The sequence below is a fragment of the Podarcis pityusensis genome (genome assembly GCF_964106645.2).
Source record: "Podarcis pityusensis genome assembly, chromosome: 11".
Lineage (NCBI taxonomy): Eukaryota > Metazoa > Chordata > Lepidosauria > Squamata > Lacertidae > Podarcis > Podarcis pityusensis.
In genome coordinates this window covers 58,025,042-58,169,220 of record NC_138036.1, presented here as the reverse complement: position 1 = coordinate 58,169,220, position 144,179 = coordinate 58,025,042, and the positions used below count along the sequence as shown (strand labels likewise).

Here is a 144,179-nt window from a genome sequence, read left to right as displayed (position 1 = left end):
ACACGTAACGAATATTCCCAAGAAAGCACATGTAAGATTCCAGCTATGTATCCCTGATTTAGCCCAGACATAAGTCCCATAAAGGTAAATGGGACTTCCTCCTAATTAAAGTCAAGTAGTCTGATCCTAACACATGTTTACTCAGAAGTACAATACATCAGCAGCAATCAGATGGAATTTATCTAACAGGTGAAGAGTTACCAAGAGAAGATAAAAGACTTTTTTTGTATGCAACAATGGCAGCGAGAATGCTACTAGCCCAGAGATGGAAGGAAGGAAGAAGTACCAACCAAAGAAGAATGGCAGATGAAACTGATGGAGTATGCGGAGATGGCAAAACTGACGGGAAATTCCGAAACCAGGAAGATCAAGTATAAAGACTGGAGTAAATTTGTAATTTACTTAAAAGACCACTATAAACAGTTAAAATCTTTGGCAGGGATGTAAGGACACTTGTGATGTGGAATTATTTCTGATAACTGTGGTTAATTAATCGATAGATAATGGTAAAAGATGTGGCAAACTTAAATTTAAATATGGAATCCATGGAGGGAGGGAAGGAGGTCTGAAGGCTCAAAACAACCTTGTATTTGAATGTTTGAAAAGGTATAATGTGTATAAAATTATTAAAAACCTAATTAAAAATTATTATTTTTTAAAAAGATGGAATTTATCAGGTTGACTGGCATGCTTCCCATACCTTTGAATGGAAGATAAGGGTCTCGGTGATGCATACAAGGTTAGTCCTCTAATCCATGATCATACTGTATATGAGTAGCTTTTCATTATGGAATGACTTGGCATTCACCAGATGGGAGCGTTGGTTTGATGAATCGGGGCAGCCAGAAAGGGGGAGAGTCTTTAACTGTCTTCCATCCCATCTCCTCAGATGGCCTAAACTGCTTCTCTTGCCATATCTAAAGCAATATAATTAAAGTGCACTGCATCCACACACCAAAAATATCATATTCATCTGGTAAATCTAAATCAATTTCAGTTATATTCAGAGTCACCTTTTGTACCTTTGCGTTTTACAGTTCTTTGTAAATAAACCATACTGTACTATGAAATTCAGCTTCTACTTTGCAAGCAGAGACACCTTCCTGTCTGTAACTATAAATCCACTTCCCTCAGACAATCACTGGGTGAAGGTAATGTTCCTACAGCCAGGCAATCAAACGAGAGTCATACTCTCATTTGCAACTTCCTGTCCTAGGTTTCACCTGATAGAAATAAGTATGTTCTAATCTCAGCTTTTGCTCGCAATCAGTATGTTGCACTCTTCTGTATAAAATAAGACACATTTCTGTCTGTTCTAGAACTATCCTACCAATTAATTTAAAAAGCCATTGCCAGATGCCAAAGTAGACAGGGCTTCTGTACCTTTAATAGGTGCGTGGAACAGAAGAATGTGGCAAGGATAACTTGTTACTCTACCCAAAAGTCAGCCAGCAAATAAGGCCCAGTTTATACATCACACTAGTGGCGAACTGCTCTCAAACTCTTGGATCATGCAACAGTGATTGTCTGAGCAGGCAGACTTGGTAGGAGCGAATCATAATCACGCATGGGTAGGCAAACTAAGGCCCAGGGGCCGGATCAGGCCCAACTGCCTTCTCAATCCGGCCCACGGATGGTCCAGGAAGCAGCGTGTTTTTACATGAGTAGAATGTGTCCTTTTATTTAAAATGCATCTCTGGGTTATTTGTGGGGCATAGGAATTCATTCATTATTATTTCTTTCAAAATATAGTCCGGCCCCCTACAAGGTCTGAGAGACAGTGGAGCGGCCCCCTGCCGGAAAAGTTTGCTGACCCCTGCACTAGAGTAATCCTTCCATAGCTCTTTCTAGTAGTGCAGAAGTACCGTATTTTTTGCACCATAACACTCACTTTTTTCCTCCTAGAAAGTAAGGGGAAATGTCTGTGCGTGTTATGGAGCGAATGCCTGCGGGTGGCGGGGGGGATCTGCTGCAGTCGCGAGCAGAGGATCCATGGTTCCCCTTCCTTCCCTCCTCCGTGGTTACAAAGCATGGATCCACATGGATCCTCAGGATTTTTGCATTGGGCTACTCCAAACTCACTGTCAGATCACATGTCTGCGGCCACAGCATGAACCACAAAAATCATATATCCACTATTTCATTTAGAATTTTTTTTTTCTTGTTTTCCTCCTCTAAAAACTACATGTGTGTTATGGTCTGGTGCGTGTTATAGAGTGAAAAATACGGTAAGTAGCATAACAATTGTTATATCCCTGTGTGAGGGTCAGGCTAAAACACATAGATATAAACAATACCCCTTTGGGATTGTGTGCATGCAGAAACATATTACATTTATAAGCATAGTACATGGATATCCTACTTTTCCCTATATGGCCGATATAGTTCTCCCCCTTCCTATTTGAGAGACAGTGACTGGCTCAAGGTCACTCTCTGAGCTTCATTGGCTATGTCAGAATTTGAACTCTAGCCTCCAAGGTCCTAGCTCAACCCTCTGACCACTCCATCTCTCTGATGCAGAATACTGGGCTGCAGTGTTATCAACTGTTCTAAATATAACATTGCTTAGAAGTGATCAATGAGCTGTTTCTCAGCAAGTTAAGCAAAGCAAGCAAAATTATGCTGTTTTGTGTCAGGTACTTAGCAGAAATCCCTTAATAATGTGTTTGAGTGCTGAAATCATTAATAAATGCATAATTCCCTAAGACAGGCTCGATTAAGTCATATGTGTATCCTCCTAATTAAAAAAGAATGACATTAGGCAAATGAGTGGAATCTTTAAGAGGAAAGTTCAATGGTGATTCTCTCCCCCCCCCCCAACCCTTTGGTGATTTTTAAAGCCTTAATTTTAACAAAAGAAGAAAAGCTGCTGGTTAATGTAACTGCCAAAGAGCAGCTATAGTGCTTATACAAAGCCCCCAAATTCTGTGACTTCTTAAAAACAATTCAGCATTCATTTGCTAATTTGCAGCTTCATTGCTAATCAGGTGGCTGCTTGAGTAATCCAGACAGTTAAGATTTGAGGGACAGCTGGTGCTCTTATGTAAGTAAACAGACAAGGGAAATGGGGCCAATATAAATCAACATGTAGAGAGGCTCAAAGCAAGGTCTTAAATGAGTGTTTTGAACTTTTTCTAGTTTACTTTCCCTGGGCTTGTTAAGATAGCATGGCATATTTTGAGGGTCAGAACCAAACTGTACACTTTATGTTCCTATGATACTCTTAGTACAGCAACATAGATAAGCAAGACCAAAGTTTCATTTTTAATAATAATAATAATAATAATACACACACACACACACTTTTTATTGTTGTAAAGTACTTTGGATGGGCTTTGCCTGGCAAAGTGATATATAGTTTTAAATGAGGAGGGGAGTTTATAATGCTGTGGAAAGTTGAAAACCCTTATTACCGTAAGTTTGGTTGCAATTATTAAAGTCAAGGTCAATTAAAACCAAATTACGACCCTTTCTGTTTTCATTTCATATTGTCTGACGTGTCATTTGTCTGCTGTGTCCCCTGCATTGTAGGGCTCGGCTAGTTTCTGGCATCCTTCCAGAACTTGCACAAAGTTTCACAAGGGAAGAAAAAGTGAGGTAAATGAGGTTGGATGAAATGGCCCATGACAGTTTGAAGATTGTTTCTCGGTATCCCCAGGTGTAAGATGCAAGAAATCATAGAAACATTCACATTTTTGTGGAGGCTTAATTTTGTAATCTCTTGGTGCTCCAAGTTATAGCATGTTGGTGAATGCTGCTCCCACGTTTATAATTCCTGCTAGCAAGTTGGTACCCAGTGGTGCAAGCACATTGTAGTATGCACATATAAAGCCCTTGTTTGAATCTTAACTCAAATACTACTCTTTAAACATGGGAACTTGACTCAGCTTCCTCCTCACTTTCCCACAGGACAAGGGGGGACAGAAGACTGACATGTCTCCTTTTGTCTTCCCTGCCCTCCCCATACACGCTGGCAGGCAGTCTCCAGACAATGTGAAAATAGTTCATTTCCCCAGCAGCATGACTCAGGGAAACCTCCCCTCTTCAAAGAGCACTGTGATCAAAATACTATTTACCTCACAGATACACAGAGTATTTAGTTAGGGTGGGAATGTTAACTCTCACCACTGTGGCATGAGATAAGGAGGCTGACATGGCCTTGCTTTTGTTTATTTGAACCAATGCGGTATCAAGGCTCCAGGATATCTCTTGTTGTAGAGCCAGCTTGTTTTTGATTTGTAGTCTCCCTCCTTAAATTGTGGGATTACTGTTATGCATGAGAGAGCCATGCAGATCAAGAAAATCCAAAGAAAGGGGAGGAGGAAGATACACTCCTCAGGCAACTTAACTTAAAGCCGTCTGATTGAAGTGGTTTGAGGTTTGTTGTATTACCCAACCTGAAAGTAAAACTGAAGATAAGAAGGCAGGTGACGGACCAGATGCAGTTTCCACCACTAAGACTATGGGCAGGAAGCGATGATCAAAATGCAGCTGGTTTTCTAGGTCTATTTGCAACCCCGCTAACACGAAACCAAGGAGGAACATCAATTTGCAAATACAGCTTTATAAACAGCCGCAGGAATGTCATAATTAAAGCTTTGCTTCTCCTTGTAAAGTCCATAATCAAAACAAAAGAAGCTTCAGAAACTAGCAAGGTTAGCAGACAGTGGCTAGGGAATAGCTCATATTGTACCAAAATATCTAATCTCAATCTCTGGCTGAGTGGGGAAAAAGGAGAACCACCAGTTATTAATTGCATTGATGTGTAGAGATGTAATGTAACCAAGGTTCTTATCTCATGGCTAAGATAATAAAAAGCCCACAAGGTGGGAGAATGAGTCTAAACAGATAATTAGAGTATATTGCATTTACATCCTGAAGACATTCAATTAGTATGAGATACTGATATAATAGAATTCTGACAACAATACAGTCTGGGGGCTTTCCCAGTCCTTTTCCCCCACAGTAATATGCACTTACCCACACAAAGGCACATTTCTCTTCATTTTAATAATTCTGAATTTTATTTTCACCAACACATATTCGCAAATAAATCCTAGCATCTCAAAAATATTTTCCCCATTTCCCTACACAATTTTTCCCTACACAATCCCCTAGCCCAATTTTTTGAAAACAAAAGAAGATATAAACACTGTTACTACTACTCAAAATATATGTAAATGCCCTCGTTCCTCTTTCTTTACATTTACTTTCCATTTCGAGAGAGAAAGAGAGAGAATGCTTTTGGGTTACAAAAATGAAATGAGTGCAAGAAGACCTTTTACTTCTTCCCCCTTCATGATCACAAACTCTAGCATGTCACTAGAAATACTTTAACTAATTAGTTGTTATATATAAATAATCATTGCCCCTAAATCAGGAAAACTGTTACATGCTATGCTGTGCTATCTCCTGGGTAAAATCTGTAACACTGTTTTTTAAAATTGACAAAATAGTACCATCACTGCAGTAAGATAAGGATTTATTTAGACATGACAGATCTTTCTGATATAGCAAAAAGTTTTTATCCCATGTATTCATGTTGCAGTGATTCATCTAGACCACCAAGGAGGTCTGAAAGATTGAAGATCAACTTGTTTTGGACATGTGCCCTGCAAGTGGGACCTAAGTTCCCTGCTAAGGAAAGCTCTTTAGTCAGTACTGAGCTGTCATAAGTTCTTATCACATCCCAGACCACCTCAACTATACATGCCTAGAAAATTCATCAAGCAATTTCACACTTAAAATCTTCAATAAATGCTTGGATCAGAAAGGGGGTGGTGCTGGGAAAGATTGGCAGAGATGGGGAACCTATGATCCTCCAGATGTTGTTGGACTCCAACTTCCATCACCACCAGCCAGTGTGGCCAATGGTCAGGGATGATGGGACCTGGAGTCCAACCATATCGATGGATAAAATTCTAGGAGTCTTCCATTTAAAGTAATTCCTTGAAACTCCTGCTAATTTATGACTGTGTGCTAATATCTCAGACTCTGTGAAGAACTATTACATAAATCTTTTAAACGGTGTTATCATCTCTTGCACACAAACCATAATTTATCCTAAGGACTTCAAAAGGTCATTAGTTATCTCGGTTTCACTCCAGCCTGATGTGGTAATTATTAAAAACAGAGACACTTCAGCCAACAAAGTTTTTCAATTCACAGTTTCGTTCACCTGGTAATTTATAACCACTCTTTTTCAGGCAAAGACTTTTCATATTTTAAGAAGCATAAAAAGCTTCTGTTCGAGTTATTCACAGTTTATTATGGTATTAGCTACCTCCTGCAGCCTTTATTTTACAATATTCTTTTTATGTTATTTTAATACACACTCACTTTGCCAAACTCCTCCCCCCTTCCGTATAATTTTTGGATAAATAAACTATGTACATTCAGACTGGTTTTGCAAGCAGTCCTTTCCTTTGCAAGGAAAAAGGCAGCGCTTTCTGCAAATATTTCAGGGATCTGGTTGCAGTTGAGACAGTCTCAGACGGCCTCACATCTGTTTATGCTCATAGTTTGAATTTCCCTTTTATATCAAAAGGATAAACCTTCTGTAAAAATATTTGGAGTGTTTCGCCTGCAAAGTCTGAAACCCACCTCCAGAGGAACTGAAACAATATACAGCCCGAGGGGGGGGGGGGGGAAACAAATACAGAGCGGCAGGAAAACGTCTTCACACAAAGAGGGATTTGCCAAAAGAAAAAGAAAGCAGTAATGGTTGAATTCCTTTTATCAGTACCCTAACAAATAACACCTCCTGTGCTTTAAATATTTAATGTGAAATCATGGATTTATATAGCTTACAAAATGCCGGTGGCTTATTATCTTTACAGTTTGCATGACAGGAATATTCATATTCAATTCCACCAACCAAGACAACAGGAATTCCTGCAGGTGCTAATAGCAGATAGCTTGGCTTGCTGCTCCAGTAATCTACTAATTATAGAATCCCTCAGGTTGAACAATGTCATTAATCTGATTAAATTATTTATATTGAGGGAAAGCTAAATCTTATTAGGCCCTCAGTATTTTGGATGTTGTACAACTGTATGAATGGCATCTTGGAACAGCTGTGGAGCATGGATGATTGTCTCAAGAGCTGTCAAAGAAGTTAGAAGCAACACACACATGCTCAGTCCTCATACATCTAAACCCTTTATGAATTATTATTAGAGGAACACCACCAGGGAAAACCATCAATGTATACAACTTCCAGAGTATACACTGAAGCACTTTATACAACTGTAGCACTGCTGAAGCTAACGTGACGTTGACTTGATAAGTGTCTGAGTCGGAGGCCTCCTGAAGCCACATGTAGATTCTGCCAGCTGGTTTATATGTAACCAGAACAGTTATGGTTGCTACTTCCTCATAGCTTCTTCCCACAATGGTAACATCTCAATTGGTGCTTCAATCAGTAAATTCTAGGCCTGTTACTTGAGATGCAACAGTGTCAGTGCCCTCAATGGAAGAAGTGGTTATTTCCCTTGTTAGCCTATCACAAGCGAAAAATTAATTCAGAAACTAGTAGTACAGTGGTACCATGGGTTACAGACGCTTCAGGTTACAGACTCCGCTAACCCAGAAATAGTTAAAAGTTCTCGGGTTAAGAACTTTGCTTCAGAATGAGAACATAAATTGTGTGGCGGTGGCGCGGTGGCAGTGGGAGGCCCCATTAGCTAAAGTGGTACCTCAGGTTAAGTACAGTTTCAGGTTAAGAACGGACCTCCAGAATGAATTAATTTCTTAACCAGAGGTACCACTGTACACTGTAGGACGAATCCATGCTTAGTAACTTGATGCTCTCTAAATGTTGAACTACAAATACCTTCAGTCATATGTAGTTTGGCTGTTGGTCATGGATGGTGGAAGGAGAAGGGCAGGGTGACCTACTGATCATCCAGGATCTTACAGTGGCTTTTGATACATGGACCCCCGCCCGGGAACCAATGTCCCCACTGTGGAAGGACGTGTGGGTCCAGAATTGGCCTCCACAGTCACTTACGGACTCATTGTCAAAACTGTGTTTATGGAAGACAATCTTACTTGGCTACGAGTGATCACCAAAGAAGAATGAAGAAGAATGGTGTCTTTCCAGGCTTTTCAATGGCTGGCACTAATTTATACCTCCAGTGCCCCCCTGCTACCCCTCTTAGCACCCCCTGAGATAATCCCATCGCACCTCAGGGGAGAGTACCCCCTTTAGGAACCACTGGTTTAGAGACAACATGTCACTGAATGCCTGTTCATGGGGAGTCACAGTTTATGGGCTTCCCAGAGGCATCTGTGGCCAGTGCAAGAAGCAGGATGCTAGAATAGAAGGAACTTTGGTCTGACCTAGCTGTTGCAACCACTATTCACACCTGAGATGATGTCCTCAGCAGTCCTTGTGTCTTTTGAAGTTCTGTGCTTTTCTCCCTGATGCCAGCCGGGCAAGCTGGGCTCTGGGCTCCAATTTCTCATTCATCAAAAATCTGAGCAAATTGAATTATTTATATTTTAATGTCTGAATCTTTGTGAAGACAGAGAAAAGCAATGTCCATGCTGCTTGCTTATTCAAAATGGTGACCTTGAGTGCAAAAGCATTGGTTTCATGTCAGGCACTGATAAACAGCTAAATAAATACAGAAAGCAGATGCTCGACATTGGAATATTCACACAAAGCCCAGCAAAATGGCAGCTGATGTCCTTTATAGGATTTAACATAGAATGCTTGCAATTTGGAATTTGCTAATTGTGTACCTTTTTGTTGTCCCATTCTTTATTCAGCTTTCTACATAGAGGAGTGCAGAAATGGTATCTATGTCACTGATATCATTTGTCAAAAGGTAGGCTTAGCGGGACGCGGGTGGCGCTGTGGGTAAAACCTCAGTGCCTAGGACTTGCTGATCGTATGGTCGGCGGTTCGAATCCTCGCGGCGGGGTGAGCTCCCGTCGTTCGGTCCCAGCTCCTGCCCACCTAGCAGTTCGAAAGCACTCTTAAGTGCAAGTAGATAAATAGGTACCACTCCGGCAGGAAGGTAAACGGCGTTTCCGTGTGCTGCGCTGGTGCTGGCTCACCAGCTGCAGCTTCGTCACGCTGGCCACGTGACCCGGAATTGTCTTCGGACGGCGCCGGCTCACGGCCTCTAGAGCGAGATGAGCATGCAACCCTAGAGTCGGACACAACTGGCCCTTACGGGCAGGGGTACCTTTACTTTTACCTTTACTTTTACCTTTAGGCTTAGATATTTGACTGTGTTCCCTACACATGCACAAATTTGCCCTATAGAGCATCACATCCTTTCTACCACTTTCTGGAACAAGGCTCCCCACCCCCACCCCCAGCCCCTGCTTAAGATACCTGACCCATTTACTAAATAAGTTTATTCCAATGATGCTTTCATGAGGCAAAAGTAAAAGTAATAGCAAGGATCTGAATGGTAAACTGTAGACAAAGAAAGTCTGAGTGAAAATTATTTCAGTTTTAGGAGCCCTCGACACTCATGCTATTGAAAATATATCGTAAAGACCAAGATCACATGTTCAAACTGCTTCCAAATCAAATTATTACATCATGCTAGTTTGCATCTTGACATCTCCAAGCTTGAAAGCCAATGCACACTTTACACAATTATTTTCTTGAAACTTTTTTTTTTTTTTTTTTTTTTGGTCAGCCTTGGTTCAATGTATCATGTGCTTGTCTGAACATGCCAAGCTGAGCCCAAATGCTGATTTAGTGATTTAGGGTTACACTGATGCCAAAGAGAGAGAGAGTTAAACACAGACTGAACTCTCCTAATCAAAACACTTACGTACCTATGACTGGAACATGCCAAGTTCTTTGAGATTTTTCAGAACATGGCATGAAGCACAATGGGTGGGATTCACCTAACAAGGCTTTCCCCGCTTTTCCCACCCTGCAAGTCCCCATGCCCGGTCAAAGTGACACTTGTGGGGGTCAGGTAAACCCACAGAACAGTACACAGAAGGAGGAAAGGGGGATCGTGTTGAATTCCCCCATTCAACTTTTTGAGTGTGTTATATGCATGAATCAGTATACAGTATGTCCAGGTAACTGAGTAAATTTTGTGTATAATGAAGAATGTACAGTTTTCACTTTTACTTTTTTCTCTTTTGGAAGGCAACACCATCAAAGTAAAAATACCCAGAAGCATTCCCCCCCCCTAGATAAATGCATTTCACTGCATAAATGCTTTCACTTTAAGAACTTTAATATCAACTTGTATTTCACATGCAATTCACATAAAAACCAGGCCAATATAATGAATGCACTATATAAGAGGTTGAGTTGTGCATATTCTGCATGGTATGCAGATGTTAAACTAACTATTGCTTTCCGTCGATGGCACACTTCATTTGGACTTCTGTCTTCTGCATTATTTTCTATATGCATCAATCAACCTGCAAAAGCACACAAATCTCAGAGGAGGGCTAATTTTCTCGTATGTTAACATTCTCTGAGGATGTGTTATTAGTGCTTAATGGTTTTGTAGATTGAGTGTAATACTCTTCAGCATTTGCATTTTGGGTCTTGCTAGTGATAGAAAAATTAACATGATAGACAGAATTGCCTTGAGTTGTAATGTTCCTTAAAATTCACACACAAATTGGCTCCAGTTGGTACCCATCCCCTCTTTTTGCTGCTATTTGAATTGGCTGACCTGCAACTCTGGTTAACTCCACCGCGCACCGGAAAAGTGGATATATGAATGAAACACAGCTATCTTTAGCCCAAACAACAGCTCCACATGGTTACCCACCCTCTATTGTTTTAAGCTTTCTGCACAGGAGTTATGAAGTTAAACAAAAGCATTATTAAGCATGGACTCATTCTACTCTAACATTAATTACTGTTTCATAAATCTATGGAACAGACAAAACGAGGAAGGATTTCTTGATCAAGTTGCTTCTTCCATCTAGCATGACACTTACGGCTAATTGCATGCTGAAATTCCCCAGGAGATTTCACGTACACCAAAGAACAAAACATTTGCCTGGTATAAAATGAAAAAGGAGGGAGAAAGAAAACTCTAGCAGCTTTAGCCAGAACTCATTGCTAGAGTAGGTCACATAGAAAGACATTTTTATAATGAGCCATATGTATACTTTCTTATGGAGGCTTAAATTATCCTCGGGAAATATGATTTCTGTCATATTTACTCTTATCATTCTTGCTAGTCTTCAGAATATGTGAAAGAAACTACACTAAACCTTCCAGACTGAGCTTCCCAACCAACTTTTCAATCAGATGGGACCAAAGATTTGTTGAACGTTTTTCTTTGTCTTTAAAAAAAGAGCACTAAACAAACTAGAGATGGCTGAAAAACGTATGGCACTCTTTTGCCATACAGACGTTGCTTCCCTTCTTTCTCTTTGTTCTTAAAATTTTTCCCACTTACCTGTTTGTGTGTCTGCGTTTGTTCTTTTTCTTCACTTCATCTTGTACTGTTAGTGCTGAGAAGATGGCGCAAAGGAGTACATTTCCCATAATGATGTAGAAAACAACATTCTACAGCTGCACTTTCCTAAAGCTAATATATACTGGGGGGGAATGGTCTATAAAAGGCATTCATTTGTATGTTCAAATTATATAAAGAAATGTGTGCCAAAAATGCCAACTGCTGGGGTTAATACTTTCAGTAAGGACACAAACTGGGCGGCAAGGTGTTAGAAATCAGCCAATTGAAGAGTTACTAAACAAGATACAGGAGGAGCTTGAAATGGCATGGGTGGTGACATGTGTTCAGGAAGGATGGCTGGCTTTCCTGAATCTTAAAGGTAAAGGGACCCCTGACCATTAGGTCCAGTCGTGGCCGACTCTGGGGTTGCGGCACTCATCTCGCTTTATTGGCCGAGGGAGCCGGCGTACAGCTTCTGGGTCATGTGGCCAGCAGGACTAAGCCGCTTCTGGCGAACCAGAGCAGCACACGGAAACGCCGTTTACCTTCCCGCCGGAGCGGTACCTATTTATCTACTTGCACTTTGATGTGCTTCAAAGTGCTAGGTTGGCAGGAGCAGGGACTGAGCAACGGAAGCTCACCCCGTCGCGGGGATTCGAACCGCTGACCTTCTGATCGGCAAGTCCTAGGCTCTGTGGTTTAGCGTAGCTTGCATGTAACTGTACACTGACAGGCAGTGTAGTTTGGTGGTTAGAGTGTTGGATTAGGAGCTGGGGGGGGCAGAGTCAAAATCTCCACTCAGCCATGAGGCTCAGTTGGGTTAGTCTTAATCTTCCAGCCTTACATACCCCACAGAGTTGTTGTGAGGATAAAATGGGGATGAGGAGAGTCATGTATGCCACTTCAATCTCCTGGGAGAAAAGGTGATATACCCTTGGAAACATTATCAAGTGAAATCAGTGCGAGTTTAGACAAGTTTACACAGACACATTCCATCACTCAATGTACTGAATTATCAAGTGATCATCATGAAAGCCGGGTGGTAGCCGTGTTGGTCTGACACGGTCGAAATAAATAAAAAGTTGTCCAGTAGCACCTTAGAGACCAGCTAAGTTTGTTCTGAGTATAAGCTTTCGTGTGCATGCACACTTCTTCAGATACCATGCACACAAAAGTTTATACCCAGAACAAACTTAGTTGCTCTCTAAGGTGCTACTGGACAACGTTTTATTTATCATGAAAGCCATCATAGATGATTGCAAATAACAGAGAAAACATTTTCATCCCTTCATTTAGTTTTTTCATTAAGTCTTCAAGGGAGGCAGTTTGTACATTCAGCCAGGAGGAACTGAGTAATAAACTCATTGGACCAGAGTCAGTCAAGTAGTTCCTCCCGCTGCTGCTGCACCGCCACCAGCATGTGATTTCTGTTCTCATCCTGAAGCAAAGTTCTTAACCCGAGGTACTATTTCTGGGTCAGCGGAGTCTGTAACCTGAAGCGTATGTAACCTGAAGCGTATGTAACCACTGTATATGAATCTGTGGCCCCATATGACAGCATTCAAATACCGTATTTTTTGCTCTATAAGACTCACTTTTTCCCTCCTAAAAAGTAAGGGGAAATGTGTGTGCATCTTATGGAGCGAATGCAGGCTGCGCAGGTATCCCAGAAGCCAGAACAGCAAGAGGGATTGCTGCTTTCACTGCACAGCGATCCCTCTTGCTGTTCTGGCTTCTGAGATTCAGAAATTTTTTTTCTTGTTTTCCTCCTCCAAAAACTAGGTGCGTCTTGTGGTCTGGTGCATCTTATAGAGTGAAAAACATGGTAAATAAACAAATGGATTATTGGTGATTACAGTATAGTGAAAGAAAGCTAGATGCATCAATGAATCTCTAGCAGCTCTGCTATAGAATAGCCACAATAGTATTTCTCAGGATGATTTTATTATTATTATTTGCATTTTTGTGGAGTATGTTGTTCTTGTTAAATACTGTGGCTAGTCCAATGACTATATAAAAAGCTGTCATAGTATATGTTAACCATACTTATTTTACACATTTAGTGTAAAATCCAGCCAAATTATGATTTTAAAAAATATATTTTATTCAGTTTTCAAAGATGTTGTACAACAGGGAAAAGAAAGGAGGAATCAGTAAAGTACAATAGTGCACTTTCTTTGTGAAACAAATTATGTTATGTTTCCTTCCACAAATAATGCATGCTTTGGGGGTTCACCATCCCCATAGATGCAAGTTATTTGTCTGACAATAAGACTCTAAGTCATGGTTGTCTTCAGTGCAGGACTGACTTTTTTATATGATTGCAGTTTTGACATCTGACATTTCCTCATTCACCCTTCATCTACCAAGATCGTCCCCTACTGACAAGCCAGTACAGGCAAGAATGCCTTGCTCTGTTCTTCAGGATCTGTAACACTGGGCTATTTTAGGAAAGCCTTGTCTTCAAGCATGGGGTTCCTTCAAGCTTTGTGTGATGCCAAACTTTAAGAAATCGCTACAAATCAAGATGATGATTGAAGTGGCAACCGCAGAAGTTAAATGTCTCCATGCCAGGAAGCCTTTTCATGCCCTCCAGTGATTGTGGATGTCTCAAACATCTAAAGGGCCGAAGCATTACCAAGCACCTTTGGGAAGAATGGTGAAGAAGCATGCCATGGACTTGCTTTTTTGGTGCAAAAAAAATGGGTCACTGTTGAAAGAATATTATTACCTTTTAAGCAGCGCCTTCAGTCCAGCTTCATTTCCACTTAAGGATAATGGCCTTGTGGCCAGGTAGCTTGTCCTTACGTGGTTCCCAGTGTTTAGAGCTGGTCCCTCAAGCATGGGGTCTGGCTGGCTAGTGGTCACAAGGAGCGTTTCCACCCCCATCATTCTGCCTGGATGCTGAGGTCCAGTGCCGAAGGCCTTCTGGCAGTTCCCTCACTACGAGAAGCCAAGTTACAGGGAACCAGGCAGAGGGCCTTCTAGGTAGTGGCGCCCGCCCTGTGGAATGCCCTCCCATCAGATGACAAAGAGATAAACAACTACCTGACATTTAGAAGACATCTGAAGGCAGCCCTGTTCGGGGAAGTTTTTAATGTGTGACATTTTGATGTATTTTTAATCTTTGTTGGAAGCCGCCCAGAGTGGCTGGGGAAACCCAGCCAGATGGGTGGGGTACAAATAATAAATTATTATTATTATTATAAAGCTAGAGACCACTTGCCTCACCTTTTTCTATCAGCTCTCTCTTCAGGAAGGCCTTATAAGCAAATGTGAACACAAACTGCATTTTCAAAAATGTTTTCTAACAATTGTTGTTGTTTAGTCATTTAGTCGTGTCCGACTCTTCCTGACCCCATGGACCAGAGCGCGCCAGGCACTTCTGTCTTCCACTGCCTCCCGCAGTTTCGTCAGACTCATGTTGGTTGCTTCGAGAACACTATCCAACCATCTCGCCCTCTATTGTCCCCTTCTCCTTGTGTCCTCCATCTTTCCCAACATCAGGGTCTTTTCCAGGGAATCTTCTCTTTTCATGAGGTGGCCAAAGTATTGGAGCCTCAGCTTCACAATCTGTCCTTCCAGTGAGCACTCAGGGCTGATTTTCTAACGATACATTGCCACAAAAGTTTTGAAACGGCTAACAAAAAAATGCTGTTCATTTATTTAGCTACATTTGCATGCTGCGTAATCTAATAAAATAAAATAAATCGCTAGGGAGTTTGCAGAAAATAAGGATGCATTTCTGATTGCAACTGAGTGACTCCACAAAGAGTAACTATACCATTGTGAAGGTTCAATGACAATGATGTGGGGACCAGAAAATCTAAATAACAACTGGGACAGAAAGACCCTGCCAGCTGTAGCCACTTACCTTCTCCTTCCAGATTCAACCACCTGTACATGCAAGAATCAAGCCCTGAACTGTTGTAAAGCTTCAGTTTAGATACAGGGAAAGAGGGGAAGCCAAAGAAAAATTGGGACTTTTCTGTCACCATGCTGGACTAGAATTAAGAGATGGCCACCAGAATTCTGGTGTCTCTATCTTGTGATACATTTTCTTCCTCCGCAGTTTACTACAATGCTGAAGACCAGGCACGGCCAACAGTTACAAACGATGTTGAGTTGTAGTCTAAAATCTTTATCTCAATTGGTATCTTTTTTAGATTGGAATTTCTTTTTTGGTGTGTTACTGTCATATTAAACCTTCTTAATAATGGATTTTAAATATGCAATAGTTTTAGTACTTTTTATATGTGTAATTGTTATATATATGCCATACACTTCAGGATGCTTAATGGGAAGTGATTCATAAATGAAATAAATAAAAATAATCCAAAACATCTGGAGGGCACCATAATGGTGAAGGCTGCTTTCACCTCTTTAATCTTGTAAAAGTTATTCCATTTATAGCTCTTTCTCCTGGCTACCTTTACTTCCTGTATTCTTGCAAGGGCTGCTGAGAATTGTAGTATTGCAGGAATAGACAGAAGAGAAGACACTATCTGGACAAGACCTTATTGTTTCCAGTTTCATTGCCAGCTTTTTTTATGGGAGATAATGAAGTACCTGGAGATGGCTGTGTGATAGATATGTGTTTCTTTACTGTGTTTAAGAAGCTATCACATGTACACGCAGATGTTGATGGAGTACATAAATGAATATAACATGGGGAAATGATGGCTCCATGCTTCACAAAGCAAACACAAGAGCTATGTGCACACTATTGCGTACCCTAAACACCAGTGAACTCACGACAACTGCATTTATTATATAACGTGTGGAAATATCTTATTTTTTTATCCAGTCTCTGAGTGAGTTGGTTTCTTCTCCTCTCTTGTTATTTATGTCGCCAAGCTTCTGGACTTGGTAGAAACAATTAGGAACATAAGAAACTGAGTTATACAAGCTTAGTTGGTAGAGCATTGGACTCAATCTTGGGGTCATGGGTCTGAGCACTATGTTGGACCAAAAGATCCCTGCATTGCAGAGGGTTGAACTATATGACGCTTGTGATCCCTTCCAACTCTACAATCCTACTCCTGTCATCCATGATCACATGGGGGGCATGGGAGTTGTCTTACTCCTATGCTAGGTTCTTGATCTGAATTGCATGTGGAAGTCAAGGGAAAGGGTTCCAACTATGAATAAGGTGAGCATCTGAGCAAGGACCCCTGCTAAAATGCTTATGACCAGAATCAAGAGCAGGTCAGCTTCTGCTGCTGCTGCTGCTGCTCCTTGCCCATGGGAGGGGAGCCATGGGTGAAGTGATCCTGGGAATGGCTATAGTAACAGAGAGGACTAACTCATTAAGTTGTCTTGGGTAGGTGGTGAGCTCTTTGGTTGTCAACGGGTACCCAATGACAACAATTCTTAATGCTCCCTCAACTTCAAGGCTGGATGAAGATGTTTGTTCCTTGTTACCAAAGTGAGAATGCATAAACACTTTAGATTCCCTAGAACTACAGTAGCAGCACAAAAATAATTTAGAGATAGATCCAGTGATTTAGCTACATGTGAAAGCAGTTTTCAGTTCTGAAGCCAGTTCAATATTTACTAACAAAATCTCTTCTATTCCAGAAGAGAGTGGATTATAGCAATTCTACTGAGGGAGGAAACAAAACAATATATATATATATATATATATATATATATATATATTACCACTACTACTAATACTGTTGTTGTTGTTGTTGTTGTTGTACAACACTCAGTGCTTAAGGGAGACTCCCTGCAATGGATGCCTTCACACTAATTCCAGGGATATCAATTATTCTAGAATCACAAACAAAATGGTCAAAAAACAGTAAAAATCAAACACAGGCAGACACCTTTTGAAACCCGCCTACCGAACAGCTTATGGGATCTGTTTATTCATTCAACAAATATATGTTGAAAGATTAGGCTGGAGTTGGCTGCCATTCAGCAAGATAAATGTAGAGTAGACTCATTTTCTGCCTCACTTAATGCTTAAGGATTTGTATTAAAGGAGGTAAAAGCAGGGGGTGGGGAATTCCAGCCACCTAGATCTTTGGAGTGGGATTATTTTGCCAAGGACCTCACACAGAGGGTCTGATCAGCCCCCTTACATAGAGTAAACGGTCTATTTTTTTTCCCCATAGAAAATTGACAAAGAAAGAAAACTGGCAATCAAGGAGCACTTGCAGAGACTATTCAGACTCCAAAGACTGGTTTTCACAAATAGCATCAGTAAAACTGTGTCTGGACTATGCCACTTTGAACTGCAGGTGATTCACATGACTGAATACATGAAAATATATTCCTATGTATAGAAAACCTAGGATGTCGGGGAACTAGGCTTGGACATTTATTTCTGACTGCTACTTTTCCATACATTTTTTTGTATGCAGGGAATGTTCAAAGGATCTGAAATGGCACCACTCAGATTTTCCACCTCACCCACTTGTTTGTGATAATAGGGCCTTAAGTGACAAGAGAAATAACAGAAAGCTAGAAATAGAGTTTTTGACTATACAGTAGGGGTGAGGAACCACAGTCTGAACCGATGTGTGTCTGCCTTTTAGTCAGCATCTCAGACTCCCTCAGCGGACCAAGAGAGGCAGGTCCTGATTGAAAGGCAAGCCTAACTACAGAGCCTATCTAATAAGGTTTTCTGGCTATGTACACACTCCCATTTACACTGCATCCTGTGTGCTCCCACAATCGGTTTTGGAAGTGGTATATACAAAAAGTTAGCCCCAATTCATACCTATCCTGCCATATCTTACGAAATACTGCATGTTCATGTGTTTCTGCCAAACCAGCTTTGATCCGAACTGAGAAAAATAACAGCTTAGCTGTATTAGGCTGGCCTGTCTCCATGCTCCCTCTCTTCTCCAGCCTCCGGGGAAATGAGTGAGAAAGAGATGGTAACCAGGAGAAAATTGATCGGGAGAAGTTTTTCTCCCTCTGTCATAATATTAGAACTTGGGAATATTGAAATAAATGGAATGACGAAGCCCTTCTTCACACGGGGCATAACTAATAGAATTTGCTCCCATAACATGTGATGGACACCAACTTGGATGACTTTAAAAGAGGATTAGATAAATTCATGTAGGATAAGGCTACAATAATGGCTATCAGCCATGATGGGTATGTCCTGCCTAAACTGTTGGAAGCACCATGCCTCTGAATATCATCAGCTGGGAATCATAACAGTGTGTGCTGTTGTACTCAGGTTCTGTTTGTGGGCTTCCTTCATTCTGGAAAGAAAAGCTCAGTTAGAGAATTTCTGACTTAGGGAGTGACTCACTTGCGAGTGAGTCACAGCTGCAGAGGGGGCTTGCTGCTGCTGAATTCCATCATTTGCCACCTGAGGTGACTGCCTCGCTCTGCCTAATGGTAGGACCAGCTCTGACCACCTGTGCTTCAACTGCAGCAACAGTTAAGAATACCTTTTACCAGCTAAGGTTGGTGCACCTTCTTGTGCTTAAGAAGCCAAACCAGGCCTTTGTCATTCATGCAGTAGATCAGAAGTGGAGAACAAATGTGGCCATCCATGCCTCTCTATCTAGCCCTCAAGGTGCTCCCCAAACAAAGCCTTTCTGCAGGCCACACCCCTCTTCCTGAGACTGCATCATTTACTAGCCTTGTTCCATTCCCTCACTGTCATTCAACCCCACAGAATTTTGTCCATGAGGCAATGCAACCATTACCGTAAGTCCATTGTCCATTCTTAGTTAATTCCAACTGCGATTACTATGTTGTGTGCTGAATTTGGTTGGGGCTTCCTTTGAAAGCATTTCAGAAATCTCAGTTAGTAAGGGGAGTAATTTTTAAAAATATCTCTCTCTGAATATTACCGCCTTCATTAGCCACTGATTTGTTTTCTACATTAATTCAAATAAATGATTTTGTCCTAGAAAGCCCTATTTGACCTTGGTCACACCCACACCATCCATTTAAAGTACTCTTATGCCACTTTGACAGTCATGGCCTCCCCTTCAAATCCTGGGACTGGATTTAAAGGGTCCTGGGGATTATAGCTCTGTGAATGTCTCCTAACAGCTCTTAGCACTCCTAACAAACCACAGTTCCCAAAATTCTTTGGGGAAACCATGACTCTTAAAGTGGTATAAATGTATGACCAAGAATGGCCTCCACCAAAGAAATGATCTGCTGATGCATGCCCAACACACTGTGGCAGCTCAATGTGTGGCATGTGGGCCAATTTATATGGTAGCTCTGAGATAGTGGACAACCTTCTTAAGAAAACTTATCTTGTCCAGTCACTCCTTGTACAGTGGAACCTCGGGTTGCGGACATAATCCATGATAGAAGTACATCCGTAACCCACAGCGTTCGTAACCTGCAGTGCTGAGTCTGCACACGTGCACAATGCGATTTGGCGCTTCTGTGCATGTGCAAAGTGCAATTTAGCACTTCCGTGCATGCGTAAGCGGCAAAACCCAGAAGTAACCCTTTCCGGTACTTTCGGGTTTCCCACGGTCTGCAACCTGAAAACACGTAACCCGAAGCATTTCTAACCTGAGGTACCACTGTACTTGGCAGCTAAAACCTATCTGCTCCAGTGGGAAATTTCAGGTGTAGCCTTATAAGATAGATGTCCAACTGCTTCTGTCTCTGCTTCTTTACCATTGTCAAGATTCACTAAGAACAACTTTTTGGGTGTACTGTTTGTCTATTATGAGGAATCCTAAGGCCAAGCAAGGCTCCTACTTGTTGACCTTGTGAGCCGTTGTTTCATTATCTGAACTGAGAATACCAGTAGACAGACCCAAATGGGACAGGGTGGCGAAGGTACATTTCAACAAACACATCTTTGTGGCCTGGCCCCTGACTCCTTAACTGTTGTTTTGACAGCAAACAGACAGAAACTAGAAACAAATTTCAGCTCCACAGAAATACATGTTGTCAGCATCCCAGCAAAAGATGGAACAATGAGTGGAGGCAAAGATCAGTGATGAAGTCAGAGATAAGAGCAACTAGTCACAGGTGGCAGGATTTGTTGAGGGAAACTTGGGGGTCCATGGGCTTTCCCTCATCATATGGAGAGAGAGAAACCCTAAATGTGATGTTAATCATGTTGTTAGACTTTGAGTGGATGAAATAGCTAGCTCAGGGAGCACATGGCAGACCCCCCCCCCCTCCATATCAAGATCCTGTTCTCAATCAGCCCCATCTTCCAGGCTGGCTATTTTTAAAAGGGAAATTGTGCACTAAAGGGCAAATCTGTGATTAAACTTAGTTTGGTCCTACAGAAGTGTAATTTGATAGAAGGTAAGTTAGGAGGTCAATAGTGATGCATGGAAGTGAGAGCTGGACCATAAAGAAGGCTGGTCACCCAAGAATTGATGCTTTTGAATTATGGTGCTGGAGGCGACTCTTGAGAGTCCCATGGACTGCAAGAAGATCAAACCGATCCATTCTTAATGAAATCAGCCCTGAGTGCTCACTGGAAGGACAGATCGTGAAGCTGAGGCTCCAATACTTTGGCCACCTCATGAGAAGAGAAGACTCCCTGGAAAAGACCCTGATGTTGGGAAAGGAGAAGGGGACGACAGAGGACGAGATGGTTGGATAGTGTTCTCGAAGCTACCAGCATGAGTTTGACCAAACTACGGGAGGCAATGGAAGACAGGAGTGCCTGGCGTGCTCTGGTCCAGGGGGTCATGAAGAGTCGGACACGACTAAACGACTAAACAACAACAACAAAGTTAGGAGGAGTTTCCAGTAGTTATGTTGCAAACCTATGAGAGATAATAACCAACTCTGAAAAGATGTTGGTTCTGAAAGCTAAAGATAGGCACACAATAGTTGATATGAAAAAGTGACGGCCTTAATAAAAATTGTGGCAACCAAATTCAGTGTCCTGAGAGGGGAAGAAAAACATATTTCACAAACAGTCTCCATTCCACTGGTGGATGGACTCCATTGGCTATCAGCCTGTAATAATAACAGGAACTACAGTGTTCCTCGAGTGCTGAAGAACACCAGGAAAGAATTTATACCTAGAACAGCATCCATTTTAAGATGAATGGCTGTAAAAGTTGCAAAGTGTTAAATAAAATGTGCTTTTCTGCACTTATCACCTGCATCATTTTATCAATTTTCCCACAGCAAATCTATAGTAGCATCAAATATATAGTAGTCCCATTGATACCAAATTGCCTTTAATTCCCTTGAGGTGTTCCCACACTCAATAGCGCTGCAGCTTTTGCAGAGGGAATAAATTGTACCTGGGGAAGGGAGAAAGTGTCCGCCCTTGTGGCATTTCTGGGGCTAGACTTAGAAGGAGAAAAGAGAACTGGGCACTGCAGTTTAGTTACAATGATGTAAACCTAAGGCTGAAAACTTCTGTGTGCTACTTGGGACCATATTAGATCAGTCTGTGGTCTAATATGATCATATATACAAAGTATGGCTGAGATGATTCACTTTCCCCCTTGAAAGTAGTGACTTTGGGAGGGAGAAGGCCTTTCCCCACTGTTATTCATAATTGTCAACACTTATCCTTCCCCCCCCCCCCCACTATTTTCTTAATCGCTCTGGTTCATTCCTTCACAAGTGGTCACAGGGAATACACACTGAATGTGATGATTTACAGTACATTGATTTAAAACTATCTGTTAAACTCACTAAATAAACTCCATTTAGAATAACGGTAACCCTCTTTATTCTGATTGCATGGGTGATACCACCTAATCAGGGTTTGGTTCTGCACTTTCCCATCACTTTTGCATCCCAGGATATATATAACCAATTACCTTGCTTAAAAGCACCAAATGGAACCTGCCCACTGAATCATTGTAGCAGCCGGGGGTGGGAGGAGGTTATTGGAATTAAGATATACACACCCTACCGAAAAATGTTGTGAGATCCCCTGCCCAGCTTTAACTCAGCTCTAATACTTATATATACCAGATAATCAGTGTAGCTATAATAAAAACCAGTGCAATACTGGATCTGCCCCGAGGGATTTCTGCTATGGCAATAGTTATAACCAAACACCCAGAATTATCATTTCTTACTTGCTGCCATCAGATGAATACTTTAATTCCAGCCCTATTTCTTTCCACAGTTAATAAATCCATATGTATCTTATTTTATTCCTATGGAAGGTACGACTCAGTCTGGAAATGGCCATGCTATTCTCATACCAGTCATGGCCATAATTATCCCTGTCAATAGCCTTATTGCACTCATTACACATTATTATGTGCACAAAAAAAGTGCACGAAGACCTGGCACAGTGTATCCCATAATTTAAGTGCCCAGGCCTGGGCTTAATTTAGAAAAGATAAACTAAATTTTGGTAAAGGAGTTGCTGACTTTGAACTGCTTAATCTAAAACATCTGATTTTTGTTATAAAGGATATGGCTTGACACTCAAAAATTTAACCTACACACTAACGTTATGCTAGGGGGGAAAGCAGTAATGGGGCTCCAATGAATTCACTAGAGACCATTTGCATTTTGAAGCACACATAAAATGCGACCATGTGTGTTAGGTTTTGGCAAACTGCTAGGTATTTTGCTGCTGTCAGTCATCCAGAACTTCCATATATATCTTAGTACTGTTGCATTTAACACAGCAGCAATCTAGGATGGACTCCTTTTGAACACTTACTAATGCTTAGCTTGGACAAGGCAAACTATAGATGTTAGACCTAACAGACAGTCAGGCTATGTTTACAGTCTTCACTGCTTAGAGCAGGGTTAGCCAATGTCGCACACACACACACACACACACACACACCCCGGTGTTGGACCCTAGCTCTCATCATAGGCCATGCTGGGGCTGAGGCTGATGGGAGTTGGGATCCAATAACATAAGGAAGTCAGGTCACCATGTTGGCTGCCTTTGGGCTTACAGGGTTTGGAGTGTGGCCCAAAAACTTACTCTGGGGAACAAGAGAGTGGTTGTCAGTTATCAGCCTGGACTGTGTTATGACCTCCAAAACAAAGCCCTTGCACTGCCTTCGACTTGGGTGAGGAAGAGATACAGGCTGCTGCACTCCAGGGGGACATCCAGCACCTCCTTCTTTACTCTCCCAACCTGAGGATGTGACCCTTCCCCTGTCCTCTTACTTCAGGGATCAGTCCCCAGTAGTGTGTTTATATCCCCAGCCTTACAGAAACCATCAGTTATAGAACTAAACAAGAGTCCTTTAGCAGAGCCAGATTCTGCGGCAAGATATTGCTATCTTGTCCAATCAAGCCACGTGCCCCTGAATCTGACTCTACATGATTCAAATCTGCTCACTGAGACTTTACTTGACACGATCATACCAGAAAAGTTTTTATCTGGTATGACATTAATTAAACAAGCTTGTTACCACCTCCACTGAGAGCCTCAAGTCCCAGCAGAATAGAATAAATTGATACTAGAATTACAAGTCCCAGAATCCCTGGCTGAAGTCCTTCTCTTTAGGGAAAATGGTATGCATAACATCAGCTTCCTGCCCAGAAATTCTGGAACTGTTCATTCCAACCTCTGGCAAGAACAGATACTCTGCCAGGGCCTGGGAGTGCTCACTGCTGTTTCCACCTTCTCCTGCCCCAGGGGAAAACAGCAATTTACACAATCAAGGAGGCTGTAGCCCTACTTGCCAAAAGCTTCAAGGCCAGGAATGTGTTCACAATCTTTTTTGTAAACATGCATGGAGAACTGCTTGGTTATATAATCACCTTTGCATGAATGCTTGTGGCAGCCCAGAGTAGTTGGCTGAAGGTCACTTCATGGAAGATAAAGGTGGTTTGTTCCAGAACTATCCAACCAGGTCCCAAATAATGTCACCATCACATCACATTGATGTTCCAGAGCATGATCTCTAGGTGGACCTCAATACCACCAGTGGAGATTCCAAATTGGTTTATGGCATATACCAAGACTGCAAACTGACAACAGTTAGAAGAATAGCACTGTAGGTACAGAAATATCTTATGTATATGTGGCATTGTTAGAAGAAAGAGCAAAGTGCAACATCATAAAATATGTAATGAATCTTTGCTAAGTCTTTCATAAGAATTCAATGAGACTCAACAGTGATCTATGCCAGTTTGGGCAATTACCATCTACTTAGAGCTCGGCTGCACTTGCTCAAACTGCTATATTTCATGGATGTTCTGCCAACAGCATAACTTACAACAGATACACTTTTGACAACTCCAGTTGAAACATTTCAAACACTATTCTGGAAAGTGTAAATATGGAAAATTAGGTTGACTTTTTGGTATGCCAAGAATACCCACGGTGCTTTATGGTGACCTGATTCAGCAGAAAGGCAAACAACAGGATGAAAGAATGTATTTATTGTGTCTCAAGCATACAGTGCAGGTCACTGCTGTTTTCTGTTTACATTGTAGTGGCCCTTAACACTCCTAGAGCAGTTTATTCAGCTGTGTCTACAACACAAAATGATGCGCCGTATTTCCTCTTAAACCATATTTTAAACTTTCTGGGCCCAGTCACACTTTTCTATACATTCTAGGTAATCCATGGGTGGGTGGCTGATTTTTCCTGTGGTTCAACCCCCTTAGGTAAAACACTGTATCTTTAAGTCATCTAAGTAGCAAAGTCAGGACATAGGGCTCAGCATTCATATAGGAATTCACAATTTATAAAGTATTAAATCTCTCCTAATACAGTACTAGAACCCATGGCCCAATGAAATGAAAGGGTGGGAGCTACAGGACAGACAAAAGGAAGAATTTATTCACACAGTACAAAGTGAAGCTATGGAATTCTCCACCACAAAATGTTGTGGTGGCCCTCAACTTAGATGGCTTTAAACTGGAATTAGACGCATTAATGGAAGATAAAGCTATCAATGTCTGCTACTCCTGATAGCTGTATACTTCCTACAGGATCAAAGACAGAATACCTCTGAGTCCAGGAACACCAGTGGAAGAGGATCGTTGCTCTTGTGCCCTCTGTGTGGGTTTCACATAGGCATCCGGTTGGCCACGGACAGAAACAAGATGCTAGACGAGATGCGTGTGATCCAGCAAGGCTCTTCTTATGTTCTTAAATTGGGCCCTAAACACCTTAGCTTTGATGTCCCATCCCAGAATCTACAACCAGCTAAGACTGAAGAGATTCTTCCTTGCATATAAGAGGCACACTGAATGAACAGAGAGGCCCTCTCAGTGGTTACTCTTCAGCTTTACCAAAGCCAGACATTCTTAAAGGCAATAGTTACTACAAGGTTCAATAGCCAGACATCACTATGCATTTTAGTTGTATTTATGTATGCCAATTCATACAACATAGCATGGTGGTGTACAACATGGTGGTATTCAGCTAAGTTTTATTCAGAGCAGACTCATAGAAATTAATGATCATGACTAAACTGGGTCCATTAATTTTAATAGGTCTACTCTGAGTAAAATTTAGTTGACTGCCACCCAATATATGCAATCAAATATAATGCCTGAACTGACTTCAAAAAAGGAGTTGTGAGGCTAAAATGCTTCTTTGAGCTACTTGACAGAAGAGCTGAATACAAATATAGCCAACAGAGATTAAAGACACTTCACTGAGCCCCACGAAAAGGAGCAAAGTATAAATCTAACTACAAATGAAAGCAGGGTGAATCAGTCATAATATGTGAAAGCAGCCTTTCAGGAAAGAAAGTGAACCCTGACATATATTTTAGGGTTACTGAACTTCAGCTAGGATTTGTTTCTCTTTTTCGCTGTTTGATGAATATGACACAGTTGTAACACTTAAAACATTTAAGGTGTGCAAAATGTTCCTCAGTGATTAGGAAAAGAATAGCAGGAACATTTGCTCTAGCATATGACATTCACAGCTCATAGGTCCAAACCAGGGTCTGGTTCACTCATAATGCTAAACCAGGGTTAACATTAACTACAGTTAATCATAGTTAAAGAAGATGTGTTTGGCAGATGATCACATAAACCTTGGTTTGTGATATTACAGAATAGTTAAAACAACTAGTAAGTGACTGAGTCTTGATCGTGGCTTGACTTTTCAGCCACTCTTCTTTCACAGGTCTAGAGCTTTTGGATGGTGGCAGCTCCTTAACCATAGTTAAAGAGAAGGCCCAGGTCCACCTGTAATGCTGAACTGTGGTTAACATTAAATAAAGTTTTTAAAAATGGCTGGGAACCTTGGTTAATGAGCAACCTTTAACCATAGTTAATAAACACTAAGCCACAGTTTAATAAACCATGGCTTAGCATTATGCAGGCACAGATACGACATGCCAGGCTGGTGCATTTTATTCTTGTATCTGCTCCAGGAGTAGCCAACATGGTGCCCTCCAGGTGTTGTTGAACACCATTTGCCCCAGTCAACATGGCCAGGGCTGACATGGGCTGTAATCCAGCAAGATCTGGAAGGCACCACAATGGTTACCCTTGTCTACTTCATCAAGAGCTTGACAAGAATAATCAGTTGTACTCCTACTGACCTTACAGCACTCATTGCTTTTAGCAAATTTACCTCTACCCAGCTTTTCCAGTCTCAGAACCAGGTGAGAGTGTGGAACTCCCAAAGCAATGGAGGAGAGCAAGGTAAGCTCAAAGGGCAAGAGGAAGGGTTTTAACTCTCCTCCCTGCATGCTCCTTTTCTGGGGTGGGTAAAGAATATATGTCCTTCTCTGATTTGTTTGCAAATGGAACAGATAAAGTGCACAAAGTACATGTAGGTGTCCTATCACATCTTGTCTGGCCATGAGGAAAAAAACTTTTTTTTTGGATCTACAATAGTTCCAAGGTCACTGGCCAAGGTGTGACACAAATAAACACAGCCCAGAACATTTTGTATAGGCGGGGACATGACATTTTCACCCAATACACTCAGAGGTAAGAGAATGGCTATAAGATTATATTTCCATTGTTGAAGGGTCCCAGGCTGCAAAGTAGAAGAAAAGCACTCCATGGAGATCCATGCCCATGCCTTCTACAGGTGGACTAGATTGTTTGGATGTGGTCATAGGAGGCAAAGCACTGCGTCATACATAGCACCCTGTTTCCACAGTCGGAAGAGTCTCTAGATCATTGCCTGAGTGTTTATGGCATAAGAAAAAGAATCTCTGTAGGAAGAGTGAAAGGTTCTATCTCTTTCTCTCTCTTGCTGTGGGACACCCAGACAAAGCTCCTATCTTTAATTTCTGCTTTCTTTCATTTTGGTTTTGATAACATGGGTTTCTTCAGACTAGTGTAGCAGTAAGCTCCCCACCCCCCACCCCCCACCCCCCACCCCCCACCCCCCACCCCAAGGAGCTGGAGACACAGTCAATAACTGGCATGTTTTATTTTTGATTGAATGTCTTGCTTGAGGCATCTTGTCAAGGCTTTGCACCAAAAATGTGGGAAATTGCTATGGATCAAGCTCAGGACTTTAAAGTAGTAGCACAGTGTGAAACACTTGTTATAAACACAGACTGTAGCACACTGCAGAAATAAAATAGCGGGTCACTATTTTCTTCACAGGAGAGGGAGGTGGACACTTTTCTAACATTCAAATATTCACAATGCAAAGATAGGGCCCCAAATCCCCATCGCAATAATGCATCTGTGACAGCCAATGCAAGCCATGGCCACAAAGGCCAAATGGATTCACACCCTCTTTGCAAAGTCTTACTTTGCTTTTTAGCTGGGAACTCACTTAAACCTTCCCCTATAACCTCTTCCCCTTTCCTCATCCACAGGTGTCTGTATGGGTGTGTACACATGTACACACATGCAGTTTGCAGAAGTTAAAACTTGTGTTTTTTCACAATCCTAGAATGTGGATTTTAGTATTAATCCATTTCCATTTCTTCTCCTCAGCATATTGCTTCAAGTATTTTGGGATACAGCCACGGAACTGCACAAAGCATTGAAAGGGGGGAAATGCATTAAAAGATGGAGGCCTGGGAGTAATTCAAAGAGAAAGGAAAGGTGGGCATGTTTCCTTTTTTTCCTTTTTTGGGTTCTGTACACTTACAGTGGGACACAGGTGCAACTGTGGTCTAAACCACAAAGCCTAGGACTTGCCGATTGGAAGGTAGGCGGTTCAAATCCCCGCAACAGGGTGAGCTCCCGTTGCTCGGTCCCTGCTCCTGCCAACCTAGCAGTTCGAAAGCACACAGAGCAAGTAGATAAATAGGTACCGCTCCGGCGGGAAGGTAAACAGCGTTTCTGTGCACTGCTCTGGTTTCACCAGAAGCGGCTTAGTCATGCTGGCCACATGACCTGGAACAAACTGTTTGCGGAAGCAGACAAACGCCGGTTCCCTTGGCCTTTAAAGCAAGATGAGCGCCCCAACCCCAGAGTCATTCGTGACTGGACTTAATTGTCACGGGCCCCTTTACCTTTACCTTTTTACGCTTACAGCATTTCTCTCACTCTTTTTGGTGGGCATGTTTTCTATGAGCTGCTATCTGAGGGGAGAAGGCAAAGATGCAGTAACCAGCAAGGGAAAATAGGAAATTCCCCAGTGAAGATTTTCATCCCAAGTGGAGAACTTGGGGGACATAAAAGCTTGGCTCGTGTTCAGGGCAGGCTTTTAGACTTTTTGTCTCAGAGCAGAGATAAGGAACCTCAAGTCCAAGAATGCAGCCCTGTGAGCATCACTATCTGGTCCACAGGACTCTGCCCATCTGACTGCAATGCCTCCAACTGTGATAATACTCTTGCTTGCCTTGAGGAAGGGAGAGGTGTCTGGCCTCACCCACCACTGGGATGCAGCCCCACAAAAGGTGGTCTGGGGTGGAATGTAGCCCTCAAGCTGAAAAAGGTACCCCAGCCTTGACACAGAGCTTCCAAAGTCAGTTTCTGAGTCTGGTTCAGGAGAATTTTGCCAGCATCTCTCAAAATCACTATGCCGAAGTGTCCCTACTCAGCCAAACATCATGGCTATAGCTGGTAGCAGCTCACAGTAAGCTGCCTTCAGTTCCTTGGCTATTTATAAAAACAGCACTAAGGAGCAAATGGTACTATTCTAGAGGAGAGACAACTTCAAATATTTGTCAGTGTGTTACAGTAATAGTGGATTTGAGGAAGGCCTAGATAATGCATTTGTTTTCTTGAAGCAGCAATGTTGTTCTCTCATTACAGTGTATGGTTTCATGTGAGGGGAAGAAATGATATTCTGTTCTATAGATTGCTCACCACCACCAGTGGAATAATCTGAAAAGCTAGGAGAAACAGAGACATCTGGTTTCCTCATCTGGAAACCCACTGAGATAGAGCAAGCATTCAAAAACGGTGTACAGAACACAAAAACATCCTGACCACGTGTTTTGTAAAGTCAAACAGAGAAGGGCCTATTGACAGTGAACACTGACCATGCTCGGCAGTCATAGCCATAACAACCATCTCCTCATAATTAGCCATTTGGGGCTGGGGAGAATTTCTTGGGAGGAAAACCAAGGGAATGTTCACATTTCCATTCCGAAATGGAAATGAGGAATCTGACACATTTCTAGGGAGGGAAATATGATTAATCCTACTAGGGTGGCTAATATCACATATTTGAATTTTGACTCATGGTTGTTAATTGGCCCACATGGTAACTATCATAGCAGCCTAGAAGTATTCCTTTTATGTTATTTATATTTTATTGAAGTGATGTCAACTAAAAGAAATAAAGCAATACAGAAAAAAGAAGGAAAAGTAAGGAAGAAAAAAGAACAACAAAGATAAATATAAAAAAGAATATGCAAAAATGCAATATATGATATTCCCATACAATCATATATAAATTGGTATAGTGTTATTATCCTAATACTTATGTAAATGTTAATAGTCTTCTACATTTTGTATTAAGTCCTTCCCAATATTATCGTATTTATCCGTACAGAGTCTGCACCTGTAAGCAGTCCGTTCATAGGTTGCGAGTGACGTCATATCGCCAAGCCATTGATTAAAGGGTATCATATCTTTATTTTTCCAGTTCATCAATATTAGTCTCTTGGCCACCATTAGGGCACGTAAAATCCATTTTCGTTGTCCCATTGATCATTTCCATACTGCAGGTATATAGTTTAATAGAATATTCTGTGCTGAAAAAAATTTAAAACTAGCCTAGTAGTATTCCTGTAATATACAGTAGTGACTCAGTCATTTCCAGATCAAGTGGTATCTACTCTGCATCAATTCAAAAGATTATGATTTACAGACAAAGTATTATATGCAGCATGATGCATAGTCTGAGTGGACCCATTGAAATAAACAGAAATGACTAACTCGAGTCCATTAATTTCAGTGGGTCTATTCCGAGCAGAACTTCTAAGGCTCAAACACATGCTAGATTTTTCCATGATTTGTTTAAAACACACAGAGAGAGAGAGCCTGGGTGGGGTGGAAGTCTTGTGTGGAAGAACAGCACAGCTGTTTTATTTCCATAGCAAATGTGAAAAAGCTATTTGGGGAGGGGATTATTTTCAGCTGGAAAAAGACCAGAGGAAAAGGGTTAAGTAGACTCCTTCCACAAGCTCTTGCCCCACAGATTCTCAGCCCATTAGAGGCAGCCAGGGCTGTAACCTGCACCATGAAAGTGGGGAAAGGTGAGTAAACAAACTAACAAAGCCTTCTCCACCTTTCTCTGGTCTTTCCTGCAGCCACCATGTGGCTATCTTTATTTTCTGGCTGCTTCTACTCAAAGCAGCCCTTTATGGGTTTTGCTTTCTGATCCAGCTTACTCTTTGTACTGGAGTCCTGTAGAAGAGCAGTTAGACTAAGGGGCTTCATGTAAAGCAAAGCAAAAACCTATCCAGTTTTTTGAAAGGCCCTAAATTATTGTGAATATATTTCTAATAAAGGGGTGATCTCATTGTAAAACAGTTGTAACAGTTGACCTTAAGTGCAAATGAAAATAACACAGGGAAGCACTTCTATCTAAAGCTAGTCTACACAGTTTCCCCACCCAAGCAAATATTTACCAATAAAGCAGTTTCCAGACCTTTTGGTTTAGCTTCTGTATTCTGGGACCACTGCAGCTCTCTCCATCATGGCTTCTCTTCTGATTTCAGCTCATTCTTCGTTCCTTAAGAGCAAAAATTTCAATTCTAACCAACTCTATTGCCCAGCTTTAGGTAAAGGTAAAGGTACCCCTGCCCGTACGGCCAGTCGTGACCGACTCTGGGGTTGCGCGCCCATCTCGCTTAAGAGGCCAGGGGCCAGCGCTGTCTGGAGACACTTCCGGGTCATGTGGCCAGCATGACGAAGCTGCTCTGGCGAGCCAGCACCAGCGCAGCACACAGAAACGCCATTTACCTTCCTGCTATAAAGCGGTACCTATTTATCTACTTGCACTTAAGGGTGCTTTCGAACTGCTAGGTGGGCAGGAGCTGGGACCGAACGACGGGAGCTCACCCCGCTGCGGGGATTCGAACCGCCGACCATACGATCGGCAAGTCCTAGGCACTGAGGTTTTACCCACAGCGCCACCCACGTCCCTTATTGCCCAGCTTTACTTAGGTAATTATTTCTATTTCTGTTCCCCAACTCTTGGCCACCCAGAAGGACAATACAGCTATGTCTGGGTTCACTCTTTCCCATAATTTCTTTCTCTCCCTTAACCCATTTTGTGTTTTAAAGTTCATTTCCCCCCATTAGGTGTCAGTTTCCTAGGTTGAACATTTAACCCTCCTCAGAAGAGCCTTTAAGACAGAAAGCTACAATTTTACATCTTCAAAGCAAAACACAAAATAGCTGGAGCAGTTTCATTCCTTCACACTTATCTACACAGCTTTGGGTTAAGAAACAATGGTAAACAGACAACAAACCTGTTTTTTACCCTGCAATCGTGCACCCACTTTCAGGAAATAAAACCCACTGAAACTAAATGGGACTTACTGCCAAGTAGAAATGTATAAAATTCCCCTGTGAGACTACCCCTGGTTCAATTGTTTGAAACTCATAGGTATTGAATGTAGGAACAATTGGGCTTCCAAGAAGGTGTCCTGCTGGCCTCCTAGACACAGACACACATGCTGGCCAAGCCCTCCCAGGCCATGTATGATCATCAGTTGTCTGAAGGGAGCCTGTACACACAAACCCAACCCTTCAGACTCGCACCAATCATATGTCAGCATCTAGGAGGTAGGTGTGGGGCATTTTTGAAAGCCAAGTCATGTGTCCAATACCCTTGGGTACCAAACTACTGACCAGAGAGGGCTTCTGTTAATCTTTGCTTTGGAATTTCTGTTTTAAAGCAGTTGATGCACTTCCGGGTTGGCGCGTCTGTCTAATGGCGGATTCCCTCCGAGCTCCGGAGGGAATCGGCTCAGCAGGGGATCGGGTCTTACCGTGCCGGCGACACGGGGACCCTCACAAACCACGTACACGGGGTACGTGGACATGGTGACTCGGCGGGCATCGTAAGCGCCCCCCCGACCTGTGAGAGAGCCTTTTTAAAGGCTAAGGATCGGGTGCCTGGGAGCGGCGTGGTGCTGTGAGTCTTCTGCTACCCCTGCCGAGCGAAGCCGCATGCCATTCTTCAGCCAGCGCTAACTTCTTCCTGCTAAATTTGGACTCAAAACTAAGAGCAACAACCCGTGAGTAATTTGAAAATTGGATTATAAATTTTTCGGATTGGATTTGGTACGAACGGAGGAGATGAAAAAAAAGGGAAGTCCGCCTCCTCCATATTGTTAACAGTGCAAGCAAGGATTTGACAACTAAAGTTGCGGGAAAACTTGTGAGATTGGATAAAAAATACAGACCTCACGGATTTAAAAGACCTAAGCTAAGGTGCTGGAGGACAAGAGATTATTTTGTTTGAAATTAAGTATCACCCTACTCAAGCCCGGGAGCAATCCGAGCTAAGAGCCTGCTGAGACATAGATACTTTTGACAGCTGTCAAATTAGCTGTCAAAGTTGAAAGAACTGAAAATTGAAACTTTAACCGATTAAATTGCTACAAATTATTACAAATAAGGAAAGATCGACACAAACAAGTCTGACTTTTGGATCGGAGAGGGAAAGATCATTAAAACCAGAATCCCTCTAGAGGGGACTCTTGGACATTGCAAGAATGGAACTAAAACAAGGAATACAGGAAATACGTGCTGGTTTGAAAGAGCTGATCTCTCTTGTGGGAAATTTGATACAGAGGAATGAGAAAGGCCTTGTTTTGTCTACGAGCCCACCAGACCCGAAGCTATCTGAAAATACACTAACTGATTTGGAAAGGGACTCATCGTTTGAAACACAGGCAGCTGGACAAGGGAAAGAACCCAAGATTGAGGAGGAAAAGACACCTGCCAAGCAAAAGGAGCTGAAGGAAGGGAAGGCTGAGACACCACATAAAGGAGAGGAGAGACCAAGATCTGCTAAGAAGAAATCTAAACTGACTAAGGTGAAAACAGGACTATTTGGGACATATAGATTTATGAAACAGTGTTGGAATATGGGACACAAGCAAACAGGTTTAACTGAAAGAATCATCGCCAACATTGAGAAAATAAGTCTTCGATCCTGGGAGTTAAGCATGAGAGACTTTCGAAGGAATCGGCTGAAAGGAACTGTGAGAGACTTGCGCGCCTCGGACGTGAGATCACCAGGCTAGAAAGATGGACTAAATGTACTTTGATTAAGGATTGAAGCCGGGGGAGAAGGGTGGGACTTAACAGTCCGAAGGGGGTTGAAGTTTTTTTTTTGTTTTCTACCTTTTAATTTTTATAGAATAAAGAATATTTTATAAGAATGGGGAATCCGTGGGGGGGAAAGGGTGGCAATTTTAGGAAAGGTATTTTCTTTTCTTTTTTAGAAACATGCTTATATCTTTTTTCTGTTCTTTTACTCTTATACAGAGGATTAAGGGGTATACGTTAATAAAATGCTAGCACAACAAATGAATTAAAGTATAATTTTATAATTAAAATGAATTTAATCAAACTAGGGTTAAGTAATTTTAATAAAATAAGGTACAGGATGTTTAGGGGAAAAACTTGCTAGAATAAATAAACTGGAGTTGGGAAACAATAGGAGGAGACGTGGGGAAGTCCTGAAAAGAAGTTACTGAAAATAAGTGTAAAGAGGTGAACCTCTTTTTCTTTTTCCTTTTTTTCTTTTTTTTTTTTGGATGTATGTTTCTATGTTCCTGAGCTTTGATTCTTAATGTAATCTTTTTTGGAAAATTAATAAAGATTATATAAAAAAAAATATAATAAAGCAGTTGATGCTTCTATGCGGATGTCCTTCTCTGCTCAGTAGCTCTACAAATATTATTGAGGATATACCCATTTCAACTATTCTCTTCCCTTCCCACAGTCACATGCGCCATTAATCTGCGTGATGTACCATTGTTAATAGGACAAATAAGCTAGTGATTAGTTATGTCTCATGTGAAATTGTGACAGCAGACTGATAACAGTTCTGTCTCTGAAAAGTAAGATTTCAAATAGACAGGTGATTTTGGAATCGCTCAGTTCCATGGCGCACACCATTTTAAATGACTCTTGTAACCCTCCCATTTAGGCATTTGAGGCTGTGCTAAGGCAGTCTACTTATCAGAACACTGGTTTATGCATGGTTCTTGGCAAAAAAATGTGGGTTACATTTACTAGTTTATTTTCACTTCTTTGTTAAGATGGTCTTGTGTTCACTATGTCCCCCTGAAAATGCTGACCTCTTATTCAGAGATGATGCAGTATACTTCACAACTCACCTAAGTTAAGATGGTTATAGACTAAATGCCAGAGACCAATATACAGTTTAACCACACTACTTTTGTGTCTAGTGGGGAACTGCTGAGATAAGCATTCATTCTCCCCATCTTTACTTTCTATGTAAAAAATAGAAAAGAAACCGACCCAAAATTGGCTCTTTGAATTCAGTTTTGGTTCTTCTCATTCTATTGATCAGCCAACACCATCCTGATCATTCAGAAACAGATGCTTTCACTTCATGCAGTACAGATCACGACAGAAAAAGAAGAACAGAGAAGGGACAGCAGTCTCTTGGCTATGATGATGCCAAGCTGTTTACAAACTTTTTTTAAAAAAATGTAATAAAAGCACAAGGATACTTCCGACTATCCTTTCAAGAAGTTTTATGCTCAAGTCCCCAAACAACTGTTCTCTGCCATTTCCAAGATGTGAGGCAGTCTCTATCTCTAACACTTAAAAGCTTTCCAAAGGAGGGTGGCTACCAGCCTAGCTAATAATTTGTACCTTCCTGCAACCGCACATAATACAGCCTTTATTCAGTAAATAGCAAAGCCGTTTCACACCAAGCCAAAGGTCAGCTTTTGCTGTATTAATAGCTGCTCTGGGAGGGTCAGTGTTGTGCTATCCTACATTTTTTCCAGGGCCTGGAGATGCAATTTCCTACAATCTGCAGGCAATTTCCCACCAATTTTCTCGGGGAGCTAATAGGCTGTGACAGGAGATGGAGCTAGCAAGCAGCAGGAGGCTTCAGAAAAGACAAATTGCATCTCTGCCACCTAACTGGGCAATCTAGATCGACAGAGTTTATAGCTTTGTAGTGTTATTGGGCCCCATGCTAACACCAAATCATTCAAGCTGCTATCTGAATTTCATATTCTTCTTCCATCTGAATTTGCTATCGCCACATATCACCCCCCGTTACAAAATAGATTGTATACGATTAGTGGTTTAACTGCCTTTCAAATAGCTTTCTAGACATCGTTCAGATTCAAAACAGGAAAATGCATAGACTTGCATCTGGATATCACAGTCATGTTTTCCTTTCAAATCTGTTTTCAGAGGAGGCAGCCCATGTCATCCCAGAGGATTTGCAACCCTAGGAGAAATTAATTTTCCTGAAGTTTAATGGGAAATGCCATAATTCCAAAAGACTCACTGCACAAACACATACCCATTAAATAAGTCTGGGTATGCATGATTGTGGGAGAGCACAGTATGCAGTTAACTTTCCGAGTACCTCATTTTATTTCATTTTTTAGTGGGAAATTCAAAAAAACTATTTCGGAAAGCAACACAACATGGTTGCCATAGGGCTGTAGCTGGTCACAAAATGGCTGTTGGGGGCAAGTTAGTCACAAGCAACAAGAACAGAGCAGAATACAAAAAAGGAACACCTATGATTCCAAAGCTTCCTGCTTCAGAGTTCTGTGTACCCATTTCAAAGAAGGTAAAATGTGCCCCAGATAATGTACAAATGAACCCTGGAAGACAAGAACATTCATATACAGTCACATTTCTGACGAACAGAACACCCAGAAGGCAAGTGAATTAATTTCCCTAAATCAACTTTAAATGAGCTTGCTGCCCCCATCTCCCTCTCTCTTTCATGACTCTCTTGCATACACTGCAACTGTGTCTTCACCAGCAAGCACCATTCTGCCCCTTTCTCTCCCACAACCTTCTCCCTCTCATTGTTCTATCTGCTCTCTCCCCATGGTCCTGCCTTCCTCTTTTCTTGCTTTGCACCTCTTGTGTTCTCCCTGCCTGCCCGCCCATCCACCCCGTTTTCTGCCTTTCCTCATTTCACATTCCCTATTTCCCCCCCTTCAAGCCAAACACACCCAAACAGAGCTCAGCCACCGCTGCCATCCAACTGGAAAGGAAGTGGCTGGCTGTGCCAAGGGCCTAACAAGGAACTGCAGCCAGCCAGAGGAGAAATACAGGGAGGTCATTTAAATACTGCTACAAGTGTGAGCAAATCACTTGGCAGGAACCATGGCAGCCCTATGGGGGCACATTGGCAACTCCACCTATATACCATAGGACTAAACCAAAGCTTTCCAAACTGTGTGTCGTGACACATTAGTGTGTCGGTTGCAGTGTAGTGTGTCGCACGAACACTCCTCCCAGGGTTGGAAAGGGGGTAGTTTAATCTCTGGTTTACTAGTAAAACTAATTTACTGTGTCGTGAAATGATGCAGGTGTGTCACCAACGTGAAAAGTTTGGAAAGCTCTGGACTAAACTATGACTAAGGAATAAAGACCCTAAATTCAAGGTAAGAAACCGAAGTCAGTTATGAGGTCCTTCATGTCCACGTATGCCAAGAAAACAATGGGAAGTTGTCCTTGACTTCCTTCTCTCCCTAGGGGGGCCCACCTTGGCAATGCCAAAATAAAGAGACTGCATCACCAAACTGTTCTTATGGGGTGAATTACTGGGCAATTCATGACATGAATTTAAAATAGCAACTCTATGCACCTTTTAAATATGAGAAAACCTTTAACTTTAAAGTTAGCTTCCCTCCCCACCCCACAAAAACGAAACAAGTATGGTAAAAGTTAATAGAACTATGAAGATCCCTCTCCATCATCTTCAAACAAGGGCAAACAAGGTAAAATGAGAATTTCCAATGAAGTAAAATGTTTCCCAGTGGGGGAGAAAATATAAAAACATGCCATAAATTCAATCTTAAAGAGCTTAATTACTTCACTAATGAAAAATGTAAAGTTACCATGAAAGTGTCAAAACAGCCTTTCATTCCAATTCTTGGATTTAAAACCACACGGCACTTAATATACAGTTTCATATTTAGTATTTTTAATGAAGTGCTGCTCTTTCAAAGGATGGAAGAAAGTTAGTTACTTGCACTCAAACACCAATAAGACGAAATATATAATTACCATTCTCAATGTAACTGTTCACACACAACATGAGGAGAGAGAGCGCACACAGCTGCAGCAGGAATACAGCTTCTAAAAATCCTGACTTGGAAAATGATTTGAATTGAAATGATCATGGAGAATGGAAATGCACACCTGGGCCCATTTTCAGTTAGATTCACCTGCAGTTTAAAATCTTTGAATCAGCAGGTTCTGGCACTTGCCATCCAATAACTAGATAGATAGATATATATATACTGCATCAATGTAATCTTCATTGTTGTGGTTTCTAAGAAGAATCCTTTGAAGGAAAGACTACAGAGCAGGACACATGACCACCCTCCCATGTTCACCCAACATTTCAGGGTGCTACAGAGCCATGTCAACTACTCCATTCCACAAGCGAGAAGTCAATTTGTCCTTTGTGCATTCTGGTCTGTTTGTGCAGGTTGGGAGGAGCTGGCCACATGGATCCAAGGGGTGATTAATGCATCCTTGTGAGAGGAGACAGTTCCCATGGTCTTGAAAGTGGTCCTAGTGTGTCCACTCCTGCAAAAAACTAACCCCTCTCCCAGGACCCTGAGGCACTTGACAACTACTTCAGTGTCACCAATAGTCCACTGGGGGGAGGGGTAAGGTGCTGCTCAGAGGTGCTTTTGGAGGAAGTTTACTATCTTCAATCTAGATTCAGGACTGGTATTGACACAAAATTGTGGCCCTCTTTTTCCTGAGGAATGATCTTCTATGGGAAGAGAGATGTGGACTACAACCTTGTTTCTCCTACTAGATCTCTCAGCAGCTTTTAATCCTGGCCAGTCTGTGAATTGGGGGCTGGAGGTGCTGTTCTGTGGTAGTTCAGCTTCTTCTTGCATCACTGCTGTCATCTGGGTACTGTGTCTCTACACCATGGCCCTATTTTACACCCAGTGCTGTTTCACATCTATATGAAGCCACTAGGAGCAGCCATCAGGAGGCTTGGGGGCGCAGTGTTAGTAGTACGCTGGATACCCAGCTCTGTTCCTCCATCAAATTTGAGTCAGGAAAGGTGAACCAAGCTGAACCAGTGCCTAGATGCAGTAGTGGGCTGGATGAGGACCAACAGACTGAAACTGGGCAAAGTACAGGGTTATAATTGGTAGCAGCCATTGATAGTCTTATCTTTTATGAATTTGTCTAGACCCCCTTTAAAGTCACCCTAGTTTGTCACTATTACTACATCTTGTGCAGTGAATCCTATAGTCTAACTATATGATTCCTTTTGTTTGTCCTGAACCTTCCAGTGTATAGCTTCGTTGGAGAACTTTGGGTTCTAATATTATTCGAGAGGGAGAAAAATATTTCTATCCACTTTCTCCATACCACACATCAGGTATAGGCAAACTCTGCTCTCAAGACATTTTGGGACTACAGCTCCCATCATCCCTGACCACTGGTCCTGTTAGCTAGGGATGATGGGAGTTGTAGTCTCAAAATATCTGGAGGGCCGAGTTTGCCTGTGCCTGCCATACATATTTTTTATATACCATTATGATGTCCTGCCAACACTAATCTTCTTTTTAATAAACTGGAAGTCCCCAAAGATTGTAAGCTTTCTATGTAGATCATGAGTAACTGATCCATCAAGCTCCCCCCTTGCATGGAGTTCTATGTGCCTGTTTCTGTATGTGCATTGCATCCTTTTACATGGCAACAGAATCTGCAGTTGGGTGGGTGGGTGACCAGCATGGTAGCAGTCGTCCAGGACTAAACAGTACAATCCTCCAATACATTATTTCAATGCATGAGTAGACTCAAGACACCATTATGACCCAGAGCCTTGAGTGCTCTTCACTGTGTCGATCAGAGATGGGCAATCAATGGCCCTCCAGATGTTGTCCTATCAGTTCATGATGGCATGGCCAGTGGTGCAGGAGTTACATTTGTGGGGCCACAGGTTAGCCACCCCTGGTATACATGGACCCCCTGTGTAGCAGGCTTCTCCATTTATCTCAGTGGGAGAGGAACAGTCATTATCTATTCCTTGCTATATATGCATGAAGCTGTCTGCAAGTGGAAGCCTTTTCAGTTCGGGAAGCAGGGGAAGTTTGGAATCAGGGCAACTGATTAACATCTCTTCTGATTACACAGACAGTGCATTGGCAGTGCCTAACTTTTCTTCAATTGAAGCAAGTGACAGAGAGAAATATGCATTTGAAATGGACAAGTAAAATCTTAATGTGCAATTTCTTCAATAATACATGCAGTACATTTGCAAATACTAATTTGACATTAAGGTTACTGTCATATTAAGCAGAAATACATGGCTGATTCATTAGGAGCAAGTAATTGAATGACAGCACTAATATAGAATTTATAAATATTAAAATAGTACATTAATTTTAAACCTAGCTTTGCAGTGAATACTTGGGCCAATAGATAAATTGGATAATTCAGAAAAATTAAGGGGAAGCTTGGAAGTTATCCAAAATATCTTGATGCAGTTAACCAAAAAATAAGAGTTATTAGCTTATCATAATTGCAGCCAATTTTTAAAGTAACAGAGTACTCCGCTGTGGATTGCTGCAAGGAAGTGGAACAAAGCGTGTGAAATGAACAGATGGATTTGATTTTAAACAAATTAAGCCCACTCCCTGGGATGTAACAAGTGATTTTGTAGTTTTCCATGTTATGGGTTAACTTCCCACTGTGACCTTCTCAGACTGCTTGCTAATTTTTTTTCTTGTCATTAAGCACAATCCTTGAAGGAGTACAAGGGCTTACTACTTCCCGTTGCAAAGCTACCATCTTCAGCCTCTATGTCTAGAAGGCCTGCTTCCTATAAGATCAAGCTCACATACAGCAAAATGAACATGCCTGTGATCACAGAGTTTTCTGTACAAGACAGAGTTCAAAGTAGGCAATCCATCTCGTGTAAACTGGCCTTGGGAGCACATTGAAAGCTCAGACACAATCAATTCAGTAATTAAGTTGTGAAACAATCTATTATCTTCAGCCATAGTACATTCTCAGTTGTTTTTTAAATGAGATAAAGTTGATCACACCCCTTACTTAGGAAGGTTGATAACAGCTTACTATTTCTATCCCCCCCAATTTCTTTGGAATTGGGATGGGATACCTCTCCATGTTGGAATACCATAAGCATAACCCAGAGCTGCACCCACTTCATGTGTGCATAACTGTCATTTGATAATCCACATCAGTCATAGGAAGAGAGGACACATATTAAAAACAGTTGCCCTAATACAGGGGTAGGGAACATTTGTGTGTTCAGACCCAGAAACCACCCCCATAAATAAATTCACATTTGACTCGAATTTTGGTTTTGGTTTTTGGCAGAATTTAGGCCACAACTTTATTGATTACAGAAAGTGACTGGTTGCATAGGCTCTGGTTCGACTAGCTTCCTGCCATGCAGGTAGCGCTGACCCAGGGCACCAGCATAGGTCAGCCAAGGGTGAACACCTGGATAAGCAGAAAGCTGGGAACGGGCTACCTCCGCCATCCAAATGTCCCCCTGGACTCCGGCACGGGCACAATCCCCTTGCAGGGGTTGACCAAACCATCAAGTCCCTGGATTCCTTTAATGGAATACCCTTCGCATAGGGATGGCGAGACCGTTCTCCCATCCCTATCACCTGAACCAGAGCCTATCTACAACCTTACAAGTTGTGACGATTTGCTATGCGGCAGGCAAAACCCAAATGGCAACAGCCAATCAGCAAAGTGGGAAAATTCCTGCCATGCCCCTGTCTCAACGACAGACGACACACAACAGCATAGCAAGGTCAAGTGCAAAGTCCTAAAAGTAGGGAGAGGTGGGCGGGTGTTCCGAATGATGAAGCTCTGGTGTCATGTGTGTGGGCTTATATAGGTCCTTTGATCTGTTTGGACTGCGTCCCACTGGCCAGATTGCACCCAGCTACGAGGGACCTACCAATCAGGTCTTGTGGCTGACCAGTTGTACCCACCCGCAACACAGGGTGTCGGTTCTCCAGGTCTCACTGCAATACGTGCCCTCTTTAAGGGAGGACCTGATTTATCAGCCTAAAGGCTGCATTCACTCATGGTAACCTTTCAGGGGCCACTTAGCAATGATGGGGATGGTCAGAAATATACACCTCTCCATCCAGGCTAGTAGGAGGTATGATATCACAGTTGAAAGATGCATTCCTGCCTGGTAAAATGGCAAGAGGATGGTGAAAAGCAGGCCCAGGCAGGGTATGGATGCTTTCAGCCCCACAACTGGAGCTTCCCCATTCCCACCTAACAGGTGGCTGGTGCTAATGGAGATTCTGGTGCCACCCAGGTACACCAACATTTAACAAAACATGATTAAAGTAACAGGTCACTGTGCTATGTGTGCATCTCTGTTTCATGGCCATTATTTTATTTATTTACAGTATTTCTACCCTAGGTTTTTATGACACCTCATCAAGGCAGCTAACAATCAATAAAAAGATACAAATAAAGCAATAAACACCTCAGCAATAAAAACCAAAAGCTACTCAAGTCAGAAACAGCCACCGATTAAAAACAGCACCTTTTTAAAAGCTCACTGAAATCTAACAGCCTTCCCTGTCCTCTGAAAGGTGAGAATCCAGGCAGACCTCTCAAAGGAGACTGCTCTAAATTCCAATCTCTTGTGTCACCTGCCAAATATCAGACAGTGGAGAACTGTGTAAAGTGGATCATGGTGTCTGGGCAACTTTGTAGAGGTAAAGGAAATTCTTGGTATACTCTGGTCTCAAGCCACCGAGGGTTTTATAGGTCAAGACCAGTACTGTAAATTGTACCTGGAAACAGCTAGGTAACTAGTGTTTATCTACGTGATGCAAAAAAAGCATAACACTACCAGCAGTCTATACACTACAAGGAAAATGGGGAAAGTTTTAGCCTTAAACTGAAAATTACAGAGGAGAATCAGCCTCCTGGTGTCAACTATTAGTGGTTGCTGTGAATCTACTTCAGGAGGGTCAGACAGCATGTACACAAACTCATCTGAGAATGTGATAGACGGAAGATTTTTTTTTTAAAAAGGATAGCCAATTCATTGCATATTATGCTAAGCCTCATAACGGTATCTTTCTGGACCAAGCCATCAAAATAAAGTGCTGCTGAAAGATAAGAGTAAGAACACCTGGAATTCTGTGACAATTTGTAAAGCCACAAGAAACCCAAATTCTGCAACAATTATGAATTATGCAAATTGGACACTCTATATATTCACTTAATCTGCCTAAGCACTCACCAGCAACCATATCCTTTCCCAATTTCTGGAAAAAATAGGGTTCCGTATATATGCACATTCCTGCTTTATTTATCCTGAGAGCCAGAGACATCACACTTACAAAACACACACCAATGACTCTTTTCTAAGCCTTTAAGCACCTTGGTTTGCAAAACTTTCTGAAAAGCGAAGAAACCATGAAGTCCAAGAACATTAGGGTGATGGGAGAAAGATGATCCAAATGGATTAAGCCATTAGAAATACCGTACTCTTGATATGATACACGACAGGGCTTTGAATGGTTAAAAAGCATAATGTTGGAGCCTTATACCCCTGAACCAAATGCTACATACCTGCTCATCCACGCATGTTCATATCTGATATGTGTCGATAGGTAGAAAACAATACTAATTTTAAAGGCCATCAAATGAGGCTATTGAGAATAGTTAACATTTTACATTCTGAAATCAGAGTTATATATATTAGGGCTACTACCATTCCATACTGCTATAAAATAGATTTGGTAGAATGAGCATATAAATTGAAAAGAAAACTAATGTCTCTTCAGGCACTAGATGCAAGAAAGGAAATCTGTTTCCAAATGGGAAGCTGTGTCTGTAGTTAAGCCAATGCTGTGTTGATTTGGCTTCCAGGTTTTGCATCAATGTCGAGAAGCTGGCCAACGCACCAGCAAGCAAACCAATAGGCAAATGCCCAATGAAGCTAACCTTCAAAAGCATAAAGAATTCCTTCACTTCCTAAGACTGCAAACCTGTACCACTTTCATAAAAGCAGACAACCTGCACTTGGAAAATAATGTAATTCTTCCCTAAGTCCTTGACTCTGTTTCTTTCCTTGAAAGCAATGGAATGGCCCAGAAGGGGTTGCCTCGGGGTTCTTTTTTTTGGGGGGGGGGGTTTGCTGCAAAGTAGCAAACTGCCATGGGATATGAACCACAAGCTTGCTTACCATAGCATTTCAATCCTTAAACATTCACTTACAAACATTTTGAATAAACAATTCCTCAAAATTTAAAATGAGATTATTTTCTGAATGTAAAAGTTACTGCTTTTCTGTTTTCTGCAGTACAAATGTGAATTCTGAATCCAATCTGTTTGAAGAAAACTGCTTTTAGTAAAATAAGCCTCAGAGCTCAGCACAGAGTGTTGTATCCAACTAAGTTTTACTCAAAGGAGATGTGCTGAAATTAATGGACTCAAATTTGTCATGCCTCTGAATTTCAATGGATCTTCTCTTGTTAGGACTAGTATTTGATGTACCCTAGAAAGACCTTATCAAATATTGCAAAAACTCTACTCTAGCTTGTTACAAAATTTAAACCATAAAATGATTTTTTAAAAAAATGACTTAAGGGGCATTGGGGTAGAGAGGAAAAAAAGAGACCATTTATTGATACTAAAGCCTTTACTGTATTAAACCAAATATATTTACAATTTATACAAACGTTTGATCTTCAACAAAAAATACAAAAACCCATATCCCAAGAGGCAAAACCAGGAAACAAGTTTATCCAAGATATCACTGCTCTACACAAGACAAGAATGCAGGTGGAATTGCAAGTGCTGAAACATAATCCCGCATATTCAAGCAATGAGCATGATTTTTATGAGGTCATAAAGAGGGGAGGGGGGAAACCAACCCAAAGGCTTCAACAATCTTCAGCAGACTCTGCTTTTAAAATCCATCAAAACTATGCTACATTAATCCATTTTGCCTTCTTGCTTCACATCGATCCAGGAGCTGGATACCAAAAGGCTGCCTTCTGTTTAATACATGTTGAATAGCTTTGTGTGACATTGTGGAAATCAAGTTCTTCCTCTTGTTTCTTTTTTTTAATTAAGAAAGGTAAAATCTTTCTATGTCTACACATTAAGAATGTTTTGGCCCAGTTCAACTCGTTATGTCTCCAACCAATTTCTCAGTAGATAACTTCATAGACAGTAGCTTTCTTGTCTCCAGAGCCGGTAACTATGTATTTATCATCCACGGAGATATCACAACTAAGTACAGAAGATGACTCTTTGGACTAGAAGAAAAAGAACAGAGTTATAGTATAAATGTATGCAGTATGAGTGTCTTGTTTATTCTTTTCTAGAACATACCAAGTTCTGGTTTAAAAAGTCACTTGTGTTAAGATACATGCACAGAACAGGATAAACCCTTGTCCACTTCCCTGACCTCTCTGGTGAAAGTGTGAGACACTGGTAATAATACCTTTGTTCTTACACCTCACCCACCACCACGAGGTTCAAATCCCTTTCACTGATATGCTGTTCTTCTTACCTGGAATATGCTTGCACCATATGGGGTTCGCCAGGCATTTAGGAGGTTGTCTTTTCCAGTACTAACAAACCATTTGCCTGTAATGTGACCATCAATGAAAACACAGTCAAATAATTGACACTAACAGACAGACTTGCGTATTTTTTTTTTCATATTCTCTTGTATCTAAAAGCACTTTTAGCATATGCCTAAAATGTTCCCCATGTTAACAGCTTTGCAGGTGGGGGCGGGGGGCAGGCTGTGAAAGATTCCACAAAGTCACTTTACAGAAAACCAGTATAGTAGCCTACTAAATTCAGCGGCCTGTCATTCTGACAAGCATTTGATGCATGGTTAACCAACACAGAGTGCCTGAAATCAGCCACAGGGCATCCCCAAGCTCTCCTCATCCAGGACAAATCCACCTTTGTGGATTTTTATAAATGATTTAACTAAAAAGGCATAACTAGCTCAGTAAAGCAATGGGCTTCATTCAAAACTCTTGATTTCCAACATTCTATAGCCTCACAACCTAAGCAAACTATGGGCCACCAGCTGCGTATGAAAGCTGCTTTGATGGTATTGCGACTTTATAGGCATGAGCTACCTCTCACTAACCTCCTGGGGGAGCTGGTAATAGGGTGTTACCTTTATTTTCCAGCTGTTAAACCAAAATAAATGAAAGCATTCAGGTGCCTTGCCCTAAGACTTTCAGCTCAGGTGTGATTGGCTTGTAGAAATACTGGTGACTTTGAGCCGCTCTTCTTCCAACTTACCACAATAAGCAAACTTGAGTGACAGCACACAGCTCTCATGCAGATGAAGCTGGTATTTGTCTGGCTTATTTACATGCAGCACTTCCACATTACTGCTCTCCATTCCCACAGCCAGCCATTCACCAGTGGGGCAGTAGCCAAGGGAAAAAATCTTTAAGAGAGAGAGAAAGAACCCTTTATTTTTCTTGCAAATATTAGCAAGAAAGGAAGGAAACAAGAGACAATAAACTAGGGCTGCAATCATAAACCACCTATCTGGGAGTAAGACCCATTAAATTCAATAGGACTTATTTCTGACTGTGCCATCACAAGTCATTTTGCATCTCTTTTAGAACAAGAAATCATTATTTGAGTCCAAATGGCAGCACTGTTTGTTTATTAAATAAGAAGGGTGCATGCTAATTTTGCATTATGGGAAGCAATGGCACACATGCTTTGTCAGTGTTCTGGGACATTTCCACCTCCTTTGCTTTCACCATCCCATCCCCGTCAAAAATGCCAAACTGCATTCTGAGCAGAGTCCAGTGTTTTAAGATACCGTTTTATTCCAAAGCTGTCGGATTACCCCAATGGATGCTTCATTAACAATAACAGCTTTGCTCCACAGTAAATGCTTTGGCTGAAAGCAGCCTGAGACTATACCAGAAGCCTATGTGAATAATAAAAGCAGATGTGGTGCTAATAATGTTGCTAGCATTAATACTCTGACTTCACTCTGAAGTTAATAACCAAGATAAGATGGAAGTTGTTCAGTACACCAGTCAGTGCCTGAAATTTGCAGTAAGGAATACTAGGCACCTGGGATGTGAAGTCATGCTGCTGTAGCTGCCGCCCTTCTCTCAAGTCCCAGGATCTCACAGTGTTGTCCAGGCCTCCCGTCCAGAGCTTGGTACCATCATTAGAAATGTCAATACAGCTGGCTCCATCTGTGTGGCCCTGGAATTGCCTGATAAAACAAACCAGATTGAATAATGATTTCCTGCCAGAACTCAAGGTAAACACTGTTGTGTTGTTAGTTTTGGACTCTCTCTGTGTGTCATCTCCTCCACATCACCTGATGTGTGGCAAGCAGCAACACTGCTCGCCCACCCCAACCTGACATAAAATACCACACTATACAAAAAACTATTTTGCAGGTGCCAAAGCACATGGAATGTGCCACTAATCGTCTAAACAGGAACTAAGTGAACATTAGCAGAGATTTTGGAAAAGGTAAGTTGACAGTTTGAAAAACTGAAATGTAATTCACGATGACGACACCTGGAAATATAAAAAAAACTTAGCAGGCTCCTAGGCTAAACTCAAAGTACAGAGGACAAATTGCCTCAACAGAGGCAGGCAGTTATTTATAGGCTTTGTTTAAGCTGTGAATCAAGAGCATAAAAAAAAATTACTTCAGCTACATAAACACATGCAGGAAGGGATCCAATAAACCTAATCTTTTTACTTGTGTTGGCTGAGCCTGCAAAATGATGCCCTTGGTAGCAAACAGGTCATGAGCAGCCATCATTATTCAACAATGTTTTACATTTTAAATCTCGGCATTTGGAAATCCCTACTCTTGGTAACAAAGAGTCAGCTCGAGCCTTCCTTAATCCCTAAACTGGAATGTTCTAAGGCGCCTGCCTGCCTTTTACCATCAGCAATTAGCTTCAGCTTCATGCTTTAAAAGCAAAAGAGGAAGGCGCAGAACGACTACCATGGGACACCCTATGAATCAACATGGCATGTCTGGAGTCGTTGGTCTGAAAATTCAAGGAGTTATCAGCTCGTGCTCTCCTTTTATTTTCTCTGTTTTTTACCAACACAAGCAAGGGCAAGAAGTGAACCACAACAAATTGGCAACCAATACTTATTGCTCAGGAAGCCTGGCAAGAACTAAGCTGCTCCAGTCACAAGGTCTGCAACAAGAGAGTAAGCAAAAGCTCTTTATTCCAGAAGCCCACATTAGGAAATTATGCTGCCTCCTTTGCTCAGGTAAATGACAGGTGAGCCAGTCTACCCCAAGCTTTCTCCATGTCTAGTATAGACATGTGGTTACTTAGAAAGCCCTGTGTGAGCTAGGACCTAAATATGCAGAGTGCTTGAACACTGTGGTGTCTTCTGTGAAATGCCCTCCCTTCAGAGGTGTAGTTGGGCACCCTCTCAAGAAAGGGATCGGTTCCCTTTCTTGGCAGTGCCACTTCTAGCTGAGACTTGCTGTGTGGCAACGCAAGAGATAGCATTTTTTATGGTGATGCCTTAGCTTTGGAGCTCTCTACCCTCTTGAGATACCACTGGCACTGTCCTTACTGAGATTCTGATGACAATTGAAGCTATTTGCCCAGACCTTTGTTGGGGTTTAGTGCCAGGATGGACCTGGATTTCTTAAATCATAATTTTATTACAGGGATGTGGAATGTGTGGCCTTACAGGGATTGGTGAACTATAACTCCCTTTTTTCTCAACCACAATGGCTATGCTGGATGGGGCTGATGGGCACTGGAGTCCAACAAGCTATGGAGGGCAACAGGTTCACCATCTTTGTTGTGCTGTGTTCATGAACTTGTATTTTAAACTGCAACCCTCTCTCTAGAACTGTATTTACAATGAAGAGTAGGCAAAAGTGTTTTAAAGATATAAATGTCCCTTTATGTGCTCATGCTTTTGTTGGTTGCTAGGCTGTAGGTTCAGGCTGGAAGTATCAGATCTGCTCTGCAGCTATAAGATGGACATTTTAACTGTGGTGTTTTAGCTGCTCCCATTGATTTATGAATTAATCTGATGGTTTAGGTTTAGTTTTTATGATACATAACTTACACATGTGGTCCAATGAAAGGCAGGGTAGATTTTCAAAAAACATACATTGATACATACATAAAAATGCCCAGTTATTCTCTATCTAGAGCTCACCATCCAACAATTACCTTGGATTATTGTCCAAGAAAGCTCCATCTATCTATCTTCTCTTGCATGAACTCAGCCAACTAACACAATATGATTGTGGTCCTACAGTGGCATTAGAGGTCAGTATGAAGGAAGTTAGTCATGATCTATGTGTGCCACTAACTTGGCACAGCACTTGCACACCTCTTCCTAGAAAGTGCAAGTACGTGTAAGACTGTTCAAACAACAGGGGATGTGAGCAGAAAGAACTACAAAGCCAGTCCTGGAAGTCATTTCAGACATTGCTTTTATCTCCATGCATCTTAAAAGTCAATTTTGCAAGGCTCGTGTGTCTGACCATTCAAAAGTTAACTATATGGGAGTCTTGAACAGTGTGCTTTTCGCACCTCTTTTCTCTGTTCTCAAAAGTAACATTTATAAAGTGCTTGTGTAATGCTGTGATTTATCCTTCCAGCGAACAAGCCTCACTGTCTGACAACAACGTTCACTTACTGAAAAGGTCTGGTCCACTATGCAATTAGCACAGTAAAGAAAGACTAAAAACCAGTTGGTGCACAATTATGGATTGCGGAAAGAAAAGCTAAGACAAGCACAGATATCAAGGGAAGTGTGCTGCTCTTTAGACACAAGGCAGAATTCCTCTTATGGGCCACTCCACTGCACCTCATGGATCACACACAAGCAGAAACTGCAATTAGGCATATAATCACCATCCAGATAATATAAGCATTTTTAAAATAAAGAACATGAACTAACACTGAGTATATGTCTTAGCAAGGGAGTGCTTCGTTGTAGTTTTAGAAGCAAGATATTCAGCTGATCACAGTTTCCAGGAGTCAGGATTTAGGATTTCAGTACCCTGAAAAGCTCTTTGCCCTTTTCCATTACTAGCAAAAAGCGGGGGGGGGGGGGGGGAGAGGGAGGAAATAAGTGGAGGCATGGAAAGCTGCTTGATTTGTATAAAGGCGACAGAGGTGGCAAGTTTTGGATTTACTTGAATTTTGAACTACCTTGCTGTAGAATTTTGACATTTTCTTTAAGTGCCATGTTCACACAGCCCAGTTCATAATTAAGATGACTCATTCAGCCTGTAAGTGTCCAGAAATGCCAAGTAGCCAAACTCTGATGCTTTAAATAGCCACTCATTAGTATCAAGACAGGTGCAAATGTCGGCTGTGCTTGCTGAGATTTATTGTGGGCTGCTGCCAATTGAGTTGAGATGTATGAAAAGTTGGTCTTGTGGTCCACCAAACACTGTCATATTATAAAGCTATTTTGAGCAGTTAAAAGTCACTGCCTTGCCAAGACATTCACATTGAGGTGTGCGTACACATTCATTCTTTAATCCTGAAGGCCTGAAAGGAAATTACTTATGTGGACATTATGTTAATCACACTCCCTCCCTTCCAAACCTGGAAGTGTTAGAGACTTCGAAAAGAAAAGTCACTTAGCCTCGGGGGGCTGGTGAGAGAAGGCTGATTAGCTGCCAAAAATATACTAGGAAAAGAACACACAGGATTTGTGAGCTAATTTCTAATTTTTATTTATCTTTTAGTTAAATAGAAGATTTAAGAGCTGCCTTGTACCTATACTGTCAATAGCTTTGGGATAGCTCAACATTCGTATAAGCATTAAACGGGTGTTGTTGTTGTTTTAAAAAATACTGGTTACTGGCGGCAAAAGGTACTTAATGCCAAGAGACAGAAGCTGCAAACCACCAAGTTTTGGTTAGCTGGCTTCTACCTACAGCAGAAATGCTGAGGCCCTTTTCAAAGATATCCAGCTGGACAGTGTAAGACTTATATCCTTGAATTCACACCGGAGGAACTGGAATAGTTTCTGAAAGAGTTCTGAAGTAGAAATGACCATGTTGAAAGATGGCTTGAGCTCAGCTATTAGCAGATGCCAGCAGCACACAGCTAACTGGAGCTACGTGCATTCTTAAGGGATCAGAGCTCTCAAAACGCATCATTTTATTGACTAAAAAAGGGTTTATTTCCTATAGCCAAAGTCAGTACTTTAGTATATGTTTCCTACCTTACTTAACTGGATTTTAAAAGGAGTCGTTTTAAATTCTCACCATATTCCATGATTATTATTTTTTAAATAGCAAAACAGAACACCAGGAATGTCTCAGTGATGCAGAGCAGAAATGTAGCTAGCTGGCAGGGCTGAAGCAGATGAGTGTTGTGGGTCGCCCTGAGGAATATGGAACAGGAAGTGGCATAGTGTCCAGGAGGGGAACCAAGAAAGGATATGGGCAGTAGAGCAGTAAGTAGAAATAGGCAAAGGTATTTAGGTGCACCAGGCAGGTAACTTAAAAAAGGTCAGATGGGAGGAACCCAATCTGAAAGAGCCCATTAGAAGACAACAAAAGTGATAAAGGAGCAGCCCATAATATGCATATAATAGAAATAGGGGAGAAATAGAGGGACAGGGAGTGCCATAATTTCACTATAACACTGTCAACTGTCCCTGATGGAAGCAAATTCAATTGGAAATTATTCACTCTCTCATTATTTGCAGACATACCAAAGGACTTTTTTTGTTCTTCATTTCCCCTGATGCACGCTATGCCAAAAGCAATTGAGGGCAACCAGATAACCTGAAAATGAGCTATTAATATTCTGGCCATTCAGCATTTTCAGAGGGGTCTGCAGAGCACACCTGCTGTGCTTTGAGGAAGCAAAGATGGCAAGCAGCCAGTTTTGGGGTTTTTGTCTGTTTTTTTGAAAGCTAGAGATGTTGATTTGTGACTACATGTAAATAAACAACATTATCTAAATCTGAGCTAAGTGAGTGACTGCTGGAAACATGGTAGATGTTTCCAAATCTCCCATGAGTTTGTATCCTGAATGTGACTGGTCATGCTGCCACCGCACACATAACTAGGCTTTTTCCATGCTCTGGAAGAGCGGTTTGTGGAATGTAGGTATAGTGGAGGGGAAAAGGTACTGCACTGCACACTTGGCACTAAAACACAGAAGGATTTGAGGCCAAAGGTAATCTAAATTTTGCACCAAGAAAATCTCAATTCTCAACAAATTATGCAAATGAAGAAATGCTGCATACCATTTTTTCTAGTTTGCATAATTATTTTGATAGGCATGGGGAGCATTGAGCCCATTCCTCTGCTGTTGAGAATCTTGTTCAGGCATTTTTCAGGCTTCTGGGTTTCAGTGTGCATTATTCACACACTTTTGAGTATACACTCACATCCACAAGCGCTAGAATCTGGTTATGTAAACAAACAAAAGAAAACCAAGGTTCCCTGGAGGCTGAATTCTCCATCCATATCCAAATCGTGCAGCTTTCCAGAGCTCTCATTGAATTGTAGAATACACACAACCCTGCAAAGGACAGCTTGAAAATACATGTATTTTGCTTCAGACACGTTTACAGATGAGACAGCAGATGAGGGGAAAGTGGTGAACTGATTCAGCAAGGAAAACGGCTAAGCACGTGTACGAACTTCTGAGCTAGGTGCAAAGGAAACAAGAAAGGAGGGCATCGTGACAGGACCCTTCCTGGCTTGCTAGTTGCCGTACAAAGGGAGATTCGGAAGCACAGCCTTCTGATTGCTGGAAGTAATTAGAATGTTATGTCTGCTGACCTCTGGAGTCATTGAGGGGGCAGCGGCATTTCTTCCATCTCTGTTGGCTGCCCTTTCCCCCAAACCACTTCTCTGGCTATGATAGGCTTCTGTAGCCACAATGGGTGTATTTGGTAGAGTTCTTGGCATTTGATGGCCTCAGGACATCTCTAATGCACTAGTTCCTCCCTGAAAAGCTACAACTGCCCTATCTTATGAGCTCAGTTCAACTGAAATGGAACAGAATACAAGTGGTTGATGACGGTGGCAGTGACAGTGGGATCCAACAGAAGGAATGGGCAGGGCAACAGGAACAAGAAGAACAAAACCCGATTTGTCTCTAAACCCAGACAATTTCATAGATCTCTTAGGAAAATCTTGCTGATTTGCCCCAATGGCCAGCCCACTCTGAACTGCTAATTTAGGCAATTTAGCACTTTCAGTCATGACAGTGTAATACTGCTGCATGGTAACTGCACATACAAAAGGGGGGGGGGGGAATGGAAGGAAATTGGCTGAAAAGCAGCAACTAACCTGACCAATGTCTGATTGTGCAGATCCCAGACTGCAATGTTCCCATCGCTACAGCAGGAGAAGCAGACCTTGGAATCAGGGCTGATTGCCAGAGCATAGCAGGCAGGAGCTGAGGACGTCAACTCTGCTTTTATACGTGGAGTTGGAGCTGCCAGGTCCCAAATGGATAACGTGCTGGCTTCCCCGCCAACAATCAGGGTGCATCCGTCGGGGAGCAATTTACATGATCGAATGTAGTTATCTCTGTTCTGTGGAGGTACAAATCTCAATGACATTAATATACATTCTCTGCAATAAGGCCAATGATACTGTTTTCATCCGATAGCCAGACTTTAAGCACTGTAAGTTCTGAAGCTGAACCTCACTGGTCTGGCATGGACAATCATTCAAAGTTGCATTAGCTTCAGGGCTGAGCACTCTTCCTTTCACCCTGCACTGGCTTTGGCATGAAGGTCTTGTTTTGTATTAAGTCAGAGCTCCCTGTTATGTCCTAGCCAAGGAACTCTGAGTTAATGTTGAGCTAACACAAACCAGGGTAATAAGCCAGGATCATGTCATCCTTCAGCTCAGAAGAACTCCAGCGTAATACAAAGCAGGATTTTCATGCTAAAGTTGACATACAATGGGTAGAGGGAATGGTGAAGGAGGAGCACTCAGCACCCACTTCATAAACCATGGTTTATGTAACTCTGCACAATCATCTGAACAGGACATATAATTTCCAACCCACACATGTCACTGCCAGTCCTGCCTTCTACTGTTCACATCTAAGCAGAGACAGCAGTTAAGAAAATTCAGTGAATTTCTCTCTTGAAAGCATAGCTCTTTATATTGTTTTCAATATGAGCAATGGCAATTCTAGCATCTTATTGCACATTAAGTATCTCAAAAAGAACCCGATCCAAGATAAGTGTTTGTTTGTTTTCTAACAGTGTGGTGCAGTGCTAAAGAAATCACTTTGGACAAAATCAGTGTGCCCTCAGTGGTTACAGAAGCTCTCTTTGATAATTAATATCCCAAGTTCCTAAGAACACCTGTTGCTGAAAAGCTTGGGGTGGGGGACTCAAGGAATGGAAAACCCCAGGCTCCAGCTATTTCAGGTTTTAGTCCATAAATGCAGCAGTTGTCATTATGCTCATTTTCAGTAGTCCCATTAAGAGTGGTAAAAACTCTGAAGCAGCCAAGAGGATAAAACTAGTAACAAATCATGCAGTGCTAGTAAGGAGAAAGCAATTATTTTTGTGTTTCTTTGTGCTACACTTCTCTTAATTCAACAGAGCCAAATTCTGTCATGGCAAGAGACTGTTCTTTTCTGACATAGATATTTGGTGTCAGGTAACATTGTGGCAGTAGAAAAAGACACATTAAGGGGACAGTAAGTATAGGACTTGGCTTGAACACACCCATTTAAAACTACCATCAACATTACTGTTTTCATAGAGCTTCATGGAGTCAGGTTCAACTCTCTGGTTCTGTTAGCAGAAGCCCATGCAAAGACTCCCACTAGGGCTGTTTTCCCCCTTCCCCTGTGCAACCCCCCCAAAAAATCAGGAGAAGCTCCAGAACAGCATGCAAAGAGGAAGAACAGTCTTCAACCATGGAGCCTCCAACACAATAGTGTTCCAAAATACACCTTGAGAGTAAGGCCTTTTTATAATATATTTATCAACCTTATGAAAGGTTCCTAAAATATTAACGATAAAAGTTAAATATTTGGTACAAATGCCACATTTGTTAAGCCACTCCATCACCATTTTACATCTGGCAAACAGTTCACCTAAGATCAGCCTGAGCAATCCTTAACACAATCAAAGTTAAACTCTGGATTTGCTGCCCCAGAAGAGTTTCACTTCTTCACTGCCCGCTTTCTGGGGGTACAAAATTGTAAAGGCTGCAAAATGGGTGCCAAAATCAACAAGGGAAAATGAAGCAGCTGTAGAAGATGGGCACTGGTTCTTGCAAGGCTTGAGAGCAAGAAACCAGTTCTATCTGCCATTGCCATGTAGAAGCAAAGCTGAGATGGGGAACCTTCTTTGCCTGAAACTGCTTGCTCTTCGGGGCAAACGTCAGGGGGCTACCTGGGCAGGGCCAAAGGCCAGAGTGGGTGAAACAATAAATGTAAATTTTATGTTTGTTCAGTAGGCTTGTTTATATACCCACCCCTACCTCTCTGAGTTCCATCTAAGAGAGCAAGGTTCAGGGCCCAACAGGTATTTGATCCTTGGCTTGGTTTCTCTGCAGCTCCATTGTTTAGCTTTTATTACTTACTGTTTAACACATTTAACTTTCATTTTTTACTTAGGGGTCCCTTTAGGGCAGTGGTTCTCAACCTGTGGGTCCCCAGATGTTGTTGGACTACAACTCCCACCATCCCTGAGCTCTGGCCTTGCTAGCTAGGAGTGATGGGAGTTGTAGTTCAACAACATCTGAGGACCCACAGGTTGAGAAAGGCTGTTTTAGGGGGTTCAGATGTTAGCCAATGACCTAGTTAAATTCACCAGGTTCCTATATTTCAATACTGGACTCCAGTTTCTATAGGATAAACTTACCAGACAGTCCAGCTGAGAAACAGGACTCTTGTTGCCAGGCTGACTGATATCCCAGACTTTGACACATCCCTTCCCACCAGTGTACACGTGCCTTGTTGGGTTGCTGATGGTGACAGCACACACCACTTCCCCGTGATTCAAGGTGTTGATCTGGCGAGCATGACGCGGTATTCCTGGTCCAATGAGAGCATCTGGGGGGAAAGGAACTGGCTGCATCTGACCATCTGCAGTAACGTGAAATGAGTATGCTCTGTTTGGGATGAAAAGAAGAAGGTGGGAGGGGAAGCCCCAGGTCACAAAGCTGGCCTATTTCAGTTACTAAGTCATAACTGTGTACCAGTTCACACTTGCAAGCAGAGTAGATCTTGTGGAGCAGCTCAAAGAAAGCTCACCACTTGTGCAATGCCGGTGACGTGCCTTCTTTCTACACAACTGCCACCTGGCTTGGGAAATAGCCACGTGGGCACAGTTTTGATGCAATGTTGTATTTGCAAAGTGAAAATGTTATTTTTAGTTCCTTGCCTCCTCCAGCAATTCACACATATCAATTCCTGAGTGCAAAACGCAAATCAACATGAACAGATGCCTAAATTTATCTGGAGAAATGCTGTCATGACCTTCCAAGGTACAGCATCTGCCGGGCATGCAGAAGATCCCTGGGCTCAACCTCTGGCATCTCTAGGTAAGGCTGGGAATGTACCTTGCCTGAAGCCCTGGAGAGGCTCTGTCAGTCCATGTAAACAACACTGAGCTAGATGGACCAGTGGTTTGAGGCAGTAGAAGGCAGCTTCCCATGCTCTTGTGATCAGATCGATTGAAGAATGGCTTCAGTGCTTAATGATTACTTATCGTGGCCCTACAACATCTCCCCTGCCCCCTGAAAAAGGTCCTTGGCCATTCAGTGATTCACAGCAGATGCCAACACTAGATGATTTATAGGAAGGCATGGCTATTCAAGGGAGAGAGGGAGGAATCAATGCTTAGAGGCCCGAAGCACATCACATGAACCAAGGGAAGTAAAATAGGAAATAAAGTGCTCTCCTCATCCACCTCATACTTTCACTTACTGCTAGTTACCCATTTGCTAGATTCTCTGTAGGGCTTAAAATATTGATTATGCAATTTAGTTAGTCTGCACTCCCTTTTTAAATAAAACAGAAGAAACTCAGCCAGGGACCTATCACCATCAACATATAACCGAAATTAGTTTCCCTCTCTCAACACACTGCCCGAAGACTTTTGAACTACCTGGTCAAGTAAGACACATTGGCCCCATTCAGACCTAACAATTGCAGTTTAATCCATGGCCTATTAGACAGAAGGAGTGGTGAGCTATGCGCTCCCTCCTCCACAGTGGCACTGAAGCTGGGCACATAAAAGGATGAGAAGAGAGGGAGTGAAGATAGAGTGCCTGAGCACAAATCTCATTCTCAGTCTATGGTGTGTGGGGTCACACTAATAAACTATGGTTCATTAGACCAATATTGTTATATCGGAAGATCAACATGACCACATACCATTTTCACTATCCAGATATGCACAAGTTAGGAAGCTGTGGGATCACACTGATTACTACTTTGTATGGAGGTGAAATTACAAAAGGCTGCACCAGAATAAACCACAACTACAACTAGACGGAAAGATGGAAATAAACTAGAAGCTTAGAAGGAAACTCTTTTGGAAAGAAAATAGGCTACAGTCTTGATGTCTAAAAGACAGTCTGGGATCTCTTGCATGAAAAATAATTTGGGAAGCAGTACCTCAAAGAACAAAAGAGCAGTGATATGAGCTGGAAAAAATGTAAGTGCTTTAATTTTCCATGTTCATTACTAATGATAAATAGATGCCAACTGAAAATTGAATGCTAGGCAAGCTTGAACAGTTTCAAAGTTTTTAGCTTTGCTTACTAAATAAAAGTAAAATAAACATGCTAAACTAGAGCACTCTCTAGGGCATCAGTAACTTTTCTAATGTGAACTGTACATGTTCCATGCAAAGAATACTATGCAAATTAGCCTAATTTGCACTGCAAATTTTTCTGGTTCAAAATTTCTCCAGAAAACCCACACCACTGTACAGAAGGACACCTAACTTTTTAGGTCAGCTTACAATTGGCCAACGCCACTACGACTCTTATCCTATGCATGCTGACTTTTTACCTTTAGCGTTCTATGCATGCTGTCTTGGAAGTTTCACTGTGTACAAGGATTACTATATAAAATGGCAAGCAGTAGAAAGGAGACTATATTTTTGAAAAGAAGCTTACAGTATGTTTGGATGTTAATGCTATACATCAGCACAGCAAGCATGATCCCCATGCTTCTAGCATTTGCATACATCATTAATGCCCAAAGTCAACCTCAGGATTTTAAAGACAAGTAGCCTTTAACAAGGGCCAGGCTATTTAAAAAAAAGTTGTGGGCCTTACATTCTGTTAACTTGTTGTCAGGTGGTAGAGGAGAAACAGGAAGCAGGTTGTCCAGAGGGAGTTCTTTCAATAGCAGCAGAATGGAAAACAAGAGTGTGTTCCTAAGAGGCTGATTTCTTTTTAAAAAACAGCAACCAATTCTATTCTAATTGTCATCAGCTTGTACAAAAATGCTATTTTCAGGAAAGACAGAACTAGCACACAAGGCTTTAAAACAAACCCAAACATAAGGCAACACACAACTTGCTCTGGGTATGAAATAATAGAGCACCAGTCAGCTGAGACACGGAAGGAGTTGCAGTTATTTGTTTGGGAGGGGAATGGAAATCTCCCCCCTACTAAGAAGAGGATACACAGCAAGGACGCTGCATCCCATTTACAAAATAAATTCAATGTGACATCTCGATTTGTGTGCCTGAAAGAAGCAAGCTTTTCAGACTGAAGCTGAAAACTCTCCTGCTGTCAATATGAATCTGTGGCAGACGGTGCATTATCTGTACTCCTACACCAGAAATTTTCAATAGACTTATCTATCACAGATAAGGATATGCCATCAGAAAGTTGCTATGGGTAACTGAAGGCATCCCGCTGCCTTGGGGTGATCAGGCGTAGCGTCAGCCTCGTTTCAAAGGCAAATAATGAAAGGAGATCAGCTCAGCACCTAGGATTTTCAAAGTTTATCTTGTCTATTTATATAGTACGCACAGGCTAAGATGGAAGCTGCGTCCAGCAAAGAGAAAGAGAGAAAGAGAGGGGAGGGGAGTAGAACTAGGTATTATGGAGTATTGTTTTTAAATAAATGCTAAGAAACATGGGCCAAACAATAACAGCCACTGGGTTATTGGACTGTTCAGGACACCAAAGGTCCTTAGCTTCATATTGCTGTTGGTTTTAGTTTTTTAGCACCTGACATTTTGCAAGCATGCAATTTAAACAATCACAACAAATTATCCTGGTCCATTAGGGCAGGAGGGGCACTGCCCACCCTAAAGCCTCAAAGCCTCTCTGTTCTGTACATTCATATTTGATACAGTACCTCACATTACAAGACACTCTGGACATGCTTCATCTCCTGTGCTGGCCAATCACATCTCTGGGCGGCACAGCCAATCACAATCACCTCTATGCCCCATTCCTGTCTCCAGGAGTGGAGAATTTCAATGGGAGTACCAGGGAACCCCTCTGAACCTCCATGTTGATTTTGTTTCTTGGGGAATTAACTCTCGTCAATCCAAGTCCCTCAGAAACACCCTGGAAGTGTCCCAGCATTGAGGCAAAGCTAGCGGGAGCCTCCCCACCCAATCAGATGCACATCTTTGCAAGCCTGTGTTCCATTCAATCCAATCCAAAATCAGGATATTGCCAGATATAAGACTTTTTATTTTGTTTTCCCCCTATTTATCAGTATTATGCTTATATCCATTCCACCTTTCCTCCAAGGAGCTGGAAGTGGCATACATGGGTCATCTTTCACCTCATGCTTTCCTCACACTAGCCCTGTGAAGCAGTTTAGGCTGAGAGACAATGACTGGTGCAACGTCACACAGGCCCTTGACTCCCAGGTCCTCTTTATATCTCTCCATTCCACATTTGGGGTGGTGAGGAATGCATAATAGTTCCCCATAGATCTGTTACCCTGTTAACAATCCTGTGTGGCTCTTTTAAGATGAACCAATTCAGGCTGCAATCCTATGCATACCTATCAGGGAGCGAAGTCATGGAATCCAGTGTGGTTTACTTCTAAGAAATGCATAGCTTCTTTGGCATGAACCCACACAAGAAATTGAAAATTTAGTGAAGTACTATTTCTAAGACTATAATGCCAAAGTGTCCACAGTAGCATTGCAAGGGATGGGGATGGGGAGAAACCCCCAACAACCTGGCTATTCCTCTAGGTCTAGTGGGCATCAGCTGCCACTGCTCTCAATAACCACACAGGCCAGAAGCTCTCAAAATCTACATGCAAAAGCCACAAATGGCATGGAATGCACAGCCATGTTTCCATGCAAGTGAGAAGTACAGATTCCCATTTTAATGATTCCTAAAAATTAAATAAATCTTCAGATCCTACTAAAATTAGAAACAGGAATTCCTATCTTCACAGGAGAGGTTTTCAGATTAAAAACAAATCAAAACAAGGACATATTTTCTTTATTCCACCCAAGTACTAAATTCCTCCTCAGCAGTCTGGTGAGGCAAAGTTCTAGGAAAAGAGAAGCACATCTTGCCAATTGCTTCTAACATGCCAACGAAATGGCATGCACTAGAAATAAAAACAGTATGAAAATGCTATTGGTGATTGTATTTTGAAAATCCTTATCAGCAGCTGGCTGTAACCTTTCTGGAAAATTCCACGTACCTTCCCCTGTGGAACTGTCATGTGTTGACAAAAGGTAAACAGAATGAGCTCTGGCTGATTTAGACTTAGTTATGCTGTCAGACATTACTTACGGTTTTCCTCCAGGGATTCCAGTCAGATTTGGAGGGATGCCGGGTACTCTCATATGAGGAGGAGGATCAAATCCAACCTGATAGTGAGCAAATAGATGTCTCAGAACTCGCTGACCATTTAGAAAACACACTTTCCCCATTGGCTGCACCAGAACAAAAAGCATTTGCATTCCATAGCCACTGAGCATGCTCAGCTTTCACAGGGCTGTTCTGCAAATCTCCTGCCCCTCCTTCTGTTTTTGTTTTTGTTTTGTGCAAACTTGCTTATACTTCTCCCTTCTGCATGGCTGCTGCCATTTTGGCCACATAAGCAATGGCTCTCACAGCATGAAGCTCACGAAAGACAGGCATTGATTTTATACCTCATGTGAATGTAACAATGAAATGGCTTGTTCAAAACCCAAGTTAACCAGACATGTGGGCCTGTTTATCATTGGCCAAGGCAAATAGGTGCTAAATTATATTCGTGCATGTCTCATTTTGTGGTAGACAAATCATGCATACAACAAAGTACACCAAAGCCTTAATCAACTCTACTGTATTGATTTTATCTGCAGTAAATATCAACACTTTTGAATTTATAATTCCTTTGTAGTGATGATGAGAATGTGGATTTTTGTTATAAACAAAACAATTTAATAACGAATGATATTGTGCACCACAAAAAGTAAGTGTGTGTGTTCAAAGGTTATAGACAAGACATACGTCTAAAGCATGTTTCTGAAGGCCTTGAAAAACCACATATTGAATTCATTTGGACATAATGGGAGATCTGTAGTGAGTTTGGAACATTTGTGCTTCCCCTTCCTCCTCTGGTGTGGCATGAGGTGTTTGGAAGCTTTCTCTTTTTCTAGACTTAACTGCAGTTTGCTATGTCATCCGAACCTTGACCAACAGTGGTTGTGGTTGATAGTCAGTTGAAGCAAGCCAATATCTAGTCAAGGTTTATGACAGAGGACACCAATCAAATGCCCGTGGGTGCCATTATGCTCATGACGACTTCCAGAGGTGTCCCAGACTGTATTATTATTATTATTATTATTATTATTATTATTATTATTATACTGGGACATGGGTGGCGCTGTGGTCTAAACCACTGAGCCTACGGCTTGTCAGTCGGAAGGTCAGTGGTTCGAATCCCCATAATGGGGTGAGCTCCCGTTGTTCAGTCCCAGCTCCTGCCAACCTAGCAGTTTGAAAGCACGTCAAAGTGCAAGTAGATAAATAGGTACTGCTCTGGTGTTCCAGGTAAACGGCGTTCCAGGTAAACAGCATTCCAGGTAAACAGCGTTCCCATGCACTGCTCTGGTTTCGCCAGAAGCAGCTTAGTCATGCTGGCCACATGACCCGGAAAAACTGTCTGCGGACAAACGTTGGCTCCCTCAGCCAGCAAAGCGAGATGAGCACTGCAACCCCAGAGTCGTTCGCGACTGGACTTAACTGTCAGGTGTCCTTTACCTTTACCTTTTTACTACTACTACTACTACTACTACTAAAAATAAGTCTCTAACCCTCATAGAAAGCAGGTTATGGGGCAAAATGTGCAGGTACCGTCTAAGTGATTTCTGTGAAAGGAGAGTGGTATAGCTGCATTGTATACTTTTCCTGGAACTGAGGGACGTTCTCTGTTATTATCAGACGGCAACAGAATCAGTGTGCATGTAAGTGAGAAATCAGCTGACACACAGCTGACTTACCATGGTAAACCTAAGGTTGCTGGGGGAATAACAGTCTCTCTAATTTTGTATTATACCATGCTCCACATGGGAGCCATTTCGTGTTATGCCACACCCTCTCTATGGTAGCAATTTTGTGGCTGCTGCCTTCAGCACACTCTCAAAATTCAAAATGCATCCATTAGTCCAAAAGAGTTGGCATTCCCTGGTTTATGAAGTCCACTTGTTTCAACTAACCACAATCAAGACTAACCACAGTTTAAGGTTTGGATGATAGCTGAGGAAGCAGAATCTTTCCATCTCTGTGTCATGGCTGTGATGGAGGAGCCCAGGAAGGAGCTCTTGAGCCGAAGATTTGCACACTCTCATAAAAACTAAGCTACAGTTTAATGCTGCACCTGAACGTAGCCACAATTTCACACAAATCTCACCACATGATGAAGTTGATCCACATACTGAGGAATTTGGAATACTAGGGTCTCAAAAAGCCGAGACAATACGTGATGGGTGTGTGCTTCTATGATATATCACTTCCATTACAGAACAGTCTACAAGGAGGAGGACCCTCTATTTCAGAGATGGAGAAGCTGTTGCCTTCCATGTATTTGTTGGACTACAACTCCCATCATCTCTGATGGCTGGAGCTAATGGGAGCTGAACAACTTCTGGAGAGCTACAGGTTTCCCATCTTTGCTCTATTTCAATGATACGAAAACAGAAACAGAAAAATAAAATCCTGTATGCAACAAAATGAATGTCAGATACTCACTAAGTGTATATATCTTCTTCCCCAAGAGAATAATCAAGTGCTCAGCAAACCAATGAAACAATTTTATGGTTTCAAGCTACCTTTTAATGGAGCAAGGCAATGAAGCCTGCTTTCAAAAACTAGACAGCATGCATAAATAGGACAGATACACCCTTCACTTTTTTAAATAAGGGGGAAAGTAGTTTCAGCTGCCACACGGCAGAGCAATAAAGTCTCTGGTGCTGTTATATCCCAGGAGCTTGACAATGCCAAATGTTGCATAGAGGTTTCTCTCGGTGAGCCCTGTCCCCACCCAGTTCAGTTTGCAAGCCTACCATAGGGGATCGCCCATAGGCAACCACAGCGGCTGCGGCTGCAGCAGCACTCATTTGCGGGGACATGTTGTGTAGGCTGGCATAGGCTGCTCCTGGGCTGGTCAGCTCTCCATTCATGCCAGCATGTGGTACCATTCCAAACGGAGCAGGGTACGGTCCGGGAACAGCAAGAGGTGTCCTCAAGCCAGCAGCTGCGGTACAATAAGAAAACATACTGATGCTCAGGACAGTTTCCTTTGTCGTCCCTCTTCACAGAAAGCAACAAGCACCCTGGAATTCCACATGGGTGCTTCTTCCACAAAACCCAAACTATTGTGTCCACAGTGCTAGCTATAATCCAAACTGTGCTTAACATCATCTCCAAATTGCAGCTGTGTAGACCAGAACCTGCATATTTATGGATTCCAGAAACATGGGAGCAGAGGGGGCTGTAGCCCTCACCCCAAGATTTGCCAGGGTAGTGGTGCCTAAGCCGTGTCCCCAGCAATGATCGGGGGGCGGAGGAGATGGCTGCTATAGTAAAAGGGGACTGACAGGTAGAAGTGAGGGGAGGGTACAGCCTCCTTCTTCTCTGAAGCAAATAATATGCTTTAGAGTGTTCCATAGTTGAATTCCGTTAAGTGCTCTATAATTTTAACTTTGATCAATTACTAGTTCTCAAAAAAAAATTATTATAGAACTGTGCATACGATTGTGATAAACCCATTTCAACAATACTGAATGTGATAGCTTTTAACATTTGCCCATTAAAGAAGCAGATGTAAAGAGGCACATGAAAATGTAGATAATATTCATCACATCCTGGCTGCCTGCAGCACTCTCTCTCTCTCACTCCCCACAGCCCATGAGAAACACTTCCAGAGGTCGCTGGGCATATTTCTTTCGAGACTGGGCATAATTTATAACATTTGGTGCTGCAACCGACTGCAGTTAGCACGCAGATGCACATGGTGCCGTTCTGTGTTTGTCATTATGCGCACTTCAACAAACATTAGCTGTCTCAGTCTCAAATATGGGATAATAGTTTCAGAAAGGAACTAGCACTTGGAATAATGATCAGAAATTCAAACTATGTTAGTATTTCAGAAGGCAGCAGCATGCAAACACATCAGAAACAGAGAGAGACAGACACAAGCTAGGGGAGCTATTAACACATCATTCTTCTTGATAATGATTATAAGTATTCATGAAGGAAACAACATCAAAAGAGGTTTGTGTTACCTGCTTGGTTGACCAGAGGATCCATTGATGGAGGTTTGCCAAGGCCTGAACGAAGGCCTGGAGTGGCACTGGTTCCTGGGGTTGGCACATCACTTCGTGGGGTTGGTGTGCTGGACTTCAGAACCGGTGTGCTGCCCTTTTCATGCTGGTATCAAGAAACATTGCTTTTTATCCAGGCCATGTTACACAATTGATCACAACAGCAACTGAGATGCTGAGTGCTAACTGCCTAATTCTCTAGACTTATTTTCCTAAATTCCAAGGAACATTAGCAGCATTTATGCTGTATGTGAAAACGGGAGCTTTTAAATTAGGATTTAAACATCAGAGAGAGAGAGAAGACCAATTTAAATCATTGATATAAATCAAGATTCCAATTTGAAAATTCACATTACCTGTATAGCATACTAACTGGTTGCCATAACAATAAAAACATAATGGTTTGCAACTAAATAGAGGTTGGGGCCGAAAAGTGATATATAAATAAAACATAAGAGATATAAATAAAACATAACATAACATTTAGAAAATCTAGGAGTATAGTCACAAAAAAATCTAAAAAGAAATCAATGCTGCTTTGTCTGGTCGGGAGTCAAAATATTCATACATTTGGTTAACTGATCAGTTCAAATAATTGAAAGGTATTAGTTTACAACATCACCCATGTACAGAAGGGTCAATGGATGATGCTAATGACAGAAGATCACACTGCTTAGATGCCTAAAATATGTGTCTAAATATTGAATACTTTCTCAGATTAATCTGAAGGTCCTAGAGACAAATGTGTGTTTGACAATCTGTTGAGAGCTGCAGCCTAGAAAACTTAACTGTTTTGACTTTCAACAAATTAATTTGACAAAATTGCAAACCATATCTCAGTGAACTGAAAGGGCAAAATTCTCACTGATCTTGAGAGAGCTGGGTTTAAACAAGTGTTTGATTAGAAGGCATTTCATTTATTAGTTGCACAACCACCTTATGTTTTCTTAGGTGGTGGCTCACTCCCCCAATCTAACACTACCCCCTGACATGTACCATTTACACGTGAAGTTGAAATAGATAATTATTAGGCATCCAAATATACAACAGTGGTCAGGCCAGAGGGGTAACACTCACCAAACCGATTTCTTTGGATTTCATGGAAGTAGAACTTCCTGATGAGGCAGTGGATGCTGGGCTGCTAGAGGCATCTTTCTTCAAGAGGCGGTTCTTGTCTATGCCGTTCTCACGTGGTGAATGAGCAGGACTTGCCCGTGGAGATGAAGGGTCCTGGATGGTTTGTGGGCAAGGCAAAGGCAATAGCAAGCACTGAATTAAAAAGTTCCTGATACAGGGCTGCCTTCAGATGGCTTCTAAAAGTTGTATAGTTATTTAGTTCCTTGACATCTGATGGGAGTGCATTCTGCAAAGAGGACACCCCTACCGAGAAAGCCCTCTGTCTAATACCCTGTAGCTCCACTTCTCGCAGTGAGGGAACCGCCAGAAGGCCCTCAGATTAAGAACTCCAAAGCATCCATGAATTGTGGTGAAAGTATTCCTGGCCTCTGCATGGAAAATCACTACTATTATGCCCCACTACCCTGTGCCTATCCAAGAGACCAGTGACCACAGGGAGGACTACTGTAGCTCAGATATTCAACCATAGATAAGCAAAAGTAATCCACAACTTTCAGAAACATAGTGCAGTGCCTTGGGAAAAAACCCCACTTCCAATTATATACATTCCAGTGCAAAGCAACTTACCTCATTGGACACATCCACAACTAAGTTGTCGTCACTTTTGTCCCCATCGCTGTCCTAAATTTGAAAACAAAGTATTTGTTTTTGGTCAGTACACTTTACTACAGTATGTCTATTAACTTTAGCTGTAAAGACCAAACATAAATACAGATCAAATACATTGCAAGTCCAAGGCTTAAACAATACAAATAGAGATATAGACAGATATATAGATATAGAGAGTGGTTTTTTCCACACACAAAATGTTTAGGGGTACTCTCATTTTCCTACTCATATTGAAATACTGTACCTCAATGAGGCCAAACTTAGATTCACAAAATGTTTAGGAGTATAGGTACCCCTGCGTCCTCCGGGGAAAAAAGCACTGGATATAGATATAGAGAGAAAGAAGAGTTTGGATTTGATATCCTGCTTTATCACTACCCGAAGGAGTCTCAAAGCGGCTAACATTCTCCTTTCCCTTCCTCCCCCACAACAAACACTCTGTGAGGTGAGTGGGGCTGAGAGACTTCAGAGAAGTGTGACTAGCCCAAGGTCACCCAGCAGCTGCATGTGGAGGAGCAGAGACACGAACCCGGTTCCCCAGATTGCAAGACTACCGCTCTCAACCACTACACCACACTGGCTCTTTTTTTTGAAGTGCATCTAGCATCTTCATTGTAGTTTCTGCTGTTTGCTGAGGATGCCCCTCTTTAGCCAGCTTCTATTGTTCTGCTAATTTCTGTCGTTGGTGGTGCTGCTACTGGGGGCTGCCTGGTTGGCACTGACCCATGGCTTCAGCAGGTGGGGCTTTTCACAAATGGGGAACCACCAAGAGAAGGCTCTGTCATGGGTAGAGATGGGAAGGCCTGGGGGAAAAAACCGGAAAAAGGAGGGGCGGGGACCAGTTTTTTTCCATTTTTCCCCAAAGCCTTTTCCCCCGGAAAATTTGAAAGAAAAAAAAATGTGTGGAATATTCAAACTATATCAAACTGCTTTTTTCAATTTTTCCAGAAAAAAATGGCTTTGGGGGGAAAAGGGGGGCGTTCCTGGTTCCCTCCCCCAATTTTTCTGGGTGGGTTTTTTCTAGGCCATCCCATCTCTACCCATGACAGAGCCTTCTCATTGGTGGTTCCCCATTTGTGAAAAGTCCCACCTGATGAAGATTATCTGTCTTCCACCTTATTTTTAAAATGTATTTATTTGATTTTGGTAAAGATACAAACAGTAGGCTTAAATGTAATGCATCATTTTTAAAGAAAGTACAATAAATCAATATCGCTGATGTGTGGTCATGGTCATTATAATAAGGTAATACAAAGAAATATATAGAAAGCAATACAGTTAGCCAAGATCTGTGAATGTTAACCATAAGTTAATATGCATTTGAAAAGATATAAAATTGTTTTCTTTATTGCATGCAATTTTTTAAAAGGTAGCATATATCACCAAAGTTGTCTGTTTCATTTCCTTTTCCAAATGCTTTCATCTTGTATGCTAACTTTTCCACTGGGGCACTGGACCACATTTCTTGATACCATACAGTGTCTCCCTCATTACTGACTTCCAAGAGAAATTTAAAAATATTCCTGTTTACCCAAGCACTTGATGACCATATGTTACTATTCCTGGCAACCTTGAAATCATTGGCTGATAAATGTGTTTTTTAAAACATTTTCAAAGAATGTATTAATCTGTTGTTATAATATTTTATGATATCAATGTTTGTTGTTATTGGCTTCTTTGGGAAGATTATAAACTGAATTACTATTAGTAATCATTATTGTTCTCGGATGCTTTTATGTGGAATGATTTCACTTCTTTTCATAACTGTATAAACTGTTTTATTTGTTTTTAGTTGTATGAGTACATGACTGCAAGCTTTCCTCGGACCTTATGGTGAATGACAGGTAAGAAATGAATGGATGGATGGATGGATGGATGAATCATAACCAGCTAAAAAGAGAACATCAATTTCTGTACAAAAATAAAAACATACCTGACAAATGTGCTAGATCAGGGGTGGCCAACTCCCAAGAGACTGCGATCTACTCACAGAGTTAAAAACTGGCAGTGATCTACCCCCTTTTGGGGGGTTCAGGTCAGTGATCTACCGGTAAATCACAACCTACCTGTTGGATGTGCCTGTGCTAGATAATCTGATATACAAGGTGGCACCTGATCCCCACTATCCATGAGTCTCTTGCTTTTGCTCTTCACCTGTTATACCATTCTACTCTGTTTCTACTCTGGGAATGTCTCAAATGGTTTCCCATCCATAGAGCACACACTGCCAGACAGGCTTAGGTTTGGCAGCAGAACTACACTTCAGGCATTATCTGGGCTAAAGATATCCTATTGTTAGTATGGTTATCAAGGATCACAGAAGCAAGGTCATTCATTAACAAGAAAAATCCCAGTTCAGACATAATGGCAGTCTTAATGACAGCACTCTTGGAATGATGAGAGCTGCAGGTATCCTGGCAACCTGACAGAATTCAGAGAAAAGGTGCTGAGAGACCCAGAAGGTGGTGAGGAAAGGAAGGGAAAGAACCACAATTCATAACTAATAAGATCAAATTCTTGACATCCCTTTATATGAAGCAAAAGTTAGGCTGCCAGTGTTCACTCTTTCACATACATGACCATATGAAGCCCAGCTATGAGTTCCTCCATACATGCACAGCATCTGAAAGTAAGTTAATCATCGTTGACAGATTTACTTACATAGTGGCTCGAGTCCTTATCATCCACCTTTCTTTTTTTCATGTCATTGGAATAGTCAGGTCCATTCCTTCGTTTATCTGTGCTCCGCAGGCTATCCGGAACCAAGAGTGAGTTACTCTGTAAACACAAACACAAGGTCGTAGACATTTACCTTAAAGATCTCCTTGCACACATTTCCTAAGCTTGAAATAGGCACATTTCTTGCATTCATTTCCAGATAGCATTTTACTATTCAAGTACATTAATTACATTTCCAGATAGTACTTTACAAACATAAAAACCTTAAAAGCAGATTCAGATACCCACAAAACAGCTGTTTTAGGAACAAGGTTTGTGCAAGTCACCTGAATCAAAGAGCTTGTTATTATATATGGTCTTATTCGAATGCTTTTTATGGGGAGAAATTCAGGGGCTATTTACTCATGAAAAATATTTCAGCCAAGCATAAAGCATTTGTGCTTCTGAAAAGGAGTTTGTCTTAATCTCCTCTTAATTTACAGTCTGCCTTAAAATTTGCATTGCTAATGGTTAATATATTACTCCTCTTTTAAGTGAAAGCCTGTGGAAAGGAGCAGACAGCAGGAGTGCCAACTCTGTTTAGATCTCAGCTGAACAGTTAAGAGTGGCTCCAGTTTGAGGGTCACCAACCTTTTTGGTGCACATTTGGAAACTGAAGAAAATCACAGGCATCAGGCACACGACATCAAAATATATTTTGTTGTCTACAACAGAATGCTTCTTTCAAGCCTATTTTGGGCAGGGCAGGTGGAAGAGGAATTTGTAGATACCTGTGGCTGCCATGTTGTTCTAGATAAATAGAAATTTTATATGCCTGCATCTCTCTGTACTCAACAAGAAGATTTACGTAAGAAACTAGTATAACAGAGGTGGGGAACAGGTGAACCTCCAGAGGACCTTCAGCTCCCAACACACTTAGCTAGTATGGCCAATAGCCAAGGATGCTAGGAGATGTAGTCCACCAGGATCTGGAGGTCCACAGGAGGCGGTGGTTATTATTAAATTTGTGTACCACCCTTCATCTGAAGACCACAGGGCAGTTCACAACAGGTTCCCACCTTTCAACTATCAAGCCATACAAGAAGAATATAATACGGCCTTCAGATTCATGAATCTTTCCTGTTTTATACTTTACTCCTATATTGCTTTGTTTTAAATATGGTGTACACCAATCAGGAATGTTTTGTATTTGCGGCTTACAAATTATTGTAAGTAAATAACAAATGTAAGCTTTAATCTGCTTGTGTGTCATCCTACTGAGAGCAGACACAGAGAAATTAATGGAGTTGAGTCCAATTATTTCAGTGAGTCTGCTCGGAGTATGACTAATGTTGGATATCACCCATAAGAATCATAAACTGAAGAAACACAAAGCAGTACGAAGCGAAATGACCTTACTGCCTAACTGATAAAATGGTTGGTCTCAGCCAATTTACTGCTTAGCACTTCTTTAAAATAACAATAACAAAAAACAACAACCCCACTTCCAACATAAAACTCAGAATGTGAAAGGAAGGCCAAAATACAAGAGCAAGAACTAATTGTGTCCACAATCTACAGGCTACTTTCTTTTAGATAATGCTAAGTACAAACTGTTGACCCAAAGGGGAAGAGAGGCATTTGAGATATTTCTGGGTCACATGATAATTTGACATGCCTCCAATTCTCATCTTCCCTCCAGCAAAAGCATTAAACATGTCACAATGGGTTCTTTTAAGTTCAGGATTAGCATATGCAAGAAGGGCAATTTGTTCAATGGTGTGTTAATGCCATGAACAATGCTGAATGAATGGTTGGTGGAGGGGGGGAGGGAAGAGGGCTCTTTTCACAAAGACCTGACAAGCCTCATTTCTGAAAGTCATCTTTACAAGGAAGCATAATGCTAACATACTTTAACAAAAGGTATACCAAAAAAAAAAAATTCTACCAGCACCACTACTTCAAAGAAAACTGTTATTCACATATTAATAATTACACCTGGAAGGGGGGAAAAAAGCTAATATTACTAAGAGCTGCTCCCTGCATCAACCCCCCCCCCCCCCGAGGACAACCACCCTAGGAGCTTTGTAGTCCTCATACACCAATTCTTAACAGCAAGGAGAAAAGAAAACAAGACAAACAAGGGCACCTAAAGCAATCTGAACTTTCTTCAGCACTCCAAGAATCACACTTAAAAAGCAAGCTTCAACCCCTTTTATTTCTGACTATTCAAGCTCAACACACACTAGGGATCTTACACAAAGCCTATGGGAGGGTCTAATGAAATCAAGTAAAAAGCAGCTCACAGTCATGTCTTTACTGCAGTGTTCTGTGGCTGAAAAGGCAGGTTTGTAGGATCACTGAACTCATTAGCTTGAAATATACAAGGTTGGGTTTTTGTTTTCTACCCCCGGGTGACTCAAGGAAACTAGGAAGGCTCAAGGGAGAAACTGGGACCAAATATTAAGTTCCCATTTTGAAAGATCTTTTAATACACAAACATCCACACATATACTTTACAGAACGTTGCTAGCAGACAGGTATGTTTGTTTGTGTATAAGAGAGAGAGAGAGAGAAGTGTGTAGAGATCCATATTTCATCAATATTCACTGTCCCAAGACAGTATCTCAATATATTCCACCCATCCTTCACCATTACAACTCAGTTCCAGCCCCCCTGAAATTTCCTTCTCTGTTAAAATATCAATCCTTATTTGCAGGTGCTTATGCTTTGAACATTTTCCCCAAAATGGTTTTTGTGCTGCCACCGGTTTATTTAAACCTCAGATCTTTTCCCAAGTCTTCCATGAAGCATGTGGCTGAAATGGGCATTCTTATCACAAAGACGTGAAACCAATACCAAGTATGTTGAGGTGCATTTGCCCACCTCTGCCCTGGCTAAAATTGGAAATAAGTGGTACCTTCTTTGGGGGCAATGTGTAAACTACCACCCTAAGCCCAAGAGATGACACTAAATTCATGTTGAGCCTAGAAAGCCAAGATCCCGCTGTCGTTGGGAGTCATTTGTGATGACCTCAGAGGCATGTGGAGTGTTGAAAGAGTCTACACTGGGAAGGGTCCTGAGGGCACATGAGGGGTCCAAAATCCTCTTGGGAGGCCTGTGCCATTCGAGAGACATTTGCAAGAATCTGGTGGATGGAAAACCCTTGGCAGACCTCCTAATCTAGCAACACATCTTGCATTATAAAAGAATGAAGCAGCTCACCACTATCACAGGACAACAGAGCTGAAAGGGGACAAAGGGGACAACCCCCTGCAATGCAGGAATTACAACATTCATGCCAGAATTTTGCCTTGGGAAATATGGAATTTGATCAGACAAAGACTCTGAAAACGACTTTCCAGAGCAAAAGGCTGTACCTCATTGGGAAGTTTTATATTGGCAGGGCCTCAGGCTCAATCCTTAGATTGAAGCTCCAATGAGCCATACTGAGCTAGATGGATCAGTGGTCTGACTCAGTCTAAGGCAGATTCCTATTTACCTTACAACAGGACCCCAATGACTTGTCCACTGATACAGCTCTGATTTTTCACTGCTTCATAGAAAACAAACACACTCAAAATGGCTGGCACTTTCTATTGATCTACAGTGCTTACCTTATGAAATTTTGAAAGCACATTAATTTTTAATATCATGCATTGCAATTTGTAATACTAAGTATGGTTTAAAATCAATTTGGCATTGGTTACAAGACCATTCTCATAATCAGCATTTGCACCAGCACTATCTGTTGTAATGTTATCATAGCAATGCTGCTATAATTCCATAAGTAGTACAATACTGTGATTGAAAAAGCGGGGGGAAGAGACCGGAAGTTTCTCTTCAAATCAAGTGTTATAGAAATGTACTGACAGGTGTGACCAAGGATAAAGCTTTTTCTGAGGTGCTGCTCCACGTATGGAATATTCTGCCTAGAACTATTTGCTTGCCACCTGTTTCACAGACTGATGCCAAGTGTTTTATTTTCCCTGAGTATTTGATGTGTACTTATTGTCACTGCTTCCCTTTTAATCTGCATTTTACACTTTATGTTGGGAGTGTGTATTGAGATTTCTAATGTTTAGTGAGGAAGGGCCATAGCTCAGTGGCAGAACAGATGCGTTGCATGCAGAAGGTCCCAGTTGAATTCCCCAGCATCTCCAGATAGACAGACTCAGAGAGAACCATTGAGATTTGCCGCCATTCAGTGCGGACAGTAGCGAGCAATTCACTCACTCTCAAGTAGTTTTACTATTTGTAAACTGCCTTGGGTGAGCAATAGGAAAAGCAGGATAGGAAGGCTTTAAGTAAGATTGGCAGCAACATCTAGATGACTACTGGATTTGCATGCCTGTATGCCTGCTGATCTTGTGTACACGGGACACGGGTGGCGCTGTGGGTTAAACCACAGAGCCTAGGACTTGCCAATCAGAAGGTCGGCGGTTTGAATCCCCGCGACGGGGTGAGCTCCCGTTGCTCGGTCCCTGCTCCTGCCAACCTAGCAGTTCAAAAGCCATCAAAGTGCAAGTAGATAAATAGGTACCGCCCTGGCGGGAAGGTGAACGCCGTTTCCGTGCGCTGCTCTGGTTCGCCAGAAGCGGCTTAGTCATGCTGGCCACATGACCCGGAAGCTGTACACTGGCTCCCTCGGCCAATAAAGCGAGATGAGCGCCGCAACCCCAGAGTCGGCCACGACTGGACCTAATGGCCATGGGTCCCTTTACCTTTTACGCCTGCTGATATTGTGTAGCCCCCTCCAGAGGCAATTTTCAAGGTTCTCAGTCCTACCCATGGTGGCAGCTGCAGACTATCAGTTGGCTATGAGCAGGCAGTAGACATGTGGGTGTTATGAGCAGCTGCCATGCTGTTCTTGAAACTCCACCTCAAGTTTGTTTGCTTGTTATTTGAATTTATATACTACCCTATACCTGGAGGGGAAGCAAGTCCCCCCCCCCCAAAGACTTTAAATTTTAAAGACTGATAATGTTATGAAGATAGTAATTATTTTTAAAATAAAGGCAAATGGGAAGAGAGATGGTGAATAAAATAGAACAATTTTTGTAAGAGTCTATGAGAGAGGCTGCTTTTATACGGAAACCTGAGGTACCAAGAAGTCAAAATCCAGACCTTTTGCAGCAGCATCACCCAATTCTATCTTTTGAGATTAGGTTGTGTGCTTTCACGTAATCTTGCCAGTGTTATGGACACACAATGGATCGTGACTCAGTAGGATGTGAGATCATTCTCTGGAGTTTACCAAAGCAAAAGAATACAGAAATGTTTATGAAAAACAGACAATAAATCAACTCACACAGCAGTGATTTGTACACACCCTGAGCAAAATATAGAGTGGAGCAGCAGAGCTAGCAATGGGGGTGGGGAGGAAAAAAAGGAGGGGGACATACCCAAATATCACTTCTGACAGGCTCAGTGATAATGTTCATTCAGAAGAAAGGAAATGTGTTTGCTAATTTTGCTATCTTTTTTATTGTGGGATGAATCTTATCTTGGAGGCAGAGTGGCAAAGATCTTCAGTTCCACTCAAGTTGCTAGTGGTTTGCAACACACTGAAGTGAGTAATGAGAATAAATAACAGAAAAAATGGGATGGGGGGGACTGTTTCACTTAGGAACTTTATGCATTTTCTGCCAGAAGTACTTGCAGACTCACCAATAAGTTTGTCCAAAGTTATCCTCTATTCACTGTGGTATAACTACTGAAGCAGTGGTCAGGTAGAAATGAGCTAACAGTTCAAACTTCTGGCAATATAGAAGTGAAATGTGTATCGCCAAAGGAGGTCAATTGTGGGTAGGTTTTTTTCCCCACCCACCATCATCAAGATGCCTTCAGTCCCAGTCCTAGATTGCATTTTGCCTTAGCCCTAGGGTCAGGGCTCCCTCACAGCACAGCAGTTAGCAATGGAAGTGGCAGTCATATGTATTTACCTGTATAGTGGGTTACTTTCCATAATAGTGCTGTACTTCCACAGGAAATAACTTTGCATACATACAACCCATACTTTTGTTGCCAGGTTATGGAGTCTTGACCACATTCGACTGTTTTTTGTTAAATCAGCAGCTAAACTACAGCAGTAATTATTAATGTGGCTTGGTTGAGGTTTAATATTATTTATTTTGACACTTTAGAATTCTAAAGAAGGAGTACTGTACAAACCATTAAATGAAATTACGCAACTGTCAATTGCCTATGCTTCCAAAGCAAGCATCCTGATCTTTAGTATTTTCAACAGTTTATTTTGTTGCAATTCTGCTTTAAGGAGTCTTGTGCACTTTGGTAGAAAGGTATAGTTATAAAATGGATTGATATTATCTTCACCATCCCATTACAGCTGACTGCAATGCAGGTGTGATACTTGCACCACTGACGTCTTTATATGTGATAGCAGCAAGACTTAGGCCTAACCTCCATACTTTAAATTCCACATATCTGCTAAGTGAAAGCACAATGTGTCGTATACTAACTGCGGAATTATACCTGTTATAGTTACAACTATTTTGTAGTAAAAACACAATGAAACAAAACAAAATGGGGAGGGTTTCAACTCCAGTAGGAGTTGTTTTCTGAAGTGTTTCTGAAACACTTATTTTCCCCTATAGTGGAAAATCCCCAGTTTGAGATCTTCATCCCTTTGCTCAATTTTTGCAGAAGTGTCCGAAGTTTAAAAATTCTGGGGTAGACAAAGCAGTATAATCGTTTCATTGAGTTATGCAATGTAAATTGATTGTATTTCTGTCAAATAATTGTTACCACCTTGCTAAGAGAAACATGAAACCAGTTTGTTTCATCTTAATTTCAGTAGACTAGACATTTTAATTGAGGATAATCCCAGCTTTCATGGTCAGAACCCAATTTATCAGGGATTAAGAACATGAAGTCTACATTATTTATCCAGATTGGCCTAAGTGATTAAATCAATTTTATGAGTAATTCCACCACCACTCCAATTTTTTGGTGCTGTTACTCAAAGATTCCCTTCTACTATAAATTCAAAATGTAGCTTCTCCTTTGTTTGGGCCTAATCTGTTGAATGGGAATTACCATTAGTTTCAAGGGGTCTTACACATTAAGTTAGTCCTATTGCAAACAAGATGAATAATTTAATTACATCAAAACTCTTATTCTTTCAAGGAGCTTGGGGGTGGCCTTTGACCTCATTTTAACTGTGAGGTGTTTTAGGGTAAAAAGAACTTGCCCCAAACTTCCCACATGAGCTTCATGGGTTTGAATATGGGATTTCCACACCCTAACCCAGCACTCTTGTAATTGCTATATCATACTGGCACTCAAGGATGCTAAGGCCCCTGTAGCTCTTCTGTCATTAAATTTAAATAGTTAAAACAGTGGGGAAAACTAAAAGGGAAATCTACACAAGGGAATGCAGGTCCCACAACACTGTACTTTGTTCAGATGGATTTGCTTAGCTATACTTCTCCACTTGAGACCCTTTCTGGCCTGGGGAGACAAATGAAGGCCTCTGAAGTATGGAAGGGAGTCACACTGTAAATAAATTTATAAGAATGTGCATGTGTGAACACCCACACTTGACTATAATTATGCTAAATATTAAGTAGAGGAAAATGTATGCTGATGAATGCTGGGATGGCAAAATGTTTGCACCCAGAATAACCAATATTTACTCATTATGAAATTCTAGCTCCTCTCTTTTCTCAAAGAGGAGCTCAGACTTGCCCCATGAATGCTTTTGTAAGAGTTACAGCCTTTCAATAGCTGCTAGGATTTGACTATTTATGAATGACAGATTAATGGGTGTTAATAAAGGTGGACACTGTTGCTTCAGCAAGTCATTCTTCAGCTTACTTGCAAGTTCCTTGCCTTAACAGTTTTAAGCACAGGAATTGTGCTGTGTTGCACGCACAGAGAACTGAATACTAGGCCTCTAGCGACCAAGATGCATCCAGGATCACTTCCAGACTACACTCCCAGGGGGAATGTGACCCCATCCAAAGCAGGCAACTCACCAGCTATCTGGATTTGAGGTTTCAGTCAGTTTGTTGGCCCTCATCCAGCCCACCACCAAGTCCAAACAGTGGTCCAGGGCTTGCACAACCCCTCCCAGTTCAGGTGGACATCATCAGTGTACTGATCTAAGAATACTTGCAATCACCTTCCTTAGAAAGGGAGCATTTGCAATAAGGCCGTATCTCAGTGGCACAGTTTTGGTATTAGAGATAGTGCCTAACATACAACCATCTTTAGGTTTCATTCCAGAGAGAGGTTTGACAGCCTTCTTCACAATGGATGCCGGAGAGGGCGGAAGACAAATTGGTCTCTTTTTGGTGTCGGGCTGGCAATTAAGAGTAGTTGCTAAAGTAGGGTTGTTTATTGCCTGATTGTGTCTGCCTTTGGACATAGTCATTGTAAGATATTTTGGTTTTAAAAAAGGATGTGCTGCCCCTGGGACTGAGCTAAAGGAGGGTTTAGGAGTTCCTGAGAAGAGACGCTCTTTTCTGCTAGTTCCATTAGAAGCTTATAAGGAGGCCCTAAACAGGTGGGCACTGGATGAGGCGGTCTAATGTTCCAACATCTGAGCCAAAGCAGCCTTGGCTAGTACATCACTTGACATGACACAGGCTGAGAGTCTGCCATATAGGCAGCCATAAGAGAGATTACGAATAGGGTTAATCTTTTTATCCCCCTGAATTTGATCTCTAAGCTCATCCAGTCCTGGCAGAGTAGGAACTTACGCCTGAAGCCTTAAGGGCTGTAGCTGAGGCATCAACATCTCTCTTCAATGTGTTTTCTAACTTGCAGTCAATGTGGTATTTATTATCTGCAGCCGTAAGGCAGGCTGCAGCATTAGACAAAGCCACAACCACAGTATCTTCCCTGGGAGAAGAAAACAAGTCTTCTCTCTCATTAGAGAAGGGGTTGAAGCTTAAGAGAGATTCTGTTTACATTAAGAGACATAATTGGCTCCTGCCCCTCATTTTTGAGTGCGTGTTCAAAGACAGCTTGTGGCAGCACCAGCAGATTCTTGGCATAAAGTAGACTTGATGTAGGATCAGGTGCTATTGTAGTCAACCCTGTTTTGAAGTGGAAAGAGGAAATAGTCAGGCCTGCTAGGGCTGCCATATTTTGAAGAGCGAAAAAGAGGACACAGTTGCCAACTTCTGCTTTCAACTATGGATCACTATGACGACTCTACCCATGAAAAAGAGAACGTGTCCTGGAAAAAGAAGACACATGGCAACTCTCTGTAGAGGAGTCAAAAGTCTAGTGCTGCCTCAGCCAATGGAAGGGGTGCAGGTTTATAATTTTATTCATTCATTCATTCATTCATTCATTCATTTATGCCCCGCCTATCTGGCTGGGTTTCCCTAGCCACTCTGGGTGGCTTCAAACTAAACACTAAAATACAATAACCTATTAAACATTAAAAGCTTCCCTAAACCAGACTGCCTTCAGATGTCTTCTAAAAGTTTGGTAGTTATTTTTCTCTTTGACATCTGGTGGGAGGGCGTTCCACAGGGCGGGTGCCACTACCGAGAAGGCCCTCTGCCTGGTTCCCTGTAACTTGGCTTCTCGCAGTGAGGGAACCACCAGAAGTCCCTCAGAGCTGGACCTCAGTGTCTGGGCAGAACGAAAGCCAGGAGAATGAGATATCATTTAGAGCAGCCTTCCCCAACCCTCTCTCTTCTCCCCACCCCACCCCACATTTCCTGGACTACATCCCCCTACAGCATAGCTAATGGTCAGAGATGATGTAAAGTCCAAACATCTGTAGACTAAAGGCTGGAGAATGCCATGCTAGAAAGTACACTCTTACAAGGATGGAGGGCAATAGTAGAATCCCCATTTTCACCTCTGAGGCCCTAGCATAAAAGGAACCCTCTAGGCTAGGCTTCCTCAACCTCAGCCCTCCAGATGTTTTTGGCCTACAACTCCCATGATCCCTAGCTAGCAGGACCAGTGGTCAGGGATGATGGGAATTGCAGTCTCAAAACATCTGGAGGGCCGAGGTTGAGGAAGCCTGCTCTAGGCTAAAGTCCACATTTATTTAATGAGTTTGTATGCTGCTTTTAAAGCAAAAAATTCTTGCCAAAGTGGTTTACAAGCCACTTAAACATAAAAAAAACCAATTTAAAACCACAAAATATCATAACATTTCTCAAAATGTATTAAAAACTATTATGAAAAGCCAAAAGACCAACATATAACCAACAGAATATGCAATTATCAAAATCAGGAAATAAAATTGGGGAGTTCTGCAACTCAGAGCGACCTTGTGGCTGAAGGCAGTTGGACCTTAAGGCCTGTTTCAGACATGCAAAGTTTGGCGTTTGTCTGACATTGCATGCAATTGCAACCCACAATTGTAGGGTCACAGCTGAAATGGCAAGCACATGGAAGAGGGAAATCGTATTTCCTTTATAGGCAAGCATGTCTGTTAGGCTTCAGAAGCAGATAATAAAGGACAGGAATGTTGGTACTGTAAACCCCCAGCCCCCAAATTATCAAACTACTGAGGGGCAGTAGTTGATGATGAAGGGAAGGGTGTCAGTCATCATTTGATGCTGGTACAACTGGAGCATATTATCCTGAACAGATTGGGAGCCAAGCTTGCATGGAATCTGAGATTGTTAAGGGAAGCAATTAAGAAGGTTCCATATTTCATCTTTGGCAGAGTTCATGGCTTGTAGGGCCATATTCAGATGCCACACTAAACCAAAGTCAGCAAAACAGAAATGAGCTGCAGAAAGTCTCAGGTTCACATGCTTCTCCCTCCAATCTTTTCTTCCGATGCAGCTGCAAGGAGTTTAGACACAACCAATTTTACATAATCATTTATTTTTCTGTTGCCCAAACCAATCATTTGTTTGAAACAAACCAACTTTAAAAGATGAGTCACCAAAGTGGTTCGCTTAAACAAATCGTGGTTAATGGCAACCATGGTTTCAGATTTGGATGCAAAGCTAAACTGTGGTTAATAGAAAACTGAAGAAATAAATAAATAAATAAATAAATAAAGCCTGCCCATCTGGCTGGGTTTCCCCAGCTACTCTGGGTGGCTCCCAACAGAATATCAAAAACATGATAAAACACCAAACATGATAAACTTCCCTAAACAGGGCTGCCTTCAGGTGTCTTCTAAAAGTCAGATAGTTGTTTATTCTCATTGTGCTAAATTATGTCTTGGTATGATGTACAGTAGCTGGTCCTGTTGTAGGAGGTGTCTATTAGGATTCCCTTCAATGCACCCAGAAATGTAGTTCCTAGCCAGATAGGAAAAAGTACTCCAGCAGTTTTGACAGTCCAGGTCCTGCAATGGTTCTTACTGTCCACTATAATATAAAGTTGCAACTAAATCAGGAAAACCCACCTCCTCTCTTTTTCAGGAACAGCTCCAAAAGTGTGATGGCAGGAAGAGTAAAAGCAGCGTACTTACAGTGGAATAAAATGTCTGTCATGCAGAGATGGTAATATTTGAGGTATTATTAGAGAATACAGAGTACATTTGCTTTACATTCTCCAATTAAGAAGAGTTTGTTTTTTGCTCACACTTGTGAGCATAACCCTTATTTACTGCTGAAGCAATCTGATTCCCATTCCAATATACTTTTTAAAATGTCAAGAAATAACGTATTTGGTTGAATTCAAAGTGTCCTTCCACGTGTGGGTGGAGGAACTGTGCTACGCCCTGTGCTAGAGTTCTGTAGAAGAGAAGAAACTAAATCCAAGATTTAGTTTTTTCTGCCTGCACAAACACTCGTAGAAGCATAGAACTTCTAAGTAACCAACTTATATAGGACACTGCAAGCTCTTCCACTAGAGCTTAGTTCAGCAGTTGCTAATGGTGCTAGCAAATATTTCACTGATTTCTTCCCCAGACTGTTCTGGGAAAGAACAGTCCTTTGGAATAGCTTTTTGGGGGAAAGAAACAGCAGGGGGAATAGAGAAACTGGACCAATCATTCACCCTGCCTGCTGGTGGGACTCAGAATCCAGGCTAAGTGACCCCTTTAATATACAGTGAAGAGGTATTAAGCTTTGAAAAAGCTAGTGTAATTGGAAGAAGAAAAAGTAAAAGGACTGAAATTAGATTGAAACCTCTATGACAGGGGTCAGCAAACTTTTTCAGGAGGGGTCCGCTCCACTGTCCCACAGACCTTGTGGGGGGCCGGACCCACCCTCTCCCAAAGGAACCCCAGCCCCGCCCCTGCCACCACTCACGCCACCACCGCCTGGTCTTCGGCAGCAAAGGCATCATCCTCTGTATCGGCGGGGCACAGAGTCCATGCCGCTGGCCTGGGCAGTGGAGGCAGCGGGCCTTAGTTTGCCAACCCCTGCTCTATGGCATGCACTGCCCCCAAATGAAGGGAAGCATCTCATAGCTAGGAGTGGAAGTTGGAGAAGAGTTCTTACATCAGTGTTGTGTCTGAGCAGCTGAAACATACAAGTAGACTAGAGGACAGTGCAATGTACACTGAGGGTGATAGGTAAAATAACAATGTACAGTCATACCTTGGGTTACAGACGCTTCAGGTTGCGTTTTTTCGGGTTATGGACCGCCGAAACTCGGAAGTACCAGAACGGGTTACTTCCGGGTGTTGACAGTCGTGCATGTGCAGAAGAAACAGAATCGCAACCTGTGCATGCGCAGATGCACCACTGCAGGTTGCAAACACGGATCACGTTTGCAACCCGAGCGTACACTGTGCTGCAAAGGATAAATTAATTTTTTTAACCCAAAACGAGCAGCAGTTTCTTTCAACTGCAAATGAAACACAGTACCCTCTACAGCTTCACAGGGATGGACGTGCTTCTGGGATGCATTCTGACCATGTGACAATGCTCCCTCGCCTCTTGCACACAGTCTCTTGCACTCCTGATCTAGCCCTACTATTGTGGGCAACATGTTTGCTCTTCCACCTTTGCCCAAGGCTTTGAAGCAAATTGCACGAATCTTTAGATGGCTCAATGACACACATGGAAAGCAACCCAGTTATATTTCTTGGGGAATGTAACGAACTAAAGATGACCTCACAACTTTAGCAGATATCCCAAATGACTTCTCAAGACTTCCAAGTGTCCGGAGGAAAGTAATAAGCAACCCCAACAGAATTTGTACTTCTAATACTCTAATGCACTTTTGAAGTTCCTGCACTCTAGTGTGGAATAAACTGGAAAAATATGAGAGGGGATGAGAAAGACATTCCTTTCACATCTTACAAAACAGTTTCGAATGTGTGTAAACCCTGGAAAATCCAGTTTCAAGGGACATCCCAAAATCAAATAAAAATTATTTTTAAAAATGCCATCTACTGATTGTAGTATAGATATGCTGCACGACAGATATATTGTCTAAATTAGGCGTATACATGGCCAAAGAATCATGGTGGCCCCTGATACCAACAAAAAAGTTCTCTGATGAACCATGTGAGGGTGTGTAAGTGGTTTTTAAAATCAATAGAACACTTTTTTGAAAAGCCCAAGAGTGACACTAGCAATACATTCCAAGTACAAGACAGATTAGATGGGAAATGTCTGATATACTAATCACAAAAGGAAAGGCAGATTAGATACAAAACATCTGATATGCTAATCAGATACTTAACACATATGTATATGAATGAAGACAAAGTTAGAAAAACTACAAATCCCTGCTATGGCTAATGTGCAAGTTTTTAATCTCACCTGTTTTCACAAGTACACACATATGTAATGAAATAAATCAGGCTTGAGCAGTTGCTATCCAAAACCAGATTAGTTTGTAGGGATATTATCATAGCAGCTACAAAAGCTGTTCAATAGAAATTTTATTTTTATTTTTATTATTCCAACAAAGCACTGCAGTATTCATACCACAGACACTATGCCCATTATCTAAACTAGGAGAGAAGTAGCAAGTAAGCCCTACAAGGGAAGAAAATGTGAATATCTGGCTATCAACTACTGTAGTAACTGAAAAATGTTAATGTTAGCAGGAATATTGGTACTTACTGTGCCCGCATCTCTGTCTGTTCCCGTAGTAACCAAGAAATGCACAGACATGCCCGTTCAGACACAGAGGCAAGAACAGAAATAAAAAAGGGGGGAAAATTAGAACACAAGCCGCGAACAGTTTTAAAATGGCTTTTATTTATATAAGTCATTGCACATTCCTAATACAGTGATTTCCTGAAAATTACATTTTGTAAACATGATTTACAGTTTAACCATACACAAAGCCTAGTTCTTTCCATGACAGAATAAATTACTTTTTTCTTTTTCAAAAATTATTCAAGTGCAATTTTGCCCAATATTTAAAGGTGTCCTAAACAAACCTACAAAACAGTTTTAATGCTCTAAAACTTTCATTTCAACACATTCACCTCAAAATTTGACTCCGTCATTTGCCCACCCTCCCCAGAACTCTTGCCATTAAAGATCACTTTCTTTAATCAAAAAAGATAAAATTACCCATTTATTCTGTTTTAACAATTTTCCACAATATTGTGCGGACCACTGAGGTTACAACTAAGCATCTGTCAGGATGTCAAAATGTCCTGCACTTCATAAAAGCAAGGGATCCTTAGCGATCTCCCAGCTTCAAAGACTGAAAACTTCCAAGCTGAATTTTGCTTCAGTGGTATAAATGCAGAGTGCCATTCTTAAACATCTGGCAACCAGTTTGCTCTCGGCTTTCGCTCAACATAAGCGCAATTTCTTTAGAGATGCCTGCAATTTGCAGCAAGGTGCAAATATGCACCTGGCAATGTCCTAATCGGGCTTTCCATGCCTCTCACCTCTGTGGTGGTCTGCATCATGGTGTTTCTTGTCATCTTTTATTGCCAAGTGAGACTGCCCACCTAGAGCACTGGAGAGGGCAAGGAGGCCAGCGCTGCTCCCAAGCGGAGGAATCCCAGGAGGCTGAAGTCCTGATGGGTGAGGGGTTAGAGGCACTGGGGGTCCATGGCCGTGTGAGAGGTGTTGAGCCTGCAACTGCTGTTGCTGTTATTTGTGGGGTATTTCCAGGCAGAAGCAGCGGCACGTAGACCATTTGGAGGGATGAAAGAAAAGGAGAACTGGTTAGCCAACTGAACTCACTGCTACTTCCAGTTTTCAAAGCCCACACTACTTCAACCTGCTCCAAATAATTGCCCCATACCAGGTTTCACAACTGCTAGAATATTTCCTCAGATATCGATCCTCCTTTGTATTACAGAACTGAGCCCTGTAATTTAATCTACAGCCTGACTAACAGGAGATTTGTGCAGTCTAGACTCTTGAAGACATCTGGCACCTCTCCAAATCCACCCCCGTATTAACAAAATTAGTGCAGGCAAAACTATACAGTTTGCACACATTCCTCCTACTCAACCCAAAAAACTAATTTCCACTACTACTGTGTTGCGTGATTACTTTTTTAAAAGTGGTGACTTGGAAGTTCTGCTCTAAAATAAGGCTCCACCGCAGCTTCCACTAGGAGGATTTCCTGTGCAAAACAGATCAGCTGGGAGTATTACCTTCCAAATGCATTTTGGTACCCAGCATTTATAGATGTTCCCTATTGCTCCTCTTCCTCCCTCCCACACTTATAAACTAACTCCTGCGTTAAATACTTGACAGGACAGATGGTTGGTCTGAATGAAAAGTTCACTTTGATTACTGTTATCCTCAGTACGTTACATCTGAGATTTACTTGGAAATATTCTAAACCTTGCAGCTTAGTCTACTTGAAGGCCGAGCCAAATCCTCTCATTTCTAAAATGTGATAAAATTACTTATCTTTGTAAGTTCTCTAATGCAAACAGAAATTCCCCAAAGCTGAGAGCACTACCAGGTCCTGTGCTGGACACATCCTGTGGCACCAACATACCAATTTCCACCTACCCCCTTCATTTCAGGTTAGTAGTTACAATTTGATTTAAAAAGCAAAAATGGTTGCAACAGTCTGTTATAAGTCTAAACAGGAGTACAGTGTCAAGTTTAAGAGGAACTTGAACCTGGAGAATATAGAAGAAATTTCCCCCCCTTCTTCTATGTACCTTAGATCAAGAATTTCAGATGAACAGGCCTAATTTTCCATTTTATTTATCATTTAAAATTTGAAGATGGGGCATTTGGGCAGGTAATGATATTTAGGACTTAAGAGAGCTCGGTTTATAAAAACACTGAGCAATCAAAGACTCATTAGGTGGCTTTGGACAAGTCATGAGCTCAGCTACAGTGCCCCCATCATTAAAAAGCTAGGCAAGAGTTATTGCAAGGACAAGCATTTCATATTACAACTGCTGTAAAAAGGATATTTACAACAATATTTCTCAATGAGAATCCTAAATGCATTCTAACAAGGCACAGCATGCTAAACGCTAGATATACTAGCATACATGTTTTAACAAGCCCATATCATAGCCCATAGTTTATAGCTGGCTGCATTTGAAACTGGCCAGGGTTTGTGACAAACCATAACCGCATGCAGAAGCAAGAGCCTTTGCCCAGCTCAAAATAGCGCCAGCGGCAAAATGTCTGGGACTTTTAGGTTGACTGCCTAAAAAAAAAGCTCAACAACCTTTGAATTTGACTTCTAGAAATATGGCAAGCCCACTGATGTGGGCACCAAGCCAAAGGGATGCAAAGTAATAAACGAGGAATTATTGTGAAAATATTTAAAGGGGAGGGCACCAAATTTTGTCCTTGCTCAGAAAGCCATTACCAAGTCCGCCCCTGCGCTCACGCACTCTAATCCATAGTTTATCATTACGTGTAAGTGAACTAATGTCTCACCAATGGCAACGTTCGTTTAGCCTTTCTAAAAAAACCACACACAATAAATTTCTCTTTTCATTAAGAGAAAATATGTATAAGAACATAGGAAACTGCCTTTTACTGGAGTTGGATTAGCCCATTTATAATAAAGTAATAAAATAATAATAATAATAATAATAATAATAATAATAATAATAATTTATTATTTATACCCCGCCCATCTGGCTGAGTTTCCCCAGCCACTCTGGGCGGCTCCCAATCAAGTATTAAAAACAATACAGCGTTAAATGTTAAAAACTTCCCTGAACAGGGCTGCATTTAGCTTAGTATTGCCCACTCTGGCTGGCAACAGCTCTCCAGAGTCTCAGGCTTTGCGAACTCTTTTCCATCACCTATCATTGATCCTTTTCCACTGGAGATTCCAGAGGCGGAACAAGAAACCTTCTGAATGCAAAACATCTTCTCTAACAATGAGCTCCGTCTCCCTTCTCCCCACCCCTCCAGCATTCCATCTTAAAAACTGGGTCCATTTTTTCCTCATTATCAAGGATGTTAATAGGTAGTGCTCTTCTCCCATTTAGTCTTCAAATTTAACATTGTGCCTACAGCAACTGCAATGCTGCAAGTTCATCATTAAATAGAAAGATGCCAGTAATGAAAAGGGGAGTGGAATGATGCCTTAAATGAGGTGCACACTTGTCAAGAAGCAAAGCACAACCATGGCTAAGGACTGCATTACTTCCTCATATATATATTTTTGGCAGTGGTAGTCTTACGTACACCAGGCATGGCCAAACTCGGCCCTCCAGATGTTTTGGGACTACAACTCCCATCTTCCCTAGCTAATAGGACCGGTGGTCAGGAATAATGGGAATTGTAGTCCCAAAACATCTGGAGGGCCAAGTCTGGCCATGCCTGATATATACTTTTACACTGGGGTTGAAACGTTTAAATGGAACTACCGGATTTTTCGCTCTATAACACGCACCAGACCATAACACGCACGTAGTTTTTAGAGGAGGAAAACAAGAAAAAAAATATTCTAAATGAAATAGTGGATATATGATTTTTGTGGTTCATGCTGTGGCCACAGACACGTGATCTGACAGTGAGTTTGGAGTAGCCCAATGCAAAAATCCTGAGGATCCATGTGGATCCATGCTTTGTAACCACGGAGGAGGGAAGGAAGGGGAACCATAGATCCTCTGCTCACGACTGCAGCAGATTCCCCCCCCCCCCCGCCACCCGCAGGCACTCGCTCCATAACACGCACAGACATTTCCCCTTACTTTCTAGGAGGAAAAAAGTGAGTGTTATGGTGCAAAAAATACGGTAATTTGATTAACTGGTTGGTCTACAAACATGACAGGCTCTTGTAAAAATGTTGGTTGCAGATGGCATCTTCCTACGAGGCATGCCTCTTTTTTTTCAAACAAAGGAGAGACTGCCTCTGTGATGAAGCATGGATAAATCTCAAAGGCGAAATGTACTTCTTTTTCATAGCCATTATTCATTTTTTTTACAGAGCTAAAAGTCAGTCAATTAAGATTCACATGATTAAGTTACATTTTAAAAATAAAATAAAATTGGGCCATACACTTAGTTTATATGCAACTACAGACTTGTCAGGTTTGAGTTAGGGCGCGGTAAGTGGGATGGGCAAGGAAGTGGAACTGCAAAATTCTCACACACATTTCAGTCTCCTGTTCCCTCCTCTAGAGTCATTGTTTCAGGTAAAGCAACAGGTGGGGTGCAGATTTGCTTTTCCAAACAAAGCCCAATTCCAGGCAAGGAGCAAAAATAGTGTGTGTGTGTGTGTGTGTGTGTGTGTGTGTGAATAATGCCTTCCTTTAAATTTTCAAGCTTAACAGTAATTTAGTCAAGTTACCTTTAAGTTACATTTCAGAGCTCACCAGCTACAACTACTAAAGTGAAACACAATTTTAGCCATGACATGCTTCCAACCAGCAAAACCAAAGAGGGATCACGTAACCTAGACTGCTAATGGGTCTCTCTCTGTGGCTGTCACCATTGACAGACAACAGACACAGCCTAAAGGATCTCAGTATACCAGTTCATTTGGCTAGAATTAAGAAACAGTAACTAAGTTAAACATTCATAACTAAATGTTTGCTTTTTACTGTGTTGGAACCAGAATGACTCTTGGAGTCGGGCAGGGCTTAAGTCTTCAGGGGATCTCCACCCCCCCCCAAAAAAAAAGTTCTCTTCTGTGGGAAAAGGATAGGAAAACCAAGGAAGGAAACCAGCACTTCACCGTATATGTTGTCAAGTATGTTTAGCAAACCAGATTTACAAAATTTACAACAAATGCATCTGAAACTTTCATTTCTTGGAAAAAGGGCTGGAACAGGGAATAGGAACACAGTACCATATGTTTGAAAACAAATTAGGAAATACTTGGGAACGAGGGTGGAATGGAAACTCTGGTGCAAAATGCGTGGCAGGCTTTTTAGCTGCCTGGATGAATTTCTCATGTGTCTGTACTCCAGTCCAAAAATCTGCCTGGTAAAGTACTTCACAACTTTTTCTTTTAAAAAAACTCACACTCACATCATCCATCATGAGGTACAGCTTTATCTGTGATGTGATAAACATAGGTCCACATTTAAAAGGGGGCTAAGGGGTAACAGCAGAGTATCTCCCCCCCCCCCAGAAACACACTAAATTCAGGGTTTTTTGCATACTTCAGAAATGTAGTTCCCCCAAAAGACATCATATATTTTGTTCTGAGTCTCAGCCAATGGAAGCCTCACTATATACACTAAAGATTTAATCTCTTGTTCCATCTATCCCCTAACAGAAGCTTGTTGTCTTCCCATACCCTCAACCAACCCCACCCAAACCCTAATACAGCACTCAACACTAAACACACAGCGCAGACAATTCCAAAAATCATGCAAGGCTAAGCTGTTCTAGAATTACACTTTTGAGTTCACTTCTCTTTGCGCCCACATTTCTATTTTACAACAAAAACATGCATCCTAGTTATTTATAGGCTTTCTAAAGATTAACTACATGCTCATAATAAACCCTCAAGAGGTTAACCTCATCCCCTTAAGCTTCACACACTACAATCTCAGAGATAGCTGGCAACCACAGCCAAGCAGAGGAAAAATAATCCGGCATCTTGCTAATCCTTTAGTCAATCACCTCATGCAATGATGGAAAGCCCTTTGGAGGCTGACAACTCAATCTGTCTCACAAGTGCTGTCAGTCCAAGAGATACATTTCACAGAACCATTAGCAGCACACCTCAGAGAGGAGGAGGAGGGAGGAAACCCAACACCTCGCAAGTATTAAATGCTTTCTGAACAAGCTAAACTAAAAACATTCTCATAGGCTGCCTTGTTTCTTGTGAGTGTTGCACTCTTAGGTATGTTTCTATAATTCATCAAGGTGGCAGTATTTTTTAAACAGAATTTTTTCCAATCTGAACCAATCTTGTAAAGTGATTTTATTTGCTACCAGTGTCATTCAGATTTCCTGGCGTGCACAACTTTTAATTTTCCAGCCTGTTGCTTAACTGTCTTCTTCCAATCCCTTCAAATTATACCAAGATAATCCATTTAAGCCCTTCATGCCATAATCTAGATTCTCTTCACTACAAGGCAAAAAAAAACCCCAAATGAAACAAAACTACACCATGCTTAAATACTGAAAATAAGGATGCCATAATGGTTTCCATCTCTATTTTTAAAACCCTACACATGAGTAAGGCTAATGCTGACTGTGCCTTGGCTGGGGGCGGGGGGGGGGGGTGGAGTGGCCACTGCACTTTCTTCAGTTGGAGGGAGTTTGAAAATAAATGCCTGAAGAGGACTATTACATTGTACTATTCGGACAGGACCAATACGCAGAGACAGATGTCTGGTTCTCTTTTGTAGAGGGCTCCTTTTGTTCCTTCCCCCTAGTATCTCTCCTCCCCACAACACACATTATATGTGCCTGCCTCTCTGACCCGGCCTGCTTTTTCATTTCAAAAGTTTGTTTCCCACTAACCCTCCCCCCTCCCCTTACTTCTACCGCTCCATTAAGGTGCAATGATTTGGCACCATTATCTCACATGAAGGAGCGCAGCCTATTTCTTAAGTCAAGAAGCATAAAGTTTGCAGACTCTATGCACAGTAAACGCTTTACAGAACACCTATTAGGAATATAGGTAACTTTCCACCCAAGCTCCTCCTCCTCCTTCCCCTCTGCTGCTTCTACTTTCACAGAACAGAAACCTCTTTAACACCGTTAAGCCACTGGCTACTTGATTGTGCTTCTAAATGTTGGAGAATGCACCAGCCTTAATTTGCATTTTAAAAAGAAGTCTTTCATGATCTTTCACGCTCACAATAGACGTCTAAACCGTTAAATTACTATTTCTTTTATTAGCTTGAAAGACACTGCAGTTTAAGAGCATGCGCCCCTGACTGCCCCCCCCCCCGCCCGCTATTGTTTTTTACACTAAGTTGGGTCTCTGAACAATACTGACAGCTGCTATCAAACTGGGCCACGTTTACTTTCAGTGCAGCTGCTGCTTGTAGGAACAGACAGGCTCCTGATGCCTCCTCCCCTCTGGGGAGACAGGCTGACACAGTGCATGTTCAATGAAGAGGAGCAAAGGTCCACTGAATTGTCATCCCAATTTTATGCTACTCCAATTTTCCAGAGTGCACACAATCCCTTTCAAACAAATCAAGCATATGTCAGAGCATGAAACTTATTGTGCAGCATAGGATAATTATTGATGTATACAAATGTGGCAAAGGGAGAGATGATCTCTTCTTGGACCAACTTGGTGGAAACGTAAAGGGGGGAAAATAGTGAGGTTTCCAGTGTGCGTGTGTGCGTGTGTGTGTGTGTGTGTGTGCGCACATACACACACAAGCACACACACAACTGTTCTTCAGGCTATAATAGAATTGTCAGATCAGCTATGCAAGAAGCTGAGATTGGGGGAAAGGGTGGAATGTGGGAGTTTGACTGTGCTAGATAGGGATGAATGTAGTATTTATGAATACTCACTGAGAACTGAAGTTTATTTCCGCTGGCAGTGACATGTTCATACCTCAAGGCTGCAATCCTATACACACTTACTCGGGAGTAAGCGACACAGAAATCAGCAGAGCTTATTTCCAAGTAAACATTGCACTGCACATCCAGCAAAATTACAGCTGCTGGAGGACTTAGAAAAAGAGCAAATGTTCCTAGATTAAAACTATGTTAGCATATTAAGCTAAAGAATGGTAGTCAGAGTCCTTTAACAACACACTGTCAAGAAATGTTATGCTGGAGCTGCAAAGCAGGAACTCAGTGCAGTGTGCGACTAGTATTCAATTGAATGGAGTTTGTAAAAGAATGAGCTTGGGTCAGAGCTGTACGCCCTTCTCAAGGTAGACAGGCACTTTGTAGCAAAAGACAAACCCAGCCAGACATGCCACAAAAGCTTCATGGTCCAATGTCAAAAGGTTTCTAAGAGGATGATGAAGAAGAAAGAAATGTATTTGCACTGTTCTGTGTCTGCTACAAAGCTCAGAAAGTATACTTGATACCACTATTTAAAATGTGCCCATTAACCAGAGGTGTTTGTTAAATCAATGTACACACACACACAAACACAGAGACTGAGACACTAGGTAGATGAACTTTTGAGCTGAACTTTCAAATTAAGAATTTATTAGACAAGCAGGGTCTGTTCAGACATCAGACAAATAGAGACTTAATTATTTTTTTAAGTAGTTGATTGGATGGGAGGGGGGGAAACAAGGATTCGGTTCAAAAGGGGGGTATGTTTATGCAAAGCTAATCTGTCAAGTGTAATAAAGCAGCTTGAATAAAATTTAAGCTGAAAATCCACTGACACTCCCCATTGCAGGGAGGAATAGCTATTAAAAGGAAATGAAGGTCACCCTCCCCGTTTATTTCACCTAATTGACTGCCAATAGCTTACCACAGGCAAAGCGACAGCAGATCTACAATTGAGAAACTGATAAAAGGAGAGTTTTCAAGCTGAGACTCATTCTTTTAATCCTCCCTCCCTCTTATGTTTTTTTCCATCTCCAGTTGGGATGTAATTTTAAGCACAGATGGATTAACTGGTTCCATTGTCTGTAGACGTCATTGGACTATGGCACTGTTAATCCATACAGCAGCATGTCTAATTATCATTACAAAGTGTCTGAGGGAACTCTAAAGACCAGCAGGGCATCTTCTCACAAGCAATTAACATAAATTGATAAATGAATAATTTGAATCTGCTCAAGCACTCGCGTATGAATAAAATCAGAAGAAGAAGGAGGACCACTTCTTGTTTCTGCTCCTTTTGCTTACTGTAGAAGGGCAGTAAAGATTAGTGATATTTCTAGAGCATGGCAGCAGGGCTTAGGAAATAAACTCATGGCTCATGAACTTCAATAATGCAAAATAGGTTACAGAGCAAGCCTAATCCTCAGAGTTGCTGGTCAGTGGGCATGTCTGCTATGGACCACTCCTGCAGAAAGCTCCACAGCTTTGGATCTACCATTCGTAGTATCATTGCTGTATCTCCACAAATGGGGTGTTTCATGGGGTGTGTGGATGCGGGACAGCTGCATGAAGGGGCCTGTGGAGCAGGCTCATCACCTACACAAGCTTGGAGATGATTTAGTTCAGGCATGTCCAAGACGTCAATTGACTTGGAGATCCTGGGACAGATACTGGTCGATCGCAGGCTGAGAAAGAAAAGCCTTTCTCTGCAGTCTTGGACCCAGCAGCAGCCGCTGCTGCCACCAATCTCGTGCAAGCCTGAGTCTTCCCCGCCACCCGCTCTCTGCTCTCAGGCATTAGAGCTCTGGCAGTGGGGTGAGGGGGACATGGTGGAGGCAGGAAACAAAAAGCTCCACACCTGCTCACCCGCTTGCTCACCAGCGAGGAAGGCGAAGAACAAAACACATGGGGAAAGTCCCCTTAGTGCTCCATGAGTTTGAGTGAGGGAAAGGCTTTAGCGCAACAGTAGGGGAAAGACAAGGTGGAGGAAGTGCGTGGGGATGCTGACAGGAAGTCAGCTGTGATTTAAAGCAACAGTAGGGGAAAGATGGAGAAGCCCGGCGCATTCTGACTGGCTCCTCAGATCTGTGTAAACTAATATAAAAATATAGTTTGACTTTTCTCATTTGTTTAGTTCCTTGTCCATCTAACAAAACTATTTGGATCTGTCGTGATGATATCCAAACATAACTACTGTATCTGTGAAATAAAAATAGATAGATGATAGATTTAACTAACTAACTAACATTACTTTGGAAGGTGGTAGATCACTGCCAGTTTTTGATACTGGATTGTAGATCACACCCTACTCGGTTGGACATGCCTGGTTTAGTTAATTCCCCCTTCGGTTGATTTCAATAGAGGGAATTTTACAAAAGTTTGTCTTTCAGGCTTAAAAAAAGGGGGAAAGTGTCACCCACTCTTCATCTCCTGCCTCAACCAGTACAGTCTGCAGTGCTTAGAAAATGGGGGACCATGACACTCCCCACTCCGCTCAGTTAAGTTACTTGCAACTAAAACTCAGACACATACACTATGAATAAACCTCAGTATATTGGATGCAGACTCAGAAGAGAAAGCTTTTGCAGCCCATTAATTCCCATACTCCAAACTAGACAGAGCAATAGCAGAAATCTAGAAATATGGGGCAAAATACATAGGCCCAGGCAGGCAATATTATGCTTTCAGTAATTCTACCAGATTGTGAAGAGATAAAGGTGCCAAGACAAATAATGCTGAAGAACTAGCGTTAAGTATCAAAACTATTACAATTCAAACATTTAACACATCAAAAACTACCAATGCAATAAGAAAGGAAAGCTGGTTATACACACTGTAGGAGGTAGACCTGGCAGGCCACGTACCCCGATGATGGCATTCAGCTCAGCCATGGTCACTTGTTTGGCACGTTCTACTGCTTGAGCAACTTGTTGCTGATGCTGGAAAGACAAACATATCATTCCCATTGTTAGAACCAACCTAACTGAACTAAGCTGGAACAAAGTGGCATTTTATCAAGGGGCAGAGTATTTCCAAGCCACCCTGCAAGCTAGTATATATGGGCAGTCTGTGCGGAAAGAGGAAAGGGTGAGACTTGAAAAGGCAAGCACATGTCTTTTGATTTTTCTTAAAATCAGGGGGTTTCTTATTACAACTCTTCAGTAAGTGAGACCGACAGTTTTCATATACCCTCTGTTCACCGTAAATAAATAAATGGTCAAGAAGCCAAATTCACATGTCACAATCAGCCTAGGTTCCTGGCTTTCCAGGAACAAGTGGTGCCTTAATTCATACTCTTGCTTCACAAGCCAGGAAACTGCAGTTAAGCTTGGCCTCATAAGGCAACAAAAACCATGTTTAAGGTTGGCAAGCAATCCTGGCTTGTCAGGGCGCAACAAGCCAGCATCCTACATCCAGATGTCACAGAGAGGCACACTTAATTGCAGTTTCCTGGTTAGTTTCTCCCATTCATGCCAGAGAAGGAGTAAAGTGGGAGTAAGCAAGCAGCATAATGCTCATTCCCAAATACACCACAATAAGCTAGCAACCCAGGCTTATTGTGACGTGCAAACTCAGCCAAGGAGAGGAAGAACCTTACAACCAACTTTGATAAACTCTTCCAGGATGCTACATCTTTAATCACACACACATTATAATTGTGTGGTTTCAGAAATATTTGGTGACAACATTGTTGTAATCTACAAGCTGTATTCAGGAACAGCAGCAGCAACTGCTTGCTCAACAACAGAGCCTGCAGCACTAGACTAGTGTCCAGTGCCCAAGCATAACTATTACATTCCTGCCCACCAATCAAATATGTAAAGAGAATAGGATTGAACAATTCCAGCCTCTATGGTCTCCACTATGTCAGATAGCACAATCCTACATGCAAAGTAAAAAGGGGTTTTCCATGACAATTCAACAAACTTCCCAGAAACATGGTCATACCTCTTTTGTGTCTCCATTATAATTATGCATGAATATAGTATCAGAATTCTCTTTCTATAATAATAATAATTAGACTTTTCTAGGAACTGTATTTCACAAATGCCACTCAAATTGTATAGCGTGCTATCATTAAACGCCGACATTTTTATTTACACAGAAATTAGCAAATGGTTAGCTGCCTTAGAAAGAATAATTTCGTGACTGAGCTATTTCAACCAGTTATATAGTTGGTGTGCCTCTTCTCTCATCTGCTATTCCAAATTAACAGGGGGCTTGCGTTCTTCAGCTACAACAGATGTTCCTCACTTTTGTGAATTTTGATAAAATTAACATCTTAAAAACTAGCTAATTTAAAAACAAAGATGCAACATAATTTCACTTTTTAACAGCTGAACAATTTTACTTACTTCTTGAGACAAAAATGGGATGACTTGTGCACAGATTGTATTCAATCTCTTGGCAATTTCTGTCTATAGAGAAAAGTAAATATTTAGATTAAAACATGCCATTATATATTAGTTCATTTACAAAAATCATATTAAGTACAAATATTAGGAACATTTAAAGTAGGCCAGCATTAGGTGGAGTCTAGAGTGTATGTGATTAATCAGAGCAGGTTTCAGTCTGTTGAAGGACATCTGTTAATGTCTCCAGTACCTCATATCTACATATATTAGAGCACAAATCTGTTCTTCATAAGTAGCTCATTAGCAAGTAAAGCATTGGTTAAAATCCAGCATGAGCTAAATCCCTTTAGACGGACAAATCCATTGTTCTTCCATGTTATTGGCCACACAGAATAGGATATGAAAACATTTGCCACAATAGCATCTTCAAAATACTAGGGTGGTGGTTGAGGCAACCATCTGATCAAAGTCTAGATAACTTAAGGAAAGAACAAGATTTTAGTAGCAAGTATCTTTATCAATTAAGCACTATTTTCCAATAAACTCTTATCCATAGGAGGGGTTTCCTTATCTGAAGTCAAGCACCATCATGACCTAGAAGGTACTAGATTAGACTTTAGATTAACATGGAAAGAAGCCAGTCTAAGTGGAATGGTCAGTTCTATAACTCAGTTATATAGAATAGGCATGTCCAACAGATAGATCATGATCTACCAGTAGATCACTGGACGTCTGCAGTGGATCACTGGTAGATCACTGGCTCCCCCCAAAGAAGATGAACAACTGTGGCTCCCCTAAAAAAAGCTCAACATTTTACCTCCTCCCTGAAAAAGCTCATCAGCTTTGACCCGAACCCCCCCCCAATGAACCTTCCTCCTTCCTAAAAAATCTCAACAACTTTGACCTGAACTCTGTGAGTAGATCACAGTCTCTTGAGAGTTGGCCACTCCGATAAAGAACATCTGCTTTGTACACAGAAAGTTCCAGGTACAATCCCCAGCATGTCCAGAGAGTGCTGAGAACGTCGCTTGCCACTACATCCTGGAAAACCACAGCCAGACAGTGCTGATTTCTGAGCTAGATGGAGCAAAAGTATGATTTAGTACAAAGGCAGCTTCCTATGCGCCTATGAGATTATGGCTGAAATGTATGGGAATTGTTTTTGGCTTAGTTTGAGGCTAGGTTGTACTCAAATTCTCAGTTCAGGGAAATTGCTAGTTCAGTTTCAGCACCTCAACTCTGGTTAAGATAAAGCAGAGGGGTGTAGGATACGGATGATTCCTTGAGAATGGGGAAGAGTGAATGACAACAATGCAAAGGGTCTCTTTGGAGAAACAGAAACCTAGCTCACCTGGAATTCAAAGATACACAATATTCACCTGGATTAAAAATTATCTAGGTTGGATAACTGCACACTTCTCCTAGGCCTTCACACCTCTATGTCTGAATCACTTCTAAATATTTAACATAGATGCCATCCGTATGTATCAGAGCTTATCACAATTTAAACTAAAGAGATGGAAAACCTTGAGTGAACACACCAAGGAACAGTAATATTTACCCCACATTTGTACGTGCACAAAGGTACCAACAAGGCTAGTAAAAAAATATTACTTTTATTCCAAGTTAAGCACAGAACTCTGATGTACATTCTTATGTCACCATGCTAAACCTTATTGGAGGGAAGAGATTTTACACACACACAAATGCCTCTCTGTGACCCCCCCTTGCATAATTTCTGCACTTCATTTTATTTATTTTGAAAAAGTAGACCATTCCTTATTTACTATACCATTCAAAGTTGCTAACAATCTTGTCTTCACAGTTATGACTTTTGAGTAATGAGGGATGACCCAGATAATGAGGTTGTGTTCTGCCAGCTTTTAATCCCTCCTAAAAGATGCTGCTAAGAGATGCGGGTGGCGCCGTGGTCTAAACCACTGAGCCTCTAGGGCTTGCCGATCAGAAGGTTGGCAGTTCAAATCCCTGTGACGGGGTGAGCTCCTGTTGCTCAGTCCCAGCACCTGCCAGCCTAGCAGTTCGAAAGCATGCCAAAAAGTGCAAGTAGATAAATAGGTACAGCACCGGCAGGAAGGTAAACAGTGTTTCCGTGCGCTGCTCTGGTGGTGGTGGTAAGGTCACATGGGGAGGCGAAAGTTGGCTTGAGCAGATGGCCAGCAGCACACCGGGGGGAGGGTGTGCCCCAAATTTAGGTTAGAAGAATTGGAGGCTATGGACTGGCCATCTTGCTTTATAGCATATGATGTGAGGCCTACCATATCATACTTCAACTTTCCTCATTTGCTTGAGGCTATTCTGAGGAACCAGTGGCATTGATGTTCCTCAGTTTACTGAAGGCCTCTATGAGGCGACAAATAAGCTGGGTATGACCACCTTCACTTCCACAAAGCCACCAGAAGAAGGAGATTGTGTGCTCAGACGTGCTCCTGCCACCAACTGGAAGCCACAGTCCTACCTAGATTCAAGTAGGAGTGTATTCTTGTATTGTGTTCCTGTTTAGTGGAAACAACTAAGGCTTCATTCCTATGCTACTGTCTTCATCTGCAGTGTTCAATTAGCATACAGTCATACCTCATGTTGCGTTAGGTTCATGTTGCATCTTTTCGGCTTGCGAAAGCGGCAAACCCAGAAGTGTATACCGTATTTTTCGTTCTATAGGACGCACATTTCCCCCTCCAAAAATTAAGGGGAAATGTGTGTGCATCCTATAGAGTGAATGCAGGCTGCGCCGCTAAGCCCAAAGCCAGAACAGGAAGACGGAGCACTGCGGAGCGCTCCGTCTTGCTGCTCTAGCTTGGGGAGGGCTGCGCGCAAACCTCTGCAGGGCAGCGGGGTGCCTTCACCCCGCTGTCCTGCAGAAGCTAGCAAGGCTGTTCCCAAGCCAGAACAGCGAGACGGAGGCCTCCGTCTCGCTGCTCTAGCTTGGGGAGGGCTGCGCGCAAACCTCTGCAGGGCAGCGGGGTGCCTTCACCCCGCTGTCCTGCAGAAGCTAGCAAGGCTGTTCCCAAGCCAGAACAGCGAGACGGAGGCCTCCGTCTCGCTGCTCTAGCTTGGGGAGGGCTGCGCGCAAACCTCTGCAGGGCAGCGGGGTGCCTTCACCCCGCTGTCCTGCAGAAGCTAGCAAGGCTGTTCCCAAGCCAGAACAGCGAGACGGAGGCCTCCGTCTCGCTGCTCTAGCTTGGGGAGGGCTGCGCGCAAACCTCTGCAGGGCAGCGGGGTGCCTTCACCCCGCTGTCCTGCAGAAGCTAGCAAGGCTGTTCCCAAGCCAGAACAGCGAGACGGAGGCCTCCGTCTCGCTGCTCTAGCTTGGGGAGGGCTGCGCGCAAACCTCTGCAGGGCAGCGGGGTGCCTTCACCCCGCTGTCCTGCAGAAGCTAGCAAGGCTGTTCCCAAGCCAGAACAGCGAGACGGAGGGCTCCGTCTCGCTGCTCTAGCTTGGGGAGGGCTGCGCGCAAACCTCTGCAGGGCAGCGGGGTGCCTTCACCCCGCTGTCCTGCAGAAGCTAGCAAGGCTGTTCCCAAGCCAGAACAGCGAGACGGAGCGCTCCGTCTCGCTGCTCTAGCTTGGGGACGGCTGCGCGCAAACCTCTGCAGGGCAGCGGGGCGCTGCGCTCCAAAGGCTTCAGGGATCTTTGAGGCTGGCGGTGGGGGAAAGCAGCGCTTCACCCCACCGCCAGCCCCACAAGCTCTGGTGAATGTACCTTGAACGCACCTTGTTTTAGAGGGGGAGAACAAGAAAAAAATTTTTTCCCCTGTTCTCCCCCTCCTATGATCCGGTGCGTCCTATGGTCCAGTGCGTCCAATGGAGCGAAAAATACGGTACTTCTGGGTTTTGCTGCGTGTGCAGAAGCACTCTATCGCACCCTGCACGTGCGCAGGAGCGGCACTCTAGTTACAGACTTTTTGGGGTGCGAACAGCACCACCGAACAGATCGAGTCCGTAACTAGAGGTACCACTGTACTTAAAAGGAAACTTTTAAGCATCCTATCCTCTGCCTACCATCTGAAGGGTGCTAGTTCAGTTAACTTCACCAGAAAGCCAAACTACTCCAGACTTTAATTCGACACACAACCCACAAGCTCGCATAAATTTTAAAAAAAACAAACAGAAAAAACCATATTCCACAAATACTCTGAAGTCAGAATTCAACTTTTTAAAAAGAACAATAAAAAGGATGGAGCAAACCAAAACCAGTCAGCCAATCAAAATATAAGCCATATTTCAGATATGGGCCATAAAATATATATGGTATTAAATCTCTGAAAGGCCTGTCACAGACTCTAAAGTTCATGTAGTATTCATGACTTCTGAGCTGTCACCAGTTTGACGCAGCTTATCTTTTGAGTTCTGATCTGCAAATATAGAGGACAGTTAAAACAATGAGGGATTAAAGAAGGAAGGCCTTGCAGATACATCAACCCTAATTGCCCACGTTCTCTTGGCTCCCTAGCAAAGCAGATTGCAGAGGTCGGTGCCGCACATGAAAGCCCTCGCTCGCATTTGTATGGCAGCAGCTTTCTGTGGAGCAGCTCAAGTGCCCTTAATTGTTTATATTCTTAATGCAAGGCCTCTTGAATGCATTCATTTTTAATAGCAGGCTTGAGTGTGGGGCCTATCAAAGAGTACACAGAAACTGCAGTCATTAGACCTTGCTATCAGCAATGATGGCCTTTTGATTTATTTGCAAATGACAGGTTTGCCAGGCCCCCAGACTCAAGTGCTGCCCTCCTTTTTGAAGCGTCAGGAAAATCAACATGAAGGAATTCAGCTGCATTGTGCGATATGCAGTTAAAGACTGCAGTCGTTTTGTCACTTCTGACTCTGTGTCTGCAAGTTCTTCTTATTAAATGAAAAGTGTTTTGACCTAAAATGTAGCTAGCTGGGAGTACCAGTACTTGTCTTATGTCAAATGTTAGTTCTTGAGTGCCTCTCCCCCCCCCCCACCTACCCACACAACTTGGAAGAGCTTTTAAATAAGTTCAAAAATGGCCATTATTGAATTTGCACCCAATTTTTCCTACACGCTCTGCAGCAGGAAACAAAGATATTTAACCAGATTACTAATGTGTGATAAAATGTGTGATACTCTTTTTAAACAAACCCTTCCCTAAATTTCTATAGGTCACTGGTTTTTCGTTAGTGGATATTTAAACTATGTGTAAAGTTAACGTGTTTCCAAGTTCAAACTGGAAACTTTGGTTAATAATCTATAGTATGTCTGCACAATGTAAGATCCCATGGAGAAACTTGTAGCACTTTCTCAGAGTATTTGCAGCACTTGGGAATTATATTTATGCCCTCTGAGAAGCAAACCTTTCCTGGGCTTTTTGTGTGTGTTGCCGTCTTAAGTGTGAAACTACGATGAATGCAAGAAGACACTTGTCCAACAGTGCTAGAGAGGGAGGTGTCATTTGGCACCTGGTGCTATTTATATTTTATTTCATTTTACCCTCAAAGCCCAGTGCTGACACTGGACCACCCTTGCTCCTCGCCTGACAAGTGGAGCAGTTAAGAGCTCAGAAGAGAGGGAGGGTGCATGCGCTCTCTTGGCTGGCTTCCTACAACTGCTGTTGGGTAGCACACACACACACAAATCCATTCTTTTGCTTAACAATGAAGCTTGCCACCAGCAGAATGAGGTAGCAGAGTCCTGAGGTGGCACTGCACAAACAGGCCAAGGAGCCTTCTTTTTAATGCACCCCAGTTTAAAATGTTTTTTCCCCACACACAAAAATAGCCCATATGAAAGAGAATGACCTCCTAAACCTAGGTGAGGAACCCCTTTCAGCCCACAGCAGTGGTAAGTGGGACCAAATGCAAAAGTTGGCAGAGCATTGGATATGACATTTAGTTATGTACAGTCTGTTACACTCCAGTCATGCAAAAAATGCAAGAGCTTTCTATGAACATACCTCCAGACTCCTACCAGGCAAAGGAAGAATCATTATCACAGTTCAAGGATATACTCCAGCCAGGTCATGGCCCGCGGGAGAGTCTCAAGGACCCAGCATAAAAGTTTGGAGGGCCATGTTTGAACACCAGACCAACCCTCTGCCTGCTGTGCTAGCAGGGAGCTCAAGACACATTCAACAGTGGTACTTCATTCTGCTACATGCACAGACCAAGCACAATCTTGCGTGTGAAGAAGATTGGCAAAATTTGATTCCCGTTTGACAACAGATTCTTAAATCTTGAAAAATGAATCACAGATGTTCTTCGTAACCAATGATCCCTGTAGTACATTAGCAGCAACAAACAACAAATCCAAGACAAACAGCTGAGAAGTCTCACCCTCCATTCTGGGGGGTTTGAACGCCAAAATCAGGATGTTTTCCTATCGCAAACAGCTTCTCATCAACATACACGCCAATCTCCATAATTTTATCATTGTAAACTCTCAACGAAGGAGGACTTTCTTTGCCTAGACAGCCAAGCCCTAAAGTGATAAAAAGAAGTCCAAAGGAAACAGGCTGCACTTCCTGAAACGTGGGAGACATTCTGCCTGGACAGGAAATGGAGGGATGCAGAGAGAACTGGCTTTTCTCACTGTCATAAAATGCAACTCAATTATGGTGATTAAGCAGCTCACCATTAAAAGCTCTTTTACCTCCAGCTGGTTATCCTGATGTAAGTAGCGAAATATGTTTTTAGAAGACGAGAGGGGGTAGGGACACAATAAAACTTATTCTCTCGGCCAGAACAGGCATGTGGGTGACAAATTCTAGTCCCATTCACCCAACTCATGAATTTATGTTTTCCTCTCTTCTCAAGGTGATAAAAGCTATCTTGAAGTTCAAACTTAAATGAGTGGTGTGCAGATTTCAAGTTTGTGGGATCTAGCTTGTTTTTAACTAGATTCAGCAAGCATGTGGGTTGGGGAATCATTTTTTTTGTCATTATTAAACAATTAGGAGCAAAAAATTGAAGATTTCCTGGAAACAGCTCAGAGATCTATCAGTACAGTTGTACCTCAGCTCCCGAACGCCTTGAGAGGCGAACGTTCCGGCTTCCGAATGATCCAAAACCAGAAGTGAGTGTTCCAGTTTTCAAACTTTTTTGGGAAAGCCAAACGTCCGGCGCGGTTTCTGCTATTTCTGGAAACCAATTGAAAGCCGTGCCTTGGTTTCCGAACGTTTTGGAAGTTGAACAGACTTCCGGAATGGATTCCGTTCCACTTCCCAGGTATGACTGTAGATCCTGATCTACCTTCCACCCACCTTAAAATCATCGAACTCTCATCCCCAGCTAGTGAAGAAGCAAAATGTGTATATTATGGAGCATGCATGCATAGGTCTTATGAAAGTATGAAATTTCTAAAACATCTTAATAAAATCTTTGTTGCATAATTACAATGCAACATCTGACAGCCACTTCTCATGAGGCTAAAAAACATTTCCTTCATGCACTTTCTCCTCCTTGAACACAACACTTTGCTTGTAATTGCTCAACTACCTTGGAGAGAACTTCAGATCAGCATGGCTGTTAGCTATTTATAAACAACAGTGTGCATGGCACATTTTGCAAATATTTTCCCACACATCCCTTTGGGTTGTTTTTCACACCTACTGGCAAGCGTGTGCAAAAGTCACAGAATCATAGAATTGTAGCCTTGGAAGGCACAGGCATCAGCATCACACACACACACACACACACACACACGGGTAACATAATTACCCCCCCCCCCAATAAATAAATCTGGGGCACATCTCGGCACCTCTGTATGCTGAAATCATTTGAAAACAAACCTAAACTTGGGAACTTAGGAAGCAATTTCCAAGAGGTCAATCTAGCTGTGGGATCTGTTGCGCAATCTTTTAGCTGCAAAACCCAAACTGGAGTTTGCCTTGGATTAGAAGCAGTGCTGGCCTGTGGTGATTACATATCAAATTGCTCATTTGGGACCAATTTACATTTACACACGAAAGTAGGGAGCGGAGGAACTGAAGCAGGCAGCATTGTGGGGGTGGCACACAACTAAGCAATGTACTGAAAGTATGTGGGAGTAAGTTTTGCATATTGTAGCAGGAACCCCCCCACCCCAATCATTCTGCTTGTACAAACTTCATACACACACACACTCACACACTACATACGCCACATTTCTGTTATAAATTCATAGAAAATCAACCATACATTGGATTTGCACTGTTCCATTTTTATTTTACTCCATATGACAAGAACTAAGAAAAGGGGAGGGGGGTTTGACCCTGGTCAGCCAAAATCCCTTCACTGTCTCAGCACATCTGCAGGAGCCCTGCCCAGATGATCCCAGACAGAAGACAATCAAAATCACAAAGAACCTGCATATGGGAGTGGATTCAGCATGGACTGAAACAAAGGACAATGATCAGATCTTCCCTCAGGGGGCAGGAAACTGCAAACTCCCTTTTGTCTCCTGGAAGTGACTCGAGGGGTAGGGGGGAAGGGAGGAACCAGCCAGGTGACAAGACACTCAGGTTACCACCAACTCCTCCCTCAACCCCTCCTTTCTGTAATGTATGCATGATGTTACCACCACAACTCCACCCTCAACCCCTCCTGTCTGTAATGTATGCATGATGTTTCTGGGGGTGGGCTTGATCTAGAGGAGGGGAATTTCAAAAGTTTTTATAAGACCTGGCACACCATTTTTCTGGGTCCTTCCTCTCACCTGCGAGTGAGGGGAGCACCCTGTCGCGACAGTCTTTCTTCAATAAAGACCAGGCCTACAGGCTGCTGATTTGCTTCAATTTGCTCTGGTTGGTGTTTTATTTTTGTCCAAGGGAGCCCTCAGATTTTTCCTGCAACAATATCATCTGAGGGGAAGCAACCACTGAAGAAACGCGCAAGTCACACTTCCTGTTACCTCTGCGTCTTTCAAGTTCAAAGCTGCCTCAAAACGTCATAACCTTTTCCTTCCACATTCTGGCACATCAGCAAAAGCATGAAATGCAAAGAGAGAGAATTTAATAAGAGCTAGTCTAATTGCCAAGCCAACATCTCTGCTGGCTTGGTCATGTACACAGAATGGAAGATGGCAGAATCTCCAAGGACATGCTCTACAGGGAGCTGGCTTCAAGTACCAGGCCCATTGGCAGACCACCTCTGTATTACAAAGATGTCTGCAAACATGATGTGAAGGTTGGCAACATCAACACTGCCATGTGGGAATCTCTGGCAGACGACCGCAATGCCTGGAGACAGTCAGGTCATGCAGCCATAGCAGTGGCCAGAGGAGGAACGCAGAGAGAAGAATTGCCATGGTACACCAGCACAATCGGACACCATCTTCCCCAGCTGCAACAAAACATGTCTCTCCCATACTGGTGTCTACAACAGGTGCTGCAACCTTCCAACAACTTGACGCTCCTCCATTGTCTCCCAAGAAAGACAGATGCAAACCAACAACCAAGTCCTATTATTATCATTATTTTACTTCTGCTCCACAACTATTGTGCCTTACTTAATTTTATAAGATCAATCAGCGGCAGCCATTTATTAGGTCTTACTCATGGGGATATCAACTAGTTTCTCCTGCTCCAGTGAACATTTTGTCTGACTCACCACAACATGCGGTAAGACTTCTGACCATCCTTGAACAAACAAAAACAAAAATATATAACATGTTCAAATATATAAAAGGATGTCACATAGAGGAGGGAGAAAGGTTGTTTTCTGCTGCTCCAGAGAAGCGGACACGGAGCAATGGATCCAAACTACAAGAAAGAAGATTCCACCTAAACATTAGGAAGAACTTCCTGACAGTAAGAGCTGTTTGACAGTGGAATTTGCTGCCAAGGAGTGTGGTGGAGTCTCCTTCTTTGGAGGTCTTTAAGCAGAGGCTTGACAACCATATGTCAGGAGTGCTCTGATGGTGTTTCCTGCTTGGCAGGGGGTTGGACTCGATGGCCCTTGTGGTCTCTTCCAACTCTATGATTCTATGAAAAACAAAACACCCCAGAATCTAGCGCTTGCCACAAGGCTAAACCTCATCTGCTTATCCAGGAAGCAGTCTTTTAACTCCTATAAGAATCTTTATAATCTCCAAACAAATCCAGTTGCTAAATAGTGCATCTGCTGAAAACAGGAGCTCTATGTATATGTTACTCATGTGAAGACATAACAAGGGTACAGATTGGAGCCGTCCTATGTTTAAATCACACCTCTGACACCAGGTGTTTTTTAAAAAATAAAAAAACACACCCAACAATCAATGTATACTATACAATGTATAGTATGCTGTGGCCTATATGGAGAGTCCAATGTGGTAGCTCCCATTGGCATTCAGAGGCTCTGCGCAACTGTATCACTTGGTTGCAATCATGTAATGCACAGTTGTTAAAGATCTCCTGGCATAAGGGCAGGGCTAAAAGTGCCACCTCATTCTGGGCCTTGCATGCAAGTAATGCATAGCTGGAATTACATCTTAGAAAACACTTGGAAGAAAAACTATGAGGAAAAAGGCAATAGAGCACATTCAGAAACATTTTAGCAACACCTAATAATATCAATTAGAACCCCAATGTTCACCAACATAAGAGTCAATTCTTTACTAGAAGTACATATAAAAGCAATCATTTTAAAAATACAGTATGACCCTCTAGGGTATTGGAAAAAGAAATCATCATTAAAAAGGACACTATTATCACCTAATTGAAATGATACATTCAGGCTTGCCACAGAACCAGCAACCAACTGGACTTAATGCTCTGCTTGTGCTATAGAAGACCCGGCAAAATAGACATGAAAACTCCATCTGAATGAACAAAATGTTCTTCTTGCCATTTACACTGTGTAACAGTAATCCACCGGGGAATAAAGGTCAAGGCTGCACTTTTGGTCATTACTGAATCATTTGAGATGATCTGTGGTGAGGAAAATCGAAGGCTGCGAGTATGCAGCAAATGGCTTGACCTCAGACCAATTTTAGTCTCCATCTGTCTAACAGACATGAGGATAAAAGCTCTTTATAGGGTGTTCTTAGATTTTTTTTCTCTTTTAAAAAAAGCATTGCAAGCCAGGATTCAGCCTGATAGAACATTAATAAGGAAACGGGAGCCTTTTGTGCAATTGGAACACACTTCGATTGCTGTTCTTTATTATCTGAAATACTCCCATTTTTCAAAGTCTCTTTTCTGAACTTAAAAAAAAAATATTGAGACACAATGATTTGGAGCAAAAGATACCAAGTGAGGAGTGTTTCCAGTTGCTGGGTTGGGAGAGGAATAAATAGCCAATTCCTGTATATGCAAGTTCCCACTAAGACTGGCTCCAGAAGGCAAGGGAGAGGCTTTAAGGCAAGAAAGGAAGCAGTAGCAACTTCCCAATGGGCATGCCTTACTCGCATGCACTGCGCTCACTTGAGCCAAGCCAGTTTGTTTTATAGGTTTCCTATGTTCAGAAGTATCTTCAAGTCAAACAAAAGCAGTCAACATGCGCACAGCCAAAGAGTTATAGTCACAGTGAAATGCTGAACATGCTGGTAGTATCTATAGCCCATTTACTTTTCAGGACCTGTAGGCAAAGTTGTTTCGTAGTTAGAAATTAAGTATTCAGACATTTGAACTTGCTAGTTCCCTAAATATCCTGCCATATGCAACCATTACTTAATTCCCCCTCCCTCCAATACACATGCATTATTAGCCTCCTTTAAGGGAAAAAATCCTGCTAAAATATGCTAGTCTCTTATTTTGGCAGTGACAGCAACACATTAAGAAGCAATGTGCCATTTCAAGAAGTTTAAGCCCCCACAGTATATCAATGTCAAACAACAGCATGTCAAACTAAGATTCAATTCAGGTAAGTGCCACTGCCAAATGTTCTTGTTCCCAGACGTGCTTTAAGATTATTTTTATTGCTTAAAATTTAATTTGTTCCAACTCACGTCGCCATGACAACATTGGCTAGCCCTGCAAATCATTTGGGTAATTGGATATCTTATCTCTCTATTGCTCTCAAATCGAATGATTCTGCTAGAATTGTAACAGCCAATCAAGTTTACAGGCCTCCTGAGTAATAGACTTAGAAAAGTAGCCACATTCATCTCCTATTTACAGCCATATTAACCATTACACACACAAAAGCCATAGAAGGTGGCCTTCAACTACATTTCAAGTTATCAGTGCTGTCACCATTAATATTATCATCAACAGAAAGGGGTGGGAAAACTTACTCCAAACAGATTAAACTCAACTGATAAACAGGAATACATATCTATTTCAAATGAGCTTTGATCAGGTGCTGTCTAGATACATTTGCAATAGCAACACATCACTTCAAACTTCCCCAGCCTCCTCACATCCAATGTAATGACTGCATTCACATAACAGGATGGAAAAATAGCATTATCAGCCCCCACCCAGCATGGAAATTCAGATCACCACGTTTTGACTAGCATGTGCCTTTGTATTTGCCTGGATAGCATTAATGTGAGTGGATGCCAAACTCAAAAAGGGATACCCATTGTATTATGCTCCTCTTGTCCTTGTTCATTATTCTGATCCAGTTAAAACCAGAGCAATTTGATTCAGTGGATTTAATTTTCCTAACTGGCTTGTGGGTGGTACTGTTAATTGTTCACCTTTTCATTTATTTTCAAGCCATGAGCGTTCTATTCTTTGTGAGGACTAAATTACACCAGATTAGTTTCCAAAAATAAGTTTCACTTCCATACAGGAAACTATGGGCAACGTCACACATGTCAAATGCAGACATGCACATGCCTCTTTTGTCACCTCAACAGGCCAGCCGGGGATCCCCAACATTTGTTTTTTTCTCTCCCGCTATACACATTTCTGAAGTTGTCACATGACTTACACAATACCTGTGCAGGCATATGAAGCAAGTCTAAGTTCACTTATCTTCACACATGGTACCCCTTCTCCCTTTCTCCCAAGTAAGCTTCTAAGTGTAATTTGCTATATATTCATGACTGGTACTGATGTACAATAGTACTATCCCCCCATTTCATTCATTAATATACTACTTTTCATATAAGACTGCAAAGCAGTTTACAAAGAAAAACAAAATTAAATACAGCACATAAAAAACAACGTCCATAAAGTTGGTTTCCACTCACTCAATACCCACATGAATTCCACATCTATTGCTGCCATCAGCCTACACCAGCCCCCACAAAACACTCTCAACAGTTCCTGATCCCAAGAATTCCCTAGGTACATATACAAAAGACCGCAGCAAAACATTAGCAGCCTGGATGCTTCAAGATTGGAACCAAATTTAATCTGGTACTCCACCAACATCAATGAAAGTCTAACATGGTCACCCATTCACACTGGGGTGAGTGTTGAAGGCAGAGGAACTAAATTCTCACCGTAGTTGTCAAATAACAATTTGCAGCTCCTACAGAGAAGTGATAATCGGTCAGCCCCTTTTTAAAGGGTCACATGCTCTTACGCTAGCACAGCATCACACCCCCACACACACTCTGCCAATAAAGGGGATAGGTCCCTTGCCCTCAAGCACCCCAAAACCTTGGCTCAGCAATGTTTGTAACATTTGTTAAAGGTATTGGTGGACCATTAAACTGTGCTCTGCCCTTCAGCCTATCCACTATGCTACAATATTATATAAAGAATTTAATTGAAGGTTTTATTCCCTTTTGACCCTGTTCACACACCCAGTCATATTTGATTCATCTGACGGAAGAGAACTGATGCCCATTAAAACCTTATGACATAATGTTAGTCGGGCGGCACAAGAAATAATAGTTTATCGGCTATAGTTTGAAATACATTCTCCCATTGATAAGATAGTAACCTAAGTGCCAATACATAGTGACTCGGTCAGTTATGACACTCTACTGAATGTGTGAAGTGCTTGCACTTAACAATTCTGAAACTGGGGTAATATAAAGTATTATGAAGGCACTGCCTGATCTGCAAAGATCACTTCTTGCTGAAAAAACAAACATCTATGAAGTTACCCTAAGTCTGCTACCATATGCATATAGCTGCTTGCATGAAAACGGTGCTAAAATCAGTGAGGTTTACTTTTGAGTAAACATGTATTTGACTGGGCTGCAAGTTACAGGTGCATGGTGGCTAAGAGAAGCAATGTCAATACAGGGATAACTCTGGGAGCCTATTCACAGAACCACTGTGGGTTATTATTTTCTTTTTTTATAAAAAAAGAAGTGTGTGGAATTTTGCTCTTGTCAATGTGAAACTGAACTTGTCACCACAAACAGATTGGTGACAGTGCTCACTGAAGCTCATTCACACAACCAGCTTATTTCAGGCAATTTCAAAGAAAGCCAAATAAGCTAAAGAAGTCCTTGTAATAGCTGGGAGGGGTATATGTCTTACCCCCACATCTCCTAGGCTTAACTGAATGCCATCTTGACCAGGCAGCAAACAAAGACCCCTTGTGCTTTGCTCTCTTTCTACTAAACTGAAAGCTACCTTTGTGTTTCCACTCACTAATCCATAGAAGCCTTTCACATGGCACAAAACAGAGGTTGCAGCATTTTGTTCCCTAAATCAATTTTCTTCTCAGCCATCCACTAGATGTTCCAGCACAGAGAAAGAACAGTCCTTCCCTTCTAATTCAAAAATCCATACTGCCATTGCCCTTGCAAACTGCTAAACAAGCAGTATTGGCAATTCACTTGTGTTCAGTAATATATTTACTGCAAATCCCAATGGCTTGCCTCCTAATGCAGTTTTCTATTGTGTCTGTTCTTGTCAATACACTGACTGGTCACCTTATTCCATAAGCTGCTTTGACCGACTGTTTACCCAAGATATCAAAAGGCTGAAAACGGAACAAAAAACAATCCAGTGTGGCTTGATTTTCTGTCCAATCATTTTTTAAAGCCTTACGACATAAGGACTGCCACTTAGCCAGAGGTTTGTGTCACTGCTCCAGAAGCATGGCCCATGGCAGATCAGCCATGTCCTACTTTTCATCATTTCCAATCAGTCTTAATTGTTTAGATTGCCCCAATTAACCACAGTAAGGCTGCAGGTAAGAACTCTTTACACACTGCCAGCCAAACCTATTGCTGAGGTTACAAAAGGCACATCCAACTGTCACAGATTTCAAGAGAAGGTTGCTCCCAGAGCCAACTCAAACATTTGGAAGGGGAATGTGGTGCTGTCCTCTACTGTGGCTGCCCGCCCCCCTCAGAATTTATGCAGTGGGTTGCTTAATAGAAGAGATTCACTTTTCAAGATCTTCTAGTGTGTGAAAAGTCCTGTTAAGGACTGAGCAGCTGAAGAGTGGTGGCGCTGGGAATTTTAGTTTGCAGAGAAATAACAGTTGAAGGGCAAGATTTTAACCCTTGCTCTTTTTTCAATATTCCTCTGCGCCACCTTTCCCCACCACTGGCGTTCCCAGATGTGCATTTCCCCCCAAAACCTTGGCTCTGTGGCCAAATGCCTGTCTAAATCCCTGAGCCAAACTACACTGGGATGCGCTCTTCAGCACACCAGTGTTAAAAAAATATGTTCAGCTTAATTCCACAAAGATAGAGAATCAATGCATTCAGCAGAAATTCAGACAACATTTTATGACAGCAATTAAAATGCAGCAGCCAAAGGAAGGAGAAATTATCTTTAAAGATGTTCAAATTATAGCCTGAGCCTCGATCCTCATGATTGATCCTCTTCCCTACAGAACAAATTTCCTGCATGTAGAAAACTAGATATATTTACTGATATCTAGTTTACTAGGAAGGTGAGCCTTCCTCCCTTATCTCAGCGAGAACTAGGTGAACACTACTACGTCTCTTAAGAAAGGCGTAGAGAACCAAGGAAGTCTCTTGAATGAAATGTAGATCTAGCAAACTGAAAACTGTTCAGCCACACTGGGTGCAGATTTTCTGGGGTGCTGCAACTAAGATATCCAATAGAAGGCGAGAAGTGGGGGGCAGATTTTGGCATTGCAGAAAGTGCCACTGAAGTATGAGAAATCAAGGTCCACCACTGCTTAAATTGTCACTCTCTTTAACCCACTATTGTCAACATCCACTACTGATGATTTAATGAGCAATCAGGAAGAGATTTTTTGCGGGAAGAGTCTTGCATACAGAGAGCTTTATGAGTGCTTCCTTAAACGAAGGAGAAGAATAGTGCTGTTAGCAGTATGCACCGTTTTTGAAGTTGCAATTATTTGGAAGTGAGAAGGCAACAAGCCAGACAGAAAAGGGGGAGAAAACATAGAAGGGCAGAGTGACAAGCTTGCCTGAAGGCAGGTCAGAAAGATCATAGCAATCTACCCAAAGCAGACAAAGGCCCACCTGTCAGTTTTAGGATGGCTGGAACTCAAACACTGTAGTAGTTTATATAGTCTGTCAGTGGGTTCAGCAGTGATCAATCTTTCTTTGGCCGACTGCCACTGAACAAAGGCTAATCTTACACCTAAACAATTTGGGTTTTAACACACGAGAAGGTTTACCTTCTGGTTTACTCTGAAGGCCAACAGACATGATTGGTGAGAATGACACACAGAGAATGCTTCCTGTGTGGCTGATAATATTCAAGAAAACTCTGTGACTTGGCACCAGCTTTACCACAGTAACCACTGCTAACCCTGACTGCTATAATGAGCAACTCTTTTAAAAATGAATTATTGGCATGAAACTCATACATTTTACAGCTTGCTTCCTAGAAGGATCTACATCAGATTTCGATGGAGTAGAAGCTTAGTATTTCCAAAGGCAAGCTAGGGGAAAACCTAGTTGCTGCATATGAAAAAGTGTGCAGTTAACCGCAAAACACTCAAAGTCAGCCAGGTGGTTAGTCCTAATATCCCACATAGCCAAAACATGCCATCTTCCAGGGAAACACCCTTTTTGCTATCTTTGTACCAGCTAAAGATTCCGATTCATGGAAGAAGAGCTCAGGATCCAAGCCAATGCGGGGATGGAAGATGTTTCGTGGTATTAAGCTGGTTGTATAGGCGCTGCTCTGGTTCGCCAGAAGCGGCTTAGTCATGCTGGCCACATGACCCGGAAGCTGTACGCCGGCTCCCTCAGCCAATAAAGCGAGATGAGCGCCGCAACCCCAGAGTCGTCCACGACTGGACCTAATAGTCAGGGGTCCCTTTACCATTATAGGCTAAAGTGAAGTCAGTTTAGCTTTACTAGGCAAAATATTCCTGAATGAAGTATCTTTTTAAGACCTCTTAAAAATAGATTGAGACTGCATTCCTATACACACTGACTGAGAAACAAGTCCCACTGAAATCAAGAGGAGGGGGGCATTTCTGTGTAACAGGTAGAGGGTTTACTTCTCTAACCTATCTAAAGCAGTTTACAACGTTTGCAAGAACAGGAGCTAGCTATATACCATGCGTATACAGAAACCCCAGCACTGCCCCTTGAAACGGGCAGCATGGAAGGACCATGAAAGAATCACACAGTGAGGATGTAATAGTGGCTGCCCATATCAGCTCTCCATGACTTCTAAGAGGGGACATGGCAGAAGCTGGATAAGTTTTATTGTCAAGACTGAGTTTATAAAATCCATCAATTATACAGGTGGAATCTTTTCTGCTACTGTCTGCAGCTTCTGGTCCTGCAGAAATCTCTGCTAAAGAGGAGGGGAGAGAATTTACACATATTCCTCCTTCCTCCTGCTGCTCCTCATAAATTGTGTTCTAGGTGGCTGAGGAACGCTCTGGTACAGCACGGAAGGGGTTTAGGGAGAATCACAGAATATTGCTTCCCCTCTTCTTCCATTCACAGAGGCATACATTGGAACAAAACTATTCCTCAAGCAGAATGACGACATTGAAATCCATCCTGGGAGAACACTGACAACACTGAAAAGCAACTACAAATGTATGCAATAAATAACTTTTCTCTATGAATTGACAGTCTGGATAACGGCAGTGTTTTACTATATTCAGGCTTTGTTAACACAGGAAGGCATGGAGAAAAATATATCTGGACCATATAAAAACACACTAGATGCAGGCCCCATTAACATTAGAGCTTAGTGAAAAACTTTCCCCATCATTGCATTTTTCAGTATATATGTATAAAAAAAATATGTTGTCAGAAGTGACAACTTTTGTGTCCCCTGATGATGCCTTGCTAAGCATTTGGTTATAAGCCATAAAGCAGGAATAATTTCAGCCTGTCAGGAGTCTAGCTAATGCCCAGTTTCCCCCTAGAGAGAATTCCTGTCAAACGTAATGAGAGCTCTGAAGGCCTTCTCTACAACATAATGAGCACTTAGGCCATGCTGGTGATCAGCCAGCAAAAAGCATCAATTTGAGCCTTGCTACACCCCAGGGGCTACACATCACCAGTTTTAATAAGAATTATGATTACTCTCCACCAAATGCCCAAGAACATACTGTCCATGTTTCAAGATCAGGGAGTTTCCTCCCCACTTTTCAAATTTTTAAGATGATGATTTGGACAGACTTGAGAAGTAGAACTTCTCATTTTTCAGAAGCGATTGCTTAGCTGGGGCATGGATTGGTTTCAGTCTGTGAAACTGAAACATGGGTTTCTTTCTTGGTTTATCTACCACTGTATACAATGTAAAGAGTACGCAAACTTCTACAAAAGGCTTAAAACATTTTCTTGCCAATTTGCAAGCGATTTGTTGGCAATTTATACTGTAGCCTAAAATATAGTCTCTGCCACAGGTAATACCACCCTGCCTATAAAATGCATGCTAAAATAAAAGAAAACAAAGCTATTATAGTAAATACACACATTAAGGCGAAAGCAGAGGCCTCGAGCTCCAGGGCTCTTTAATTTAGGGGGTTTAATCTTTAAAAAGTGAAGTCAGTTTTCAATCCATTGCTCCAAATTACACATTTTCTTCTGCTCTACCAGAAGATAATTTAATGTCAGTCACAATGTTAAAGTACTACCAATTAAGCTCACAAAGCCCATGATTTGTAACAAGCTGCCTGCATTTAGACCTCTGTTAAATAAAAGGTGTCAGCAAATAGCAGCTTAGACATTTTTGTTTTTCCAAGAGAAACTTTAGTATCTGTATCAACACAAGACGAGTAGTTTCAAAAGAAATGCAGGCAACAAAATAAAGAGCGAGAGTCCAGGAAAGGCGTGTTGTTGCTTTTTCCTAAAATTCAGCAATACATCCAAATACTGAAAGCTGCCAGAGTATTTATGTGAATGAATACTTTGAATGCAAACATGTATTACTAAATGCACTTTCTATAGCTAAAAAGCATCTACCTTTGACACAGTGATAACTTCGCATTACCAAATACGATGTTCTTACATCCAATGGATTTTACAGACAAAAAAAATCAAAGAGTTCAGAGTTACAAAAGCAGAATTCAGCACTGAAACACACTTGCTTAATGGAAGCCTTTGAATATACTGAAGATGTGAAGCCTGAACTAATCAATTTCTTTGCTGTGCCCTAGCCGGTCAGCCATGCTCTTTAATTTAATGAAACAAGAGTTTTAGATGAAATAGCACATATACATCAAGAAAGAATCGTATTGTTGCACTTTGAAATGTGTCCAACTGTGCAACTTCATCTAATGATAATTTTTTTAAGAGGCCATCGATTTCTAAAAGACTTATTGTACCAGCATCTTGATGAAAAAGTGGATGTCAGCATATCTACAGAATACTTACACCCTGCCATTAATGCTTTCTTTGGCAGACAATAACTACTCAATTGAAGGTCCTTTGGGCTGAGCAATCATTTAGCTTTTCTTCTCTTATGAGGTTCTTAGTGCCTTGTTCCACTTCAATACTCTTTTTATTCACCATTATAGTGGCCATAAGTGTGAATTTTATGGGAACTTGCAAACGCAGTCATAACCAAGAGCTTTCCAAGTCACTAATCTTTTCATGCTTTTAAATTGCTAGGATTTGAGCAACCATCAACATATGCGCTTGGACATAAGAGACTGGTTAGGCAGACCCAAGATTATAACGTGGAGTTTTCTCCTAGAAATTGGTTTCCTTGAAAGCACTTAACTTGAAATATTTTTGAAGACTTTATTAGAACAGAGTAGCAATCATAACTCATTTGTATTTATGCCAACCCTCACATGGCCAACTGGTAGTTTATAGAAAAGCTATGCATTATACTTACACCATTCCCCTTCTCCCATCTCTGAGTTCATCTACATACACTATGGCTTTTTTAAAACTACAAACATTTTGCACCACAGCACTCTAGCAGTTTTGCAATTACGTATCATATCAATTTCTTACCTGTTTGTGCATTTCAATATTTAACCCATATGACATTTCATAGTACTAGAAAAAAGGGAGGAAAAAAATGTGTTAGAATCATGCAAAAGGCAGCAAGGCACTTACAAAGCTGATGGCACAGGCTTGTTCAATTTACTACTCCAAAAGGCGATAGATAAAATTATAAGCAAGCAGGCTTTGACTTAACATTAGGAGAAACCTCCAAACAGGAACAGCTGCTCAATCGTGGGACTGTCTAGATCATGGGCTCTCTCCTTGGCTGGGGCTGTTTAAAGAGAGGACACTGCCTGGAATAATTCCATCCGGCACTGCAGATCCTTCACGGAGCATGGGGCTAGGGCTAGGCTGGGTGACCTCCTAGGGGTATTCCAATGCTATCATTTCTGTGTTTTATCAAAACAAATAAGGAGACAAGATTGTATTGTATTTACCATCACGTAGTGCCTTTGCATTTCTGTCTTTTCACTTGCCAGCTTCTCACATTCCAACTTAAGGCTAGGAAGAGAATAATATATATTTGAAATAAAAACAAACCAACCACGACACAGGTATTTTTAAGTATGTCAATTCAAGTATTTGCCATTGCTTGCATTCTGAAAAGAAAGTTGTTTGAAGAGCCGTCATAATATATCACAGTGTAAATACAGAGAAACTGTAGCATACTGCTTTAATATGGAAGATCAAGCTCAAATATGCAGAGTACATAATATCAACTCAGAACAAATTAAACACACATTTACTCAGATGATGTATAGGAGCCATGGTTCCAATAGGGATCTATGATTGTTAGAGGCTGCAGTGAAGTACAATTCCTGATTTCTTGCCAGTGTTAATATTCAGAAAGTTAGTACATCTATCCCAAAGATAAAACACTAGAGTTCAGAATAATTACAGCAGTTTATATCTTTACATGTTCTTTCTAAGCAATCACTTTAAAACAGCAAAAACTACCTGAAATTATATACTATTTATACTACACTACTTCAATATTAGTACATTTCCACCTAGTATTGCACTATAAAGTTACCTGTTTAAAAAACTAAGCAAGAAATGAATCAGTATGAATTTACATAATCGAATAGCACCTAAATGATAGCTAGATACCGGCCCTTCTCAAAATTAGCATCAGTTAAAATCCATGCATGCTTTTCTCCTATAAAGTGGACCATAGTGTGATTTAAGTGATGCCATTAAGAGATTACAGCATCACATGTATGCTTAACTACACCAGTAGTTGATGCCTTTCAGCTGAAAGTAAAGCCACAATAGGATTCTGTGCACATTTACTGTGGAGAGGTTGGGCTACCCAGCTGCAATCTTATTTGTAAGCAAGTCCCAGTGAACACCACTGAATTTCCTCTGAAGTAAGCCTACACAGGATCAGGCTGTCATGCATAAAACTCTAACATGCAATGAACCCCAAAGGGAAATTAACTTCTCCCATGTTTGGGATTACAATGAAAGTGTGTTAATTCAAAATGTAAGTCTATAGGCCATCAAGATAAATCCTTTAGAAACTCAGACTGTTTTGCTGCTTCTCTCTCTCTCAAAGGGTAATTGCAGTGGTGTGCTAGAATACCTGATCAGCTCATACTATCTTAAAACTTTGCTGTCTCAGAATACTACTTATCTGAATTGGCTTGATCTTTTGAGTTAGAAGAGTTAAAGCTGTGTACACATGAACCTCAAGCTAAATAACATGATCTCAGTATGTGTGTCGTATCGTATCGTGTGTTTGTTTTGTTACAAACTAAGATAGTACGCTAACAAACCAAGTCTAGGACATGTTTGCTTGGAAAAGCCCTACTGATTTCATTAGGACTTGCATACGGTAGACTTACCTCACTTTTATACCATATCACTTTCAATACCATATCTGCTGTTTTGGCTTTGCGTATTTACTAAGAAGTGAGTCTCACTGCACTTAGTGGGAGTTACTTCTAAGTGAACTTGCACATGATGAAATTATTAGCGGCCTGGGTAAGTGTTCAAACACCATTTTGTCAAGGCAGGAAAAACTGAACCCTTTACTAGCAGTGGTGACAGGTTCCTAGTATCCAAATGCCTCTGTTTCCCAAACAACAGAAGTTTAAATCGATGTTTCAACCATTTAGTAGTGGAATGCAGGAATATGACGACAAGAATACACTGGCTGACCAAATGTCAACTCAGTCTCTTTCAAAACTTTCCAGAGCAAATATTGACAGTTCCTGTGTAGTTCTGAAAGCACATTCTGGGGGAGGGTGGGTTACGTTCACCTGAACTGAAGAGCCTATGCAAAAAAAAAAATGGGGGGGGGGGGTTCTGACCATTGTTTTTAAGTGAGTGACAGCCTTAAACTGACTCCACACGCCACCACCTGGGCACAACTACAAAGTACATTTTGAACAAGCAAAACACACCCCACTGAACAAGCACGCTGTGGAGCAGCTTGAAATCCCCGAAACAGACGTGGCCTACAGAGCACACGAAGGCAGGAATGAAGGGACCAGGCCGCACCCACCTGTGATACTGAGCTTGAAGGAACTGGAACTCCTCTTTGATTCGGTCTAGAGATTCTGGGATGGTGAACTTAAAAGGCTGTCCTGCAGCCTGGTGTGGCGTCTGTAGGAAGAGCAAGAAAGGAAAGAGTTAGGAGGAATCTGTGTAGATAAGAGGCAAAGTCATCTCTACAGCTGAAGTCCAACTACAGAGCACAACCCAAGAAGACAGTGGCCAGGGGCGCAGGACACTTAAAAAAGGGGGGGGCCTTCAAGCAGCACTGGGGAAACTGGGCCTTGCAGAGGTTGCTGGACTCCAAGCCCCACCATCAGCCCAGGGATGAGGCAAGAGGGCGTCCAGCAACCTCTGGAGGGCCACAGGTTAGTTACCTGGCACAGAAATGTCCTTTTGGAGATTCACAAGTATTTCTCCATGGCCACCTGCCTGGTGCTTCTTCCCTACCTTTTAAAAACCTGCTGGTCAAGGGTGCCGACTTGAATAATATATTGGGGGTCCATGACACACCATTTGAATGGCAATGTCCAACAACTTGGGGGCTGAAATGTTTTACTGGGGGACTGAAGACCCATCTGCTCCTCCTTTTCAAAACAGTTTTGCAAAACGCTCTGGGAGATCCTCAGAGGCAAGATGCTGTCTCCGGGAACCATCATCTCAGGAGACACTTCGGGGGCGTCTAGGTTTCACCGGCAAGGCTTTTCTTTGGAGTGGGGGGGGGGAGCGCCGGCTGCCCGTCTCTCTTATCTAACCCCGCAGTTGGGCTGGAAAGCGGAGATCGACCAGAGCAGCAGCCCCCCCCCCCACTCCCCGCCATTGTCGGCTGGTAGACAAACAAGTCCCAGAATAAACAAAGGAGTCGAGGGAGCGAGCGAGCCAGGCGCGGGCCCGCCAAGTTCCTCCGGCGGGACGGGCAGAGTTCGCAGGCGGCCGAGAGGGGCCCGTCCCTGGGAAGCGACCTTGCACGCACTTTGCCCGGACGGGGGGCGACCCCGAGGGGGGGGAGACACGCAATCGGGGAGAGGGGGGGCACTTACGGGATGCCGGCTCTGCGGAAACATGACTCGGGCTGCTGCTGCTGCTTTGCTCCTTCGCAGCTGAATGGACGAAGTTTAAATCCCGAGGGGAGAAGCGCACCAAAGGCAGCCGGAGGGAGAGGAGCGGGACCGGGAGCCCTTACTCGGTTTCGCGGCTCAACTGCACCATCCTCCCGCCGCCGCCGCCTCGCTCCAGCCGCTTCCTTTGTTGTGAGCTTTTTTGGGGGGGGGGGGAGAGAAATGTCACCGGGGAAGGGGAGCCCTGGCCGGGCAAGGGGGTCGCTTCTCGTCGCGGTCGCCCGTGCTGCTCCTCCTCCGACGGGGCTCCTTCCTCGCCCGCCCGCCCCCCAGCCAAGAAATCTCCTCTTCAAACTTGCGCGATGCACTTGTAAGACCCCAAACTCCCCGGCGGCAGCAGCAGCTCCTGCGATCTCTCTGCAACTCGAAAATCCAAGCGAGTCAAGTCCGACGGAAGGGCTGGCTCGCCCCAGCCGAGGAGTCCCGCTACAAAAGGCCACGCGGCTGCCGGGAGGGAGACTCGAGGCCGGGGCGCGCACGGGACACGGGGAAGGAAAGGGGGGTTGCGGTGCTGCTGGATGGGGCGCGCAAAGCAAAGCGGCGGATCCAGCCGCGCCCGGAGAGGGGCAAAGGGAAAAGCGCCCCCCGCCCGCCCCCACCAGCCCCGCTTCAGCCTCGCTTCCTCTCCCCGCAGCCAGGCGCCGCGAACGGGACCAAAAGGAAGGGACGGGCTGCCTCCGTAGGCCCGCCGCGCATCGGACGGCGCCGAGCGGCCTCCGCACTAGAGCCCCGCCAGGAAAGGACGGAGCAGCGGCGGCGGCGGCAGCATCCCCGCTCGCCTTCCCGCGCGGCCTCTTCTTCTCTCCCGTCGGCCGCCCGCCCGCCTCGCTGCCTCGCTCAATCCCGGGCCAAAGTTCTCCCCAGGATCCCTCGAAGAAGAAACATCCAGGCGGAGCAGGCGATCGCCCTCCTCCTCCTCGTCGTCGTCCCGCCGCAAATAATCACAAGGCTTTCTTCTCTTCCATGGAGACCAGATCGGCGCGTAAGGAGGAAACTCCGCGGGACGCGCAGCCCAGCTCGGCGGCGGGATCGCAATAAACGGGACACAAAGTATCCGCCCGCGCTGGTTACATTAACACGCGGTTTCACACTCCTCGAGCTAACCAGCCCCTTGGCCCCGCCCCGGGAGAGGGGGAGGAGGGGCGGGCGCCCAATCGCCGGCTCGGGAACCAACGTGGGGCCGTGACATCAGGCCAATGGGAAGCCGGCGCTGGCAGGCCTCGCCTCCCCCCTTCTCACTCTCCTCCCCGCCCCCCCCCCGCCTTTGCTAGGAAGGCTTCCTCGCGGAGCTGCAGGACCCCTCCGAGCGAGCCAATGGGAGGCGGCGGAGCAGGCAGACAGGCAGGGAAAATGGGAAGGTCGGGGAGAAGGAGAGTGGAGAGGCTGAGCTGTCAATCAAAGTAACGTGGGCTTTTGAGAGAGACGGGGGGGGGGAGGATAGGCTAGGCGCTCTCTCTCTCTCTCTCTCTCTCTTTTATTATTATTATTCCTTTACCTTGCCCCGCTCTCTCCAGAAATCTGTGAAAATAACACAGAGAGATAAATAATGCATCCCTACTACAGGACAGGCAGGAGCTGGAGTCAGATAGATGCTGCCCTGTTTAAGCTAATGGAGGAACGAGGACCATGATGTTGCCTTGGAGGGCGGCGTGTTCATAGCGATCTGTATCAAAGTTTCCTCCGAACAACTCCTCTCCCGGGCTTCAGAAAAATGTAGCCTCCTCTCACAACGGTTCTATCTTTAATTTGTCAGAAGGCTCTCCGCGCGTGTTTACTGAAGTACCTACGTAGCCAGAAAGAGTAACGAGTCCCTTTTTGAGATCTTAAGTGTCTTTAGCCAATATCAAGACTTAACAGTTGGTCAAACATTTATTTTATTTATTTTTTACCTGATCAACGGCCTTTGAATTTAGGCCTATCTGCTTAGGTGATAATAAAAAAATAAAAGCACTCAACACAAGGCCACACCATTCTTTGCCAGCTCCCTATAGAGCCCAGCGTTGCCCTACTTTTGAGAACACCAAAGGCATGTTTGACCTCTGATGTCCCCGCTATCTCTGCAGGCATATTGGAAGTTTTGTTCGTGGGATAAAGAGGAATTTAGGCAGCGGCTAACCCACCAGTAATGAGTTTAAAGAGACTGTTGTTGATAGGATAGGCTCGAAATCCCTGTTTGGGTTAAAAAAACCCGCAGTGTAAGCAAAAGAGCTGTGGATTTAAGTTACTAAATGCAACGTATTGGCATTCTGTCCACAGTGTTCCATAGAACGGAGGCATAAGAACCTAGGTACCCCTTCTTCTCCCCTTGCCCAGCTTTTTTTAAAAGCCCAATCACTTTCAGCAAGACAGTTCCGTGTGTACATTTAAAAATACAGCCCGAGAGTCCAGTCCTACCACTGTTAATTTGGCCACAGTAACAATCACTTTCTTATGACTAAACCTAGCAATAAATTACACTCAACTTCAGATAGACATATAAGGTGCCCTTTGTGGAAGGAGAATGCTATGCCCGGGCTTATTTATATACCGCTTTTGGGGCAAAAGGTGCCCAAAGCAGTGAAAAACACATTAATATAAAAGAAATCTACAATAAATCAATCAAAACCATACAAAATACCCATAAATCACACTGGATATGTGTTAGGAACTTCAGCAAACCCTGCAGCAAGAAACAGAAAAAGCATCAATTAAGGCACCCCATCTCTCTCTCTCTCTCTCTCTCTCTCACACACACACACACACACAAACACACACACACACCCCTAAGGTGCACACACTCCTCCTCCCTCTCTCGCACAGAGAGCAGCTTCCACTAACATGTTCTCGCCCTAAAGCAGAAACCACTTCTCTGTCGCACTGCAGCCAGCCAGCTAGCCAACAAAACACTCATTAACTCCACATTACAAAAACCAGAACCTACGGGGGGGGGGGGGAATAAACACAGATCTACAAGCCTAGCATGCAACACCCAGTCCTCTCCTTTCTCCCATGAGGGTGTGGGGGACAGGATCCACAAGAACAAGCTCACATACTTGAATGTGAAACAACGTTTCTTAGCATCTCCACCAACAAATAATTAACTTTTCATACAACTTCACACTTTTACATATTGGCCTATTTTTTTTAAAAAAATCAACAAATCTAAACTCAAAAAGGGCACACCACCTTTTGAAGGTTGCTTCACCACATCATCACGCCAGCAGGATGTTTTGTAGCTCAATGTCCAGTCCTGAAAAGAGTCACAGCAACCCCCGTGGTCTTGCCAAGGAGCTGGTCTTTGCTGCAGGTGTTTCTCAGCTAAGCAAGAAAGGTTACTGGGTGGTGGGGTGTTCTCAGTAACAAATCTCTTCACCATACAGCCAGCAAGTGTCAGTTTCCTAGCCTGAGAGGCACCATGTCAGCTGGGTGTTTTATAGCTCAATAGGCCCAGTCCCAAAAAGTCCCAAAGTCCAGAAGTCACAGGTGATAGGTTGCCTCAAACGCCTAATAATAAATGTATCAGTTTGTAGATCAAATTCTTCATAAACGTAAGTGGCTCAATTCACAGTGTGCTCCTGGGTCAGGATTTCTTCATATACCAATTTTGCAAGGCAATACAATTTTACTCAGGAGTAAAATACATGGCATTCTGCGTAATTGTGCACTGAACTGCAGTCCCAGAAGTTGATGAGAGTGCCTCACTCTTCATACTTAGCAAAAATGACACCGTTTCTGATCTGGAGGCTTATAATCTAATTATGCCCACTTGCTGATTTTTGTGTCTGCTGCAATGTCCAACACTTATGTTTCTAAGCCTCTGCTAAAGCAGTATTTGCTCTTGCATTCAGCTCACTTCCACAATTAATAATTCTGAGATCTTATCTAAACAGGAAAAATGTGGTATGATTAAAGTCTACACTGACTTAATGATGCCCATGTTATATTGGGCACTGCGGAGCGGTTCCTTTCAGGCACTGCCATGAGGATGCAATGCAAGAGCAGTCTTTCTTCTTATTTTTAACTAGCTAAGTTCTCAACAGAGGGTACAAAAAGAGAGCCCTATTAACGAAACAAAAAGAAATGTGGAGAGAATCTTTCCGTGTGTGGCATCATTGCTAGTGAAGACCCACCCACCTGTAGGCTGGATCCTGCAAATAACTGAACACTTTAAGACCAACTTCAAAGTTCCTAACCAGGCTGTTAGCATGAATACCTGTATACCTGAAGGTATACAGGTACGGTATACTTTCAGTATACCTGAAGGAGCGTCTCCACCCCCATCATTCTGCCTGGATGCTGAGGTCCAGCGCCGAGGGCCTTCTGGTGGTTCCCTCATTGCGAGAAGCAAAGCTACAGGGAACCAGGGAGAGGGCCTTCTCGGTAGTGGCGCCCGCCCTGTGGAACGCCCTCCCATCAGATGTCAAAGCGATAAACAGCTACCTGACATTCAGAAGACATCTTAAGGCAACCCTGTTCAGGGAAGTTTTTAATGTGTGACATTTTAGTGTATTTTTGGTCTCTGTGGAAGCCGCCCAGAGTGGCTGGGAAACCCAGCCAGATGGGCGGGGTACAAATAATAAATTATTATTATTATTATTATTATTATTATTATTAACATGTTTTTGAGTCCTATAAAAGGTTACCATGACTGTCAGTACAGTACATGGGCTGAAGTTCGTAGCAGTATCAATTCTGGATTGTCCATGCAGCCAGCCCTATCATTAGCTGCCTCAGGCGCCAGATGCTGGGGTGGTGCATTGATGCCACTGTCCTGACCACATTTCTTATCAGCCCCCTCTGGCCTCCCCTTCTGCTAAAGGACAAGGCTGTGTGCCCTGCAGCTTGCCCTGTGTCCACTAAGCTAGCCTGCTGGTCTTATGGTGGAGGGTATTGTCTTCTCACCACTGCTGAAGATTCAGGTGCGAATCCAGTTGAGAGGCGGGTGCTGTATCTTGTCAGGCAGCAGAATATCTTGGACCATTCTAAATTGTTAATGGCTCGCTGTTATGCCAGCCAAATTCTATCCCCTTTGTAGACGGACACGGCCATTTTTTCTTCAGCCCTTTGTGCCTTTTCAGGTGACACAACTGTCAGTGAAAAGGCTTGGCCTGCAGGTGAAACACCAGGTGCAGAGCTTTGGATCCTGGCCTGTATATTTACAACAACCATGCTTACTATATTGCACAAATAATACAAAGCTTAATCAGTTTTCATACTTGCATTAACACGCTTGCAACTGTGATTTCCATGTTGCAATGTGGGTTCTTCGGAAGCTGATCAAGAGAGATTGCAACAGGACAATAGACAACCTTCTCTGAAAGCTTGCCTACCACTACAGAAACTGTTGGGTTTGTTCCAGGGCACACTAGCAGCGTTGGTGCTGACCTTTAAAGCCCGAAACGGCCTCGGTCCAGTATACCTGAAGGAGCGTCTCCACCCCCATCGTTCTACCCGGACACTGAGGTCCATCGCCAAGGGCCTTCTGGTGGTTCCCTCATTGTGAGAAGTGAGGTTACAGGAAACCAGATAGAGGGCCTTCTCGGTAGTGGCACCTGTCCTGTGGAACGTCCTCCCACCAGATGTCAAGGAAATAAGCAGCTATCTTATTTTTAAAAGACATCTGAAGGCAGCCCTGTTTAGGGAAGTTTTTAATATTTAATGCTGTATTGTTTTTAACACTCGATTGGGAGCCGCCCAGAGTGGCTGGGGAAACTCAGCCAGATGGGTGGGGTATAAGTAATTTATTATTATTATTATTATTTTAAAAAGACAAGGTTGAGTCCCAGCAGGGTCAATTATCACACGTTATGAATTGACTGGAACAGGATTTTCTATTACACAGATATCACAGAATTGTGAGTTTGAAGGGACCATGAGGGTCATCTAGTCCAACCCCCTGCAATGCAGGAATCTTTTGCTTGAACCCATAACCCTGAGATTAGGAATCTTGTGCTTTACCAAAAGAAGTCACTGTGGAAAGGTGTGTGGCATTCAGATGCCTGGGAATGAAAGAGGGAAGTCATATATATTATAGCAATGAGAACTTTTGTTATTGAATGGCAAATAAATGTAACAGATTAAACAAATAATTATTAGCACAGTGGCAATTAAATAATATAATTACATTGATTCTGGTATCTTAACTGATGCTCAACTATGGGCTGAGTCCCCTTTATGAAAGGGAGTAGACACATATAAGGATGTTCTTCAGACCACAGTCCATACACACTTACCTGGGAGTAGGTCCCCATGAGATTAATGGTGTCCACTTCCAGGTAGATCTGTATAGGTTTGCACTGTGATATTTGTATGTAGGAGCCACACACCAAGAAACAAAGTTAGTGTGGAGTTATGATAGCTAAGTTTAAGACAGGCTTTATGTTTAACCTGCTGGTACAAGTTTGTTAATATGACCTAAAGAGATAATTCAAATAATGTATTTTGCAACACGAACAAGAGTCTTTCCCCCTCTCAGACTTGCTGCAAAGATGCTGAATAGCTTTATGTAATCTTATTGATCGAAGTTAATTTTTGCAGGGCATGTTTTAACACATACTGAAAGTACACGTTGTTCATGTTGCTCTGAACAAGTGTTTTTGAGCCACCTGAGATTTTGACTTTGATACCAGAGAACATTTCTTCAGTCTCTGCTATTGAAATGACAGCGGGAGATCAGTGGGATATTTAATGCAATAAATGCTGGCTCATTTGCATATTTAACTATTTTTCTTGTTCATTTGATGGTGGGCTCATAAAAATCTTCTTGTTATTACGCTGATTCACAAATTAAATTGAAGAGAGCTTCATTGTGGCCTTTTGAGTTGCTTAAGGCACACACACAAACACACACACACACACACACACCCATCAAGGGTATTTGAAGCTTTATCTATTAACGAATTCAGACAATATGTATATATTTACCATTGCTGAGCAGTTCCTAGGCACAGATATTTCCTGTGGAGCTAGTTCATGCATATAATTCAGCATGTATTACACTGGCCAGCCATGATTTCCATATATCCCAGTCCCATGGAATAGCGGTTTGGAGTGTTGTACTAGGAGCCACAGAGCTCATTGGGTTACCTTGGCCCAGTGGCTGCCTAACGTACACCAGAGGGTTGTTGTGAGGATAACATGAAGAAAGGGGAAATAACTATGTCTGCCACCTTGAGAGTTCCTTGGAGCGAAGGTGGGATATAACTAAAAGAAATAAATATATGATGCAGAATACAGCAGGTAGCCTGCAGCGCGCAGTTTATGGTGCTCAGGATGTGATACCTATACTAAAACATCTACCTGCATTTTACTGGACCATTTCAAGTATCTATATACAAAGCCTTGACAACTTGGGTTGAAGTTACCCTAAGGACTCCCTGAGCCTTCGTATCCCAGCTTGATCACTGATATCATCTGAAGGAACATTTTTAGTGATCCCCCTGTGTTGCAGAGGCTCAACTGTCCTCAACTGGGAGTTGAACATTTCGTGTGGAAATATTCTCCTAGCAGATATTTAGCAGCTATCCTCAGTATTAACCTCCAGTCATCTCTTGTTGAATTTTTTTTTTTAATGCTCACAGGTCTATTCATATCTTTGGTTGCCTTTTTTTTAATGAGACAGTCACTCTTGGATTTATTTTATGTTGTGGGCAGTGTATAAATACTTTTCTAAATTAATAAATATCATGCACATGCCCAGTAATGTGGCCCCAATTCACATTATTAACACCATTTTGTGATCTTGTGAAAAAAACTCTATGCTCTGGAAGGTCAGCCTTTTCCTCCACAATAAAGAAAAGTACAGTAGCATTATCAAGAAGCATACCCAAAGATAATAACCTAAAAATGCAATGCTAACCATGCCTACTCAGAAGTAAGTCCAATTGAATTTAGTGAGGGGTTACTCCCTGGTAAATGGGGCTTCCGAACTTAAAAATGGAAAGCGTAATACTGGTGGTCCACAAAAGAGGTCTAAAGACCGTCTTAAGGCAAATCTAAAAAAATGTAGTATAAACACTGACAACTGGGAAACACTGGCTTGTGAGCGCTCCAGTTGGAGAACAGCCTTTACCAAAGGTGTCATGGGCTTTGAATACACTCGAACTCAGGACGCAAGGGAAAAACGCGCTACGAGGAAGGCACGCTTGGCAAATCCACACCATGATCAACTCCTGCCCGGAAACCAATGGCCCCACTGTGGAAGGACATGGAAGACAATCTTACTCGGCTATGAGCAATCGCCAAAGAAGAAGAAGAAGACTCCCTGCTAAATGGGGCTCCAATTGCAGCCTAACTCAAAGAGTGTGTGCCCAAAGAAACTTAATAGTGTCATTAATTCTAATAATCAAATAAAATATTATGTTAACCAAATCATAACAATCCTATTTCTTTCCAGTTTCTGTAAGTTGAAATCTTACAGTCACTAGAGGCAATTGCCAATTCAGCCTATAAACTAATTATAGTCACTAAACTTTGCCTTGCAAATTAGAAGCACCATCAGAAGTTCATACTGCAAATAGAGTAACTTGCACCCACAAACTGGAATATGTGAATACATGCATAAACCCTCTGTCATACCAGACTAATGACTTCTCATTACCTTCAGGGGGAAAATAACTGAGCTGCTGTATGGGAAGAAGCACTGTCATGTGATCTTTACCTACTCCATTCAAATTGCTTGGTGCAACCCTTTACAATCTGTTTTGTAATAGTCTTTCTAAGAACCTGTTTGAAAAAGCCTAACAATTGCAGCCAATTCTTACTCCCAGATATATCCTAACATTCTCAGCCTTTTTATAGATACTAGTTTCAAGCAGCATAATTAACTATTGTCTTTTTCTTTAAACACTTCTCCTATATTCTTGCTAAAGACACATTTTACCACGTTGTAACTATTATTCAAAAAGTTTAAAAAACAACAACACCTTACTCTCAGTAGACTACAACTTACAAAAACAATTCTATATGACAGTCAAATATCACTCCCAGATGATGACATAATGCTCCCCTATCCATATTTACATCTACATTATTGGTGAAAGAGGCTATGTTAAGAACAGAAGATTTATTCTGCTTTTTAAAAACACTTTTACTTAATATAGTGCCAGGCAGGACTCCTCAGTGTAATTCATGACAGGATATGCATTACTACATAAAAGTTACTGATGAAGACCAATAATCAAAATATGGTTGAGAAGTTATAAGAATTAATATTCTATTGCTTTCAAATAGTGTATGTGTAAATAAATCATTGTTGCAGGATAATTTATTGTTGATCCCAGCTCTGAGTCCCTTTCAGATTCTCTTAGTACATTATCTATTCAAGTAACAGAAAAACACGTTTCCACCAGGCCAGCCACATTAAATAGCCATGGTCAATTGTTCTGCATTCTAGCAAAGGGACTGCTTAAGCCCAAATAAAAAGGCTACTCCGTTTTTATAAGGATACAAATACCTCCTGATGTAGCAAGATCATGCCTTGCCGGGACTGATTCTGTGGTGCCTAATGGAGAACACTAATGAAGAACATAATTTGAAACTTAATAGGGTTTAAGGTCATAGCTTCCCCTTGATTCCCATACTATGATAATTATAGTACACTTCCTCACGCAGAACTTCAAAAGGCACAGAGACACCAGCAGCTTCAGTCTTCTCTGGGCAATAAATGAACAGCATGTGGAGACGACATCCAGCACTGAGTGGCTTCCCATTACTTCTGTTTTCTCCTTTCATGCCTACTTTTCTATCCTAAGAATGTTACTGCCATCTAATTTACAGGGGAGGGGTGGAAACCTAATAGATTAATTGCACAGTAAAGTACACAGTGAGAGTACTCAGGCAATTTTGGAGGCAAAGGGATGAACACATAATCTCTTCTCAGGACGCCACCTTCAAGTGAGGTTTGGAGGGTGGTGACGAGAGAAGATATTTTCAGTGGTGCCCCCCCCCCCCATATTTATGGAATGCTCTCTCCAGCAAGGCCCACCTGGTGCTGACATTAACATCCTTGTGATGCCAGCAATTATTAAGCTTATTGTGATACAGCGACTAGCCCAGGGGTCAGCAACGGAAGGCCCATGGGCCGGAAGCAGCCCACGGAGGTCGTTTGACTGTCCCACGAGCCGCCCCCAAACCGAGACACCCACTTGTGTGCTGTGCTAAACCAGTGCAGCGTGGCGCTGGGACTTGCCTCCGTGGCACCAGAAATCACGTCTGCGCATGCACAGATGCCGAAAATCACGTCTGCGCAGACGCAAACACCGAAAATCATGGGTAGGGGTGCGATTTGGCCCAGGGAGGGATCTCCGCGGGACCGATCCGGCCCAGGCAAAATAAATCTTGCCGACCCCTAAACTAACATGATATCACCCGGTGAGCTTCATGGTGGAGTGATGGGGATTTGAACCAGTTTTCCCTGGTTTGGACACTAACTGCTATTCCTCACTGGCTCATGACTTGTTGTGGCCCTCTTCACAGAAGTAGCATACCTATCCTTTGCTGTACATTTGCTTCATGTATTTCTTTCTTGCCTTCTTGTTTGGTGTTGTTGTATTTGCTCTGATCACATCAAACTGCCAGGTTCTACAACGATTTCAGTCAGGCCATATGGCAGGCCAAGGCCTAGCAGGATTTGAGCATGTGACACAGACCAGAAGAGTAACGGTTGTGGGAAGCCACATGCCACTTGGTAACAATTCATTCAAGCAGATTCCTTCATCTTTCCATTTTAGCAACGTTAAGACAGTCACTGCTGTCTCAATGAAGCCCTTGTGTTTGATCTCAAAAAGGGAGGGAGGGGGAATCTTCACGTGCAAAGGGAGGGGGGAACAGTAGCAGAGATCACGAGCACTTAAAACAAAAATAAGATCAGCCCCCAAGAATCTCTTCTGGTTTCATGCAATATGGTAAAATTAGAGATTGCAGGAAACCAACAGAATTAATTTGGGAACGCTGGAAGAAAAATGACCAGGTTTTATGAAAATGACACATTGACTGGGCCAGTATGCTATAGTTTTTTTTAGACCAACAATTTCTTTGTTGAGGCATAGATCAAAAGAACCGTCATGTGTTTTCATTTTGTTCTAAGCCAAACTGGAAAATTGCATCCAGATGTTTAATAGGCATTCTGTTGCCTTCTCCTTCTCTCTGTCTTTTTTTGCATTGATTAGATATGTTGGTGCTGTTTACTTACAAGTGTAGCTGGATCATTAGCTAATGCAAAAAATGTTTGCAGTGAGTTGCTAATTAGGTCTTTTGGAAGCACTCCGTGCTCGTGAACAATTTGTACAGTGGGCTGGATGGGGGGGGGGGGAATAGTTGCAGCACTTCAGATGTTGCTTTGCTCTCTGTGTCTGGGGGCATATGTCTGTCTCTTTCCCCAATCTTCCTTTGCCTACAGCGATTGATGTTTGATCCCAATAGGTTGAAGTGCAAATAAATTAGGGAAGAGACCACACACACACACATACATACACACACACTTCTGTAATGTAACGTTAAAAGTTAACATGTGCTGTATTCTTGACAAGGAAAATGTGGTAAACTTTGAACCATAATATTATCACATTCACATAATTTTTGGAGCATACTTTAGAGACAGATGGGGAAGTCATTTATGATAAATTAGTGTACTTGAATTCATTACTGTAATGCTTATAATTAAAATAGCTCCCTTACAACTTCAATACCTTTGGGGGTGCTTAGAAGCAAAGAAAGAATGAAAAAGCTTTTTGAAAGAGACTTTATAGATAGAAGGGGTAAAAAAAGATAAGGGAACAGAGAAAGGCTCTGGAAAGTACTGTGCTTTCCCATTTTTAATGTATTATGCCAGGTAAGATCTTGGAAAGGTGTCAGAGATATTACCCATTACAGTATTGTCAAAGAAATTGTTTTAGACTTCTTGGCTCCAACCTGATAACCTTTTAGGTGCAGTATCACCTTTCTAAGATTCTTGACATTGTGAATGAGCTGCATAATGAAGACCACCTGCCAGTCCATCACTTTCTCTTGCTGGTGCATGCCAGTGGTGAAGTGTGCAACTTCTGCCTTTAGTAAAGCAATTTTTAGTAACATCTTGCAACATTTACTTATTTCCACCCTTGCCACCTTTCTCTTCACTTACCAGTTTGTTTTGTTTTGCATCTGGTCTGAAAAACTACACATGGAAGCTCAAATGACTGCTTACAGATATACGTGGATATTTTAAGTGGTTCTAATAAAAGGATTAGGGACGCGGGTGGCACTGTGGTCTAAACCACTGAGCTTCTTGGGCTTGCCGATCAGAAGGTCGGCGGTTTGAATCCCCGTGACGGTGTAAGCTCCTGTTGTTCAGTCCCTACTCCTGCCAACCTAGCAGTTCGAAAGCACGTCAAAGTGCAAGTAGATAAATAGGTACTGCTCTGGCGGGAAGGTAAACGGCGTTTCTGTGCGCTGCTCTGGTTTGCCAGAAGCGGCTTAGTCATGCTGGCCACATGACCCGGAAGCTGTACGCCGGCTCCCTCGGCAAATAAAGCAAGATGAGCGCTGCAACCCCAGAGTCGTTTGCGACTGGACTTAACTGTCAGGAGTCCTTTACCTTTAATAAGGGGATTAATAAAAACATTATTACTGTTACTTTTGAGTCTCCTGCAATGGACCAACAGTGCTACTTGCCATTTATATGTATGTATAGAGGCCATGGACACTAGATGAGCTGTATCACACACCCTAATTCACTACCAAAAATAAAGTGCATCATAATTTTAATATAATTGCATATTTAATATACAAATATAACAAAGGCTTGGTCTCAAAATATGACAGCAAATATGTATAGTATCAAATGAGTAAGGAGGCCATGAAACTAAATGACATCCCAGTATCCTTTACCTAACAGCTACGGCAGAACTCCTAACCATGTCTGCTTAGCGGTAGGCCCCATTTAATTCAATGGGGCTTACTTCCAGGCAACTGGGATTAGGATTGAACCTAAAATAATATCAGTTTATACATTCATTTTTTATACATCTATACCTAAAGCTGTAGAATCACAACATTCCACACTATAGAAAATAAAAGAAGTATTGTACACACAAATTTGTTTGGCTTAATAGTTGGACTGAAAATATAATAACAGAAAGGTGTACTTACACATTATGGTGTTTGGCATAAATGGATTCCATTGTTGGCCAGGATATATCTGAACAAGTCTGATAACAAAAGTCTGAAGCAGTCTGTTCGCAGAAGTTGATACTAAAACTTTTGTAGAGGCGACAATAATTGTGTGAATTTACCTTAGAGCAGGGTTTCCCAAACTTGGGTCTCCAGCTATCGTTGGACTACAACTCTCATCATCCCTAGCTGGCAGGACCAGTGGTCAGGGATAATGGGAACTGTAGTCCAAAAACAGCTGGAGATCCAACTTTGGGAAACCTTGCCTTGGAGCAATGGCTGTAAAACAGAAACCCACTTCCTCCCTGCCCATCCTCAATTAATGGAAGCCCTGAGATGCCTCGATTGTTTTCTGTATGGAATGCATGTATGAGAGGACTTCCAGGTCATGTCACAAACATGGAAGCAGTTTCTCTGAGCTCAAAGAAGTCTTGGGTGGAGGAATGGGGGATAGCAAAGGCAAGGTAAAGGTAAAGGTAAAGGGACCCCTGACCATTAGGTCCAGTCGTGGCCGACTCTGGGGTTGTGGCGCTCATCTCACTTTATTGGCCAAGGGAGCCGGCGTACAGCAAAGGCAAACACCCCCCTTAAAGCACCCTGAAGGTATTGGGATGATGAAGATTGCCCACTTGCACCATTTGTTGCCACTCACTGCCTTGGATGGGGATGGAGGACTTTGTTACAGGTGATGAGGGGCAGGGCATGGGATGGCATCTAGTTGACTCCATTACTGAGAAGTTTCAGAGCATGACCATGTAAGTGACTGAGTTCCTTGCAATTTGGACTAAGTGCAATGGATAAAAGTATGATACATAATGCATCAGGAAAGGGCAGGAATGGAAACACCAGGGTGGAAGGGTGGGAAGTCAACTTATAAAAATTCTTTTAAATTTGTATTAAATTTGAAGTTAAATTGTTAAAAATCTTTGAAATTGAATGGAAATTTATTGGCGAAGAACACATGCATGTGGGCATTGGGGACCTTCCTGATCTTCCGTCCCTGCAATCACCAGAACCTGTGAACAAAGCTCCTGCACATACAATTTGTAAGCAGGACAAGCAGGCACAATCTCATTCATGGCTGGTTTCGGTGGATCGGCATCACTGGGCCATCTGCTGAGACGTACCTTGAACAGAGGACCCACAGCTGATGGTTTGCAGCATCCTCTTCCTGCTCATGAGTCACAAATAGAAACTGTGAGGAAACAGAGCATCCTCTTCCACTGGCCTTGCACAATCTTTCCAGATGGTTGTGCAGACTGGCCCAGAGATGGGACAGTGGGGACAAAGAAATGGGATGCTGGTAAGGAGGTGGGACCACGGAAATCATCTTGCTCAAGCCCTTCCCACAAAAAAGGAACTTGAAGCTAGCACTGGTCCCATTCCTCCCTTCACTGGTGAATGGGGTATTACAGTTCATTGAGGAACTGTATGTACATATACTATTTCTACCGATTATAGTCACAAACGTTTTCTGGGGGTTCAGATTCATGATATCAGTTCCTATGGCCTTTTAATCTCTTGTAATCAATTTCATCATTTAACATGTATGGAGCATTTTTGAGTGTTCAATGGGTGTCATATACAAGATCTCAGTCGTCTTTCCACCAACCCTATTTGGTAAAGGTAAAGGGACCCCTGACCATTAGGTCCAGTCGTAGCCAACTCTGGGGTTGTGGCGCTCATCTCGCTTTACTGGCCGAGGGAGCCGGCGTACAGCTTCCGGGTCATGTGGCCAGCATGACTAAGCCGCTTCTGGTGAACCAGAGCAGCGCATGGAAACACCGTTTACCTTCCCACCGGAGCGGTACCTATTTATCTACTTGCACTTTGACGTGCTTTCGAACTGCTAGGTTGGCAGGAGCTGAGACCGAACAACGGGAGCTCACCCCATCGTGGGGATTCGAACCGCCGACCTTCTGATCAGCAAGTCCGAGGCTCTGTGGTTTAACCCACAGTGCCACCCTATTTGGTAGGTTAGTATTATTCCCATATTGCAAATGGGGTCTGAGTCTACCTAGTAGCTCAACCATGGCCATTTAAGAGTTAATGGCTATGCCTATGATCCTAACTCCACTTACCTGGAACTAAACTCCAACAAATTCCATAGAACTTACTTCTGAGTAGACATGGCTGGAATTGTACTATGAGACTTGAACCAGAGACCTCTTGGTTGTCTGCTTATTCTCATGCAAGTCTAAAAGGTTTGCTCAGAAGAAAGCCCCAGTGAGCTGAACGCAGCTTATTATCAGGTAAGTGGGTAAGACTGAACCGCTATGCTACACTCAGAGCTGAAGAGTGGGGGCTGGGCTGGGGAAACGGTACAAATTACTGGGACCTGGTGTTCTAGAAGGGGCCCTGGGGTCCAACCATCTTGCATACGTTTAATGTAATACTTAACCACGTATATATTTTATGTTCAAGGCATGCACCCTTCTGAATAACAGCTTGCGAACTTGTGCTGTGAACTGAGAATTGCCCACTCTATATGAACATCTGACAGTATGACGGAGCAGCCTCGTCTTATTCCGCACAGTCACAATTGTGCATTTTCATAAGTGAACACTGTGTGAATACAATAAAGTTGTTGTGTGATATACATTGTGTTGTGTTATGCATACAAGTTTTAATGTTTAAAGCATGGGTAAGCAAACTAGGGGCCGGATCCAGCCCAAACGCCTTCTCATTCCGGCCTGCAGCAATGGCCGTGTGGGTGCGTATATTACTGATATTAGTCATTAGGATCTTAATATTCTCAACAGGTGCAGACATTAACATAAAGTTTTATTAACATAAAAATGAGATCACACATTTATTTTATACCCTGTATAAAGATGTTTTGCTGGTCTGTCCTTGCAGGGGGTGGGGGGCTGGCTACATTATCATACACAGACTTTTAAGTTATGGATATATAAGTAGCAGCTGCGTATGATAATGAGGAAAGCATCTATTCTTAAAAAATCTGGCATTCCACCACAATTGACTTTAGGATTCTTTTAAATAGTCTAGCTGTTTAGTTTGGCAGAAGAAACTTTTGCAAATGCTCCTTTTTTGAAAATTTGCCCTGTTTTCATCATATTTCTCTAGTTTCTTCCAGCAGAACCACTTCATCACATGTGAAAGCCAGAACTTCCTAACTGGTGACAATAATGCACAGTAATAAACTTTTCCATCACAGCTCATGTCTGAGTTTTTCAGGGGGGGAACCCACAATGTTTCCCATATTTGTCACGATCTAATTGCAGATATTAGACAACTACAAGGTCTCAATCCAAGAAAACATCTGCTTTTATTTTTCCTGTTTTCAAGAGCCTATGTATATAGAACATGCAACATTGGGGCAAAATGAGATTGTCAAAAAGTGTTAAGTTCTCTGTGTTGTTCTCATTTTTTCTCTCCCTCAGTTGTATAAACCAAGGACACAATTCTGGGATTAAGATGCAGCTGTATCATAGCCATCTATGGTATGAAAGACATCATGAGTGCTACAAAATCTCCAGAGAATTCCAGCTTTCTGTATTGGGTTCGAACAAACCCACAAAGGTGAGATCAACGGCCCTGTGGCTTAGGAGAAAACTGTGGCCTAAGAGCAGGCATTGGTAAACTCGGCCCTCCAGATGTTTTGGAACTACAATTCCCATCATCCCTGACCACTGGTCCTGTTAGCTAGGGATGATGGGAGTTGTAGTCCCAAAACAACTGGAGGGCTGAGTTTGCCTACGCCTGCCTAAGAGGATCAACAGCTCCCCCATTTCTCCACTCTGCTGCCAAAGTATGTGCCACTTTGCATCAAAATTTAGTTTTTTAACCATAGGGTTTTATTTTTTAAAAATATTTTTTTCTAAAGAAAAAGGCCTCCAAGACCCCCAAGAATTTAGCAGCAACCCACTCCCTCACCAATCCATGGACACAGCACTGGAGCACTCTTTGGTGTTTTCTCTGTTGGTTTATTGGTCTTGTACACAAACCCAAACAGCAATGTTTTTAAAATACCTGCATATTGTTTTCACTATGTGGGGAAAGAGATATCTTGTTTTAAGGCCCTGCTGGCGAGCGCTCCTGGTATAATTATCGTGGGTGGAGTGCAGGAGTCTGAATAGCCGGGAGATCAAAGGAAGATGAAATTACATTTGCATTTACTGCCTCCCTTTGCAAATGTCAATACACATCTTTTATGAAGCAAATTTGGGAAGTGAATCATGTACATGCTTCAAATACACCAGCTGAACCACCAGGTAGGTCATAGATCAAAGGGGCTAAACTGATATTAAAGGTCAAATTGCATAAATTGGAGGGAGGAGGCTGTGCAGTTATATATTTAAGAATTACAAGATTATCTTTCTCAGTGTTGTTTCAATTTTGGGACATAAGAAACTGTCTTATAGCAGTTCAGATTCATTATCCATTTAGGCCTTGATTGTTTACTCTGACCAGCATAAACTCTCCCAGTCTCAAGCAGATGTCTTGTTAGCTGCTTGCCTTTAGCTCTTCTTAAAAGCTTTGGCTTGAAAGAAATGCTTTGGTGGGTGCGTGGCAGAGATCCTTAATTTGCAAAGCATTTAGGCTGCAACCCCTCTTATAAACCCCACTGAATTCAATAGGACTTCTGAGTAGACATGGTTAGGATTGCAACCTTAATTTATGTAAAGTGGTACCTCGGGTTACAGACGCTTCAGGTTAAGACGCTTCAGGTTACAGACTCCGCTGAAATAGTACCTCGGGTTAAGAACTTTGCTTCAGGATGAGAACAGAAATTGCATGGCGGCGGCGCGGTGGTAGCGGGAGGCCCCATTAGCTAACGCGTCACCTCAGGTTAAGAACAGTTTCAGGTTAAGAACGGACCTCCAGAACGAATTAAGTTCTTAACCAGAGGTACCACTGTATTTTGCTCAAAAAATTTAATACAAAGCAAGTCAAGGCCAACAACACCATAAAAGCCTTGCTGCACTGTTCAGACACCAATGTCTGCTTTTGTTTGTCCTCTGTGTCCCCTTGTGTTGCCTGAAGCAGGTCACGTCAATCTATTGCAGCCCTTGAGACCAAATTTATATGGGGATAATATAGGTACCTACCAATAACTGACCCCCTTAGTGATAGTAGCTATGGAATTTCATGAGGTTTAGTCAAGTGCTATGCTACTTATTTTCATTCCATTCAAACACACTAAAGAAAAGCAACTGCAGAAAATTACATTGGGAGGTTTTCTAGTTTTATTCCAGTAATCCAAACACTATCTATTAACTACCAACCAGCTGAATCATCCTCTATTATGCTGCCATTGAAGAATGTTAATTAAATTATACATAAGAAGAGGCCAAACAACCACACTCACCAAGCAAATATTTATGTGGAATAAGTACATCTTGGTCCATTGGATTGCCAAATATGCTGTTCTCTTTGAGATCGTGCTCTACAGCAATTAAGAATAATCAGACAAGAAACAACACACCTGGGAGGTGAGACGGTGCCTTTTTGTTGTCTGAATCCTGACTGATCTACTGCAAATCACCTGGAGATCTGCCAGTAGATCCTGATCTACCTCTTGCCCTCCCTTGCCTTTAGGGGATCACCTGCTCCCACATCAACCTGGCTCTCTTGCCCTCCCTTGCCTTTAGGGGATCACCTGCTCCCACATCAACCTGGCTGTGCATACTGCTGATGCGTTCTGTTGGCACCATCAGAGGTAAGGCAGGTGGAGACCAGGGAGAGGGCTGTGGCTTGCCATCTGTGGAACTTCCTCCTCAGGGAAGTGTGCCTGGCATCTATCTTAACTTTTAGGCATCTGGCAAAGACTCTTTTTTTTTTGCTCCCAGGCCTTTAAAATATTTAAAGTCCTTTGTGATGTTTGCCTCCTGCTGTTGCAACCTTTGTTTTATGCTGTTTGATTTGTTGTTATTGCTGATTGTCTTATATATATTTTAATATGCTGTACCGCACTCTAGAACCAATGATGGAGGGAGGTACAGATTGTTTTTTAATGGAACACATATAGAAATATGCATACTGCAATAACGATATGGTGTATGTATACAGTGCTTTTTTATGGGGGGGACGCAGGGGTACGCATACCCCTAAATATTTTGTGAATCTAAGTTTGGCCTCATTGAAGGGCAGTATTTCAATATGAGTAGGAAAATGAGAGTAAGCGCTGTGTGTGTGTAAGTGATATGAGGGTAAGTGACACTTAAAGTGTGATGCATTTTCTACTGGCAAAACACATTCCTCGGGGGGGGGGGATCTGCAAACTGTGTGTAGAATTTCACATATGCGGAAAAGCACAAAAACGTGCTTTGTGTGGAGAGAAAATGCATATGATTTGCAGTGGCCATAAATGGACTGTTTGTGGTTTCTGTGAAACAAATGGGGTTGAAACAAGCATGTCTGGCTTTAGACCACAAACTGCACAGAATGAATTCATGCTGTCAGGCTACTTTTTCCTGCAACTCGCCCCCTCCCCGCTTCTCCCAGGTCTTGCATGCTGAGCCTTTACCACAAAGTTAAGGCACGTCCAGACAACTTCCTGTCCTCTCAGTTCAGCAACTTAGTGGTAAACCAGAAGCGTAGAAAGCCATCAATGTGTGAAATTCAAGTATCTTGTAAAAAACAAAACAAAAAACCCCACCCCACTATTCCAGAGCTACACCAGCTATGTGAAAGGCCCAACCATCACTGATTCCCATAGCCTATGTTGTAGACGACCAAGGTTAACCAACAGGGTGCCCTCTGGATGTTGCTGGAATCCCATTCCCATGCAAGGCTGGGGCTGAAGGGTATAGGGCGGAATATAAATTCAATTAAAAAATGGGGGGGGGGAGAGAATGAGGCTATAGTCCACCACATCTGGAGTGCACCAAGTTGGCTCTCCCTGTTGCAGGATAGGTAGGAATGGCAGCACAAAGTCACTGGTACATGAGAAACATGGAGTAGTGTGGACAAGGGCCACATATTTCTAAGCACCAGCTTGAGCCAGAATGGGGAGCTGCTGGCAGGGGTGACACCCAGGGTGGGGCGTCGCTATGTAGCGCGCATGTGCGGCATTGATACATATGGCGCATGTGCCGGACATAGCTAGGCCGGACATGCTCTGCACATAGTGGTTTGCTGGCGCCGCTGCTCCAGCACTGTACATACGGTCCCAGGATCCTCTGCTCGCGGCTGCAGCAGCGCGATGGCTGCTCGTGCTGCGGCGGCGGGGCATCTTCTTGTCACCCCCGCAGACGTGGAACTGGGAGTGCCCCCCCCACGTTGTGACGCCACTGGCTGCTGGCCCTCCAGTTGTTGCTGGACTGCACACAATGGCCATGATTGCTGGGGCAGATGGGAGCTGGAGTCTAACAGCATCTGGAGGTCACAAGTTCACCCCTGACTTGGATAAACCAGATGTCCTTGGTTGTGTCATAGCATAGGATCATAGACTTGGAAGGAATCTCAGCTAAAGCATCCATAACAGATGGCCACCCAACCTCTGCTTAAAAACCTCCAGGTACAAGAATTGCTTCCTTGTAGCCTCTTCCTATGTCATTATAATGACTCTTGTCATAGTACAACCAGTGGCGTAGCTCAGGGTATGTGGACCAGGTAGGTTGCCACTGACGGCATTTAGATTTGGGGGCAGCACGCTGGGCACGGCGCTCAAGGTGGCACGCAAACCCAGGCACTCCAAGAGCCCAGCGCACTGCTGACAAAAGCAGCATGGGACTGGGCTTGCGGCACACCCTAGCTGCTGCATCCCCCTATAGCCATCTTCTTGCATGACCAAGGATAGCCAGGTTTGAAGGGATCAACAGGCTAGTGCCCAGGGGGTCGCCACCAGAGGCACCAGCTTGTGAGGGAGATGGGGGAGGAATGCCCAGGGGCTGCTTCCTCCTTCCCCTCCATGGCAGGAGAAGGAGCTGGCCACTGAAGCTGCACTGTGCTATGCTTAGCGCCGCATTTGGCCCTGATTTTTTGGAAAATTGAGGGGTCCACCCCCCAAATATTGTGGGTGCCTGAAAGGGTTGGGCTTCCAGGAGTTGGTGCCCAGGTCAGCACTTTCCTTCTCACTCTGGATGCGTACAATGGTGCTGAGCAGGTGTCGCCACCATTTTAATTTCGCCCAGTGCCCTGGAGCGATGCTATACTGGGCAAAATTAACCTGGCAACTAGACCCAGACCCTAATTCTAAGAAGCAAAACCAATCAATATTGCATATATTCAAGCAGGCTAATGGACACAAATAAATATTGTCCAATTGTACCAAGAAATAGCGATGGGCAAGTACCCGTATTTTTCGCTCTATAAGACGCACCAGACCACAAGACGCACCTAGTTTTTGGAGGAGCAAAACAAGAAAAAAAATATTCTGAATCTCAGAAGCCAGAACAGCAAGAGGGATCGCTACACAGTGGCTTCTGGGATAGCTGCGCAGCCTGCATTCGCTCCATAAGACGCACACCCATTTCCCCTTACTTTTTAGGAAGGAAAAAGTGAGTCTTATAGAGCAAAAAATACGGTATTTCAAAAATTTGGAGGGGTGAGGTGCTGGAAACAACCTTTCTCCACATACCCCAAGTTGGGTGGGAGGGAGGGAGGGAGGAAAAACAGCAGCTTCAAAAACAGCCCTTTCCTAAGTTCCTCAGTGTGGCTGATGAAGGTTTTAGCGCCCGCTTGGCATCTGCACAGCTGATGTAAAGTCTTGGCAGTGTAGGCGTTTTTAATTCCTCCTGACTCATTGACTTCCATTTTTTAGTGATTTAATCAGTGCCGGCCCATGACATTTTTCTGCATGAAGGAGAACCCAAATACCTCCCCAGCCCTGGTGGGACCGGCGCTAGAAAAAGTATTGGGGCACCGTTAATTCCTGCCTTCTATTTTCCCAGCATGATACTAGTCAACCCCACTGCACGCTCACTGATTTAACTGTGGCTCGAATGAAACAAACTAAATTTATGCAGGCATATTTATTTATATTAGATGCTATATGCACCTTTTCCTGTGGGAAAAAAACTGAAGGTAGCTTACAGACAATAAAAAACCAATAAAATAAAATTACTGTTTCAAGTGGTCATCCATTTGTGCTTTAATACTACTAACACCCTTCAACTGAGGAAATAGACATAATGGTGGGAACTGTGTTTCCTTCATAATCCTAATGTGTGGCTGGGATCATTTAAAGAGGTGGACTAGCAGGCAGGGGGAGGGTTCAGAATCTGCTATTGTTCATTCATTTTACAATATTTATACCTCACCCATTAGCCAAAAAAGCTCTCAGAGTGGATTACAAAAAAAATGTTCGGTGGTGATCACTGCCTTCGGCCCACAATCTAAAAAGACATAACACACGAGGAAAAATGAATGGGAGGGAGGAGGGGGAAAGCAACATCTTAAATTCCAGCCCGTGGCTGTCTTGCCCTTGATAAAGAGCAGTCCCTCCCTCCTATCAGACCCAGGGATGGAGCTGGTGACCATGTCCAGACCAGAGGGACAGGGCAGCACGTCCCACTCCGGGGGAGGGGCTACCCATCATGCATGACGTTGGGGCAGAGCTGCTCCTTCAAATAATAATAATAATAATAATAATAATAATAATAATAATTTATTTATACCCCGCCCTCCCCAGCCAGAGCCAGGCTCAGGGCAGCTAACACCAGTAAAATTACAATAAAAACATAATAGGGGAAAAAAACAATTTAAAATACAGGTTAAAATGCAATTTAAAATGCAGCCTCATTTTAAAAGTAGCCCATAGTTCAAAGCCATAAGGGGAGGGAAACATAAGGGTCAGACTGAGTCCAAACCAAAGACCAGGCAGAACAGCTCTGTCTTGCAGGCCCTGTGGAAAGATGTCAAGTCCCGCAGGGCCCTAGTCTCTTGTGACAGAGCGTTCCACCAAGTCGGGGCCAGTACTGAAAATGCCCTGGCCCTAATTTAGAGCAATCTAACCACCTTGCGACTTGGGACCTCCAAAGTGCTGTCATTTGTGGACCTTAAGGTCCTCCGTGGGGCATACCAGGAGAGGCTGTCCCATAGGTACATGTTGCGATCATGCCTGGTCCCATCCATACCTACATTCAAAGCACTCTCATACCACTTTAATAGTCATGGAGAATCCTGTGAGGCCAGCACCCTCGATAAACTTCAGTTCCCAGGATTCTCTGTGACTGTTAATAGTGATTTAAATGTTTGGTGTGGATGTACCTGTGTTGCATTCTTCCATAGAGTTATCTTCTGTATACATTTGGAATCTTTCCCCTCCCCCTTTCTTTTTGGCTCAGCTACAGCTTTTTTAAAAACAACAACCGCATTTTATTTCTAGAATCCTGTGATGACAGCCCTGGCATAACTCTTCCTTATTTTCTTTTTATAGATGATGAATATTATTGTGCTTTATTGGTCTTAAACCAACACACAGTTCTTTTGTCACAAGCTGTAAAACCAACAGTGTGATGCTCTTTATCTTTCAACCTTGGACTTCACCCTACATGTCATTCGGTTTTTACAGTTTGTGTGAAATGTACACTCATTTGGCAACAGAGTGGTAATTCATGCCTACCCGCCCTGAAAACAATTGCTCATCTGTAACTTTTCAGCAACCCATTTTATGGGCAAACATTATTGCATAAAAACATGTCTGATGCAAGGAAACGCCCAAAATCCTGTCCCCGTCAGGGGAATTCTGAATTGTATTTCTTTTGATATGTTTTGGTTCTACAAAGGTATATTTGACCTCTAAGGATGCAGTGCGAGACCTGGCAATGCTTCCCTAAGGTCTGGCTGTTGGGGCTATAAACCAGTGTTGCCCAAACAAAATTATGTTGACTCAACACAAGCTTACCTGCTTAGTCTGCAGTATAACATAGAAAGTTTCTCTCTCTCTTTGGTACAATAACTACAAAAGGAATTGCTCCATGGGAAAGAAAGAAATGCTATGCTGGTGAATTCTTATTTCCACTATCATGGTTCCTGCTGTTCCCATTGGAATTGGTCTTCTCCGTCCTCTCAGCCATTTAGAGAACCAATTTAGAAACGAAAGAAAATAGGGTGAGTAGGGGGAAAGAAGGTTTCTTGGCCTTCCAGATTTCACATATTTACTGTGTTTCGCTGCACCCCCCAAGCTATTTACACTGATCCAATATATACACACAAACATATATATTGTCTTGTTGTTTGGGTAGCCTAATTTCTGTTGCCTATGCTCTGGTAACCTCTAGGTTAGATTACTGCAGCATGTTATAAGTCAACTTTTAAAAATAAACAATGAAACCATCACATCTGTTGTAATAATAATAATAATAATAATAATAATAATAATAATTTATTATTTGTACCCCGCCCATCTGGCTGGGCTTCCCCAGCCATTCTGGGCAGCTTCCAACAAAGATTAAAAATACATTAAAATGTCACACATTAAAAACTTCCCTGAACAAGGCTGCCTTCAGATGTCTTCTAAATATCAGGTTTAGCTCTTTGACAGCTGCTGGAAGGGTGTTCCACAAGGCGGGCGCCACTACCGAGAAGACCCTCTGCCTGGTTCCCTGTAGCTTTGCTTCTCGCAGCAAGGGAACCGCCAGAAGGCCCTCAGCGCTGCACCTCAGTGTCTGGGTAGAACGATGGGGGTGGAGACGCTCCTTCAGGTATACTGGGCCGTGTATAGTGCATTAGCTCCTGAAATATAGATATTATTTTCCTGCCCACGGAAGAAGGTGGGGAGAATCCACAGGTTGTCCCCCGCCCTTGGTGATGGCTCTTTTCTTTTTGATTGGCTCCTGGTCAATCAACCTGCTGTTAATATGAATTCTGGGTCCAGCCTGTCAGTGGCATTGATGGAGAAACCATGAGAAACTTGCAGCTTCTTGCTAAGCACATTTAGTACCTTGGTTCTTCAGTTGCCTGTTTTCTCTGCAACATAATATATGTGGGGCTGCCAATTAGTTTCTGGGACCAATTCAAAGTGCCGGCTATGACCTATAAAGCCTTAGATGGCTCAGGACTGCAATACTTCAAAGACCACCTTTCTCCATTTGAACTGACCCAGACCTTGCACTAATCACTCGAGAGATCTGGAGGGTGGCAACACAAGAATGGGCCTTTCACTCCCCATTTGTGGAA

At 42.5% G+C, this 144,179-nt stretch overlaps 1 protein-coding gene across 2 annotated transcripts; it reads right to left on the bottom strand.

Moving 5' to 3' along the window:
• Window positions 1-44,537: 44,537 nt before the first annotated feature.
• On the bottom strand, window positions 44,538-119,406 carry TLE1 (TLE family member 1, transcriptional corepressor). Of its 2 annotated transcripts, none has more exons than XM_080972556.1 (20): window positions 118,887-119,406; window positions 117,857-117,957; window positions 115,785-115,848; window positions 115,354-115,398; window positions 95,173-95,235; window positions 93,652-93,756; window positions 83,821-84,025; window positions 83,036-83,052; window positions 69,057-69,173; window positions 66,354-66,407; window positions 65,727-65,879; window positions 64,611-64,755; window positions 63,390-63,580; window positions 60,631-60,707; window positions 55,752-56,001; window positions 53,203-53,450; window positions 46,989-47,136; window positions 46,191-46,341; window positions 45,436-45,512; window positions 44,538-45,178 (listed from the first exon to the last, which is right to left on the bottom strand). In XM_080972556.1, the coding sequence occupies exons 1-20, from the start codon at window positions 118,908-118,910 to the stop codon at window positions 45,071-45,073; spliced, it is 2,343 nt and encodes a 780-aa protein (XP_080828682.1). In that variant the 5' UTR covers window positions 118,911-119,406; the 3' UTR covers window positions 44,538-45,070. The 2 variants fall into 2 exon arrangements, with proteins under 2 accessions (XP_080828682.1, XP_080828683.1); XM_080972557.1 differs by having other exon boundaries at window positions 93,682-93,756.
• Between the last annotated feature and the right edge of the window lie 24,773 nt (window positions 119,407-144,179).

What these genes read in the sequence shown, in the direction of transcription:
- TLE1 (XM_080972556.1), bottom strand. Translation starts at nt 118,910, where the DNA reads ATGTTTCCGCAGAGCCGGCATCCC. An exon ending in CTTCAAGCTCAGTATCACAG is followed by an intron (nt 115,849 to 117,856) that starts GTGGGTGCGGCC and finishes TTCTCTTCCTAG; the next exon opens with CCTTAAGTTGGAATGTGAGA. An exon ending in TCCCATTTTTGTCTCAAGAA is followed by an intron (nt 93,757 to 95,172) that starts GTAAGTAAAATT and finishes TTGTCTTTCCAG; the next exon opens with CATCAGCAACAAGTTGCTCA.